Source organism: Oryzias latipes, chromosome 23 (assembly GCF_053564925.1).
Source record: "Oryzias latipes strain Hd-rR chromosome 23, Olatipes_Hd-rR_3.1".
In the NCBI taxonomy this organism is placed as follows: domain Eukaryota; kingdom Metazoa; phylum Chordata; class Actinopteri; order Beloniformes; family Adrianichthyidae; genus Oryzias; species Oryzias latipes.
The window spans coordinates 25,755,138-25,875,251 of record NC_136259.1 but is presented as its reverse complement, the minus strand read 5'-3'; the positions used below and the strand labels follow the sequence as shown (position 1 = coordinate 25,875,251).

Below are 120,114 nucleotides of genomic sequence, written 5' to 3'. Positions count from 1 at the left end.
CACTTTTCCTCCTTTTCACCCCCACTGGAGGCAAAGCTTCTATTTAAGGTGTTTTTCTTCTTGTGTTTGACAAACTCTGTGACCTTTTGTTGACCTGATCCAACGCTCTTCAGCTTTTGAGACGGTTTCAGCAGCAAAGACCAGTTCTGACGGTGAGTCCAGTTTATTGAAAACAAAGCATTGGCTGCTGTTTTAGTAAAGCTGGGGGGGGGGGGGGGGGGGTGTCACTCCTTCCTCTCTGCTTTCAGTAACATCATGATACACACTCACCTGAACACACCTGCTGGCTGACTGGAGACTCCACAGTGTTAGACCACTGCACTGAGTGGCTGCATCCAGACGGCTCACCTCTGCACAAAGACGGACGTTTGTGAGGCTGCAGACACGCCTGATGGATGACGTGTGTGAGTCCGTGTGTGTACTTATGTGTGACATCATAACCTTGAGCCTCCAGCAACCTTTGCTGTTGTTGTTTCTCTTTGTGTTCAAAGATTGTGTTTTTCTACTTCACTCTTCAAATCGGACTGAACCATCCCAGCAGAACCAAACAAGTGATTCACAGCAAACAAGAAGAACCAACAAAAGACGAAACACAACAATTAGGCTGAAGTGTCCAGAGAAATCCCTGAAATGAAAAATCCCCAAACAAAAACCTCTGACTGAGTGACGTCATCCATAGAAAATGGTTTATTCCGGCTCCAACCAAATGAAGTCAATTTAGTCTGCCTTTTGATACAATGCGGACGCCTCCATGTTGGAGCCAGATGTCCTAAGTGGAAACCACTCTCACCAGTCAGGAGTGAGCTTGTCAGAAGGCCACACCCCCTACCACTTGACAGCGTCTACATGGACTGCTTGAACGTCGGACGCCCAGTCACTGACAGGAAACCAGACGCCCACTTCCTGCTTGGCCTCCTGAGCTCTGAAGAGCGGCGACACCCTGTGGCTCCTCCCATCACGGCACGCTGAGGTCAAGCTTTAGTTTTCACTCCGACTCCTTACATTTAAATCTGTAAAAACAAAACTTTGATCCTCATGAAAAAGACAGAGTTCTGTTTTTTTGTGATTGGTGTCCTGAATGACTGACAGGCGGCTGTGAGTCATCTTTACATTCAGCACAGATCCAGAAACTCCTGCAACCACCTTCTACCTCAGCGGTTCTCTGTGAAGACAGAGGATGAGCATCACCACCCGCCTTCAGGCATCCGCAGCTTCATTCGTCCGGATTTAAGCGCCGACGCGTCTGAAGACGTCAGGAACCAAGCAGAGATGGGGAGGGTCAACCACCTCTCCAGAGAAACGGAGGCAGGGAGGCGGAGTCAGAGCTCCTCCTCATTTCTCCAGGAGCATCCAAGCGTTGCTTACGTTCCCGCCGCGTCCTGGATGAGACGGTTTGAACGCTCAGCTGCAGACTGACATCCTGATGAAAACGTCTCTGCAGATGAACACTGAGTCACTAATAGAATCCCGTTTGCATCAAAAACATCCTTTATCTGTGACCCATCAGAACCCAGACCCATTTCCTCACAATCATGTGTGTTGACCACAGACCAAGTGGACCACAGAAAACATGTTTGAACCATCATGAGAGGAGCCGAATGTGCTTTCATGAAGGAGGAATGACTGCAGTGAAGGTTTCTCTGATCTCACACTTCAGAACCACCTTTGGGTCTTTTTCTGTTGGACTGGTTCTAAAGTTCTGAGTTGTAACCGGTTGGAGAGCTCTTTTGGGACTGAGTGATGAGGTCATCGCTTTGTCTCCCGGGACTGAAGCGTGCTCCGTTTGCTTCAGCTGTGACACCCGGGTTGTGCAGCTCCTGTTTTGTTTATGTCCATTTTGAGGGCGTGGCCTCCAGGTCGGTGGTCATTTTTGATAAAGCGATGAACGTCGTCAGAGCCCCAGAATCTGCATATTCATGAGTTTTTGCTGCCTGCGATCTTGACTGTCTGTGAACAGAAAAGTTCCTGCAGACTCATGAAAATATTCTAGTTCTGCCTTTTATTGTTTTGCTTTCATCAGATTTTCATCTTGGCTGCGCTTTCCCCCTGCAGGATCAATAAGGGACATTCTATTCTACTCTATTCTAAAAGACATCTTCTATCATAATCCTGTCAGTTCAGTTCTATTGTATCATATTCTTTTCTGAAATCGATTCTATTCTCGTCAGTCTTTAGCCGTTCTTTTCAAACACCAACATGGAGCTGAAATTCTTTTCTACAAACCAGGACGACGATCTTTTTGGTTCAGTTGATCTTTTTTAGGTTATTTTGATTTTATTCCAACAGAGGAACTTCAAAGGAAGTGTTGACCTCTGACCTCACCTTCATCATCAAACAGGAAGGAAGATCTGTTTTTTTGCTGATGGATGCTTTTATTTTCAGTCGGGTTTATTATCCATGATCTGCTTTTTCCTCACAAAGAACAAACAAACAACAGATTATTTAACCAGTTTTATTTTATTTGACATCATAACTAAACACTAAATTACCTCCAAAAACGACGTTGTTTTACAAAACTTTACAATAGACGGCTTCACAGTTTTTGAAGCTCATCAACTTTTTAGACGTTTTAAGTGCTGATCATAGAAAAATAACTCATTTTTTTCCCTTTATGTTTCCAAAAGAGATGAAGAGAAAATAACTTTCCTGTTTTATTAAATGTGGGATTTAAGTCCAGATGGGAAAAGTTCTAATCTAAATGAAAATGGAAACACGGCTGGGAACCTTCTGTGGATGCGGTCCGGCTCCACCGTGACTCATGACCTCCTCCCCCAACATGAGGTGCAGCTGACGGGACAAAGCCCCTCCTCTTTTATCCCAGTTTTCCAGCTTCATGGGAATTTTCTGCAGAAACTCCTGCAGGCTGGAAGGGAAACGATCAGAAAACTGCAAACCGTCCGAAGGCGGAAAAACGGCGTTTAGGACTAAAGGTTTGGACGCTGAATCCCAGCAGGAGTCATTGAGACGTTTGTGATTGTGGAGGCAAACGTTTCACTGAAACCTTTTTCTTCTGCTAAACAAACTTTTTGTTCTTTACAGACCAAAACGAGAAACCAGTTTCTTTACTTCAACCATCAACCATCTTTCTGCAGGAAGCAGGAAGGTCTCACAAAGATGCCCCCCCCCCCCCCCCCATCCAAACCAGGCTCTTTTTGATTGGGGGGTACACTCAGGACCTGTAGAACCCTGCATAACCCTCCCAACACTGAGGGAGACCCCCAGCCTCCACCTCCTCATTGGGGGGAGTTGAACTGTCCGTTCATGAGGGGGGGTGGGCTCTGGTTCATCTGGATCCACAGTCTGAGGCCGTTTCACATAACGGTCACAGCAGATCCTCATGGGACCAGAATCCCCTAAACTGGTCCCTGAACCACCTCAGCTCAGACCGTCCTCTTCAGAACCGGACGGTCTCAGTCCCAGATGTTCGTCTGGGTCTTTAGGAGGACAAACATCCTCATGATCCATGATTCCAGAATCCAAAGTAGAACTTTAAAACCTCTTCAAACACCGACAGAGAAGCTTTTATCCTGTGGAAGTTCCATCCTGAAGAACTTCAGGAATTTCTTTTTTATTCAAATGAAACGGTTGAGCTTCAAATCCCGAGTCGCCTCTGTTTTCACGTCGAGGTTTGACTTTGTGACGGAGCTCGCAGGCCTGCTGCAGTTCTCACACGCGCTCGCCAGAACATCAGCTGCTGCCGCGAGCGTTTGGGCCGACGTTTGCTAACACGGCGCTGCGAACCCAGGAGTTTTTCAAAGTAAAAGCACGGTAATGGACACCAGTGTGTCCGGATGTGTTTGGGTCAAACACTGAATGAAGCTGAAGTTTCCTTAGAAAACATTTAAAAAAATCATTGGGGGGGTGGGGGGGGTGGGGGGACCTGCTTCTAATTACATAAAAAAGTTTGGAAGTTCCGGTTCCTAACTATCGGGCCTTACATGACCTCTATGCGACCTCTTACAGTTCCAGGAAGCTACTGAATGACTTTACTAAAGGGTAAATAGTAGAGAGCAGATCTCTGCATTCTGGTGTTCAGAGACCTTCCAGCCCACATCATGATGCTCCCACCACTCTGTTTGATCATTCTGATCTGCAGCTCTAAGGCTGAAGGTTGTGATTCTTACAGGAAAGGCGCTTGGATGGGTTGTTTTGTTGGGATTTGACGTCTCAATCTGTAAAACGTTTCTTTCCACATGATCGATTTGCAGGGCCGCCGCCGCCACCGCCGCCACCGCCGCCGCCACCGCCGCCGCCACCGCCGCCGCAATCAGAAAGTTGAGATGTTGAAAAGTGTGGATGAGTCAGAAACCTCTCGTGTTCAATGTTGCTGCTTTGTTAGGTCAGATCTTCAGCCTCCTCTCCCTCTGTGTGTCAGTTTAGTGATGAAGGCCAGCAGCCTCCGCTGAATGGAGGCCTTTTGCTCCTCTCGACTCCTCCTCCTCCTTCAAATGTTCAACAGCCACCAGCCCCTGCGTGGAGTCGCACGACTGTTTCTCCACATCCTCGTCGTAGTCTGAATCCAGCGTGCTTCCTCTAGCCTTCGCTCGCCTCCATAGCTTGGATGGCGCCACGCCTCTGCACGTGCGTTTGGCCAGCGACGCCAGCTCCTCCCTGGCGAGCGGGTTGAAGAGGAGGTAAAGCAGGGGATTGACGCAGGCTGGCAGCGGCGCCACGAGCAGCAGCAACGCCTTTGCCGCCTCCGGCCCGACGGCGGGGAGCCGCAGGAGGGAGGAGAAGGAGAGGAAGGCAACAGGGAGGTAGAGGAGGCAGTCAGAAAACAGCAGCCAGGCCACGTGTCGGGTCAGCGCCGCCTCCTCGTCACACGCAGGAGCTGCTTTGCTGCTCTGACAATAAAAACGGATGTAGGCGAGCGTCATGAGGAGGAAACAGAGCGAGTCAAACAGCACCATGGACACGGAGAACGCCAAGGAGGAGGACACGGACGGCAGCGGCAAACAGAAGGAGGTGCTGCTGTTTCCAGCCACTAGAGGGGGCAGCGTGATGGCGGCGCCCAGCAGGAAACACAGACAGATGGACAGACGGATCCAGAGCGGCCACCCGGCAGAGCGACCTGCAGAAAGAGAAGACATCCTGAGTTCACGTCTGCCAGTCTTCTTCCAGCTCGCTCTGCAGCTGCCGCCGCCCTCACCGCCACTGCGCACGGCGGACGCCACGCATCGCTCCAGAGCGGCGACAGTCAGCAGGAAGAGTCCGGTCTGAGACGCAAAGACGCACAGGAAGCTGCTGAGGTGACACAGGAAGCTGCTCTCCCACTTCGCTCCGAACCTGCAACCAGCAGCAAAACAGTCACACAAACAAAAGGCGTCCAAAGGCGTCTGCTGCGGACAGGAGGCGAGGCCCATGAAGGTCAAACAAGGTCACGGTTGACCCCCAGCAGAGTGTGAAACTTAAACTGTAGGGGGGAGATTTTTAACGATATTTAGGAAACATAATGAATGTCCATATTTGGCTTTGTGACGTCAGAAACTTAAGATGAGCAGATCTGACCCAGAGAAGATAAAAACCCTAGAAAATGGTAAATGTCATCATGTTTAAGCCTTAGGGCCTTTTTGACCCCACCACTACTAATCCTACTTTACAATCTGCTTTATTCATTTCCATGTCAAACAGATTTTTGGGTCAACCTTCTGGTTCTTTTACACAATACTTTCACGATGAACCGTTTTGTAACAAAAAAAAACGAATAAATGAGAATAATTATGGTTTTTATGTTTTATAATAAAGATCCAAACCGTATAGATAAATATTAATGTTTACTTTCCAAAACAAAGTTTGTCTTATGTAAATGTATTCAATCTTCCAAGGATCTATCCCATAATCCCAATGATTTGTCACAAATTTCAAAACTATTAACTTTTATTAACGTTTAATGTTTCATATTGAATAAAAACGACACTAACGGCGAGTCGGCATCAAACACAGCGGTGACTTCAGAGACCCGGAGGGTCAAAGTGACCCAAACCTCTGAGCGGTTTTGGTTTCTTACCTCCAAAAGCTTCCAAAGGTCCAGGCGTCCACAGCGGCCAGCCACCCCCCCCAAACTCCCATCAGCCCATTCACCAGAGCCAGCAGACCAATCAGCAGCTTGGTGGGCGTCACCAAGCTGGCAGGAGAGAAGAAGACGGCCAGAACCACCAGACTGTTACTGATCAGGGAGGTTCCTGCCATGAGCCACACCCCGCCGCGGATCATCCAGCTGCCCAGCAGGTGGCGACACGGCCTCAGCGGACCTGCAGAACACCGTTACTGAAACTGGGTTTGCTTTTTTACCGGATGAACAATTCAACCGTCAAACTTCTACTTTGATCTTCTGCAAAGACGAGTTTCACAATCTGGATTTCATCCTTTCAGGAGCAGCAGCTGCAGCCTGGAGGAGTCTCTTCTGGATTCCTTCAAACGTCTGGTTGCATTTGTGAATCTTTTCTCCAGATCTCCAGGGGATCCTGTGGTTGATCTTTAGTCTTTTTTGCTTCCCCAAAATCCTTCAGAGCTGCAGAACTTCAGGAAGGACACTCTGAAGTCCTGCTGCTCTGTGGAAGAAGTTCTCGTCATATTTGAAAAGTGTCCCCTGACCCTAACCCTGACCTCTGACCCTGACCTCTGACCCTGACGGAACCTGCAGTGGGTACCTGGTGTCGGGCTGCAGTGGACGGCGTGTTGAGGTTTGGGCCCGTCCTCAAACTCCATCAGAAAGTCCTCCCAGTCCGGTTCTGCTGCAGAGACAAAGCAGGACAACGTTCTTCCAAACCTGTTCAGATGGATGGAAAAATCCCTGGAAGGATTTTTATCTGACAGGATCAGCACCAAACATCTTTCCCAGACTAATTACAGTCTAATTAAAGTCAGAGTTCGGCGTGGCGATCATACAGAGTGGTCTAAAAACATCCCACTTACAGTTATCAAAGGTTTGTGAAAACTTGAAACCATCAATGTCTCAGTTTTATATTATTTTAACTTATTGACTATGTTTACAGTTTTATTATAATAATTTGGTACATTTTATGTGATATTTCTGCGATTTTAGTCTATGCTTTGCCTATGAATGGCTTTTGGCCTGTTGGTGAACACGTATAAATAACACAGTTCCAGTAGTTGTCTTTAAGTTCAGATCTTTGATTTGTTTGGCTTAAAATGAACTTGTTGTTGTTGTGATGGACGTTTGTGAAAACCACAACCATCCAGCAGAGGGCAGCAACACACAGCTACTCTGTCCACCCTGAGTGTGTCACAGGAAGAAGAAAGTGTTTTCAGATGCGTAATATTGTTAACAATAATATTATTGTTACTAATTTTAGGCTCAGGGCTGCCATGACACGTCGTGAGCACAAATCTTAACCCATCTCTCTGAGGGAGAAGGTTCACCTTGACTGGAGAGAACGGCGGCATCTCTCCCAGCCGCCTCCACAGCCTCCTCCTTCTCCCAGGACGAACCTCCTTTCCTGTCACAGGAGATGAAGGCGCAACACTGAAAGGCGTAGGGAAGCTCCATCCACCTGCCAAGAACCAACATGAGAGGCCGGACCTCCACCTCCAAACCCGGAGACGCCGCTCCTCACCTGACCCGCGGCAGGTCCTCTCGTGCGATTAACTCCATCAGCTGACCGTTACCGGCCAGGCGAAGGTGAGTCAAGGTCTGCAGGCCGCTCAGGGGCAGAGATGACAGCTGATTGGATGACAGATCCCTGCACAGACAGGTGGGGTGGCATCAATAACTAATCCGGTTGATTTTGTTTCTGTGTCGCTCGTTGGTTGTGATGGTAGAACCTCACAGTCTGTTCAGCGCCGGCAGAGCAGAGAAGCCGTTGGGTTTGACGGTCGACAGCCGGTTCCAGGAGAGATCTCTGCCAGACACAAACGGCAGCTTTGAGGAGGGAAATCCACTTCACTTCCTTCAGAAACACGTCTCAAACAAAAACTTCCCATGTTTGATTCAAGTTAAATAAAACTATCAGAATTAGACTTTTATTAGAAGGTAGCACTGAAACCAATGATTACATTAACACTTAATTATAGGTTGAATATTTCAGGGAAAATGCTAAATAATATAATTATTAGGTAGATATTTCAGACAATCATCTAATGGATTTTCTCCATTTCCATGCAATGTGTCAGTTCAAATCATTTGAAAAAATATATGAATGTTTATTCTTACAGGTGGATGTCTGGATGGATTTTGTCTATCTCATTAGTACTAATGGTCATTTTAATTTGAAAACATACTAAAATCCTTTATTTTAGAAGCTAAAAGTGGTTTTTAAAGCTAATAGAAGGCCTTCAAACTAAAAACAACATTTCATCCAGAAAATGAGGGGAAACCAGAAATGTGTTTTAGAGGATTCTGCAGCAACGACACAGACGATTTTCACAAGTCCTCACCCCCCCCCAGCAGCTCCTGTGAGTGAATCTGATGATCATTTGAAAACTTTTATTTTTCTGATACATAAATAGAATTCAGTGTGTCTGAAACTACCAGACTTTCCGTTTGTTTCTCCTCTCTTCAGTCCATCAGGTCTGCTGGATCTGCTTCTCAGCAGCTCGTTTGGATTAAGCGGCTTGGAGCCGGGCGTAACAGCTGCTCTTTGTTTCTAACGCAGACGTGGGGGGGGGGGGGGGGGGGGTCTTAAATGATCAGTCATGATGTTCAGACATGATGCTGAAGCTTAGGAGGCGCTGTGGGCTGACTCCATCAGTGGAGGAGCAGCACTCTGATCCTCCACCTTCACCGCTTCTCTGATTCCACCCGTCCACATCTCAGCGCCTCATGCGGGCGCTGAACCCTCATCTCCGCACAGAACATGCGTCCTCCAGCAGCTCCAGCCCCCCATACCCGTCCTGTGTCCTCTACACCTCCACATCCTCCCACTCTCAGATCCGGACGCTTCCTTTACCCGCCTCAGCACCATGTGGGCGGAGCTTCCAGCTGCTCTGCTCTCAAACTTTGAGCAGCCTGAACTCTCGCGGTCATCTCGTTCCTCCTCTGTAAATGTTGTCTTTGTTGTACCTCATCTTGTTTTTTCCGGTAACGTTTAAATGAAATGGATTTCCCAGTGTTCCACCATGCTGTGAGCATGCGTGTGTGTTTGTGAGCATGCGTGTGTGTGTTTGTGAGCATGCGTGTGTGTGTTTGTGTGCATGCGTGTGTGTTTGTGTGCATGCGTGTGTGTTTGTGTGCATGCGTGTGTGTGTGTGTGCATGCGTGTGTGTTTGTGTGCATGCGTGTGTGTGTGTGTGCATGCGTGTGTGTTTGTGTGCATGCGTGTGTGTTTGTGTGCATGCGTGTGTGTGTGTGCATTCGTGTGTGTGTGTGTGCATTCGTGTGTGTGTGTGCATGCGTGTGTGTTTGTGTGCATGCGTGTGTGTGTTTGTGTGCATGCGTGTGTGTTTGTGTGCATGCGTGTGTGTTTGTGTGCATGCGTGTGTGTGTGTGTGCACGCGTGTGTGTGCACGCTTGTGTGTGTGTGTGCATGCGTGTGTGTTTGTGTGCATGCGTGTGTGTGTTTGTGTGCATGCGTGTGTGTGTTTGTGTGCACGCGTGTGTGTGTGTGTGCACGCTTGTGTGTGTGTGCACGCTTGTGTGTGTGTGCACGCTTGTGTGTGTGTGCACGCTTGTGTGTTTGTGTGCATGCGTGTGTGTGTGTGTGCACGCTTGTGTGTGTGTGTGCATGCGTGTGTGTTTGTGTGCATGCGTGTGTGTGTGTGTGCATGCGTGTGTGTGTGTGTGCATGCGTGTGTGTGTGCACGCTTGTGTGTGTGTGTGCATGCGTGTGTGTGTTTGTGTGCATGCGTGTGTGTGTTTGTGTGCATGCGTGTGTGTGTGTGCACGCTTGTGTGTGTGTGCACGCTTGTGTGTGTGTGCACGCTTGTGTGTGTGTGCACGCTTGTGTGTGTGTGTGCATGCGTGTGTGTTTGTGTGCATGCGTGTGTGTGTGTGTGCACGCTTGTGTGTGTGTGTGCATGCGTGTGTGTGTGTGTGCATGCGTGTGTGTTTGTGTGCATGCGTGTGTGTTTGTGTGCATGCGTGTGTGTTTGTGTGCATGCGTGTGTGTTTGTGTGCATGCGTGTGTGTGTGTGTGCATGCGTGTGTGTGTGTGTGCATGCGTGTGTGTGTGTGCATTCGTGTGTGTGCATTCGTGTGTGTGTGTGCATGCGTGTGTGTTTGTGTGCATGCGTGTGTGTTTGTGTGCATGCGTGTGTGTTTGTGTGCATGCGTGTGTGTTTGTGTGCATGCGTGTGTGTGTGTGTGTGCATGCGTGTGTGCATGCGTGTGTGTTTGTGTGCACGCGTGTGTGTGTGTGTGTGCACGCTTGTGTGTGTGTGTGCATGCGTGTGTGTTTGTGTGCATGCGTGTGTGTGTTTGTGTGCATGCGTGTGTGTGTTTGTGTGCACGCGTGTGTGTGTGTGTGCACGCTTGTGTGTGTGTGCACGCTTGTGTGTGTGTGCACGCTTGTGTGTGTGTGCACGCTTGTGTGTGTGTGTGCATGCGTGTGTGTTTGTGTGCATGCGTGTGTGTGTGTGTGCACGCTTGTGTGTGTGCATGCGTGTGTGTTTGTGTGCATGCGTGTGTGTGTGTGTGCATGCGTGTGTGTGTGTGTGCATGCGTGTGTGTGTGTGTGCATGCGTGTGTGTGTGCATGCGTGTGTGTTTGTGTGCATGCGTGTGTGTGTTTGTGTGCATGCGTGTGTGTGTTTGTGTGCATGCGTGTGTGTGTGTGCATGCGTGTGTGTGTGTGTGCATGCGTGTGTGTGTGTGCACGCTTGTGTGTGTGTGCACGCTTGTGTGTGTGTGCACGCTTGTGTGTGTGTGCACGCTTGTGTGTGTGTGTGCATGCGTGTGTGTTTGTGTGCATGCGTGTGTGTGTGCACGCTTGTGTGTGTGTGTGCACGCGTGTGTGTTTGTGTGCATGCGTGTGTGTTTGTGTGCATGCGTGTGTGTGTGTGTGCATGTGTGTGTGTGTGTGCATGCGTGTGTGTTTGTGTGCATGCGTGTGTGTTTGTGTGCATGCGTGTGTGTTTGTGTGCATGCGTGTGTGTGTTTGTGTGCATGCGTGTGTGTGTTTGTGTGCATGCGTGTGTGTGTTTGTGTGCATGCGTGTGGGTGTGTGTGCATGCGTGTGTGTGTGTGTGCATGCGTGTGTGTGTGTGTGCATGCGTGTGTGTGTGTGCACGCTTGTGTGTGTGTGCACGCTTGTGTGTGTGTGCACGCTTGTGTGTGTGTGTGTGCATGCGTGTGTGTTTGTGTGCATGCGTGTGTGTGTGTGTGCACGCTTGTGTGTGTGTGTGCATGCGTGTGTTTGTGTGCATGCGTGTGTGTTTGTGTGCATGCGTGTGTGTGTGTGTGCATGCGTGTGTGTGTGCACGCTTGTGTGTGTGTGCACGCTCACAGGAAGCGCAGTGATGTCAGACCGGTGAAGGTGTTCTCCTCCAGCGCCTCCACCTCGTTGTGGTGCAGGTCTCTGGAAAACAGCAGCAGCAGCGCTGATGTCAAGCACTGATTCCCGCCTTCCTGCCCCGCTGGGGGGTTTTCTGTTTGATAACTGAGTAAAAACATAGATAAAATAAAATAAAATAGTGAGGACTCACAGTTTCTGGAGGCTCTCACAGGCAGAGAAACTGGGCAGGCTCTGGATTTGGTTATAGGAGAGGTCGCTGCAGAGAGGGAGAACATTCCAGGTGTCTGTGAACGCATCGCAGAGCAGCACAGGACATGAAGGTGAGCTCAGGTGTGTTTGGACTCACAGCAGCTGCAGGTTGGGAAGCTGTTCACACACTGATGTGGGCAGAGAAGTGATGCGAGCTCCGGTGATGGTCCTGAAAGCACAGGAGAGCCACGTCAGACGGAGCCTGAGCCGAGAACACAAACCGTCCGGGTTTACTGCTTCAAATGGGTTCAGGTGCTCCAACGTTTCATTATTCTAGGAATGAAAGTGAAGCTTTGAAGCGCTTCAGTGTTCGGGCAGCGAAAACAAACGCTTTACAAAGATACGTGGACTAAAGATGAGCTTTTAATGAGCTGGCAAGCGTGTTGTAAAATGGATCAAAGTTACAACACGCCTTCATAAAACCTGAGCAAAAACATGAAGTTTAGATTTCTCTAAATATTTCAACAGTTTTTTCCTTTCTTCTCCTAAACACCAGCATGACAAAGCAAATCCTGACAGACTGCATTGTTGTGAAACACAATGAGAGTGACGGGGATTCTGATGAAGTATGAAATAAAAAATAGAAGAAACAAAGAAAATGTAGATAATATAGGACAAAACCCCCATTAAAGAAGCAGCTTTATGCAAATCCGGAATCACCCGGACTTTTCTTCATGATGCTGTCTTGCAGGAAGTTGTAAGAACCAGCAGAACGTCCACAGCTAAAAAATAAAGTGCATCCACTGCGGGACGGAGTAAAAGTTCTGCTGTCGTCCTGAGCAGCACAGCAGATGGATGGGTGATGTCACTGACCTGCTTGATTATTGCCTGAGGTTTTCTGACATCAAAAGTGTAGCATGAACATTAATAGAAGAGTGTGAAGTGGATCTTTAGCCTCCAAATGATATTCCTCCACACGAGGGTCAGACTTTGGCTTAAGCTAAAGCTGAACAAACACCCGCTCCCACACGGTGGATCAAGAGCAACTTTTTCCTCAAATTGGTAAAAGATTAAGGAAAGCAAGATGTTTGAGCGCTCTGAAGGTTAATGAGTTACAGCAGCCAGGTGTGAAGCAATCAGGAACTGAAAGCCAATAAGGTTCAAGGCAGCAAAACCCAAGACCACCACAAAGACAACAAAGGGGCAAATGAACAAACGGAGGAGCAGAAAGTAAACGGAGGTCAGATAAAACCTCTGTCAAAAAACAAACTAGAAATCGAGAGATTTTCTTTCTTAGGATGAAGATCTACTGCATGTGGATTTCAGCCTCTTAGATGGATCAGTGGATTCCTGTCAAAAAAACAGCAGCTGGTTCAGAAGAATTAACCCTATTCTGTGTTTTTGATGAAAACTTAGTCCTAAACAATAATCTGTCAGTGTCTCTGAAAGGTTTTCTGCAGATATGTGGCGTTGTAGAGACACAGGTGGGTCTTTTATTTTGAAAAACTGGCGTTCATTTCTGCTTAAAAACAAAAACGTCTAAAACGGCAGAAATCTGTCTTTGAGTTGATAAAACCGGAAGACCGGGAAGAGTCACTTTCAGGACAGACGGGAAGAATGTGGGTCAGATTTTTGGTCTGTGTTTTCATTTCCACCGTTAGTTCAGAGCGAGGTTACAGCAGAACACACACGGCCTTCAGAGGAGAGACGGAACGGAAAAATACGACAACGTAAACACAACCCAGGAGTTTATTATGACATGGAAGTCTGGGTCACAACAAGGAGAGAAACACGTTTAGAAATCACGCTGATCAGTAGGAAAGTCACATCCTGTCGGATCGAAGAACACGTCTGATACCAGCAGTTTGACTGGAGATTCAGCAACGCACAACACAGTACAATGCAACACAACAGAATGCAATGCAACACAACACAATGCAACACAACACAACGCAATGCAATGCAATGCAACACAACACAACACAACACAACACAATGCAACACAACACAAGGCAACGCAACAGAATGCAATGCAACACAACGCAATGCAACACAACACAATGCAACGCAACAGAATGCAATGCAACACAACGCAATGCAACACAACACAATGCAATGCAACACAACACAACACAATGCAACACAACACAACGCAATGCAACACAACACAACACAACGCAATGCAACACAACACAACACAACACAACACAATGCAATGCAATGCAACACAACAAAACACAATGCAACGCAACAGAATGCAATGCAACACAACACAATGCAACACAACAGAATGCAATGCAACGCAATGCAACACAACACAACACAACACAACGCAACGCAATGCAATGCAACACAACACAATGCAACACAACGCAATGCAACACAACACAACACAACGCAACACAACACAATGCAATGCAACACAACACAATGCAACAGAATGCAATGCAACACAACACAATGCAACGCAACAGAATGCAATGCAACACAACGCAATGCAACACAACACAACACAAAACACAATGCAACACAACACAACGCAATGCAACAAAACACAACACAACGCAATGCTACACAACACAACACAATGCAATGCAATGCAATGCAACACAACACAATGCAACAACACAACGCAATGCAACACAACACAACACAACGCAATGCAACACAACACAACACAATGCAATGCAATGCAACACAACAAAACACAATGCAACGCAAAAGAATGCAATGCAACACAACACAATGCAACGCAACAGAATGCAATGCAACACATCGCAATGCAACACAACACAACACAACGCAATGCAATGAAACACAACACAATGCAACACAACACAACGCAATGCAACACAACACAACACAACGCAATGCAACACAACACAATGCAACACAACACAATGCAACGCAACAGAATGCAATGCAACACAACGCAATGCAACACAACACAATGCAACGCAACAGAATGCAATGCAACACAACGCAATGCAACACAACACAACACAACGCAATGCAATGCAACACAACACAACACAACGCAACACAACACAACGCAATGCAACACAACGCAATGCAACACAACACAATGCAATGCAACACAACACAACACAACACAATGCAACACACCACAATTCAATGCAAGACAACACAACACAACGCAATGCAACACAACACAATGCAATGCAACACAACACAACACTAGAAGTGCAAACAACTCAGATATGAAGCATTCTTCTCTATAAATGTATAGAGGTGTCTGTTTGGGTATGTGTGTGTGTTTCTGTTTGTGTGTGTGTGTGTGTGATGGCGGATCTTACAGACTCTCCAAACTCCTCGTTCCCGTCAGATCTGGAAACTCGTTGAGTTCTGCCGCTCCGTTCAGGGATCTGAAACACAGCGGCCGTCAGCTTCACTAAAGTGGTTTTTCAGTTTGTGTTGCTTTCTTTGTGTGTTTAGCATCTGAATTCATGAAGCTCAGACTTCAGTTCAGAACTTTACTGAAAACCACTGAAGATGAAAAATGCTATTCGCCTTATGGTGGAAACAATGTTTATCTTTGGAGGTAACTCTTTAGCATTTAGACCATCTCTCTGCTGAGAAAAAACCTGCAACAGCTCCTGCTGAGTTTACCTCGCCCATCCTACAGAGGGTCAGGATTCAGTGATGTCCTATCCTGCCTTAAATTGGCTCCGCAGAAGCTTCTACAGTTCTAATCTATGTTCCTCTGGGATGCAAACCATCAGAACTTCTAGAACAAATGTGAGGTGAGAGAAATTCTTGGATTTTTTGTGTCCCTTACAAAGTCCGTAGCTCTGGCAGGTTCTGAAAAGCTGTACGTCCAACAGACTGGATTGGATTATCGTAGAAGAATCTGCGAAAAAAACAAACGGAGTCAAAATTTGAAACACAGGAACACGAAAAAGTCCTGATTGTAAAAGCTGCTGTTACAAACTCCCAAATATGTCTTCCATAAATACATATATTTTATGGTGTTTTAATCCTTTTACTAAACGTCCAAACAGAATCTTGATTTACATTTCTGTGCTACTTAAACATGTTTGGCTCTGAATGACATCAGGATTTAATAATTGACGAATTTTCAAAAGTAGTCACTTCTATGGCTTTTATAAGAAGATCACATCCACCAAATTAGGTTTGGTTCCAGTGTCCCGGGCACTTACACAGTGGTCAACGATGGGTTCCCAGTAAAGGCGTGGTCAGGGATGGATTGGATCTTGTTGCTATGGAAACCTCTTTAAAAGAAGATGCAGAAAGTTTTTAAATTGTGTTTCTGTTTCACAGATATTAAAAAAGCACAAATATTACTGTGGCGACCTGGGGGTTAGCCCCGCCTTCAGCCCCTAAGACTCATGGGAAGTGGGGAATCATGGGGGAAAACCATGAGTGAGAGTGCTGGGAAAAGAAGTGACCTCCATGCTGTTTGGTTGTTTGTGGTGTACTTGAATAAATGGGCGTTGATACTGAAGAGGAGACTTTGCTTTGCTCCTATTTCTTTCTCTCTGAGACTGTCCGGGCTCATGCGGTGTATGGGGCACAGACAGCTCTGCAATGAAGCCGCTTTATTAGCAGCTCAGCTATACCGACGTACCAGCTGGGTCGTTACAATACAATTATAAAAAAAGTCAATTTATGAAATAAAGACAAGCAAGCATCCCTTCAGACTTACAGCTCTTTGAGGTGTCGGAGTGAGCGTATGGCCGTAGGAAACTCCATCAACTGGTTGTAGTTCAAATCCCTAAGAGGAAGACAAGGTAAATGGCGTCTTATTAGCATTACCAGAAAAAAAGAAATTATTTTGTATGTTTTACAGGTAAGAGAGAAAATAATGGGTTAAAAGTTAACTTCTAGCAAGAGTTTAACAGTAGAACATTTAAAAGTAGAACCTCAACATCTTCAACTCTGCTCCTTATAACCTCACCGTTCCAGTTAAATTCCTCTCATTTATAAACAGATTCTCTGTCTTACTGCAGCCGACCTTCATTCATCTTCTTTCCAGAGCAAACCTCCACCTCTCTAGATGTTCCTCCACCTGATCCTTGCTCTCACTACAGATCACAATGTCACCTGCAAACATCGTGATCCACATTGTTTCTGTCTAACCTCAACTGTCAGTCTGTCCATAACTGCAGACATAAGAAGCTGATCCTTGGTCCAGTTGCACCTCCACCTTGACTCAATTTCAAGTTCTTTCTAGTAAGTTGTAGTTAGTCTGGGCTACAACCCATCTGTTACAAAGGTTCTGTTTTACAGTGAGCGGCAATTTTGTGGGCAGAAATGCCTTGTTGATGCCAGAGGTCAGAGGAGAACAGTCAGACTGGTTCCAGCTGATAGTAAGGCAACAGGAACTCAAAGAATCACTGGTTCCAACCGAGGTCTGCAGAAGACCATCTCTAAACCGACAACATGTCCGACCTGGAGGCAGATGGACTACAGCAGCAGAAGAAGACCACACCAGGTACCACTGCTGTCAGCTAAGAACAGGAAACTGAGGCTACAATTCACACAGACTCACCAAAACTGGACCATAGAGATGGAAAAACCTTGTCTGGTCTGATGAGTCTCAGTTTCTGCTGCCACATTCAGATGGTAGGGTCAGAATTTAACATCAACAACATGAAAGCATGGATCTATCCTGCCTTGTATCAACGGTTCAGGCTGGTGGTGGTGGTGTCATGGTGTGGGGGATATTTCCTTGGCACACTTTGGACCCCTTAGTACCAGTTGAGCATGGTTCCAACGCCACAGACTACCTGAGTATTGCTGCTGACCATGTCCATCCCTTTCTGACCACAGTGGACCATCTTCTGATGGCTACTTCCAGCAGGATGAGGATCCATGTCATCAAGCTGGAATCATCTCAGACTGGTTTCTAGAACATGAGATCGAGTTCTCTGGACTCAAACGGCCTCCACAGTCACCAGAACCCAATAGAGAACCTTTGGGATGTGGTGGAACGGGAGACCAGCATCATGGATGTTCAGCAGACAAATCTGCAGCAACTGATGTTGTCATGTCAACGTGGACCAGAGTCTGAGGAATGTTTCCAGAACCTTGTTGATTTTACACCAAGGATTAAGGCCAAAGGTTCTGAAGGCAAAAGGGAGTCCAACCATTGCCCGTTTTTTCTCCTGTCTTAATCAGAACTCGATTTGGACAATAGGGCCCCCTCAAATGAGCAGCTGTTGGAACTGCATGGATTTTCCGCTTCAGTCTTTGGTTTCCTCCTGAGAGCCCCGTGTGTGAAACCAAACCAGATGAAAGGAAGGACTTTTATCAGCATTCCTGCTTATTCTAACAGAGTCTGTCCCAGAGAGGAGCTGGATTTCCAAAACTGCAGGTAAAAATGGGAGATAAAACCTCAACTGGAGGCAGTTTTAGATAAAAAAAGAAGTTTCATTATTTCTTTACATGCCATCTCTAACACGCTGAACTTCATTAGAACTGTAATCCAAAGACTTGTAACACAACATCCACAAATGATGCTCTCTTCCTCAGAAATTCCAGTCTGAACGGGAAAGCCAGCCCCGCAGAATGACAGCTCAGTGTTACATCCGTTATGGAATCACCAATTTTATGATGCTGTGGGAATGTTGGCTTTAGACTGGGAAAGTGTTTCATGTAAATGTTTATGTTTAAAACTTTGTGTTTTATCACCCCCCCCCAGTCCTTTAAGTTTATTAAAAAAACATTTAACTGTGTCTCCTTCCTTTTCTGTTTTCTTTCATCACCAGTAGAGACTAGAGCATTCCTCGGGTCCACATGTGGCTTTAATTAGGTCCACTCATCCATCTCTGGGATGCAGGTGGCTGTTACACACACACATCCACGCAAATACACTGTGTGCGAAATTAAGCTGCCACATTGTGAAAATAACATTAAATGGAAATTGCTTCAGCCTGTGTCTGTGCATGTGTGTATGTGTGTGTAGTGTGTGTCCATGAGATGATTGTTAACAACAATAGCTGCTGTGCTCGCTTTTTTTTCATATCCAAAAGCAGATGACTAACACCAAAGCCATACGTCCATCATATGGGTAATTCTTTACAAACATTTTCTAAGTGGAAACCTTCATACAGTAAATACAGTAGTGGATTAAAGCTGACATTAATTTGCATTCTGTGTTGAAAATGTTCTCAGTGGACTTTGACGCGTTCATGAAAACCTGATTTTGAATTGATGCCCCATGTGGAAGTCCTGAGAGTCTTCAGGTTTACAAAGAAAAAAACTATAAAAAGTTTGCATGTATGGATTTTCTATGGGCACGCCAACTTCCCCACCACATTTCAAAAAGATGCCTCATGGGTTCACTGGTTGTCCTAAAGCAGGGGTGCCCAAATCAGGGCCTGGAGGGTTGGCCTCCTGCTGGTTTCCAGAAACCCTGCCGTATCTGCGACTGATTACCTGGATCAGGTGTACTTAGCCAATAAGGAGCTTCAATGGCAGGTTGGTTGGAAAACATGAGGGACACCGGCCCTCCAGGCCTGAAATTTGGGCACGCCATTCTAAAGTGACCCTAGGTGTACATATGTTTGTCAGAGTGATTGTGGCTCTGAGACCCAACAGTATCCAGGACAGGCTCCAGCATCCATGTCACTCGTGAAGGGATGGAGCGGGTTAAAAAAGTGGAAGAACTGATAATATATGCAGCTGCCCACCCACCACGTGATGATGAAACCCACACTGCAGACCACAGTGGTAATAAAGTATCCCAGAGGTGACCCGGAACTGACAAAAGTCAAATGTTTTTTGTTTTTTTTCTAATCAAATAATTGTGAAATGTTTGTACTGGTTCTTTTCCTCTGACTTTTTTGTTGTATTTACTGACAGTCTAGGTTTTTAAAAATTATTTTTACTTTATTTATTTATATATCATTTTTACATTATTATTGGCTGTTGGAAATTGTTGCTAGTTGGAATGAATGAATAAACAAACAAACAAATATTCCAAAATGCATAACTATAAAGAACTTAAGCTTGTTGTTTAAAGCATACATGGAAAGAATATACGATTTTATTGGATCTTGATCATTTCTATTGTTTTAGATAAGTACATTATTTACATTTGCTTTTAAAACAATTCCAGTAAATATTGGCACACATTGTTATTATTTAAAATCAGTGTTGGGCAAATATGTTCCCCTCATTTACAGAATATCAAGGGAAAAACAGCACAAAAAAGAAAAACAGCGTGAAAAATGACACAAAAATAAGTTCCAACACACCATGCCGCTGCTCAAAGTCAGATGAACCCGTTACGCCTTTATTCATATCTCTACTGGACTACCCCCCCCCCCCCCATGCGGAGCACATTGAGCGCAAACTCATATTGGCAAAAGTTACATGCAGCGTAGAAAGGAAAATAAAGTCAGACAGATTGAAATATTATTTAAAAAAATTACTGCCAAGAAGGATCCGGCTCTTGTATTTCACACCAAAGATCCGACTTTAGAGTCGTTTCATTCACAGCAGTACAGGGGGCGGGGCTCGGCTCTGCCGCTCACCTGCTGCTCCTCGAGGAGGAGAAGACTCCTCACAGCATCTCCTTCATCTAATCTTCAACCCAGTTTGGAAAGCAACATAACTGCAGCAATGACTGCATGTCTGTACTTTCTATTCCCCAAAACTGTGCATGTATGTGTTTGTAACAGGAACTCTGTTTTTTTTATTAACCTCCGAGGGATAATGTCAAAGCCTACAAAACAGAAACAATGAATTAACGAGGGTTTCTATAGTCCAGTAACTGTAGTCCAGTAACTGTTATTATGTTCCTCTATTACTGACTAAAGTAATTACATTACAGTAATTTGTTACTTTGTAATCTGTTACCCCAAAACTGTTTAAAACTTTATTAAGGAAAATGTTTGTAAACATATTCATGTAAATATTTTCAACACTGATGGACTCCTGTATATTTCACATAAACATTGCAAAGCAGGAACTTATTTCTTTTGCCTTTTTCTGGCAGTAATTTATACATGATGGTGAAAAATGCAGGAAAATATACTGAGGTTATACAGTCATAAATAGCATAAATATTTGGACAGAGACATTCTTTCTAATTTAGTTTCTGTACATTACCACAGTGAATTCTAAATAAAACAACTCAGATGCCATTGAAGTGCAGACTTTCAGCTTTTATTCCATGGGTTGAACAAAAAGATTGCAGAAAAATGTGAAAAACTAAAGCATTTTTAAACACAATCCCTTCATTTCATGGGCTCATCAGTAATTGGACAAATGAAATAACTGAAAACAAAATGCTCATTCCTAATATTTGGTTGAGAAGCCTTTGTTGGCAATGACAGCCTGAAGTCTTGAACTCATGGACATCACCAGATGCTGGTGTTCTACTTCTGAATGCTCTGCCAGGCCTTTACTGCAGCAGCTTTCAGTTGCTGTTTGTTTGTGGGCCTTTCTGTCTGAAGTTTAGTCTTCAACAAGTGAAATGCTGCTCAATTGGGTTAAGATCAGGTGACTGACTTGGCCATTCAAGAATATTCCACTTCTTTGCTTTAATAAACTCCTGAGTTGCTTTGGCTGTATGTTTTGGGTCGTTGTCCATCTGTATTATGAAACGCCGCCCAATCAGTTTGGCTGCATTCACCTGGATCTGCGCAGACAGAGCTGCATTCACCTGGATATGTGCAGACAGAGCTGCATTCACCTGGATCTGTGCAGACAGTCTGTCTCTGAACACCTCAGAATTCATTGGGCTGCTTCTGTCCTGTGTCACGTCATCAATAAACACTAGTGTCCCAGTGCCACTAGCAGCCATGCACGCCCAGACCATCACACTGCCTCCACCGTGTTTTACTGATGATGGAGTGTGCTTTGGATCAGGAGCTTCTCCACGCCTTCTCCATACTTTTCTCTTGCCATCATTCTGGTAAAGGTTGATTTTGGTTTCATCTGTCCAAAGAATGTTTTTCCAGAACTTTTTGAGATGCTTTTTAGCAAAGTCCAATCTAGCCTTCCTATTCTTGAGGCTTATGAGTGGCTTGCATCTTGCAGTGTTCCCTCTGGATCTACTTTCATGCAGTCTTCTTTCTATGGTAGACTTGGATATTGATCCGCCTCCCTCCTGGAGAGTGTTGTCCACTTGGTTGGCTGTTGTGAACGGGTTCCTCTTCACCATGGAAATAATTCTGCCATCATCCACCACTGTTGTCTTCCGTGGACGTCCAGGTCTTTTTGTGTTGCTGAGTTCACCAGTGCTTTCCATCTTTCTCAGGATGTACCACACTGATGATTTTGCCTCTCCTAATACTGTAGCAGTTTCTGGCATGTTTTTTTTTTCTGTTTTCTCAGCTTAATGATGACTCCTTTCACCTGCATGGAGAGCTCCTTTGACATGCAGCACAGACAACAACGCATGTTGTCTGTTCACAGCAAAATCTTCAAAATGCAAGCATGAGTCCTCTAATCAACTCCAGGCCTTTTATATGCTTCACTCATGATGACATAACAAGGGAATTGTCCACACCTGCCCATGCAATTGCATGGAAGTCATTTGTCCAATTACTTACCAGCCCATGAAATGAAGGGATTGTGTTTAAAAAATGCTTTAGTTTTTCACATTTTTATGCAATCTTTTTGTTCAGCCCATGGAATAAAAGCTGAAAGTCTGCACTTCAATGGCATCTGAGTTGTTTTATTTAGAATTCACTGTTGTAATGTACAGAAACTAAATTAGAAAGAATGTGTCTCTGTCCAAATATATATGGTTCTGACTGTAACTGGATTTTTAGTTAAGGGTGGGACTGTTCATTTGTGGTGTTTTATAAGGGGTGGGGGGCATTAACCTGGATTTAAGTTTTAATTCCTCATCAGTTTCATTATTTACTAGAAAATATAAACAAATGCTAAAACCAAGCGAGGCAATAATGAGGTAAGTTTGTCAAACAGCTGAAGCAGATACCGCTGTTGGCATGACCACACTCTTCCAAAACCTGAATTTGTTTTCTCTTAGGGTTGGACTTGAGTAAGTGGATTAATTTATTATTCTTTCTTTTCTTTTATTTTTCCTTCTCTGTGTTTGTGTTTGTAGTTTCAGATGAACTTGAGTCTCTGCTGAAGTTTATTATGGCTGATTGTCCAGGTACACCGCCTGCCAACGAACTCGCACACGTGAACTCATGTGGCCAGAGTTTGTGTGCAAACAGTAATTGTGATTTGCATACAGCCCAGGCCACACACAGAGTCAGCTCAACACACACATACATGAGTATTTCCACTGTATGTTTGCATGTTAAAACTTGCTGCTCTGGTTCACTGAGAAAACAAACATTTCCTAGCAAACATTATGCACACACCCCCATTCAATGCTCAGCTCTGACCCTCGGCTAAATTCTATTTACATCTTGGCTCCAACTTTAACAAAGACCCAGGAAATGATGCTCTGCCCCATCAGGACCAGTCTTCAATCTGCTGAGGCAACGGGCTCTGAAAAGGTCCTAATTGCACCTGGGCCCCACGAGGTAACAAAAACAAACACACGAACACACAAAGGAAATCCTGCACTCTGTGGGGGAGGGGTTAGGAAAACATCTGATTAAGTGAATAGTACATTACTACGTCCATTGATATCAGAATCATGCTCTTATCTTGATCACAGTGTGACAGCCCCTACCCAAAACTTTATGTCACCTGCAATCACAGTTTCACAAAAACTGATTGCATAGAAGAAGAGCAACATAAAGCACAAAAAGGGTGAAGAAGAAAAAGAGTTGAGAATGACAGGTGGTGCAAAATGGCCCGCTTTTTATATACCCTTGGCTACCTGGTGGTTGGCGGCCATTGGCACTTGATATGGTCGTCCGACGTCAGGAGACATTTACACATAGTCCAATCCGGCTGCCACCGCCCTGTGGTCACCCAGCTGTCGCCCGATTCGTAATGGCATCGTCCCTGCCTGACTGACAGCCGCCTGACTGCATTCGTGACCACATCAACAAATTTTAAATCTTGAAGATGCCTCCCTATCGTGCGGTGGCAGTTGTATTTGTGACTGTAGCATAATTGGATAATAGGTCGAATAGTAAAGGTATTTAAAAGATACAGATATGTATAAATTTATGTATAATCCATAACCTGGGCAAGTATATAAAAAAGGTAAACACAGCTTAATTTGCCGCTGATTGTCTCATTCTGAGGTGGAGACAACAGTTTTTTCAGCCATCAAGGGACAAAGTGTAAAAAAGCCTGAAATGCTCAATTTTCGGTTGTTTATGTACAAAAATATTTGGTTTAAATGTTCGTCATACCAGAATAGTTTCAAAAGTCTGCAGATCAGCTTCTTGGGAGAAATGTTACCATTCCCATTGTTTTCTAGGGCAGCACTTCAAAGCACACATTAAAAAACATTTATGGAAACAAATGTAATGAATTCAAGCACCCACATTAGGGGGGGTCCACAGAAGCTATGTTAGTGAGGCCACAGACCAACACTGGGTGAGACACGGATGAAACCGACTGTTTGCTTTCCAACATTTTTGTAGAAATGTTGAAAATGAAAGCCCCCCCCCCCCCCCCCCCCATATCTGCTGACCCTACCTCAACCCTCACTCCTGTGACCCCCCCACTAAAAACACAAACAGAGAAACTCACAGCGTCTCCAAACTGTGGAGTCCGTGGAAGCAGTTGGTTCCCATGGAAACGATCCTATTGTTGTTGAGATGCCTGGGGAGAGAATAGAGACACTGATGGCCTAATGAAGCAGACAAAAAGCGGCTGAACATGTGTGTCTTCCAGAAAGGGGCCCCGGGGCCTTTCAAGAAGTTTCCTTCTTTTGGTAATTTCATGCAAATTAGCTTCAAGCATTTCTGACAAAAGAGCTGTCGGCAGACTTCAGTGCTGCCGCTCTGAATGCCATCAAACGCACACAAACAGGGAGTCTGCCTGTTGTTCCGCTGCTGACACACAAACGGGACAGTCGCAGCTGGTCAACACCCACACCCACATCTCCCCCCCCACACACAAAAAGGTCAACACAAATACTTCCCAGAAAACCAGAAGGTATGAACCTACTACTAAAATCAAATGATTGGAATGACTCTGAAGTAAATCCAGATGTTGTTTGTTGTTATTTTCTGATTACAGTTTAAACTTTTTAGAAGCAAATCTTTTCAACTGAGTTGAATCTATGTTGAAAAACTGATTAAGAAAGTCACATTTTTAGAAAAGTGTCACGAGATGAGCTCAAAAAAAGCCTTTTTTTTAACTGTAACCCTAATTGGTTCCTGTTTGTGGTTCGGTCCATGAAGTTTAACAAGTAGCATTCAGGAATCTTTAATGGAGAGTAAAGAGGTTAAAATGTCATTTATAAGGTGACTGAAATCTGAGTTCACATGGAAGCACTTCAAAAGCGTCAGAAACAGCTGACTGAGCTCAGTTTGAGGCTTTAATGACAGTCTGAGAATTTCAAAGCTACATCCTTGAAGGCCACACCCCAGTGAGGACACGCCCTTCTGAGAAGACACGCCCCTTTGCCTTGTGCATGTGGACTAAAGTTCTCTTCTCTTTTACTTCAAAATACTAGTAAATACATTTAGTTTACCAGTATGATAGCTAACAACTAGAAACTAGATAAACCCAGGTTTAAGGTTTTTAGAATTTTTTGCTTAAAAACTTAAAAATTAAAAACAGAAAATACATTTTTTACCATCAAAAAAAAAAAAATCCTTTAGGTTTGAAATCTCAAAGATCCATGACATTCAAACACCCAAACTTATTTTTCTGTGGTTATATTTTACTTTACTTAAATGATTTTATTAAATATTTTTTAAGGTTCAAGGTTTTTTATTTGCCATGGGAGCATCAACTGCATATTATAATGAAAATAATTTACTGTACAGGTTTGAATAAAAAGATCAAGAAGTTTATGCACAAAAAAGTAATAAAATAAAAAGTAAAACTAAGTAAAAAGATGTGTTCAAGTAAAGGTACACAGATAGCCGGGAGGAGAGCAAAAATCGAGGAGACAGAATGTTGCATGTTTACCAGTTACAGAAAGACAGACTGCATATTTATTGCAATGAGTAGTTTTAGTGACATTTTCAGTTATTATTTTTTTGCCATCAGTCTCAGTGTGGAATGAGGAGAAACTGTGAAAAAATGGAGTCCTGTGTGATGAATTCGCATTGATCCCAGCCAAAGTACAGAACGTTTTTATCTTTCTGGCAACAAAAGCAAGTCTGGCACAAGTTGGGAGGATTATGATTGTTGTTTTTTTGTTATTTAACTTTTTTTTTTGCTGTTGTTTAATTCTCATTGATGATCAATAAATCCAGCTCAGGTGGATCCATTTGCAGATGCCAACATTCACCAAACGTTCTTAAAAGTGCAGACGGGTTTGTACGTACAGCACCACCAAGCGTCCCAGCGCGCTGAAAGCGTGGTCGGGAACGTGGCGGATGTGGTTCAGGGCGAGCGTCATGGCCTGCAGAGCGGGCAGCTCGCTCAGAGCCTCCGCAGGAACCTCGGTCAGGGCGTTATCGTCCAACCAGAGGTGCCGCAGCGAGCGCAGGCCGGAGAAGGAGCCGGCCGGGACGCCGGAGATGTGGTTGGCATCCAGACGCCTTTGAACAGAGGAGGGTGGAGTCTGAGTTTGGCGTGAAGTAATCAGTCAGGGAGGTGTTACATTAGTCCTGGAGAGAATGTTTTACAAATCTAGAGTTTAATAGAGTCTAAACTGAGCAAAGATCAGAGACGATGCATTTAAATGAAGAAGACATCATAAAACATCGGGACGGTCATTGTTTTGTAGGAAATGAAAACCCCCTTAAAGAAGAAGAGGAGAAGTGTTTGAGCAGCGGCAGAGGAACGATCGGCAGGTTGCTGAAGTACCACTTAAAAAGACAGAGAGGCTCTCCAAGCAACACAAAAGCATTTTAACGAGCACTCACTTATTGTGGAGGTGGCTCTTAGGGGAATTTGAAAACTCATCAAGACTCCCACATTTATGATGCAATAAAATCAAAATTAAAACACTTTCCAAAGTGTTCCATGAATGAATCTGCTTTATTTCATGTCACACAAGAACATAATTACTTCTGCAGAGTGAAATCAGGACAGCTAAGTCAATAAAGCCTTGAAGTTTGAGAACTCAGAGCTAAAGTTACAGGAAAAACCTTTTTAGAGGTTCTACCATGATTTGCTCTGATGAATTTATCCTGTTTTTAATTATGAAATAAAAATTCTTCCTTTAGTTAAATATGAAAACAAACTCTGTAAAGTTGAATATTAAAGTAATCATCAAAATCTGCATTTTGTCTTCTGGCTCAGAATATTTACTTGTTAATCTGAGTTTTTCAAATAAAAAAAAATTGTTTTGTATATTTGACATTAACTTTAAGGTTTGTCTTCATAAATTCTAAACATTTGCTCTGGTTTTTTGGTTTTGTAGGATCACAATCATTTCTCATGTTTTTGTTGTTTCAGAGCCAGATTTTAGTCATACAAGTTTCTGAAAATTATTAAGATGCTGACATCACTGATGACGGTGGCGCTAGAGACACCAACATCAAACCTTCTCCTACAGTCACTCTATTAGTTTTTTTTAACATAATTTTATGTAAAATGGCATTTAAAAGCATTTCAATGCTTTTAAATTACCCTTTTTATTATGGCCCGCAGCAGCAGCCACTGACTTGTTTTCGCAGTTGGAACGACGACATCACGGCCTTTCAGCGAGAGGAGTGACCCCCGCCGCATGCTCGAAAAGTCACCATAACGTGCACACACCTGGGATAAATTGAAAATGAATCTTCCACAAAGTCAACGTCACCCCCCCGAAGACGATGACATCACGGCGAGCGATCCCGTCAAAAAAATGAATGGGCTGAAAATCGCGTATTGGGCCGAAAAATGTTTACTTTGAAATACAGTTACGAAGCCAAAACACACGTGTTGGGGACATCCCAAAGAAGTTTTGAAATCATTATGGGATGGCCACACGACCTACAGCTTGGCGGCCATTTTGTGGCGAACTCTGACAATTGGCGATTTTTGTGTTTTTCCACAATATGGGAAAAAGACACTTTTGTTTGAGCGATTTTCACGAAATTGCACACACTTGCTGCCAGCTCCAGTCTACAAACACCACAGAAGTGTCGTTGACCTTTGGAAAAGGTCGCCATCTTGCATTTTTTTTAAAAAGCCCTTTTAGCGCCGCAAACAAAAACTCGCCCTAGGGATTTTATGCGATTGTCTCGTAACTTCTAAGGCATCCATAGCAAGGTGATGTGGACAAAATGTTGGAATAAGAAGTTGTAGATTTTGAACGGCGTGCGCGTGGCGAGCTAGCAAAAGTGGTGCACTGTTATAACTCTTATGTTTTTCAGTGGAATACTGTAAAATTTGAATGCATGCATCCAAGGCTGCAACTGAACATAATGAAAAACACTGGATATAGACATACACGGAATGTGGGCGTGGTTAGCAAAAAATACTGTTGCTAAGGGCAAAAAAACGTTTACTTTTTTCAATTTGTCCGAAACTGACGTCGATCTGTTTGTCATCCCCAGGCGACCAAAACATAAAATTGTTGTTGTGGAGATAAAATCAACAGAAAAGCCGCCATTTTTAAAAAAGTGGGTTTATTATCAACTTATGACATATAGCGCTCACCAATGGAGCAATGTGTTTTTCTGAGAGAGTTGATCCTGATCACCATGCTAACACTTTTAGCCACTTTAGCATAGCTAGCATAGTTAGCATAATTAGTATTTTAAGCACTGTGTTTTTCTGAGAGAGTTGATGATGCTGATCGCAATGCTACCATTTTCAGCAACATTAGCTTAACCTGCATAGTTAGCATAATTATCAGATTAGCAGCTTTGACAAGCCTTGATAAAAGGTGGGCGGTTAGGGTGGCAGTGCTGCATATGGGTGGGCACAATGGCGCGGCTGTGGTGTGTAGAGGTGGGCGTGGAAGGCGGATTGCGTCTGCGGGCCATACAACGCCGCTTGTGGCTTTAATTTTTTTTGTGGTTCATTCTCCCCATAAAAAGTAGACCAACAAGTCCAATTAACAATGTTTTTCTATGTTAAAAATATTCTTTTATGTTTTTTTACATTCTGAACTAACAACCTTATGTTTAATGTATGTATTATTTAAGCCTATTTTTATTCCTTTATTGACTAGAAGAATCACATTTTTGGATCAAACTGCAAATCCCCAGTTCAGTTTTATTTCATATTTTAGTGAGTTAAATAAAAATTGCTGCTGGAAAAAGAAGAAAATTATTCAAAGCCTCAGTTTCTGTTTTTGATGTATTTATGGATTTGTAATCAGTCAAACTTAAAAAAAAGAACGGGTACTTTCTAAATAAAACCCCTGTTCTATTGTCCTAATCTCAATGCTCATCAGACCAACATTTCTAAGCATTTTCCACCTGTACTCTATAAACCTGCTGCCATCACTTTGATTAACGTCTTCGTTTTAGTCTCTGTAAACTGTTGTGTTTATCGTTTTCGTCCAACAGAAACTGGCTTAGTGCAAGTCCAGATTTGACAAGAAACCCTGTACAATGCACATTCTATGATCAGCCAACAGCTGGATCCCGGTAGAAGTGACTTTAAAAGACTTTTCTTCAGGTGACATAAACACGCCTGTGGGGAGCGGTGAGTCCAAACAATAACTGCTCTGTTCAGCTAGAGAGAGACGAGGAGGATGGGACTTTACATAATTGTCCATCAGATAAATGAGGGTCCTACAGAAAGACTCGGCCCTCTCCATTCTTATGGCCTTATCAGAGTCTACACACACACACACACACACACGCACACACACACACACACACACACACACACACACACACACACACACACACACACACACCCCCACACACACACACACACACACACACCCCCACACACACACACACACACACACACACACACACACACACACCCACACAGGTACAGTTTCAATATAATTACTGTGTGTTATCAGGCTCAGCAAAGACACTGTGTGCACTACATACATTAATATACTGGATCATGTGTGTTTGGATTCCTTTCCACCAAAAAGTAAAATGAGACTTAAGTCTGTGTTTGTGTGTGTGCGTGTTCACATTTTACTACATAATGGGGACCTTCATGGTGTGTGTCAAACGTTGGTCCCCATAATGTCTGTTAACAAGAATGAATGTGTCGTCATTTAGGATTTGTTGTTGTCGGTTTCAGAAACATTTAAGAAACAATGTCAGGAAGATAGAGATCCAAAAATCGTAAGCAAGAAGAACAGGGCTATTTATTTCAGTGAAATAAAGCAGCATCTCACAGTGACTGCAGGTTGTGCAGGTTGTTGAAGGCCTCAGCAGGAACAGATCTCAGCTGGTTGTTCTGGAGCATTCTGGAACATGAACAGATGACAGGAACCAAAACACACGTTTACCATCATGTTACACACTTTTATTGAAGAATAAAAACAACATTAAAACTTGTGTTTTATGAAAAAAATCTGAAAAACATGAAAATATGAAAAACAAACATTTAACAGCACCTCTAAACATGAACATGTCGGTTGTGGTCATGGGTTTGTTTTTAGGCATCAAACCGTCTATTCGAATCAGAAAAGGACATCCAGCAGATCAAATTGTTGTGTGACTGGAGTGGATTTGTTGAAATGGGAAGCAGTTAAATGACTAAAACCAATGATAAAAATGAAAATGGATAAAATTAAAATGTTTGAGGCCAAAAGTTACTGTTAAAGATGGAGGCTCATACCTCATCTTAACCTGCACTCCAGCCAAAATAACCCTAAAACTCCTGACTTGTGGTGTCTAAGAAGGTAAAGATTTCGTGTAATTTTTCTGTGAGAGCATCAAGAAGAAATGAGAGCAACAGAGGCAGGAAAACAAATGGAACAAGAGCAAAGGAAACCAAAGAAGAACAAACCGAAAGGAGGACTACAAGGACAGACGTTCACTCACAGCACTTTGAGGTTGTAGAGGCCGGCGAACGCTCCTTTGGGGATGAAGGACAGATCGTTTCCAGGCAGACGTCTGAGTGACAGAGAAGGAGATCAGGATTTACCTTCAATCTGGCCCCTCCCCCCTGGCGTTCCAAACAGGAAGTTCCCTCAAAATCCCACAGACATTTATAGAGAACCAAACATCTATTACTGATCCTATTGGTCAGAAGAATTGTTCTGGATTGGATACCATCTTCTTGACAATTCCAATTTTTTCACATTTTTCTGAAGTTCAAATTATTCAAGTTATAAACTGACCAATCAGATGCCTCAATAAAAGTAGGTGGAGCCTACATTCAAAACGTTTGACAGATTCTTGTGTAGCTGCTTTCTAGTGTTAGAGTGTGGCCTTCCAACAAGCTCACTCCTGACTGGTGAGAGTGGTTGCCATAGAAATGTCGACTCAGACCAACGCAGACCAATCACTGCTCACCGACGATGTCTAGCTCCAACATGACGACATCTGTAAAAATGGCGATTAAACTGACTGGACTTTGTCCAGAAGGACAAACGTGAGGATGTGTGGCTGCACATTCAGACGCTGATCTCTGATCTGAAAAGCTGCTTTCACTGAAAGTAAAACTCTCTTGCTTTGAGTTGGTGATGAATTGTGGAGTAAATGTCTGTATGTCACAGCAGAATGAAGGCTGCAGATTGGATGTCCTTCTGTCCAAACACGCCGCTCAGCGTAATGTGGGCGTGGCGTGCGTAAAGAATGATTGTTATGGTGAACTGGAGACAAAAATGAATGGTCCCCAGATTTGATCAGAGCTGTAATGTCTCTGTGAACTCTGCCCTCATGCAGGTGAACACTGAGCATTAAGTTTGTGCCTCCATGATGGTTTTTGGTCAGGGGTTCATCACCATTGGTTCCTGACGGCCTCGTTGAATCAGACAGGATTTGCACCGTGCACCACATGGCAGTTTTTCTTCAGCTTTTTCCTGTTTTTGTGCCTCCTGTGTTTTCCCACATTGAAGTTTCTGTCACAGACCTGAATAATGGAGGGTAAACTGTCTTGTTTTCCAGTTTTCCTTTAGGTTCCCACTCTGGACCATCATTTGATGGAGCGGCGCAGGACCTTGTTCCCTGAAACCGCCCGTTTTCAGGGCAGGCCCAACATCCAACCCGGAGCAGTGATGAATCCTACAGGTTTGTTTGCTCTTCAGGGCCGCTCAGAGTTCAGCCGCTCTGCATGTCTGCAGACTTCTCGCCGCAGTGACGTTTCTCCCTCCATAGTGACAAATATCACACACAGGCAGACGCTCACAGCTGGCTGCGCAGCAGAACAGCGGTCAAGAGTCGCGTTGGGGTCTCGGCCGGGTCAGCCGGTCCCCTCTTTGGCTCCGGCGCTGCCGGCTGCCTGTTTGTTTTAATTTAGATGAGTTTGGAAATATGTGCATACATGAAGCGGGGCTGCTGGGAGCTGAGCTGGAATGAAATTACACGAGGAACTCCCGGCGAGCCCAGACAGCGCCCACCGTCACCGACGGAGCCGGTTCCACACAGAGAACACACAACCCCGTCCCGAAAACCGAGGCACTCCCTACGCGTCGGTTTAAAGTAGCTCACCATTTCATTTAACAAACTTTAGTTTAGTTTCCTGAAGACTTTGCACTTTGGTGAAGGATTCTGAAATGTTTCCATGGAAACGACCCAAATGCAGGAGAACAGAAAAATTGCGGAGCTTTCGTTTAGATAAAAGGACTGTGAATGTTTTTTAGTTGTTCCGTTTCTATTGAGGTGTTGCTGCGTCTTCATTTACTGTCTTCTTGTCACCGGTCGACTGGATCTGTCGTCAGCAGAACTTTGAGGATGAAAAACTTTGGAGAACTTTTAGAATTCATTGCGATGTTTAAGTTTTGTTTACAGATGAAGTTAACCAGGAAGTCGACAGAAAAAATTTAGAATGTGACGTCGTTTAAATCATAAAAACCTTTTTAAATCAGATTTGTTTTGTTACATGTGATCTGCTAATCTAAATAACTGTTGGTGATTAACTGTTTAAAGTCAAAGATATGGATTTGGACATCGTTTTGTGAAAGTGTGTGACTCACAGCTCCTGCAGGAAGTGCAGGCTGGAAAGAGCTCCTGCAGAAATCAGCGTCATGTTGTTCATGCTGAGGTCACTGCAGAGACAGAGAGAGAGAGAGAGCAGAGACTGTTAGTGTCACTTCACCACACAGATCAAACTTTATTGACACACATGTCTGCTCCACGTGGGCGGAACCACGCTGGAAGACGGAGATCATGATGCTCAGCAGCACAAACCTTCATAAGAAACCTAAACAGAGTCATTTAGTCATGACCGCTGGAACGCCGAGGGCTTTCAACCGACATCTCGACAGACAGTTGAACGCGCGACACACAGAAAAGTCCTAACAAACACAGAGGGAGCCCCAAACGCCGCTCAGCTCCTCACACCTGAGTGGGAAACAAGACGAATGAAGGATTCTGGAAATGCAGGAAACAGAAAGGAGCTCCTCTGCAGCTTCAGATGAATGCTTTCAGAGTGTTGGATGGGGAACAGAAGGAACCTTAACTGCCTGATGCCGGCAGGGTGGCGGTCTGATCATCATGGTGGCAGTCGGACATGACCTCACTGAGGTTTGTTTGTTCCGTTCAGCACCTCCGTGTGCCGCTCCAGCAGCTGCCGTGAACACAGTTGGCTTTCCCGAGTCAAAACAGGCCGACGCCAGCGCTTCAGAGGCGTCTTCCTTCCTTTCTTCTCTTATCTGCGCCTCCTCCTGCGCTGCGAGTGATCGTATCGACGGGTCGCGTCCCTCCATTCGGGAGGCCCGAAAGCAGCCGCAGACGGGCCGTGTCTGTGCTTCACGCACACACCGAGGGCGTGTCGCAGGTTGAATGCGCCGCTTGTTAAGGAACTTTGTCGACACTCCATAAAGCCTGTAAATGTGCAGCTTTACAACGGCGTCCGCGGCGCGTTCCGCCGACACACTGGGGGTTTGTTGGGACTCGTTCTGGCAGAATGCTCCTCCACGCCGAGGGAACCAACGCCGTTCCAGCTGATTGGCTTTTACAGCAACATAAAAATATGGTTACAGGGAGCGAGCGGAGCGTTTGCACACACTGAGCTGTTCATTAGCCAGACTGAGGCCTCTGTGAGGAAGCCGCGCTTCACCCGGACATCAACACAAACACACACCAATAAATGACTTTCAGACAAGCGGGACTGTGTTGCCGTTCCGCCACAAACGTCACACGGAGAAAAACCCGACAGGCGGCGAGACGGACGATTCAAACAGAGAAGAAGCAAAACACGCAAAAGCAAAGAAACTCGTCATGTTTAACAACAAACGTTCTGATGTTGTTTCTGATTATACGTTCACACCGGCCACGGGGCGTTTAAGAACGCGCAATTTTCAAATGGTTGGCACTTCGGTGAATAAAAGGGGCGCCGCATTCAAGCGCCAGCACCAAATCAGGATGCAGAACACAGTGCACTGTAAAAATGTTTATAAAGCAAAATTACAGTAAAACAAAATAAATTGTTAAGTATTTTTCATGTTCATTTTCTGATAGCAGGAATTCAATATTTCATCTTTTTCCCTTTGATTGGATTTCCTTTCTGAACATCCTGCGTTTTCTAAAGTTAAGGTTTGGGTTTTTTAGACAGACGCAGCAAACGACTGCATCATGAGGGCGCTTCACAATAATAAAAAGAAATCAGATTACAATGATGGAAATAACCTCACATCACATGACTTCATCCTGTATGAGGTCAGCTGTTTCCCTCTGTTATCTTCTGCAGGTTCACACTTGATTTCACAGATAAAACCTTTTTTCTTGCCCAAATAAAACTTATGCCAAGCTTGTTAAATCACGTTTTTATTGTAGTCAGAATATATTATTAGCGTGTAAAATGCTTGTGTATGAGAACTGAGCTGGAGGAAAAGGGTATTTTTTATATTTGATCAAATTTCTGTCAAATAGGAGGGTGTGGTTTGATTGACAGCTGGAAGCTCAACCCTCAGCTCCTAAATGAGAGCTTTTCCAGTAGATCGATGACAAGAAGACACAGGAACACCTCCACAGAAACGGAACAACTAGAAAACCCACACGGTCTTTTCTTCTAAAAGGACAAAAGAGTTTCTAACAGAAAACAAAGTGAGGTTTCTTGTTTTTTTTAGGAGATTTTCTTTACCGAGCAGGAGGGTCTAAGCAATCAACAATCAGCTATTGTGACCTGAATGAAGGGGGTTTCAACAATACAATGATTCATTCTACATTTTTAAGAGCTACAATGGTTCCTCGCTATAATGCAGTTCCCCTTTAGCAGTCTCTAAGATTTTTTAGTACAGCCCATTTTTTATAGTGCATTGTGTTTTAGTTTACTGCAATTTAGTTTTTGGTTGTAATTCCTGCGATAAACAACAGGAAACAGCGTTCCATGATGTCATAGCAGACAGGACCAGAAAAACAATTAAAAAATCAACCAAAACACACCATTTGGTCATGTGACCACAGTCTTTACACACAGCCACTGTGTGGGTGTTCAGAATGCGCTTTATAAGCACACATCACCAAGCTTCCACCACCGTGCTTCATGGTTTGTTTTGACCAATCACTGATCCAAAAAAAGAGTCTTTCTGATGGAGCAATTTTGCTCGGGGGTTCACTTACTTTCACTTTCATGTCTGCTCTTTTCTGTTTAGAAAACGAGAACAGATCATCTACTGAGGTTTCACTCGTTTACAGTTGCACTGTGAAAAACGTCTGGGTTCACAAACTTTTCTGTGAGATTCTAAGGAGCTGTCCTGTTTTTGATCATAGCCCTGATAAAGGAGGAGGTGCAAACTCTGAACAGTGAGAGTTTCTGAACCTGACGGATCTCAGACGGATGTTGGAACGCCGGCGGCTGCAGAAAGACAGAAAAACAGAGTGACAACAAGGCCTCTTTCTGTTTTTGTCCTCTTTCTCTCTTTCTTTATGCTTTTCTTTTGGTCTTGCAGGGAGGGCGGGTCGGCAGGGGGCCCAGAGGGGGCCAGGGGAGCCCCCCCATCAGTGTAATCAGTCTCTGCTGTCATCCTTTAAAAGGCTGAACATGCAAACAGGTGGTTCACCAGATTCTGAAGGGTTTCGCTGCAGCTTAAACTCGGCCATCATTTCTGTCCCAAACATCAGCAAGTCTTCCTTCAAGTCTAACAAAACCGGCTGAAAACGGGCTGGTAACAGGCTGGTAACAGGCTGGTAACGGGCTGGTAACAGGCTGGTAACGGGCTGGTAACAGGCTGGAAACGGGCTGGTAACAGGCTGGTAACAGGCTGGTAACAAGCTGGTAACAGGCTGGTAACAGGCTGGTAACGGGCTGGTAACGGGCTGGTAACAGGCTGGTAACAGGCTGGTAACGGGCTGGTAACAGGCTGGTAACAAGGTGGAAACGGTTGAAGCGTGTTAATCATAAACCAGATTCTGACACAAAAAAGCAGCTTCACAGTGTCACATATCGGCACAAAGCCGCTTTTCTCAGCTTTCAGATTCTGATGGAATTATTTATGCAAACAGTTAAGGAGTTACGGCAGCTTAAAGAGGGTTACAGGGTTCCTAATGTGTCAAAGACGGGTTCATAAATATATTTAGCTTTTTAGCTCAATCCTGTAACCATGACGACTGTACAGAAAGAGATTTTTTTATATTTAACCACAATCTTTTGACATCAAATTGAAAGATTCTGCATAAATAGAGCATGTCCTTTGATGGACAGCTGCGACCACCGTTTATCCATCCAGACTGAACCCACGGAGTATCGCCATCCCAGTCTGATTTCATCATTCAAATTCAACTTTATTCATAAATCACTTTTCCTGCAACAAAACAGCTCAAATTGCTTCACACAAATAAATAAATATGTTCAATTAATGTAAAAAAAGAAAAAAAAAACGGTTGAAATGACATTTAACTATCTCTGTAAAAGGACAAACGCAGACAGAACTTTCCGAGGAAAGCTTCCCGCTGATGAAACCTGGACCTGAGGAAGTGAAAGGTGTAAATCAGAGCTGCAGGATGTAAAAAGCCTGAACTGTAATCATAACAGAAAGACGTCAAACAGAACCGCAGCGTCTCCGCAGGACTCAAAGAGCAGCTTTTTCTGAACTCTGCTCTGTGCCTCCGTGAAGGAGAAGGTGCTTTTGTTTGTCCTCACAGTCGTTCAGCTCCTTCTCATCCATAATGGATGTTTTTTCAGCTGAAAGTTTAAAAAACGAGCCTCGGGCTGGAGGCTGCTGTGGTATCAGGCTCCATTGTCTGCCTGACCTTTCTCATAACCCCGCAGGAGCGCGCCTTTACCTGCGCTGTCAGGTTGAGCTGCCTGTGTGACGTCTGCTCATCCGTGGAGCCTAAAAGCTTCAGCTCCAAACATTCAGACGGATGGACTTCCTGTCATCCTGACAGGTGGGCGGAGTCAGAGAGGCACCAGGAAGTTCACCTTTCCTCACTCTTAAAGCCAACTGGACTGACATTCAACGAATCTGAAGGTCTTCGCCCTCATGACATCATGTCCACAGGAAAGTGTAGCATCAGATAAACGTCAGACAGTAACGACATAAAAAATGGTCAAAACTTCAGAGGTTTGTCAGAAACGACAACATTAAGACGTTCAAGCCATCGGCGCTTTGGAAAGGTTACAGTGAATTAGCCGACTGTTAGCTGGGATGAAGTCAGATCAACCAACAAAAGACTAGAAGTCAAGCAGGGAGGGGCTTCTTCTTTTTCTGCTGTTTCTAGTCCATAACCTCCACCTACAGTTGGAAGAGACTTGGTGCAAAATGCTGCAGTGCTGCAAATCTGGTGAAACTTGTTCTAGATGTTTTCTTTCACATCTCTCCTTAAATATATGAAAGACTTCTGGACGGACAAAAACAGCAATTAATTCCTCCTCCATGATCACAGTTGGCACTTCTGTGACTGAAAGGGGACGCCGTCCATACTTCACTACCAAATCCGAGTCCCTGATTGGTCAAAGCTTGACCTGGATGAACTTGTGTTCAGTGGCCACATGTTTTGTACGTAGAGCCCAAAAACAGTGGTTCTCTTATGTTCCCCTCAGAGTTGTGGTGATTCTGTTCAAGGTGGAGAATTCGTCCATTTGCTGATGACGCCTCATTGGTGGTGTCTAGAGGTAGAACCACAAGAACACACTCCAGAAACTTTGGATTCCCGTTAAACAAAAAACAGCAGCTGGACAGCATTACAACCAACTCACTCACCTTAGTGCACGGTGGTGAGTTCAAATCCACGGTCGAGTCATGCCAAAGATTATTAAAATGGGAGCCAAAGCCTCCCTGCTTGATATTCAGCATCACGGGGTTGGGGATTGGGGGCCTGTAAGAAGGTCTTTATGGTCCAGGTGAAGTTCTGACTTTAGGTGATGAGACCTAAAGACCCACTTTGTGACTGCGGAGAACACATTTCACACAACCAGGTGTGTGACCACTGCTGGGACTTTTCATGTAAATGTTCTTGTTGATGCAGGATTGCTTTAATGACTGTAGAGAAAGGCTGTAGACTGCAGCACAACGCTGCACCTTCTGCACCACATTCATATTTTTCCTCATTTATATGTGCATATATGTTCACGTTCCTCTGAAAATCCCAAAGCTTAGGTTCTATTGACCTTAATTTTGTTGGACTCAAAACAACTTTGGTTTTACCAGGAAATTGACCAATAAATGCACATGGAAGAGCTCCATGTCAGCTTCTAGAAGCCTCAGGCAGCAGGTTTTGTGTTTAATCTGGATCTTCTGCATGACCCCAGGGGTTCCTGCTGCTTTAGAAGAATCCAAAAAACTGTCTGGGAATAGAACATCTACTTGTTTTCCTCTTTCCTAAAGCATCTGTTAGTTTTTAGAGGAATTTTGTTTGTTTTCCTATGAAAGTAACTTTAGCTTGAAGAAAAAAAAAAGTCTTGTTTGTGTTTTCTTTCAGAATCAAACATTCTACATGAGGAACCAGAGAGAAGCAGGAGAACTGAAGCTGACGTTTCTATGATGCTTTCACACATAAACCTGGAGAGGCTCCATCACTTTGTCATTTGACTGCAAATGTCGTGGTCCAATATGGCTGCCAGAGGGGGCGTGGCCACAGGATCCTTCATATGCACATCGGTTCATTCATCACATTCAGGCTAAATGCATTCCTGTGCTGCTGCTGTCAGTCAGGGGGAGAAAGGAGACTTCCAGGCCCATTCAAGCTGCAGGCAGCTCTGCTTAGGCATGCAGCTCCAGCACACACACGCACACACGCACACACACACACACGTTGACAGATGGCAGCACTCAGACTGACGGCGGTCAGGCAGACGTAAAGTGACTCTCCCTGATGAGATCAATTTTCTCCAGAAAGTCTCCGGATGGGCTGACGATGTCGCCGTTTGATTCCCACCCATGATGGAGGAAGGAGCTGACTCCCCGTTTCTCTGCTTCCCTCTGAGAAGCTCCCAGACTGCAGAGGTAGAAGGTCACAGCTGGATCCCTTTCAAACGACGTTTAGCTCGTTGGTCTTCCAGCTTCAAAATGTCCCCTCCCACGCTGAGGGGGTCGCAGGTTTGATTCAAAGGATGGACTCCTGCTCTGCACCTCCACAGTCACAGCGTTTGAGTTGGACACAGTCTGTGGGGATGTGTTGACTCCTCCCATTAACGTTATATCTCATTAAAACATCTTCCAGCATTAAAGCCCCACCCTTACGGGTGTCAGAGTGTAGATTGTGTGGACGGCCGACGGGGGTCACTGAAAATGGTACGTTCCACTTTCATGGCGCCCCTTGAGGTGGTCGTACGGGCCTGAAGGGAACTGCAAGACACACCCGAAGATGTTGCTCTCTATGACCCTCCACGGACCCGACAACGCAAAAACCCGCAGAACCCGTACGAGTCAAAATTGAGTTTTTGTTTGTTTTTTGACAATTATTTTTGTTGCTGTTGTTACAGAAGCCAAATTTGATGTAAATGTTTGAGCTTTGGTGACATGAGGTTCTTCCAGAACCTGCAGGTTCTTCATGAGGAAACCGCAGCTCAGAGTTCTGAATCAAAAACCCAATCCTGGACTTGGATTACAGAGGATTTTTTTGGCTCCGCCCCCCTCCTCAATGATTCACTGTAGGTAACGTGTAACGCCGGCTTCCTGCCGGGCTCGCCATGTCAGAACACGGACCTTTGGGTTAACATTATGTTGGTTTGAGGCGTCTGTACTTTCACCTGCTCTTTCCATAAAAACAAAGAATCCCATAAACTCCACACTGCACCATGGCAATCGTGTGAGCCTTGCAGCCCGGTTCTGGTTCTGATACCATGCAGCTGCGGTTCTGTGAGGAACATCAAATTGATCAGCTGCAAATCCCATGTTTCCTGAAAAACACACTCCTGGATCAGCTGGAAAACTTCACGCTTTCACGAGGAGACGTTTGTTAAAAAGAAAGAAGAAGAAAAAAATCAAGCTGACACGTGCACGCTCACATGCACGCTCCACCCATATAAAGTCTTTGATGTGTTTCTGGATTCGATTCCTGATTGGAGCTTTAATAAAGACACAAAGAGCCTTTGATCGGCGTCTGTCTGTGTGTGTGTGTTCTTTCATGGGGAAACTGTAAAGAACACGCACACACACACACGCACGCTCACGTGCACACTCATGGCTGCCCTGAAAAGAAGTGAGTTTTCTTTAATGACGGTGAAATCTAAATCCTGAACATTGTGCAGCTTCAAGGCTGCAGCCAAGACAGGCAGGTTCCCCTGCACACACACACACGTGCACACACACACACGTGCACACACACACACACACCAACAGCCTCCATCCAATGACGTAATGCTGCGGCCGCAGTTGGGCCTGGCTGGCGTGGAGGCCGCTCACCTGCTGGGAGGTGACATGGATTTGAATTCATTCTACTGTCGCCTCTAACAGGATTTTACACTCCGGCCTCCAAACGGCCGGAACCAAACCCGCTCCAGAACCCCTCACATCCCGGCCACCGCAGAACCCGCCAGCCCCCGAACAACTTCACAAAGAGCTCCTGCAGCCATGTCTATTATGGGATGTCAGAAACAAACCACAGTAACCAGCTGAAATCCTAAAGATTTTGGGGTTTTTACGAAGTTCAGATCCAAGGTTTCAAACGGCAAATCCAGAAGTTAGGAGGCCTTTGGAAAAGTTCTTCAGAAACCTCCATAAGAAGACGTTTCTCCTCCATAAGATGTTTCTCCTCCATAAGAAGACGTTTCTCCTCCATAAGAAGACGTTTCTCCTCCATAAGAAGACGTTTCTCCTCCATAAGAAGACGTTTCTCCTTCATAAGAAGACATTTCTCCTCCATAAGACGTTTCTCCTCCATAAGATGTTTCTCCTCCATAAGAAGACGTTTCTCCTTCATAAGAAGACGTTTCTCCTTCATAAGAAGACATTTCTCCTTCATAAGAAGACATTTCTCCTTCATAAGAAGACCTTTCTCCTCCATAAGAAGACATTTCTCCTCCATAAGATGTTTCTCCTCCATAAGAAGACATTTCTCCTTCATAAGAAGACATTTCTCCTTCATAAGAAGACATTTCTCCTCCATAAGAAGACGTTTCTCCTCCATAAGAAGACGTTTCTCCTCCATAAGAAGACGTTTCTCCTTCATAAAAAGACGTTTCTCCTTCATAAGAAGACATTTCTCCTTCATAAGAAGACATTTCTCCTTCATAAGAAGACCTTTCTCCTCCATAAGAAGACATTTCTCCTCCATAAGATGTTTCTCCTCCATAAGAAGACATTTCTCCTTCATAAGAAGACATTTCTCCTTCATAAGAAGACATTTCTCCTTCATAAGAAGACATTTCTCCTTCATAAGAAGACATTTTTCCTCCATAAGAAGACGTTTCTCCTCCATAAGAAGACGTTTCTCCTTCATAAGAAGACGTTTCTCCTCCATAAAGGCCCGTACACACCGGGACGAATATTCGCCAGGCGTTATTCGCCAGCGTTTTTCGCCACGTCTTTTGTGTTCACACCCAGGCGATTTTCGCTGACGATGAGTGGAGTGAACATGCAATTTCATTCCCTGACATTAGATGGCGCTTAGTGTAAAACAGAAATACTCCTGTACACAAGGTGGCGCTGCGCAACTTTACGATTCTTAAAGTCGCTTTTCGCTCAGAAGAAGAGAGCAAGTATTTACACGCTAGTCAGAATCATACAAAGAAAACATGAATATTTCAAGCACCAGTAGCTCCAACTGGTACTTGGTTCGGGGATATTTAAGAATGTCCGTCATTATTTCTTCGCGGCAGTGTAGACGCTACTTGGCGTCTAACTTCTTCGCTGGTATGTGTGCTCAGCAAGGCAGTTTTGTGTTTGAGCGCCCCCAAGTTGTGTTTTACTGTAACTTCAGAAGCTCCAGACACGTGTGCAAAAGCGCCATTCTCATTGGTCGAATAGATTTCGACGCGACGCGTCGAAAAAAAAAAACTAATCCGAGGCGGTTTTTTTTTTTGATGCTTTGACGCGTGGCGTTTTTTCGCGTCGGTGTGCACACTCTCATTGGTGCCCTTTGTTTAGTCACGAGGCGTTAAACGTCGGCGAAAATCGCCGGCGAAATTCGTCCCGGTGTGAACAGGCCTTAAGACGTTTCTCCTCCATGGGAAGTCTCCTATTGGGAGAACAGATGGACCTGATGGTCCCACTCTGATCAAAGCGCTCCCATTGGTCTTTTAATCCAGATGAGATCATTTTTAGCCCAAATCCACAAACCTGTGTCATTTTCTAGGACATTGTTTCTGGAGGACTTCATCAATTAAGTGCAGAGTGAGCCTGTATTCATTTCCCATCATCCCCTCGTTGACATGCTCTCCCACTAGCTTACAGCCCCTCACACCCCCAAGCTATCATCAGCGGAACGACAAACATGGCGAGCAACATTGGAGCTATCCAACTGTCCGGTTCTGATCCAGATTCCAGCAAACAAAGACGTTCATGGATCCATTTGTCTGCACATTCACAACAATTTGAAGAAAGAAATACTCAGAAATTTCGTTTTTCTCTTAGTTTTCTTTCAGAAAATGCCACCAGAACATGTTCAAAAGACCTTTTCCTTTGGAGCAGCTCATGGAAACGTTGACCTAAAGCCAGAACTTCAGCTGGACCACAAAGAACTTCTCCCAGTCCTGAAGCAGACACTACAGGGAGCCTTCCTTCTGACGGTCTCACAGGTGAGAAAACTCACCTGTGAGACTTTGAAGTTTGAAGCTTCACTGGTTCAGAAAAACAGATTATTACCAAATAATGTAAGAAAGCAGAAGTTTAATCTGCGCTAATCGCTCCTTGTTAGAAATGTGGGTTCATCTGGACGCCACCTGGTTACATCCTCCTCATCCTCTTCATCTGTCTGATGAAGAGGATGGTGACTGCGTCTGATGGAACAGCGTCTGATGGAACAGCTGTCCGTCTAATTAACATCAATCTCTCAGGTGGTTTCTAACCTGCAGGAGGTGCTACGCTGAGAACCTGAACCTGAGAAGAATAATCTTTTTTTTTTATCTCAGGAACCTTCACCTCTGGCCTCAGAGTCTCCTCCGGCTGGGGAGGCAGCTCTACGTCCTTTAGGTCTACGTCACTTTTTCTGTCAGTTGTTTATTGCGTTTAATGAATATTTGTTACGGTGTCCTGGAGGCCATCGAAAGGCGCCTTCATATCAAATGGATTGTTTTCATTATGAAGCCTAATTTTCTTTTTCTTTTCACCAATGAAGGAAGAATTCTTTGAAGAACCTCCCAGCCGGGTTTGAGACCTGTTCAGAGTCTGAATCTGGTTTCAGTTCAGCTCCAGTCCAGAGAAACCCGTTAAATCGGAATCAGGGCCCTTAAGCCTGACAGGAGGTGAAGGTTCAAGGCCCCTGGAGCTTAAATAGTGTCCAGAAGGTTTTCTAGAAAGGTTTGAACCTGCAAGAAGTCCAAACAGAACCTCTGGAGCGCTCAGGAGCCCGGACCTCCTGGGTTCTGGTGGGTTTCTCTCCAGGAAAAAAAACACCTCTGAGAGGATTGCAGGAGGTTTTAGGGAGCAGCTCCCCCAGGAGGTCCTGCCGCTCAGCGACCTTCACCTCCGAGGCCCTCAGGCCGCGTGCGCCTGAGGACAGGTGCTTGGACTCTCACATCTGTGCACGTGCCCGCACGCACGCGCCACACTGCAGAGCGAGAGCAACAGGTTTGTGATACTGAAGCGGCGCGCGTGCGTTGACTTACAGGTAGGATGTGAAGACGCTCAGGTCGCTCGGAACCGCGCGGAGCTCCAGGTCCGAGCAGTCCACGCGGAGCAGCAGCCCGTCCAGCTCGCACCGACAGCGGCCCGGGCAGCTGGCCCGTCCCGCCTCGGCGTCCCCGGAACCGTCCACGCGGACTCCCGCGGCCGCGCCGCCCGGCCCCTCGGAGCCCCGCAGCCCGGCCGGGAGGAGCACGAGCGCCGCAAACAGAGCGTGGAACCCCCGCATGTCCGGAACGCGCTCCGGTTCGCCAACTGTGTTCTGGTCGGGGTTCGGAGGAGCAGGTCTGCACGCGGAGAGCTGTGGAGGCTCGCGCGTGGCTCTCTCCAGTCTGCAGCCGCGTGGAAACCCCGCGCGCTTATATACAGTCAGCCCGCGCGCTCAGGGGGATGAACACGCGTCCCCGCGGACACATTTCAGGATCAATTCTGACATTTTTATTGATCACATTCTGTTCAATCACAAAAACGTGAACCATTTTAAAAGTAAAAACTTCAATAAATAAATAGTTTAAAATATGATCAAGTATCTCAAAGTGTCTTTTTCCACTTTGTCACTTTATACTTTAGTTCTTTATTATAGGTATGTTTTAAAAACAAGATAGGAAAACTACCAGCTTTCATTATAACAATTAAAAAACTGAATGATTGACCTCAATGTGTTTTATGGACATTTTGTTAACTATAACTTTAATCTATTAAAAACATTCTTTATTGATTTTTTAGATTACTTTTCGTGTTTACATGTTTTTGTGACTCTTTGGCTTCAGGTTGTTTATTAAAGCTTTTCCTCATCTTCTGCAGCTCATCCTCCCTCCTTTAACAGGTAAACTACACCTGGTTGGAGGGTGGAGTCAGTCAGCACCTCCACCTTTATCTTCAAGATGTGCCTGATTTGATTTGGTTTTGGTGTTTTTAACACGTTCTTGTGGCATTTTTCTGATGATGGAGGACATTTATAAAGAACATTGAGCTCAAAATGCACATTTCTGAATATTTACTTATTCAAATTGTTGTGAATCAGGAGCAGATAAAAAAATAAATTAGTTACGTAGAAAATATGCTGGGCGGGGCCACCAGCTTCCAGCTCCGCCCCTTTCTGATCATCCACTGTCAGAGAAACAGATCCATGAACATCTTTTTATTTCCTGCTCTGAGCTGGAATCTGGATCCAAATCGATGCAGCATCTGCTTCCTGAAATGCTGACACACCATGACAAGCAGGAACATGGGACGCCTTTTCCTCCTTCCTCTTCATCCGTTCACAATGAGGGAGCTGATTTTCCCCGGCAGTGTGTAGAAGATCAGAACCAGGAAGAGCGTCAAGATGAGGATGATGAGCAGAGCGATGATGTACTTCTTATAATTCTTGCAGATCTTGGATAGATCTGATGTTGTTGCACCGCTAATGTTAGCTTGGGGGCTGTAAGCTAGCGGGAGAGAGTGTAGACAAAGGGATGATGGGATATCAGTGCAGGCTTACTTCTGCACCAACATTCCCGCCCACAACTCAGGGGTGAATTTCTGGTGAACTCCCGTCGCTCTGCAGATTAATAGACCTCTGGGAACATTTTGACACAGATGATCGTGGTGGGACTCTGAGTGAATTAAACATCATTTTGTTTGGGTGAAGTGAAGATGTTTGAGGTTTTGCAGACAGACATTTAAGAAATAAAACATTTAAATTATTTGTATCACTTTACATAAATATTTAATTTGTTTTTGCTTTGATGACTTCAAAGCAGCAATTAATGAATGAAAACTGTCTGAGAGGACAAGAACGCTTTAACACAAATAAAGTTTACTGTGAAATATAAATGTGGTCAAATAAATTCTGAATTGGACTTTAAACCAAAAACCAATAACAGAAAAATAACAAAAGTGCCAAATATTTTGATAGAACTGAGAGATCATCAAAGGTTTAGCAATTTTACTGCCTCCAAAATGAAAACCAAATGCAAAGTTTGAAAAATAAGATTTTCTGAAGTACACATTTTATGAAATCCAACGTGACGTTGTCAAAGGGGCGTGGCTCTGCCAACACCTTTGTCGTGAACTGACAGGGGCGTGGAGCAGCACTGCTGCCATCTGGTGGTAGAATATGTAACTGCTTTTTCTGCCTGCATGTACTTCCTGCTCCTGCCAACAGGGCTGGCAACCCTATTTTACCCGTTGACACTGTAGCTTTAGCGGTTGACGTCTTTCGCATTATCGTAACTTTTTAACCTTTTAACGAAATTCCAGAAAGTGTAGAAAAGCAGTTTCACCCTGAAATGCACCACTTTACTGCAGAGAAGCGTTTTTGCAATCACCGTCAACCAGATGTTTCATTTTTATTTTTTATTTATACATCTTTGCCAACAGTCCGGAGCCAATGAATAGACAAGTCCAACCACTAAATTCACAAAAATGTCAAATTATTTAAGTCTGCATTCATAACACATCTAATAAAACAGAGAGGTGTATTATTTCAATTTTTCATGAACCGTTCATGTAAAAAGGGAAGATTTAAAAGTTTTAGAATGAAGACAGCAGGACATAAAAGCATTCGCCAAAATAAAAAAAAAGACAAACTGTTCCAAATTTAACTGTGGACATGTCTGTCTTAATGGAAGAAGTCTGTGGTTAGTTTGATCCCAGTTTTTCTTTTCTTCATTTTTAGCTTTTTCATCGTTTGTTCATTAGAATCATTCTTTTGTTTTTGTTGGTGTAACAGGTTTTGAAGAAAAAGTCTTCATGGATGCAGATTAGATTTGTAAACCAATGACAGAGAGAGTTAAAGGAGCAGCAGGAAGTCACAAAGGGGGGAGGACAGGCCGAGCCCAGGTTAATGATCAGCTGCGCCGCCTGTGAAGGAGTTTGTGATAAAAGACAGTGAGGCTTTATATTAGAGAAACGGGTGTTGAGGGTGGGGTGAGGGGGGGCAGGTAAAGGCGAGATATGCAGATGGTTATCTCTCACACACGCACGGAGGGAGGCAACACGTAAGACACAGAACACGCGTGTTTGGCTTTAAAGGAGCGGATCGGCTGAAAGTCTTTCATGTCTGGAGCATTTATCTGAAGAATCATGAAATGAAAGACATGAAGGCGATTTCAGACGTGGTTCTGCACAAATCCCCCAAAGCAGCTACAGTCACCCATAAAAACACACAGTTCCAGTAAATGCCTTTGAAACCACAACCACAGAGTGACCGGATTGTTAATTTAAACAATTTATGCCGGTTTTGAGATGAGACCAAACTTGTGGTGGCAAGCAGGAGTCAAAGGATACGTTCAATAAATAGTAAAACAAAGTTTTAGCTCATTAAGATCTGAACTTGTTTACATCTCCGGTTTTTGCAACATTGAATTTAATCTAATTTAGCATCACCAAAAGGAAAAAAACACAGCAGAAAATGTTACATAAGTGCCTATTAATTCAGGCATGAAGGGGTTAAAGTGAACTTTCACTTATATTAAACTGATTTTTTGTCGCTCTTTAAAGGATTTCCTTCTTTTATTATATAATTACCGATATTTTAGTTATTTCTTCAAAGGTTTTTTAGTTTTTTCAAATTTATTCTGTCTTTTTTTAAATCTCTTTTAAAGCTATTTTGAAATGTATAACTCATTTTTCTAAACTGCATCATTTGTTGGTTTATTCATGAAGAGAAACCGGAAACTCTACTATATAGATTTAATTCAAATAACTTTAATTCCACATTAAACACAGTTTTTGTGCTAAATTGCATTCATCCAACATTTCGTAAAAATCTATTCTAATTATCTTAAATTAGGTCAAACAAAACAGCACAATAACGGTTATCTGTCAAAAGTAAGTTAACTTTGCTGAAACTGACTTGAAGGTTTTGGTCACAAATCTGATTGACTTTTAACTTTTCAAGTTTCTATTCTGGTGCAGCGCTGACCTCTAGCGGCGGAGCGGCTTTACTGCAGCCTGTTTTCTGAAGAATTCTTTTTATTTGGTTAATTGTTTCAGTTTTGCTGCAGTTATGGCAACTCTACGCTTAAAATGAACAAAAAATTCAAAAATGAGGAACAAACCCGTTAACATTCACTAATGCCTTGTTTATCTGTTTACATTTTTATTGATGATTTCCGTCCTTCTGAAAATATTCCCTTTATTTAATGTTGCAGATCTTTTTTCGTACTCTTTTAAAAAATATTATATGTAGATTATTTCTCTCTTTTACAGATCAAACAAAATGGGAGGGGTCAGGAAGAAAATCCTTTGTTTCTGCGAGCGAATATTCTTGGAGAATTCACTCACGCGCCGCTCTTTGCTTCCGCGCGCTCTTTACTGGAAAAGCTCGAGGCTGTTTGTTGTTCGACGTGACGTCGTTCGCTGACGCAGTTCGTCATGTGTCATAGCAGAGATATTACCGCTGAAAGGAGCTCTCACTCTGCCGTTTTATCAAAGTTTTTTCAAATAATCCCCCCTCCCCCCTTACATATTGACTTTTAAAGCTGGTAATTGATCCCCTGACGCTCTAACTAATGGTCAGTTAAAAAAAACGCCTTTTGCTTCAAAGTGATACATATTGGAACTTTGTTTAAAATGTTCTCCACAGTCTGACCTCACAAAGGGTGGGCGGCCGTGGTGCAGCGATAGGAACGGTCGACCCATGATCGGGTTCGATTCCCGCCTTGTACGCCTATGTGTCGAAGTGTCCTTGGGCAAGACACTGAACCACACCTTGCCTCTGGTGGGAGGTTGGCACCAGTGTTCGGCAGCGGAGTGTGTGAATGTGTGTGTGTGTAAATGTGTGTGACTGTATGAATGGGTCTGTGACTGTGAAGCGCTTTGGGCCTTTTAGGTAGAAGAGCACCATATGAGTATACACCATTTACAAAGTGAAAAACTAATCTTATGATCTCTAAGTGTGTTTTGTGGTCTAATGTAATGTGAATAATACTTATTTGTTCCATTTGGAGATCGATTGTGAAGCTTTATTCATTTTACCTCCATGAGGAAAGCATTGGAACTGTTTTCGTTCTGTTGTTTGATGATGAGCAGATAAAAGAACAAACTCATCACGCAAATACACGATCTTTGGTTAAGCTAGACGGCTAGCAGCTAGCATAGAGACGCCATTAGTTGGTGAAAGAACGGTTTCGCATCAGATTGGAAACGGAGCTGGTTCCGGTTTAAGACCCGGTTTTCTCTCGGTCGTGGACGGTATCTCAGAACAGTTCGGGTCATTTGGGCTGTCGAGGAGTTATTCTCGTGTTTTTAGCTTTTTTTTTTAAAAAACTCGGAAGCCGATGTAAGCTCCACTTGAACGTTTAGCATTAGCAGCGTTAGCTTGGAAACGCCTGTTTTGATCCATTCGGAGGATTTTCGGAACAAAGTTCGGCCATGTCATCCGCGGGAGCGGCCGGAACCAGCAACAGAACCTACTCTTTCAAAGTGGTGTTGCTCGGGGAGGGCTGCGTGGGGAAAACGTCGCTGGTGCTTCGGTACTGCGAGAACAAATTCAACGACAAACACATCACAACGCTGCAGGTAAGAACCGCCGCGCGGTCCCGACGCACCGGACCGACCTGTGTTTGTTTGTGTGGGGGAAACGGGTCAAACGGGGAGGGCGGGGGGTTCGCCCGTGAGGGGTGTTTGTGTGGCTGTCATCGCGGTGGGTACGCTTGTTTCTCACTTTAACTTATCCCGGAAGTACTGAACTCATTCCAATCGGGGGGCGGAACCGCGGCTGATAACGGAGCGGCCCGCCGGACCGGGGCCACGGAGGGATCACGTGTCTGTGGGAGATGTTCACGGTCCAGGAAAGTGCCCGGTTCCGACCCTCTGAATCCGGCTTATGATCCGGAGCGACCCTGTAACGAAAACAAACATCTGACCTCAAAGGGCTCCGGTAAACAGCCCCCCCCCCCCCCCCCCCCCGACTGGACAGTCAGCTGATTCTGTTGTGATTTCTCAATTTGACATGTTGATACCGACATGTCTGAACTAAAGGAGCTGGAGTTCTGTGTTCATATACAAACACGATATATATCCGGTACCGTAGTGAATTAAAACGTTATGTGTGTGTGTGTGTGTGTGTGTGTGTGTGTGTGTGCGTGTAAAATCCACGATTCCTGACCAATTTCCAGCTGTGTTTCTAGAGAACAGCAGTGGTTTAAGTCCAGGACCCTGTGGAACTCCACATTTTAGACCTAATGATCTCTCTCTGTGGTTTGTTCTTTTAAACGTGAACATTAGTCTGTGCAAATGCACATGTTTAAGTAATCTGATTACAGTCTGCTCTCTTGAGTAATCTGCTTCCTGATGATCATGAAGGAAGTCCTGCTTTCTGAATAGACTTTAGAACCCGCGTTCTCCAGGGACCCGTTGAACCTGCTCACTGATCCGTTCGGTTCTTCGTCAGAACCCGCTCGCTTAACAGACAGACAGACTTAGGAGGGCTTTGGGTTCAGTTTTTGGGCTTCTTTGGATCCAGAGGAGCAGTTCTCTGGTGTGTTTTGCATAAATAAACAGGCATAAAGAGACAGAAGCCTCTTTTTCTAAATAGTTTATCCGTTATGACAGAGGTTCAGACGACTTCCTTTCAAAATTCAAGACTCTTTGTCACATAGGATCATAGTGCAGTAGATCTAGTAGTATTTGGTGTGACATCAGCTATAAAAATACTTCATTTGGAGCATCTCAGCCGGAAATGAGTAAATCTAATGAACTCAAATTGTATCAGAGCTTATTAAGTGACCCTTACTGATAATTTGTTCAAAAATATCAAATCTGCCTTATAATCTGGTTATTTACTGATTGCTAATTGATTTGTGGTAAACTGTCCTTCAGCTGTTTGAGTTAGTTCACTTTTACATTACTACTTACTTACCTTTTACTGCAGAGTATTAAACCAATGGAGCCAAGAGGCTCTGGAGATGAAGAGGCTTCGATCTGGAGCAGCAGCTCGTCTTCATCACTGAAGGACGGCTGGATTTTTATCAGGAACAGGAGCTGATAACGGAGTCAGGCAGGAAACTCTGAACATGAACAAAGTGTTGACTAAGAAGTAGATTAAAAACTCTTGGGTACAATTCTGTGTAGACTGGGATGCTGCATTTGCCAGGTTGTCATGGAAACGCTGTCAAATGCATTTCAGGTGTGTCAAAGATTGCGTGACGGGCAGAGACGTTCATGTCTGAATGTCAAACTAAATGGTCAAAACCTCACAGCGGCCTCACAGCGTCAGCACAGTGTTGCCATGGTAACCCGTAGGACAAACCTCCTGTTCAGTTCTACAGGATTCGGTGGCATCACAGATCAGCTGTTTCTCATTTTCATTTGACTTCAGAGGTTTACTGATAGAGACCAGAAGATGGCTTTGATCCGAGGAGCAGACAGAGCTAAAGCGCCGAGTCATGCTGAGATCAGAACGACCCAAACATGACGGAGCAGAAAAAGATCCTTTGTCTCCTCCCTGCAGACGAGCAGGAGTCCTCCTGGTTCTCTTCACCTTCCCTAAGATAACACGTGAACCAAGCAGCTCCTGTTCCCGGTGTTCTCCGCGTTCTCCGCGTTCCCGGTGTTCTCCGGGTTCCCGGTGTTCTCCGGGTTCCCGGTGTTCTCCGGGTTCCCGGTGTTCTCCGTGTTTCTGATGCTCTGACACAAACAGAAGAAAGCAGACTTCATTTTCTGGATAATTCTTCCAAATAACATCAACAGGTGATCTGTACTGGGTTACTGCTGGAAGGAAACGTTTCCATATCATCGTCATTTAATCCCAGAAAGGAACTTTAGCCTAAAATGCAGCTGTTTTTTTCTAAAGATGGAACGAGAACGACGGATCTTTTGATTTGATATAAAAACCGACACCTGAAAGAAATCCGTAAAAGCAGCAACAGGAGTTGTTCTCATCAGGATCGTGTCTGAGTGAAGGCCAGGAGTTACTTAACAGGAAGAGCCGGCAGGTGTCGTCATGGAGGCGGAGTTTCAGGCCCTGCGGTCTGGTTCCTTCCACATTAGTTTACTGAAAGAGTCACAGATGAAAACGACGTGTTTAACATGTTCTGAGGGCCGTTTCTGATGCTAGAAGACAGTTTTTGATGATTTCCTGCTGCTCTGCAGAAACTAGGTCCTAGAAAACCACACAAGTTTTTGATTTTGGCTAAAAGCGGCTTCATCAGAATTTGGAGACCACTGAGAACGACAGCAGATCAGAAGATGATGGAGGTGGAATATTTACCTTTTGTCCAGCGAAGAATCACAACAGCGTCTTTCAGCATTTCTACCTAAAGAGGTTTATTTAATAATCTGGATAAACTACAATCGCTTCGAACGGCAGATTTTTAATCAGGACGTTTCAAAAGTTTGAACAAACAGATGTTTGATGCTGCTGAACCTCTGAAATCTGCTGGTCTGTCGCTCCTTCAGGTCCACTTCCTGTTTGGACTCATGTCTGTTTGTATGTTTACTCATCAATACTTTAAGCAACAGAAACCCTTTTTCTGGGTGGGGGTGGTGGACTTGAGCGCTGTCCGCCGGTCACATGGTTCGCCGGCCTCCTCATCCTCGCGGCTGCAGGCCTTCCTCGCTCACATGAGCTCTGCTGCTGTCTCTGGCCTGCAGAGGAGCAGGAGTCACATCTTCTGGTCAGAGGACGGCGCCGACATGAGCTCAGGCGTGGAGGAGCGGTTCATAGCACAGAGATGTCTGAGCGTGAGCTCTGTGAACGAGCGGCGGGGTCGTCACGAGACCGCCTGCTGCTGCGTTCACGTGCCACCAGGCTCAGCCCAGGCTGTGGTGGAGCGGTTAGACCAGAAGGTCGCAGAGTGTTTCCTCAAACGTCTGTCCTGTGGAGTTCCACAGGACAGACGTCTTCTCCCAATTCTTTTTTTAAATTCATATCCCAACTTGTTTTGATCTTTCTCATTCAGAGGATCTTCAGGTTTGCATGGAGCTTCTCCAGCTTAGCTTTAAGTAAATTCCTAGTTTCTTTTATCTTCTAAATCTCTGGTGAGCGTCCCCTTCATTCACAGGAAACACAAACAAAACATTGTAGTTGTGCTCTGACTCAACCTTCAGTCGTCAAATCTCCTCACAGCTTCACACCGTTTCAGGTTTTCTGGTTTCTGCGTGGCCGAACGCGTCCTTCCTGCCGCTAATCGCTCACAGGTTGAAGTGACTCATTCTGTCAGGCCGACCTCACAGAAACTCCTGCAGGATGTAAAACAAAGGTCATAGTTGAAACTTTGGTCCTGAGGTCGTCATGGTAACCGTGCCCTTCTCTTCCTCTGCAGGCGTCCTTCCTCACAAAGAAGCTCAACATCACAGGAAAGAGGGTAAACCTGGCCATCTGGGTAAGTCCGTCTGCTGCGCGTGTCGGCGCGATGCGTTTGGGGCTCCCGGTAATCTGAGTGTGGTGTGCAGGACACGGCCGGTCAGGAGCGCTTCCACGCGTTAGGTCCCATCTACTACAGAGACTCCAACGGAGCCGTGCTAGTGTACGACGTCACAGACGAAGACTCCTTCCAGAAGGTATCCGCCCATTTGACCACCAACAGACGCTGAGATGACTGAGCGCAGCGTCAGGCGGGAAGAGGAAGTGAAAGCCTGAATTTGTGTTGCAGGTGAAGAACTGGGTCAAAGAGCTGAGGAAAATGTTGGGGAACGACATCTGTTTATGTATAGTTGGTGAGTCGGATTTTGCTCTTTCAGCTTTTCCGTCAGTTTGAAAACTGAGAAGCAGCTGAGGTCTCCTCCCACCAGCGCTTTCACGGCGGCGGCGGTGCCCTCACAGCCGCGTCCACGAATCCGTGCCTTTTCTCCCAGAGATGCTGCTGAGTCACCACAAAATCCAGCACGTCTTCATGCAGCAGAACCTGATCTGAAGGGAGTTTCAGTTCTGATCTTCGTCTGCTCGCTGAGACTCGGCCTGAAAGGGACTAAGCCCCGCCCCCTGCGTTAGTTCAAATCTAAACTAAATTTGGATGCATCTATTGACTGGAGTCTTTGGTTCTTTTGTCCTTCATCGCGTCATCTCTCGTTCCGTGCAACACCGCGGTCCACCGTCAGGACTCTGTTCTGCGCTCGGTTCTGCCGGTTCCACGATGGAGATCCCATCAGCGTCGGATGGCTTCACGCCTTCCCAGTGCTCTTTTCAATGTGATGATGCCGTTTTTAGCCAAAATGAAAAACCTGTGCCGTTTCTAGGACGTAGTTCCTGCAGAGCGGCAGGAGTTCATTCAAACCGCTGGTTGGTGTGGAGTTAGCCCGCCCCCATTCCCCTCCCCTTTGCTGTCAGCTCGGAGCAGGAAGGTTGTGACCCCGCCCACCGTATTTTCTGTATGTCTGCTCCTGATTCACTGCGATTTGAATAAAGAAAAACTCAGAAATGGAGTTTTCAACTCAATTTAGCTCATCAGAAAAACGCCACAAGAACCGTTAAGACCCTCAGAACCCGGGTTTCATGGGAATGGGTCTTTAAGACTCCTCAGATGACTCGTCTTGCGTCTGCCGGATCAATCAAGGCAGTTTTGTTTCCTCGTTTGTTGGCAGGAGGCGGCGTCTTTTGGAGGAAGAAAGCCGGGTTTGTGCGGCGCTCGCCGCTAGGCTTCATGAGCGGAGCTCTGACCCTGCTTGTCAGGAGGTTCTGAGCCAGACGTCCGGGTCGGTGCTGGACTTTGGAGCGTAAACACGGCTGCTCAGCAGCTGAAAAACAATCTCCTGCCTGTAAACCCGGTCCACGCCACAGAAACACGGCAGAATCGCTCTGATGAACGAGGAAGACATCCAACCAGCTTTGATGAGGACCGTCCTCCTGTCATATCAGGAAATGCAGATTTCAGTGAGAATCAAAGGAGCTTCTGTCTCCGTAGTCGTCACACTTCATCTCTTTAAATAAAGAGACAAACCCGACGTTGTTGGAGTTCAAAAGCATCCAGCCGTGTCGCTGAGCAAACTGCTTCCTCTCATTTAGCCGGAACCGGAAGATAAAGTCGCAAAAGTTCGACTGAAGCGTCTGACAGAGATGGAGGAGCTTAAAGTCTGAACTTTCCATGGTTTGGTGACATCATGCAGATGTTCTCTCTGTCCTCAGGTAATAAAATCGATTTGGACAAAGACAGACATGTTTCTGTGGAGGACGCTGAGAGGTGAGGAGCTGCTGCTGACTGACTGACTGACTGACTGACTGACTGACTCTCTGTTCTTTTGTGCAGCTATGCAGAGTCGGTGGGAGCCAAACACTACCACACATCAGCCAAGCTAAACAAAGGCATTGAGGAGCTCTTCCTGGATCTCTGTAAAAGTAAGCCCCGCCCACAGGCCTCCTCCATGTTTGAGGAACTTCAAACGCTTCCACTGCAGCCAGAGGAGACAGAAACGGGTCTGAAACAGGTTCCATCCAAGAAAAGCTTTTTACAATCAAGGATTGGTGGGAAAATGTCGCCCCCTGGTGGAAATGAAGGTGAAACCTTCAAAAGGTTTTTATCCTCCTGTTAAATACAAATAGAAAAACTGTTAAAACCTGAAACAGGAAGTACTTCAACAGAGAAATAAACAGCCGTTACTCAGTCCTTCTATTGGTCAGAACAACCGTTCTGGGTCTGATACATTTTGAAAACATCTTCTTGATGATCCACATTTTTCTGTTATTCAAGTTATAAACTGACCAATCAGGTGCCTCAATAAAAGTAGGTGGAGCCTGCTGGCCCCCACGTCCAAAATGATTGACAGATTTTGTGTTGCCCGCTGTCAAGTCATAGGGGTGTGGCCTTCCAACAAGCTTACTCCTGATAGGCCAGAGTGGTTGCCATAGAAGCGATGACTCAAACCGACTCGGACCAATCGCTGCTTCCTGATGACGTCCGGCTCCAACATGATGGTGCGACTGAACTGCCCTCATTTGGTTGGAGCTGGAAGTAAACCATTTTCTGTGGATGGTTCCGGTTCCGGTCCGATTCTCAGACCCAGTTAACGGTTCAGGGTCATGACATGAACCTGCTCCAGTACTGCTCTGTTGTTGTGCTTCCAGATGAAAACAGATTTTTTGACGTTTCCTTTAGTCCGGCAGTGAAGGCCTCACGTGACTTCAAAAGAGTTTATAAACCAAACTTTTCAGGAAACGTTCTTGAATTCTCTGCTTTTTCTGATTTCTACGACAAATCCCGCCAGACGGAGTTTGTGGAAGCAGCGATAAAGTGTTGACGCTCCGTGATGGGAGTGGAATGAAGTGTGGTTTCTCTTTCAGTCCAACTGCTCCTCTGTTTTCAGGAATGATGGAGACCGCTCATGCGGAGGAGAGGGCAAAGGGCAACGGGGCCAGCCAATCAGCAGCAACAAGGCGGGGCGTACAGATCGTCGACGACGAGCCCCAAGCCACGCCTGCCGGAGGATGCTGCTCCTCCGGCTAACACACTCTCACGTGCACGCTCGTCCTCTGTCCTACATGCTTACAGGCATAAATCCATGCATTTATCATCGTCTGTTGTCCGGTTGATCCGCTTGAAACTAATCTGGCTCTGCCACTAAGGAGCATGGGAAATCATATTTAAGTTTGTTCATCTCTGTCCCTCCGAAATAAAAGCTACAGAAGTCGTCCTGATCAAAGCGAGTGGTGCTTTCACAGCCTTTCTGTTCAGCCAACGTCAGGGAGAAAACCGCTGCTCCACCTGCTGGACCGGAGCAGAAAGAGGAAGTTTGTTTCTTCCCAGCGCCCTGACTGCAGGCTGTAACCCACGTCCCGCTCACGGAGGGGCGTGGAGGTCAGAGGACACCGCCGTCACAGGCTAATCGCTGAAGCAGCCATAAAACGCCTCACAGGAGCGGCCGGAGGCAGATCGGCTCATCGCTTTACGACGTCGGCATGTAGTCAGGCGGGCCAGGACTCTACTGAGCATGCTCTGTGGCTGACCTGAGGAGGCGTCCTCTGCAGACGGAGGTCAGTCAGGTCAGTCCTCGGGAGGGCGAAGCCAAGAAACCAGCGGAAACACCATCTGACACCAAAATAAGAGCAGCAAAACCTCACTCCTACATATTTTAAATCAAGCTCCTTTCAGTCAAAGCTGTGGGAGAATCTTTAAGCAGAGATTATGTTAGAAATCCACTTCATGTTGTAATCGTGGGATGTTTATGGGGTGAAGGTCTGTGGTCAGACTCGTTCACGGCTGTGATTAGCTTTCCTTCTACCTGTTTGACTATTAAATGTTGATGATTGACTCGGAGTTTCACAGTTTTTGTGCTTCCACACAGAACCAGGAAGGTTCTTTAAGCCGCGTCGCCCTGAGAGCTTTATGTTTGCAAATATCTGCTCATCAGCGCCACCTTCCTGTCAGGTTAGACGTGCTTTTAATCAGAAAGACAGGAAAAACAAATTAACAGCAGAAAACATGAAGGTAAAACCTCAAATGTGAATTTTTCACATCAGAGGTTTATTTTGAAGGAGGGATTCTGGGAAATCCTCTGTTTTGGTCTCAGACAGGAGATGTTCAGAAGCTCAGTCAGGAGGGGGAGGAGCTCCCAGCTGATGGCGAGCGCCTGTAGGAGGTAGAATGGGTCCGTTTCTTCACATTCTCTGTTCTGAGACAGGAAGTGGAAGCAATTTGATGAACTCACAGCTGTCATTTCCGCTTGGTTTGCAAAACATGGAAGTTTGAAAAAGTAAAGAACAGTCAAACTGTTGGTGAAGCTGGACTTTAATCTGCATCCAGAAAAAAAGATCTCAACTAAACTTGACCTGAATTTCTAATGTTGATAATAAAGAAACTCTTTTGATTTCACTTCTTTCCTGAATTTATGTCAACACTTTATAACGGTAGTTGATTTCAGAAACAATTTCCTAAAAAAACAACTTCATGAGTGCATTAACGGATCTGTCCAGAGGAGGGCGCCACGGTGCAACGTCCTGAAATTAGCACCAAATGGAGGAACTTTGGAAAAGTGATTTCATCAACACGTTAGATCAGATTCCACTCACTGGCTGAAGCAGGAAGAAGCTCAGCTGCTGCAGGAACAACCGCCATCAACGGCTCTTCAGCCTCCAGCAGAGGAAGAGGATGGTGGAGTGGACGCCTCCTCAGGTTCATCCTGCAGCTACAAAACCCAGAGAGGGTGGAACCCTGGAGCAGCAGAAGAAGAGTCTGCAGAGCTGTGAGGATCAGCAAAGCTCCTATGGAGACAGAAGAGGAAGAGCAGAGTTTGGCTTCGCCTTCAAAGGGAAGCTGAAGATCCAGGAAGTGAGCAGAGCCTGGAAGCTGAAGGAACGCTCCGCTTCACTTTGACCCTTTTTAGATCTGTAAAGCAGCAGAGACAGACGGAGCTTCATCACATGATCTCCATCTCTGTCTGTAACCCTCTTCACTAAAGCTTCAATCTTCATCTCCGTAAAGCCTTTTCATCTGAAAGAAATGTGATCAGAGTGCTGCATGGAAGGGAAAAAAGAAGAAGAATGACGAACAAACACAGAACCGTCGCCTGAGGAACAAAAACTACAGAAGGAACCACATTTTTAATAAAAAGGAAAGTAAAAAAAACCCACCTAACTTTCAAAAACTACATCTCATTTTTTGTCCGGATTTCAGCAAAATAAAATCCTTTTCCCCTCATTAATGACAGCTAGAAACGGAATGAGGTTCCTAAATGTCGGTGGTTTGAATCCCAAAGCGCTCCTCCTGCAGGAACCAGAACTCAGTTTTGAGATTTTCTGCCACAATAAAAGCCTCTTCTGTGTTCCAGAGTTTGATTGGTCAACGCCACAAACAAACGAAGCTGTCAGACAGAAACAGGAAAGGAAGAACGTTACGAAGCGGATCCAAAAGGTCTTCAGCTGTCAGATCCATGATGAACACCGACTTTCTGAGGCTGGAGGAGGAGGAGGAGGAAGAGGAGGAGTAGGAGTTGACCCTCCAACAGGAGAGCAGGAGTGATGCAGAGGAGGCCCTTTGGGAGACAAATCCAGATAAAAACCCAACAAGGAGAAAACTGAAGGAAACTCTGACAGCCTGACCTCTAACCCTGAGGCCCCCCAGTATCACGACCCCCACTGTCCTTCAAAACCTACTGGTCCCTGTTTTCTCGCCTGTAGTTCATCATCATCCCCCTAGGGGCAGTAGAAGGGCTTTTTCTGCTTCCAGGAAATCTCAAAAACACTTTTGGGAAACATTCTGCTAATTTTCAAAATTTTATGGTGGGAATTGTTTAAAAAAACATCTTCATTCAAAAAAAAAAAATCTAAATTTCTGTCTTTAAAGTAGTAAACAGGGTTAAAAGTGAACATGAGATGCTTTTAGGTAGAGAAAGACAAATCACAAAAGAGAAAAGTAGATGTTTCCAATTTAACACTAAACTTAGAAAAGATGTATTTGAACATTATATTATTAAGTCATATTTTTTTTATGGGATTGTTAGGAAAATGAAACATATTTTGTTTTAAGTTTTGGAACAGTTGTGTGAATATTTTGAAGTATATTTAAAACAAAAGGTGTGAAAATTCTCCTTGAAAAAACGTGGGCCTAAAAATATGAATTAAAGACAGACAGGGGCGGGGCTAGAACATTATGGGGGCGGGGGGTGGGGGGCAGAAGACGTTGGATGGGTGGGAGAACCCCAGAGTGGACGGCCGTCACAAATAAAAGGATCCAAAATACATATTTCTATTCCTTTTATTGTTTTCATTTCATTTCAAATGTTGCTTTTGTTATTTTTGTTATTGATGATTTCTTAATCTTTGTCAATAATAACAATAATATTGACTCAAAATGGGGGAGGGGGTATTTTCGCCCCTTAAAGAACAGAGTATTTTATTTTTGATCTAATATTCTCCTATCTGTTTTTATTTTATCTTAATTTAATTTATTTTTTCCAGTTTTCCTCCAAACGGCATCAACGTGAACAGACCATAGGTGGCGCTGCAGCCTCATTTAACAGATGGAAGAGACTATGCATAATGTGGAGCAGCAGTTATGACATAAATATGCTCATTTTTTCTGAATTGAAAGAATTGATCTCGTGTTGTTTCTCAGTTGAAGCTACGCCTCCTCCCATCAAACCACGCCCCTTCCCCAGAAGACTCACCGTCCTTCAGCTGATCGTTGAGCGGCCGCAGCTGTTCCTCTGCTGGACCTCCTCCACCTCCCTCCCCTCCTTCAGCCCATGTAGGCGCGCGCGCGGAGCCGGCACGCGGCCGTTCCTGCAGGCGGACCTCCGCGTGGACTCCACCATGTTCCTGCCGCTGTGGCTCCTGTGGACGCAGCTGCTGAGGCCAGGTAAGACGAAGCCTCCGAACCGGGTCCTGCTTACCCGCCTTACGGAACTGTGGTTCTGCTGAACGGACGCTTTGGGCTGTTGTCGGTGCTGCACAGAACCTGCAGGGAGGCTCCGGTCTGGAAGGTTCTGCAGGAACGGGACGCTTTTCTTTGAGCCCAGCATCCTCATCCTCACTGATGCTCCTGCAGGTTCTGAGCTCAAACGGAGCGGATCTTCAGAACCTCCAGCCCCACAGCTGAATGTAGGTCATCAGGACCCAATAGCGGTTCGGCTCAGCTCTGAACCCCCCCCCCCCCCCTCCGTTTGTTTACATCATATTTCTGGTTGAGGATACGAATTTGCTGAAAGGTCGTTTAATTTCACTCTGAGGCTGCAGATGTTCAAAAACTTCACCTGTCTCTGCCCACCTGGACATTAAGCCCCTCCCACTGAACGTTTTGAAGACTCACTTTGACAAAACTTCTGTTTTTGTGATATTTTTCTGATGATGGAGGACATTCATAAAGAAAATTAAGCTACATTTGCATTTCTGAATATTGTTTTTTTAATTTGAATCGTTGTGAATCAGGAGCAGCTAAAAAATTGCAGTTTGAAAAAGATCATATTTGTGTCGTGTAAAATACGCTGGGCGGGGCCACAAGCCCCAGGCTCCTCCCTTTTTCTGATGCCTCCACTGAACACAGATCCATGAGCGTCTTTGGTTTCCTCGTCCGAACCGGAATCTTCAGAACGTCCGGACCTGGTTTGTTTGGTTTCTCCTCTCCATCGGGTTCTGGTGCAGCTTCTTTACGCTTTTCTCCCTTCAGAACTGCTTTTTCCTTGTGTCATCAGATGGATTTAGTGAAATCCTCAGCTTCATCTGTGAGATGTTGATGCTCCTCCGGAGCTGGGCCGACCCCCCCCTAACCCTCTGTCATCTATTTTGACTTTGATTAGCTGACAACTGGGGGTGAGGTTGACCTCAACCAATCACAGAACATCTAAGCACCTTCCATAGCAACAGGGATGCTGTTGCTATGGACAGAAGAAGCCAGAGGGAGGGGTTTCAGTTTCCCCCCCTTGCCGCTGCTCCTGATTGATCCCAGAGTTTGTGGTTCAGAGACGCCGTCCAGCGTTAGATTCAGGAAGCTGAAGGGTGGAGTTGAGGATCAGAAATCGGTTCCTGTGTTTGGATTATTGATGACCGAGACGACCGAAGAGATAAAGACCATCGAGACAAAAACAGCGGATTTGTAGGAAACGCTGAAAAAAAGAATAAAGTTGTAAAAACCATGTGACCTCCCGTCACAAACGCACCGCCGCCTCCGTGCCCAGACTCCACAGTGCCCCCGGTGGTGTGATGGCGTATAGACCCGAGTGCAACAAAACAGAAATCTACACAAACTCCACTCACGATGTTTTTCATCCAAACAAAAACTGGATTGCTCGTCTAATGCAGTGGTCCTCAGCTAGCAGAGCGGTACCGGTCCGTGGGACAGTTGGTACCGGGCTGCAGACAAAAGAAAACACCCCCCTACATTTGTGTAAGTTTTCTTTCTAATCTGATTTATTTTGAAAAACTACTGGATTCTCTCCACCACATCCAGCTCCTTCTTGAGTCGCTCGCCACGTGTTTAAAAACCCATGAACGACTTTCTTAAAGCGGCTGTCCGGCCGCTAAGCTGAAACCCTCAAGCTAGCACAACTGACAAAAAATAAACTTATTTGAAAACTTTGTTTTGACCGAGAAGAAGAGCCTTCAATAAAAAAAAAAACAATGCTGCATTTAACAGACAAAAAGCAGGAGTCTCTACTTCCACAGACCATAATAATCATGCAGAATATTCAGCATCCACTTGTCTAATGTTACCAGGATGCTGCTAATAAAGTTATTCAACCGGTGGATTCATGCTTATGATTATATTTAGAAAATACCAGTTTTAGTGACGGATTTTTGTATTTATGCGTCGCACCTTAAAATTTGGACGAGGCTGAATTTGACGTCAGATTTTTTTGCTTCCAACTTGACGGGTGTGAATCTAAACCAGAGTGGAAAGGTTACTACGGGAAATCTGAACACGGTTGGTGACCTCTGATCCGATGAACTGGAGACGGACTTGATGTTTGTTCACGGGGTTCACTTACTTAAGCAGCTGCTGTTTTACTGATCATGGCTTCACTCTGGAAACGGAGAAGAGGAAAAGGTTTCAGGTGTGGATCAACCGCCGTCGTCTGTCAGGATGAGAGAACGACGTCCGTCTGCAGAGTCTAGACGTTGAAACGCTTCAAAAAAGACGATTAAAAAAAGCAGCCCAGACACCATGAGTCAACTTCCAGATGTCACATGGATGAAAGAGAATCTGACGGCTAAACCGGTTCTGCCGGACCCGGTTGGGTGGGTTCTGTCTGTTTCCAGGTTTCCCTCTGAGCCTGATGGAAGCTGAGATGCTCTGATCTCTGCCTCCAGGACTCCTGAGGAGGCGTCAACGCCTTCTGTCTTTGTTTCTTCAAGGTCCGCTCTGAGTTGACTGTAGAATGGATCTGGCTTTCTAAAAGAACTACATTCCCCACAGTAGAACCACAGCTGGTCCGTAGGGAGCTAGAACACCTGAAGAAAACCTGGAGGTCGTATCTGAACAGGATACGTCTCTAGAGCAGCGGTGTCCAAATTCAGGCCTGGAGGGCCGCTGTCCTTCATGTTTTCCCACCATCCTTCCATTGAAGCTCCTTATTGGCTAAACACACCTGATCCAGGTAATCAGCAGCAGATGAGGCAGTGAGGCTGGAGATCTAGACGTTGTCAGAATGTTGCTGACAAACTGCATGAACCTCCTGATGACCAGGAATGTAAAAGTGTCCTCATTTCTAAACCGGAATATCTCCAAACCATTACAGACTACTGAATGACCTCCTTTTGGGACCTACAGGGCTTTTTAATGATACTAAATGTGAAGGGGGGGGCTCTGGGAATTGTAGTTCTTAGCAGACTTGAGCAAATATTTACTTTTTCTCTGGTAGTCAGTAAACTGAGAAACTGTTTAGATCGGAGTCATCGTTGAGAAACTCCGGAAACGTGTTCAAATCTTCTTCAGAAACTGAACTAGCTGCTCCTTCTGTTCCTCAGGATGTTCCACAGGTGATCTGCTTCCTACCCAGCATCCCCAGCGCATCTCTCTGTACCCCCACCAAAATGCGGAGGCCCTGGCAGGGCTCCACCGCCATCACCGGCGGCATTCCTCCAGGTTGGCCAAAGCGACGCTGGCCGGCCTCTCCGAGACTCACTTCCGTCAGGAACCCGACAGCCGGTGGAGCGGACACCTGCTGGCGCGGCTGCACCGCCTGGACACGCCGGAGCCGGCCACCGCGTCTGCCCGACAGCTGGTCACCATGGTGAGTGGGCACAAACACAGCGACGCCATTTTCCATCAGTGGAGCCGCCAGGAGTCACAGCTGGTGGTTGGATTCTTGTTGTCGGCAGGTCGGCGTGTCGCGGTGGGAGGGGGCGTGTCCTGTTCCCTCACATGCAGAAGTGAAATGTTGATGGACAGAGCCTGGAACCGCTCTTTTGTCAATCAGGAAGTAAAAACGGGGACTACTCGCCTGCGTTAGGAGCAGTTTCATTAACTGCATGAATAACACGATGCAGTTTCAGGACTAGACGTTCTTAGATTCTGTTTTCTGAGGTGGAGGAAGAACCTTCTGGTTCTGGAGCCGAGCTGTGGGTAAACAGGAGATCTTTTTACTGTGGAACTTGGAACCAGCAGACCATAGTCGTCGTAGCACCAGGTGGCTGCTCCGCATTAGCTTACCAGCCTTTAGAAAGTCTGTTTTTTAGCGCCCTCTGCTGGCTGTCCTAACTTTACAGACGCCACTTATGGCCAGAAAGATCCCACCCTCCCTGAATGTTCAGGACGGGATCCCTGAGGGCTAGATGGATCCAGGTTTCGGTAGGAGGCCGGGATAGGCTCCAGCAGCCCTGTGACCCCGAAAGGGAAGAAGATGAATGAATGAAGAACTTTCTGTTTCAGAGTTTGAATCCTGCGTTCTCGACCGTCTGACACGGTTTGCAGGAATTCTTCTTCATTTTCAGACGTTTAAAAAAATATATCATTTATAACCCAACATGTCATCCTGTCAACACGTTGAGCTCATTTGTGGTTTAACTTCAGGCTGATTTCTGCTGCAGGACAGAAATATCTGGACGCTGTTGTTGGAATCCTCTCAAAGATGACAGTTACTGCCCCCCCCAGCTGTTAGAAAACCGGAGGTCTGGGGTCACAAAAAAAACCAGACAGCCAGTGGATGTTTGACGAAGCAGACCGATCCATCTCCAGCAGCGAATGTGGGATGCTGCACTCTGTTACCACGGAAACGTTAATCATGAATGTGCGAGTCAGAGACCCACTTAGCTGCACAATGGGTGGTTGTGTAACTCTTAGATAAACAGCAGTGACCTTCAGGGGGACGCTGGGAGGCGGCTGTGCTGCTGCGTCTCCACGGTTCTGCACAAACGGATTTGAGGATCTCACACGATCATCCTCTGCTCCAGAATCAGCCGTTGGAAAGCAGGAGTGAATTCAGAAAGATGGATTTGTTCTTCAGTCGGTATCAAAGTGAGGAGAACAGGGGGGCAGGAGGATTACAGACGGTTATTTGACAGCAGATCTGCTTCCAAATGTTAAACTTCATGCTTCATCTGCTCAAACACTCGCCGTCCTCTGCCAAAATAGTGAGGAACTGCCACCACAGATGCATTGTGGGAGTGGAAGCAATCTGGAGAAATCCTCAGAGGAAACAGAATGCAGACGGTTTATGGGCTGGCGGTCTGTTCTGCTTCTTTTCGGTCTGCGGGTTCTCCCAGGTCACGCTGCTTCTTCTGCAGAGACGTCATTGAAATGGAAGAACCATCTGTTTCCTGATTTATGAAGAGGATAAATGAGAACGTGTGAAAAATCAGCAAAAGTCCAAAGAAAAACCCGTCAAACACTCAGATCACAAAGAACCTGGGGAGTTTCAATGATCTTTCTGGTTCCCTTCCCATTCTTTGTTCTCCGTTAATCCACATACCTGACGCAGCTCTGAGCGAACCGTTTAGGAGAAAAACAAACCCTCGTCATCGGCATACGTGATTGTTCTTCACTGGTTCAAACTGAGCCTCTGAAGATTCCTTTGATCCATTTTCTTATCTCTCCTCATGTCTTCTAGGACGTATTTTGGATCTGAATCTACTTCACTAGTTTGGGTTTTGGTTTGATATTTATTTCTGCAAAAACTGGGCTAAAACGGCTCATTTCTGTCTGTAACCTGTAGAAAGCTCCGTTCAGACGTTCATTTGTTTAGTTGTAGAGCCATTCCAGTATTACACCAGAAAGGATGCTGATGCAGTGATGTGTAAAGGGGCGGAGCTATTGTGTATCCCCCAGATGGTCCTCAACCCCCCCCCCCCCCCCTTCTTTTCATGACATCACATTTGTGCCTCCAAGTCACGGCTGTGTCGGCGTGACCTTTCCTCTCTTGTCAGCCTCCCATCGTGTGAGCTGGTGGGTGCACGGAAACTCTGCTGTCGTCATGGCAACAGCGGTCTGAGTCTAGGGGTGTTTTTAGGTCATGGTCATGTCCGGAGAATTCCTGCAGGCGGCGCCTCGCAGATGAAAACGTTGAAACGATCCGATCTTCTGTTTTTAAAGGAAGTTCTGAGGTTTTGAGTTGAAGAACCTTCTCTATAAACCAGTTCTGGCCCAGTTCTGGTGTCCAGCTGTGAGGAACCATCACACCAGAGTGTTGAGTGTGGTAAACACTGGCCGAGAATCGAACCTGTGTGTTTGTTTGAAAAGTCGAACCTGGGGAGAAACTGGACAGTTTTACAGTCGAGATATATTTTCAGTCCAAAAAACATTTCTAAAAAAAAATATATATATATATATATATTTTTTTAAATGGTGATAAATCATGAAAACCGTCCAAATCCAAAATGTCAAAGATAAAAGCTTCATTAACAACACAGCACAGAAATTAATCTGCTGAGTTATTTCTAAGTCATGGAAGCAGAAGTGAGAACCGACTGCTCCGTTTTCAAAATGGGGATTATTCTCCAGATTAGCTGCTTCAAAGCTGGAAATCATCTGAGACGATCTGGAACCTTCTCTTGTTTTTTCACCTCAGATTATTTCGTCTTAAATCCATCGAAGCTCAAAGCGTCTGATCCGTGAACGCCCGAGACTCCTCAGAGGAAACCACACGAGCGTGAGCGATCTGAGCTCCTGTGGGGCGCTCATTCAGCCGTGGCGTTGGGGTGTGACGTCACCGAACTGACCGCTGCACGTGCGTGCTCGTTTCCTCCTCGCCATGAAGCAAAAGCGGAGGTGACGGCCCACGTCCGTCAAACAGATTAATTCAGAAAACCTTTAGTTTTCACCAAACGATCACTAGATTCAATCACTGACTGTAGATGAGAACTGGACTGAGTGACCCCGCCCCCCTGGAGTTCCCATAGACGTCTATAGAGAAATAAACAGCTGTTACTCCGTCATTCTATTGGTTAGAAGAACCGACAGGCCGCATTGAAATACATAGGAAACCTGAACGCAAAAACTTCTATATTGTTTCTGCTTCGTTTCATTATTTTTCGCTACTTCTCATTTCTAACGGATCTGTTGATCAGAAATTTGACTCCCGCCACATACCGGAAAAACTCACCAAAATTGGCACACACCTTGGATAAATTAAAAATGGATTTTTGGCAAAGAGAACGTCACCCACCCCCCCCCCCCCCCCCAAAAAAAAAGACAATGACATCACGGCGAGCGATCTCATAAAAAAAAATGAATGGGCCGAAAATCGCTTTTGGGGCCAAAAAATAAAAATATTTGAAAATACAGTTACAAAACCAAAGCACGCGTGTCAGGGATATCCCAAAGAAGTTTTGTAATCATTATGGGATAGCCACATGACCTACGGCTTGGCGGCCATTTTGTGGCGAACTCTGAGAAAAGGCGATTTTCCTGTTTTTTGACGATATGGGAAAACAACACTTTTGTTTTTGCGATTTTCACAAAATCGCACAAACATGCCGCAAGCTTGAGTCTACAACCACCAAAGAAGTTTCGTCAACCTTTGACCTTGGGACGAGGCGGCTATCTATAAAAAACAAAAGTAACAGATACAAACGAAAACTCGTCCTAGGGATTTTTATCAATTATCTTGAAACTTCTCGGGCACCAATGGCAAGCTACTGTGGACACAATTTTGGAATTAGAAGTTGTAGATTTTGAACGGCGTGCGCGTGGCGAATTCCCAACTGTTGCAATTTTAGCTAGCTCGCAAATGTCGTGAAAATGAAATATGCGATTCCCTGGCAACGCTGAACAAAACAATGTAACATACAACAAGATTGATAAAGGAATGTGAGCGTGGCAAGCAAACAACGGTCGCAAAAAAAAGTGCTGACTCAGCAAACAAAACAAAAAAATTCATTTGTTTTGTTTTGATTTGGCTAACGAAACCGATATAACCTTGTCGGGGATAACCAAACAAAGTTTTGAAATCATTACTGGATGTCGACACGACCCACAGTTTGGCGGCCATTTTGTGCCAAAATCTGCGATTTCGCAATTTTCCCGTTTTTTTTCTCAGCAATTTTCAAGAAATCTAACGCACATGTCGCTAGCGTAAGTCTTCAATCACCTATGGAGTTTCGTCGACCTTTGATGTTGGGAAAAGGCCGCTATCTTTATTTTTTTTTATAAAAAACACCTTTACTACTGGATACAAACGTAAACTTGTCATTGGGATTTTTATCAGTCGTCTCGAAATTTCTCGGGCATCAATGGCAAGCTAATTTGGACAAAATGTTGGAATTAAAAGTTGTAAATTGTCAATGGTGTGGGCGTGGCGAGCTAGCAAATGTGGTGCACTGTTATAACTTGTTTTTTAATGGAATGCTGTGAAACTTGAATGGATGCATCCAAGGCTACAACTGAACATATTGAAAAATACTGGATATGGACATATAAGGAATGTGTTCGTGGTTAGTAAAAAACCTGTGTTGCTTAATATAAAGGTGGGCGGTGGTGTTGCATAGAGGTGGGCCATGAGTGCGGCGGGGGTGTGTAGTGGTGGGCATGTATGGCGGGTAGCGCCTGTGGGCCATACAACGCCACTTGCGGCTTTAATTATTTCTGTACTTCATGTCATAAACTGACCATTGAGATGCCTGAATGAAAGTAGGCGGAGCCTGCTTGCTTACATGTCCAAAACGTTTGACAGAGTTTGTGCAGCCATCCTTTTAAGTGTTTAAAGTGCGGCCTTTCAACAAGCTCACTCCTGATTGTTGAGAGGGGTTGCCATGGAAATGATGACTCAGACCGACTCGGGCCAATCGCTACCTACTGACGACGTCTGGTTCCAACATGGCGGCGTCTTTATAGCGAGAAAAAATGGCGACTGAGTTGACTTAATTTCTGCTTTTCAGTGATGAAAGCCAGGCAAGGAAAAAATCCCTGAACTTTTCTTTGAGCGATATGGCGGCGCGGAGTGAAACATTTGAAAAATACATGGTCTTGGATGAATTCTGGTACATTCTGGCAGCTAGTTATTCACTTCTTAATCAAGAAACTAAGACTAATTGGAGCATCATGATTTGTCACTCAAACCCCTAGTTTGACTGCCATTAAGGACTTGCTGGTCCTAAAAAAGAATTTGGATAATTGCTAAAAGTAACACAATCCTACAATCTAAGCTTTTCCTTAAAGCTACAAAACATACAATTGCTAAAATATATTAACATCATAAAAATATGTCGGATAATATGCACTACTAGTATATTTCATTTTCATCTGCATCTTTGAGTCCAACTGCAGTGAGTTTTGATTAATGTGGTTGGTTATTCTGCAGTCAGACCAAGAAAATCTACAAGGGGGGGGGGGGGGGTTCTCCTGGTCAATGGGGCACTGATCAAAGAAATAAAGATCCCAGACCATATTAAACAAACTACTACAAACGGTACATACAAACCATTCACAGACTTGACATAAATGGCAATTTCAAACAATGTATAAGACAGTTAGCATGTTTTAATCTCTGCATAAATTCCACCGTAACTAATTGCATTAGAACGGCTGAGAGGGAAATTCTGAACAACACAAATTGTACACACCTCCAACATTTGTCTTGTGAATCTGTACCATGAAAAGAAAACGCCATATTTGTCTTTTTCCTCCAGCCAAGAAACACTTAAATTTGTTTTTTATCGTCTTCTCACAACTGAGGTCGTGACCACGCTCAATAATGACGATGCCCGCCATTATTTTAACACAAATTTGACCGCAAACTCTTCAGATTTGTTTGTGAAAGTTTAGCGTGGGTCCGCCATTTTTGGTCTCTAGGGAATCCGTCACGCTGACCACGTGGTGCAGACGGAGCCAATCAGAGCCGTCGACGCATCCGAAAGCAACTCAAACGTCCTGTCATCGGTCAATTAGGTTGGGAAGACGACGACAGAGATGGAGAAATATCAAAAACAAAGCTAAAATCCGCCGATTTCAGACAACTTTTTTCATCCGGAAAGCGATTTGTCTGTAGAGATCAGGTCTTTATTTCCCGGAAGGTACGATTGGTTTGCTCAAAAACCTGGATTTCGGGGAATTCCTGGAAGACTTTCATCACTGGCTTTTAGCTCGAGCTCATTAGCTGATTAGACACTTTAGCCCCACACCATCACACTACCACCGCCATGCTGCACTGCAGTGGGAGACTTTCAAAGAGTTTGCAGCAAAAGAGACTCGTCTTTCTTCGCTCACACTTCGTCCTTTAGACTTAGACGTGTTGCTGTTGAAATCCTGAACCTGAATCCTGGGCATCAGGCAGGTTTGAGATCACATGAGATGAATTTATGTTTCAAATATTTGACCTGAATCCTGTTGGTGTTTTTTTACTCTGAAAATATTTCCTCATGGAGACGTTTCCTCTGTTAATTTAAAGTTTACCTGGAGTGGAAACCAAATGGAATAATAAAAATGTTCGTTTATACATAAATCCATTCATCTAATAAACGAACTAAGAAGAGCTGAGCACGGACCCCCCCCTCCACTTACCTTTATTTATGTGACAGATATTGAGCCACAGGAAGCCCCTCCCTCTGACTCTCAGGCTAATTACTGCTCCTGCGTGAGCGTACATGAGAGCATGCACGTGTGCGTGCGCTGGACAGAAATAGCTGCTGATCCTGACAGGAAGCAGTGGGATAAGGGTATTACCTGCTACACAGCCAATCAGGTGGCAGGTTGAGTTCCTCCAAGCTGTAAGCCAATCAGAGATCACAGAACAACCAGATCAGGAAATGGAGCGAGAAGTCCCTGAGCTGTGACTGACAGGCACCCCCCTCCCCCCGGTTACAGTTGATTCAGAGAGAAAGCAGCTTGGTGGACGAGGAGGACCAGCTGTGCGAGAACGTCTGCTGGTAAGATCTTCCTGCTTCGTCCTCTTCTGTCTGTGAAACGAGTCTTCATTTGCTGGAGTTCAGATGTGATCCGGTGATCTGCAGAGACGCCGGATTACTGCGGGTTTGAGCAGAACGGAACCAAACGGAACCAAATGGGATGAAACGTCAGAACTTGCAGGATTTAAATCCCTTTTTTTGCCTGAACTGCCAGACTTTGGTTGAAACTCGGTTTTCCTTCAGCTTAAGGACAGACAGGAGCGTGGGGGGGGGGCACCTGTCACAGGTCTGGCTGTTCCATCTCCACTGTAATGGGGGGGCAGATGATGCTTCATAATAACATCAGCGACGTGAACTCGACCAGTCGCTGCTGCTGATTGAATTAGGAGCCTGCACAACACAAACGCACACATTTACACAAACATTGTGTGTCTGTGCTCTGTTTGTTTCTTCTAACTTTATTTAAAGGAAAATCCTTTTTTCCGTTTTAGTTTGTTTCACAAACTTTATTTGATTATTTGATTTATTTTCTTTCTGGATGGAAATTTGGTTTTAATCCTGAACGGGTTTCTGTTCCGGTTTGTTTCTGGTTAATCTGGTTTCAGATCATTTTTGTTCTCTTCTTCATCAAACGTTGATGTGGATCAGAACTGTTCTGTCTGGACTTCAGGAGGACCGGCAGCATCTTTTTTGGCGTCACAGCTTCTCTTGCTTGAGCTTGAGGCAGCAGCAGGAAGAAACGTCCCAAACTCCTGGGAAAGTCTCAGATGAAGAAGATTCTTCTGGCTCCTCCTCCTCCTCCTCCTCCTCTTCCGTGGAGCTTCTGTGTTCCTGATGGGCTGGAATTCTTCTCCTGTTCCTTAAGTCTGAGCTGGATCCCACAGAGCTTCATCGTCCTCCTCCTCCTCATCCTCGTCATGGCAGCAGATTCTTTTATTTTGGGATTGGATCTTTTCCTCCGTGTCAGTGACGATCAGACCCTTGTTGCAGTTTCTCGGGTCAAAGAAAAAGGTTATCGCTTCATTCTGGTCCATCAAGCGGTCCGGTCCGGTTCTTGGTGTTTGTACCGGATGTAAAGGCGGATGCGTCTCAGGGTTTTAAAACTTCTCTGCTTCAGGAGATCTCAGAGCTTTCCTACACTCCTCCAGACGTCTCAGTCGGAAAGCTTCAGTGAAATCTTGTTTTTTTTGTGTTCCAGGTTGTAAAAGTAGAACTTTGCTGATCTGAACCGGAGATCCAAAGAACCTGGTTCTAGCTGAAATGTTCTGATTTGTTCTGGTTCCTCAGAAGAATGTCCTGCAGGCCGAGCAGACGGATCCCGTTTGGAGCAGAGACGGTCTCTACGCCGTCGTCCTCTTCTTCACGGTCTTCTTCATCGTTGTCACCTGCTTGATGGTGAGTCGCAGCTCCGTCGGTTCGGATCGGCGCTCCGTTTCACTGCAGTCGGTTTCATTTAGAGCAGGATAGCCACAACGACGTTTGCAGAAGGGAAACAAGCACAGAGCTCCGCCCCTAAAGCAGCAACAGACCCCCCCGAAGTTTAAAACCTGATTTTCAAAATAAAAGAAGTAAAAGCTTCTGCAAAGCAAAAACGACCGAGTAGTTTCAGATACATAAATAAGAATTGAATGTAATGCAATCATTTATGAGGCAAAAACTAAATGACTGTATTGAATTCTTCCTCAGAACATCTGAGTCTTGTTTATAGCGTTGGACAGAAGGAGCAGCGGGTTTGATCAGTTCAAACATTTACATTTGATTTAGAAGAAAAACACAGAAGACGACCTGATGAACAAACTCCTGAACATCTGGAAATGTTATCCAGGAGGAAGAGGATGAAGAGGCTGGATCTTCACCCAAAAGTTTCTCCTGAATTAAAACAAACTTCAGGATTTAAAGAACAAGACAATGAGACCGTTTTGCAGCAAAATTAAACATTAAACAGCTTTTATCAATCTATTTGTTACGTTGATCTCATAATTGTCTTTTATATTTGGATGTTTCCTCATCAGACATTAAAAACCGTTTTTGTCTTTGTGAAAAAAATTGAAATTCAGTTTTAATTGTTCTCCAGCTGAAGCTGCTGCCTTCATGTTTATGGATTCACCTCATCAGAAATGGACGATGATGCTGGAAGTTTAACTACTGAATCTTCTAAATGCAGTTTTTATAAATCATAGTAAACAGACAAAAAGAGTTTTTCTTTTTGTTTCTTTATCCCTTTTGTCCACATGAGGGCGCTGCTGCACAGAATCCTGAATGTTTCCATCAGCTCCACTTTAAAAGCCTGAAGGAACCGCAGACGGATGAACTCATTAAACTGCTCTGTTGTTTCAATTTAAAATAATAAAAAATGGATGATGTTTAGTTGGCAACGCTTTCTTTTACAGGACAGTACTTACAGTGTACTTAAGTGGTATTTACATGGTACTTATTGTGTAACTACTGAGTATTTACATGGTACTTTTTGTGTCTACTCTGTACTAACATGGTACTTGCTGTGTATTTATGTGGTACTATTAAGTTCATACTTATGTGGTACATACTGGGTACTTGTAACATACTTGCTGGGTATTTACATATTGTGCAAAGGTGTCTTTTGTGGTACTTACCACATGTAAGAACAAGGTAAGTACAAATAAAATACCTTGAATTTAAGTCTGCACTCATATGTTTCATGGTATTTACCACAGAAACTACCCCTCAAGTACAATGAAACTGGACTGTAAAAGAAAGTCAGCCCTATTTCCACTCTGTTACATGGTACCTTCAGTACCAAGTAATAGAAAGATGATGCACTGTAAAAGAAAGCATTAGTTTAGGAAATTTCCTTGTTTCTAGTTTTCACAAGCTTTTATTTTGAAGCTTCCTGTTTGTGTTTTTTTCAGAATGCTGCTCGATCAGATTAATCACAAACTGTTTTCCTCCTTTTGTTCAGGTTCTATATCGAACAAAAGAAGTTTCTGAGAGGCAGCGTAAAGCTCCGCCCCCTGTGGTCCACCAGAGCAAACCCGCCCCCCTGGACCCGGTCCGGAGGTCCAAGGGTACCAAGGTCTGCAGGTTTGCTGAAGCAGGTTGCTCCCCAGGAAAGGCAGAGACTGTGACTCTTGTTCTGCAGGGCGTCACATCAGGCAGCATGGTCCAGATCGATCCTCCGCCACCTGTAGCCACACCCACTTACCAGCAGCAGCAAGTCCCAGCCTGCCGCCGCCTCGCCCCGCTGCCCAGGTGAGGGTGCAGGTGAAAATCCAGGATGTTCTGACTCCCATCTGTCTGTAACCTCAACAGTTGTTTGCTTGTGTTTAGCCCCGCCCCTGTCATAAACGGCGACGACGCCCACCTGACCCAGGTGGCTTCCAGTAACGAGCTGAAGCCGTGCCCCTCCCCCTTCAGGATGAAACCTGCTGCAGGTCTGCAGGAAAGGTGAGCGCAGACGGGTTCTGTCTGGAACCCAGACGGGTTCTGCAGAATTTGAAGAACAGGCAGGAAATTTCCCTTTTGGGACGAAACCTTTAAGGTTGACTGGAATGAGGTCCGAGGTTCTGCATTTCTTCCTTCAGAACTTCTCCTTTAACCCTGAATCGGTGTTTCTGTCAGAACCACAGTTGGGCCTGAAGATCATCTGCCTCCAGCAGCAGCTTCTCAGTTCAAACTGCTGGAGGGAAGATTCCGCTCTGAATGATCAGAACCAGCAGAATTTGGACCAGAACCTGACAGAAGTGGGTTGTCTGCAGCCACGACAGAAACATCTTCCCTCTCTGAGTGTTTTGGTTCTGGATCACTGTAACGGTGCAAAGAAGCAGAAGCCGGACCTCCAGCCGTGGGAACCGGAGGAGCCCGCGGGCCGTGTTCTGATGGAAACCTTCAGGAAGAGCGTCTGTTTGGACCTCTAACCTGTGATTGTCGAGCAGCCAGGTGCCGGCGAGAGGACGTGCTGCTGAGCCACGAGCTCCACGTTCTTCCTTCACATGCAGAAAGAACAGACATGAAAGGGTCTGAGGCTCCGCCTCCACGCAGACATGAGGCGGCGCCGTCTGAAGGCGAAAACCCCAAAACTGAAACCATCTGACCCCCAGACTCTGGAGAAACTGCAGAGATGAGACCAATTTCAGAGTAAAAGCTCCTGAATGCATAAAAAGGACATTTCCGTGCTGCTGGTGTGATGGCTGATATTATGGGATGTCCTTTCTGAAAATGGGGGAGGGGTTAGTTGCTGATCAAACGACCTGCAGTTGCTGCTCGTTTCGGAGCAGTTTTAAATTCTTTCATGCTTTTTTTTAATTCACAGTTTTTGATGCGTAACTCCCATAAAATGATTTTTATTTTTTCCAAAAGTTTTCAGAATAAAGCTTCAGGAAGAATACACATTAGATTAGTGTTTTCAGTTTCCGCAGAATTCAGGGTGTCTTTCTCTATCTAGCCAGCAGGTTGAAACCTCACGTCTCCCCCAATAGCCTGAATGTTGCCACGGTGGGCGGAGCAAAAACCCGTCCTCGTTCACCTCTGGCGCCGTCAAAGAGGCTGCATCCAGTTTTTTAGTTTTACTTTGTAGTTTAGATGTTTGTTGGAACTTTTCTTTGTGGTTCTCCGTGTTTTCTCTGTGAAATCCTTAAGCAGTTTGAAAAGCGGCTGATTTGGAAGAACTTCTCACGTTTATCAGTTTCTCATCATCTTATCCGCCTAATCGCAAAAACAAGACTCAACAAAGATCGTTTGATGGCGAAGACTCAGCAGCAGCAGCCGCCGCCGCCTCACGATTAATGACCTTCTCTCCTCACGTCTCGCCAACAATGGGAGGCGGCGTGTTAAAGAACAGAGATTATGCAACTCTGATTATGTCAAAATAAACCTTCTGCATGACACCTGAGGGAACAAAAGGTCTCTGCTAACACGATCTTATCGCTGGCACGTCTGAGAACTGCAGGAAGTGGGGTTCTGACCCGCGGGCCGGCAGGCCAGATGGACTCGATAAGAGCCGAGTTCCTGATTACATGAAGACCAGCGTCGGAGCGCAGGAGTCCAGAGGAGCTGATTAACGGAAGTGTCGGTTCAAACGCTCCTGTGACCCAGAAAAAGATCCTCTGCTCCTGTGGAGTTCTGGTCATGTGACCTCGGCGCCACGGATGGACCCGGGAACACGCAGGAACCTCAACGGGCGTTTGGAGAACAGAATAAATCAGAACATTCTGTCTGAAGGTTTAAAGTCATGTCCTTTCACTGAGGTCTCAGCTTGAATTGTTTTGTGTTCTTTTGTCGTCACGTTTCATTTCTTCAGCTTCTGCGGTTCGACTCTGCAGTTTGTGGTGAATTTAGGTTTTTCCAGCTTGAATTCTGATGAATCTTCTCAGTCTAACGGCCTGCAGACGTTCCAGGATTCGGTTCTCTGGCTGGACGTGAAGTTCATTTTCTGAGACGTTCTTTTCGTCTTAGAACTTGAACATCATCTTGACTTCAGACTGGGTTCTGTTTATTCTAGTTATGTCTCTGTTGTTCTGCCGTTTGTCCTGGTTCTGTTCTTCCTGTCTTCTCCTGGAACCATGAACCTTCTACAGTTTGTCGTCGTTCGCTCCTCTCAGAAAAGCAAGCATCTTTCTCTCCGCCTCCTGCTTTATCTACAGCTCCGTGCTTTTCCGCCGCTCGTCCAAACACTCGGACGCCATTTTGTTCTTTTTTCCGTGGGGGGGGGCAGGTTTCTGAAGGAAGATTTGAGGCTCAGGAGTGAGAACAGGATGTTTTCCTCGGTGTCTGTGTCTCTGCCGCGTCTGTCGGCGTGAGCGCTTTCCACGCTGGATTCCAGCCAATCAGCAATCAGAGCGGGAACCAGCATCCTGGAGAGGAAGCACACGTGCACGTGCACACGTGCACGCAGCTCTGCACACCTTGCTTTCTTGGAGCTCTGGGCTCATAAACAGAAAATGACATTTTCATTTTTTTAAAAGAGTTATTTTGGTGCAAAATCACTCCAGAACACAGACGACATCTCACTTGACCTTTGTGACCTTTGGGCTCCTGGTCTGAATTTGATGAACTCTGGTCTTTCTCTGGATCTTCAGCCATTGTGTTTGTTTCATCTAGACGAGGTTCAAACGTGTCTCTGGTGTTGGACATGTCTGCTCTGGGCGCGGTGGAGCCCCTCAACGTTGCCGTGGTGACCCCCAAAGAGGCGGCGGCACGGGAGTACCTGCTGTCGGCTGGACGGCCGCTGACACGGCAGCAGCTACAAGACGCGGTGAACAACACGCACACGCTTCACGTGGAGTTCGCCGTAAGTCCGATTTCCTTCAGAATTCAGTGATTTACACTTTTATCTCCTCTCTGCAATAAATCCTTTCATGTTGGGAGAATCAGTGTCACTGCCCCCTTGTGGTCATACTGGTACATTGCGACAATCAGAAAATGGACACATATTTTCATTTAAAATGAATGTTTTCCCTAAAAGGTTTTTCCCTGTGAGACATTGGAGTTGAGCCAGTGGGCAGAGTTACACTCAGGAACGTTTAGACGCTCTGGTTCTTTGCCGCGGTTATGGCGGTTTCCCACAATGCTTAGCACTGCAAAAAAATGCGTCTGGATGGCGGTGAGAAAGGAAACATGCCGGCTTCAAAAACGGCCGTTCTTGCTTCAAATTTCTGCTTTAGATGCAGAAAAATGTAAAGAGCCGCTCTACTAAAAAATGCTGTTTTTAACATCTTTTCTCATGATGAAGAAATTGAGCTTAAACTGCATTTCTGAGTTTCTTATTCTAATCGTCGTGAATCAGGGCAGAAGAAAAATGCAGCAGGAAAAAGATCCTATTTGTGACGTAGCTCCCTGCTACAAACTCTCAGCAACGTAGAGGGAATGGGGGGCGGGGTTGCTCTGTGCCAATGGTCCCGCCCACAACATGAAGGTGGATTTCTATTAAACTCCTGCCGCTCTGCAGAAACTATGTCCTAGAAAACGCACAGGTTTTTAGATTTTGGCTATTTCTTTCCAAAAACGCTGGGTTCAGGAATTCTGACACGGAGCTGAACTTGCTCCCGTTTTCACGTTCAAACATTTTCCTGCAGCATTAAGGATCCAGAAGTTCTGTGGGGTGGGGGTGGTGATGGGATTGGGGGGGGGGGGGGCAGCTCTGCCGCATAACCATCGTCTTTGTTTCCCTCCAGGAAATTCCAATGAATTTCATCGATCCCAAGGAGCTGGACGTTCCCAACCATGGGACCAAGAACAGATACAAGACCATTCTGCCCAGTGAGTACCTGCAGAGACACGCCCCCATCTGCCCCACTCAGGCAGGAAGGGGGGGTCAAAGGTGATCCCTGCACCTCCTCTCCACCTGAACATTGTTCCTCCTGGCGGCACGTTCTCCTTCAGCCGTTATGTAACGCCATTTTCAGGGGGGCACTCCTGTTTTTCTGAGGTGGATTTTGTCAGACAAGAATTCTGTCTGACCTGTTTTAAGGAGGATTTCCTTTTAAATCTTGTGATAAAATGTTTTCCTGTGAGGAGAAACTGAAGGATTTGTGCAGAAAATGTGCGGTCTTAAGGAAAACGTGTAAAAAGATTCATTAATGCTTTATTGAAATGATTCATATTGTTAGCTTTAAGTTTTCAGTGAAGTCGTTTTCTCAGGTGATGAATGAATCCATCACTGGGGTTTGGTAAAAATGCTGCACATGTTTCTGTTGGCGTCTCCTCTGATTATTCTGGAAGTTTTGGTTTCATCCAGACGTGCTGGAAGCAGAAAACCGCCTCACGCTTTCTTTCCTCCTGTAGATCCTCATTCCAGAGTGATTCTGAAGACCAAGAGCGGCAACGACCTCCTGAGCTCCTACATCAACGCCAACTACATCCGGGTACATTTTTACGCCGAGTCGGCTTCAGATTCTTTCATATGTGAGATCAGGAGCTTCTGTGTCTTTGGGAGGTCAGGAGAGCAGAGACTCTGTTGGAGGATGTGGTTCTGCTCCTGGTGGTGTTGGCCTACAGCTTGTTTAGAAAGATGCATTTTTTTCGTAAATGTCCTTATGTTGTTTAATGTTCTAGCCCCGCCCCTCTCTGAAAAAAGCTGAAAATGTTAAAGGCAAGTGGCGGTTCCAGAGCTCTGGGAAAGTGTCCTTTGGGTCGCGGTGACCGTCTTTTCTGCCAGGAAACTGTCGCCTATCAGGGAGCCCCGCCTCTTCTGAACTCCTCCATCTTGTTGCTCCTCCCCCAGGGTTACTTGGGTGACAGCAAAGCCTTCATTGCCACGCAGGGCCCCATGGTGAACACGGTGAACGACTTCTGGCAGATGGCGTGGCAGGAGGAGGCGCCCGTCATCGTCATGATCACCAAACTGAAGGAAAAGAACGAGGTGACTGTTGATCCCTCCTGGTCCCACGCCGCCCTGAACTGCAGGTTTTTCACTGAACGCTCCTGCTGTCTCTGCAGAAATGTGTTCTGTACTGGCCAGAGAAGAGGGGCATCTACGGGAGGGTGGAGGTGTTGGTGAACGCCGTCAGGGAGTGTGAACACTACACCACCCGCAGCCTCACGCTCAAGGTTGTTTTTGCTTCGGTTCAGATGAAGCTGCTGTTCGCCGTTGTGTTGGGCTGACCCTCTGTTTGTGTGCAGTGTGGGAATCAAACCCGCGTCCTGCAGCATTACTGGTACACGTCGTGGCCGGACCATAAGACCCCAGACTCGGCGCTGCCGCTGCTGCAGCTGATGGCGGACGTGGAGGCGGACAGACGTGCAGCTGCCGCCGTGGGGCCGGTCATCGTTCACTGCAGGTGCAGACACACTCCTTGACTGCCACACGCTGCTGCACAGTACTCCATTACCCAGAATGCTTTGCTTACAGTGCTGGAATTGGCCGAACGGGATGCTTCATCGCTACAACCATCGGCTGTCGACAGCTGCAGGTGGAAGGGGTGGTGGATATCCTGAGCATCACCTGCCAGCTTCGAGCCGACAGGTTTGACGTTTCCTTGTTATTTTGGGTTGTTTACCTTCTGTTGCTAGGCAACGTCCATGCAGCAACTCACACGTGTTCACACACAACGAACATGACCCGGTCTTCTCCTCAAACACCTTCAGACCTTCCACAAAAACCTCATCTGATCCCTTCAGTGTGAGGACGACCACTTGCTTTTTGCAGATGCTACTCTGGTTAGCGTTCCTCGTTAGCGCTCCTCGTTAGTGATCCTTGTTAGTGATCCTCGTTAGCGCTCCTCGTCCTCGGAGCTGCTGCGTTTTACACTCTGAAGCAGGACCAAACCTTTAAGCTCCTGCAGGAGGTTTCGAGCGCAGAACAACCGCCATAGAGGTAGAAAAAACAACCAAGCAAACAAAAACAAATGTTTTAACGTGAAAAGCTCAAACATGGAGGTCAGGTTTCTGCTGGTTGACGCCTTAACGCAAATATGCGTGAATACAAACGGAGCTGACGGAGATTCAAAGTCTGTCTTTAAATGCTTGCAGATAAAATCTTTCATGTTGAATTCCAGCAGTTACGCTGAGCTGTGGTTTTGTTTGCATCACACATGTTCTGTCGCCTCGTTGTTTGTGCAGGGGCGGTATGATCCAAACAGGGGAGCAGTACGAGTTCGTCCATCACGCCTTAAGCCTGTTCGAGGCCCGCCTGTCTGCAGAGACCAGCCAATGAGCAGTCGGGACACTCGGCAGGTATGACCGGAGCTTTGGGAGACTCGGGATGTTCTCTACGACTTTCATGGACAACAGGCTGGACTGTTGTGGGCGGAGCCAGACTGAAGGACAGAGGAACGGTATAAATCTGGAAATGGAGCGTCTCCGTTCTTCATGTCGTGGAGATGGGTGGAGAGCTTTCCTTCTCTCATTTGACTTTGGGATTGTGTTTTTGTTTTTTAAACAAAGCAGACTCTTGTGTGGCGACAGAGCTCTGATGTTTGCGTCTTTAGGGTTTGAAATAGTTTTACTGTTTCTCTGACGGCTGTTGTAAGACGACTGTTATCTGGATCCTCAGCTGATCACCTTTGACCTCTGGAGCCTGTTGAACTCCTTGGTTCCTACCGTCTTCAGGAACGTTCAAAAGCAGGGTTTACACTCAGAGGGGGGTTCAAACTTTATTCCACTCTCAAAGAAGACGTTGTTGCACAGCTTCATTACTGTCAAAACAATCATGTTTAAACTCAGAAATTCTCACGTCATGGAGTTGAGCATCAGTTTGCTGGTATTGGAACTGCTTTATTTTAATTGATGGACGTTTGCCTTTAAATATAAAACGGGTTCTAGCAGACGGTCCTGACGGAGCAGCGCTCTGGACCGGGCCGTCCTGCAGCCAATAAACCGATAGACTAAAACCGTGCCGGTCCGCGCGGCTTCACGTTACATCTGGTTTAGTTACTCAGTTTATTCTGAGTTACTGATGCCATCGCAATAAGTACCATGCTAATGTAGTATTTAGGTAAAACTGCTCACAACATGAATGTACAGCCCTCATCACTGCCAAGACCGAGAATCATGGGAGCTGTAGTTTATGAGACCAAAAGACCAAACTACAGACGGAGACGCACAACCGTCACTGAACCTTCACACAATTGTTACGCAACCATCAGTTGTTGCTAGTTTTCACCGTGGAAAGTTCAGGTGAAGAAGCGTGGGTGTTTGGTGGCGAGCTCCGCCTTTACCCGGCAGGAGCTGAGTCGGCTCCAGTGATCCCATACGGGAATGAGCTGGTATAGAAGATGGCGGGTCGAAACCCGGCCTTTTGAAACGACCACCACGCGCCAAACCTCGGTTCATTTTTAAAACGTGTTCAGTCCCTGTAAGGAAAATGGTTGAAATGCAAGTATGACAAATACATAAAACCGAAAAACCTCCAGGAGAACCTACGACTAATAAACTATAAAGAAAAAGTAGGAAAATTGTTGAGACTTTTGGACTTTTGTTTTGATAAATGCAGCAAGAATCTTTCTTTCCTGCTGCTGTTTCTGCTCCAAACTAATACTTGTTATATTCTCTTACTTTTCAGTTTTTACCCAAATTTAAAATAATTTGTCATGATAAATGGGATGTCATAGATTGTGAATGTTATTTTTCTGTCTCAGTCATTATTTACAACGTTACTACGTCTTTAGGGTCTGCAGACCTCAAAGACACGCGGTAAAGTTACTAAAACGGTTTCCACATTACAATAATAATCTAGATGTGAAATTGTCATCTGTACAAACTTTTAAAACATTTGACACACAATCTCTGCATATTTCCATCATTATAAGTTCAGAAAAAAGATGTAAAACTTTGTAAAACTGAGGGTCCACTTACCGATAACCGGCACCGTATCCAAGACCGTCTGATGCTGGAGTCCGGTTTGTTTGTCCGCTGGGATCCATCTGTTGCGTGGCCAAGGCCGGATCTACTGCTGATTCTCCACAGCTCTGATCTCAGTTATGTCCCCCCCCCCCCATGTTAAAAATATGAACCACAATGTAAACCAACTGATAGGTTAGAGGGGGGTGTCAGGACCAGATCTTCAGGGACAATACAAGCGAGAAGAAGGACCACATCTGGACTTTCCCGCCATCTGTGGAGCAGAACTCGGCTGTCGGTCAGTAAACGGGAACGCGTGTAAAAATCACGGGGCGTTGGAACGGAAGGACTTTTTAGTGTTCGGGTCATTCTTTCCACTTGTGAATCATAACAACGGGACATTTGTGGATCATCTGCCTCCCTGGTTATGGCCCACCGCCTTTTCATGCAGGATCAGAACCAGAACCCGCTGAGCATCAACCAGTGCTTCCTGTTGGGATTACTACTGACGGAAGGTTTTGCCGCCATTTCTGCATCCCTGGAAGACGCTGGTTGCAGTGGGAGGGGCACTAGTCCTGTGGTTGACAGTCTTTAGGGATTTTTTAAAGGAACCTGAAGCGGGCGGCCAGTGTTAGCGGATAGATCCCACGTTTCTGTATCCATGCAGTTAGACAGGATTGTGTGCTGACGAGAATCGAACCTTTGAGGTGTTTAGTCGTGTCCAAACGTGTTACGGTCTCTGCATTAGAAACAGTTGAGTAAAACAAGACAAATGTGTGTTGACTTATGTGTTAAGTCATGTCAGCTAACATGGATAAGCTGCTTATCTGACTCGTTTAAAGGAAAGCTGTCAGTTTTTAAGGTTTTTCAGTTAAACTTACGGCTAAATCTTTGTTTCCTCCATATGTTGGAACGTCTCACTAAGTCTGAACTTTTTTATCTAGTTTGTGTCCAGTTTCATTAAAGTACTGAGTTTCTGATTTTAAATTGGTTCCCAGGTATTTCAATAAAGGTTTTAGTGTGAATGACCTCTTTGGTTCTTCTGTTATCAGACACGGTTGTGTTTTATTCACATCCATGACGAGTTTCGACGTCCGTCGAAACTCGTCATGGATGTGAATAAAACACAACCGTGTCTGATAACAGAAGGTTTTCCAGGTATTTCGTGTTCATTGACATCATAGTGGGAAAAAAAACAGCTTTTATTTAGTTTTTGAAGAGTTATAAGCAAACTCATTTGGTGTTGATGTCCTTATGCTAAAGCGATTTAGTTTTTCTGAAACTAAAACGGCTGTTTTTCTGGCTTTTATCTTTTAAAACGTGAAAAACCGCTTCAGAAAACGGAATCTGATTTTCATGAGAGCATCCTGAAAATACAGATCAGAACACACTCGTACCAACTATGGTGTCATGTTTGCTCTGACAAACGGACCTGAATGTTGTTGTGGAGCAAAACATTTGCCACTGTAGTGCTGTTACTGTGCTGTCTGCCCACATATATACTGTAACCTGTACTCTGTGTAATAAATACTCCAAACATGAAAGCCTGGTGTCGTCTCCTTCACCGTTCATGGTTTAAGTGCGTTACAGTTCTCTGTTCTCCTGATTCTTCTGCGGTAGACGCCTCCAACGGTGTCAGGCTAGACTGATGCAGAAATGAAAGTGTTGTTCTTAGAAACTGGTCTTGGGAGAGGAGGGGTGCAGGAAGGAAGGAAGGAAGGAAAGAGGTGTGGAAACTAAATGTAGCTCAAACTCACTGAAACAAAAAGGGCTTTTAACGGGATTTTCAGCTCTCCCACACCAGTACACCATTAAATGATCTTCATAACAATCAGGAAAATGTGCTCAGCTCATAAGGAAAATAATCATGGATTTATCTGCTTTTCCAGATGCTCAAAGTTCTTCCAATGTGTCCATCATTCATTCATTCATACTAGGTGATGGTAAAAATTGCTCAAAAAATTATTTTGCACTTGAAACTACAGTGGTGGACAAAATAGTTGGTACCTCTCAGTTAAAGATGCTCACATGACTTGAAACGTTCAAAAGTAACAATAACTTAAAATGTGCCACAAAAGCCATCCAATCACAGACCTCAACCTTCATGTCCATGTCTGTGATTGGATGGCTTTTGTGGCACATTATCGCGGTGCACTGGTCTGTTTCAACTCCAGACGAGAGAATTTCTCTCGAGTAAAAACTGTTTTGTTTGCACAGAATTTTGAGTTTTAAGTGCAAAATAATTTTTGAGCACGCTTTAAGGTTTTACGCTGTTAAACATTGAGTGTTGTGCTTGGAACAATGGCATTAAAATTACTCCATTTGAATTGCTGGAGTTTTAAGTGATTTTATTTTTCTATTTTTATTTATAAAGCCAAATATTACAACAATAGTCGTCTTAGTGGGATTCATACCAGTAATTGTATAAGAACATGAAATCTGTCATAAATTACAATAGTTAATAGCTAAACTAAACAGACTATACTAAACAGACTAAACTAAACTGGGCATTCCTGCCCTTAGACCCTCCTCTGTAAGGAAAAACAGATCCCAGGAAAAAAAGAGGAAACATTGGGTGTTGTCTCCACATGAAGGAGGGATCCTCCCCCAGGACGGACAGGCGATGTACCAGAACTCATAGAGAAGAATTAACTTATCTAACTCTACAACTACATATTTGAAGTCCAGCAGACGAGCTTCATCCAGATGGAGTTGGGGGGACGCTGGGGGCGCCAGACGAGCCAGAGGCAGGATCCACAGCCAGGTGTAGGAGCATGAACGAGTCAACTGGAATCTGGAATAATTTATACTCCCACAATTCAACCAGATTGATCTCTCTAAGGCAAGTTGTAAATCAAATTGAGCTATACCATTATAAATTAGTTTTAAAAGGAAACAAATCGATAATTGATATTGGACAATACCATTTGGATTAAGGTACGATAGGTTTATTTCACTTTAACGTAAAAACGACCAAATGCATCACAGCGGACGACACACAGGTGATCAGTCCATCATTACAGTCCAATGTGTGGAAACACTATGACCATCCAGTGCCAGCCCCGCCCCCAGGCTAACACACACACACACACTTTCTCCGTGAAGCCAGCGGTGATTGGCTAAACCCTTTTCTTTTATATGAACAGCGGCCGTCTTTGCAAAAGTATGGATGTTTTTTATCTTTGTGGGCGAAACGCAGACAGGCTGCTGAGGCTGACTCTAGGATGAAGTGGGCGGGCACAAGGAGAGAAAGGCGGAGCCGCCGACAGTCATTTCGCCTTCAGGTAAGAAAACAAGCTGCGAAAATATTTATCCAAAAATCTGTTCCTTTGTGTGCCAAAGGTAACACATGATCATATATATGGACGTTGTTTACTATAGTAGACTTAAGAGTTGGATGATATAGAACCTTAAAAATGGATCGTTGCACAGCTTTGTATCGTTATGCATTTATGATTGCAAGCTCTGGCAGCAAAGGTTCTAGAAGTTACTCCGGATTTAGTTACAAACATTGGTCCTCCAAATCAAGACTTCCTCAACTAAGAAGCAACATAAAAAACTGAGTCCAGATGAGCTTGTTTGAAAAAAATTCTTTAGGAGCTTTAACTGCTATGGAACTAGTCTAAATGAGTGAAAATATTCTAAATGGTTGCAAACTCTGTTAACACAGATTTGTAATTATTTTAGTTTCAGAAGTACCACAGTGTGGAGCTGTTAAAGTACAAACGGAGAAAACCGTGTTTGGTTAGAGGTTGTTTACAGTTTTAAAGGAGCTGAAATCTCTGTTTAAAATGAACTTTAACTGTAAAACTATACGGGGCCTCAGATATTATTGTTTGACAAATGTGTTTTTCCCATCTGGTTTCATGTCATAGTTTAAAAATCTGCCTTGTTTATCCCATTTTCCCCCATGGTCTGGGTAAAAACTGGATTCCGATTCTCCATTAGAAGTCATAATGGACACCTAAGAAAGTATCCAGCCTGAATGTGCTACATTAATGCTCTGGCCTAAACGCCAGTTGGTAACCAGGGCAACAGAACCTTGGAACATAGGTGACAGACGTTGTTCCACAGTTTATCACAACAGAAGGAAAGACTTGTCCTTCAAGTGTCTCTGATGGACATGACAGGATCTCTGTCACATTTACCATCAACACCAATGCTGACTTTGATTTAAAATAGTTTGTCTTTGTCTTGTTTACCGCATTGGTTGATAGAGTAAATAAGTGCTTATAAATAATGTAATATCATTAAATGAACTAAACTGTTTGTTGGTGATCAGAGTTCTCAGCTCAAAGGTGTGCTGCGGTTGGAGCCTCACTATTTTTAGAGGCGTATATTCTGGGTTAGCATTGGTGCTTCTGCAGTGAGTCAGAGCCGCTGCTCCATGGAGGAAGTCTGGTTCAGTCAGACAGACGGGCAGGAAGAGAGACTCAGTGAGACGGGTCAGGAGAAAAGGGAGGAAAGGCCCGGCCCGAGGTCACACCAGCTTTAGTCGAGGATGGACACGACACGGACAAGAGACCAAAGGCACCAAACGGAACCCAATCTTGAAGGAAAAATCATCACTTTTTCTCCATAGGAAGGAAAATATTCATTCAAAAAGCTTTTTTTAAATTAATAAAGCAAAAACAGGAATACAGTTTCATTTTTTCTGTCTGGAAAAATTTCCGAACCCACTTTTGTACCTCAGGATTATGGTGGTGAGCGCTGCGCCTGAACATCTGGAGGAGCACAATGCTTAAATGTAAAGTTGTGGGTTTGTTCTTCGCACGGCTGCTGCTGCTACAGGTCAGTCTGAGCGTCAACACAAACATCTCAAAGTCTTCACGGGTTTCCGTTTCGAGTTTGTTTTCTTAAGCAAAAAATACTTAAACACTACAAAAAAGTTGATCTGTTTCTTAAAACAGATGAATAGGATTCCTGTGAGCTTTACAAATACATAGAAAGTCCAGAAATGAAAGTGTTGAACTGAACCTTGGTAGCTTTTTGTAACTGGAAATTGTTGGAGCAACGACAGTTTGTGTGGTTCAGAACTGGGAGCTGAAGACTTTGAAGCCCTCGCTCTGATCCGGTCGCTGGAAACCAACAGACGCACCGACATTAACGGCAGGTGCGAACAGAAAAAGGGTTCTGTTTCAGAACCATCCGGCCTTCTGGCTTCAGCTGGGAATCGGGCTTTAAACCGGCTCGCTAAAGGGGTTTAAGAAGTCTGTAGAAACATTCAGCAAGTCTTCATTCCTCTGTTGAAGGTTCAACAAACTGGTTTTGGGCCACCAAAGTGTAGGTTTGGTCTTCTTTTTGTTAAAAGCAAAACTCCATAATTCTCACCTGTGAAGCTTCTGAGAGAAGCTTCTGGTTAAACTCTGGTTTTTCTCACCGTTTGGCTTCAGGAATCTTTTTTTAGTAAAAACGTTTGAGACGCTGAAGTGAAGCCGTAGGTTTTGGTGTCTGGAGATCCAGATCTCTTTAGATCAGGGTTCAACCAGAGTTCGGTTCTTTTTACGAAAAGCCTCAAATCTGTTAAGTTGGTCTGAAACTTGGATGGTAGAAATTCAAAGACGTTGATCTGAAGTTTCTAGAAAATGCTTACTTTAATTGTAAACTGAAAAAAATAATGGAGAAATTCCAGGAATGTCTCATTTTCCCATAAAAGGTGAGAGTCAAAGCCGGATCAGTTACGTGAACGCGCTCGCCTTGGTACTTCCTGTCTCAGACCTCTAACGTTACAAACTTCAGATCAAATTCGGGAAATAATTTTATGATTTTGACAAATTTCGGTTAAAGTCTCCAGCAGACATTCAGTCCCACTTTTGAGTTGGAAAAGTAATGTTGGGGAAAAGTTCCTGTTATAGAGGTCAGTCTGAGTATTTATGGAGCTGAAAGGCGTTCCTCTGGTTTGCAGTGGAAAACCTAATCTGGAACGTCCCTTTGGTTTAGTGACATTCATGGCTTCACAGAAGCTTTTCCAGTCGTGTACTTTGACCCGTCAGAGTTCGGAGGCTTCAGGGCCGGACCGTCGCACTCGTCTGCGGTCTGATAGGATCACTTTTCTCTGGAGTAAACTGGTCCACTTGTTTCCCATAAAACAAGCAAAACTCTAGAAAATGTCAGATTCTGAAGAAAAAAGGAAAAGATTTCACGCGGATCTTTGAGGAACAATGCTCCAGCTAGGTCTTCTCAGACTGGAGGAAGCAGTTCTGGTTCCTCTAAACCTGCAGTGAAAACATGTCCACCTGCTTGGTTCAGGTTGATGCTTTAAGGTGTTTCTGCAGAAAAACAAACTCCTTCACTGACGTCTTCTGTTAAAAGTCAAAGAGCTGCAGGACTGAACTCACAGAAGAAACATTTCAGCTTTCTCCCCCAACATCGTTCCAGCTTTTTCTTGATTTTGTGTCCAAAGTTTTCTGGTCATCCAGGTAGAACTTCCTGGTTCCCCGAAACCTCAGAGCTTCACTTTTCACAGAAATATTCTCCCGTCTGTCGGCTGAGACGAAACGCTGTAAACGCAAACAGAATCTTCTGTGAAAACCTTTTCCAACAGGAAGGACCTTCCAGACTGAAGTGTTTCCTCTGAGGAGAGAAAGGAGGTTTGCTGCTTCCTTCATTGTCTCCTCAGCAGAGAAACAGCAGGAGCATCATTTCTGAGGGATTCTTTCAGAAAGCCCACAATGCTTTGCGCTCCCAAAACAGATGGTTTCGGACGAAAGCAGAGAATGATCAAAGCCGTTTACAGCAGACGTGCTGTACAGGTGACTTCCTGTTCGTCTTCCTCCAGTGTTTCTGGATGAACTGGCTTCACCTTTGCTCAGGTGTTCAGGCCATAGGTCTGTTTTCTGGAGTCACTCTTGTTCAGTTTTTAGGAGTTTCACATGAGTTCCATTTATTCCCTCTCCTGACTTTTAGCTGTGATCTCTGATCAGGAGGTTTGTGTGACAAAACCTGAAAGGAAAAGGAGATGGAAGACAGATGTTTGAAGAATTATGCCGAGTTTCATAATTCAAATAAATTGTCAGTATTTGTTTATTTTTTTGGGATTGCCTCCATGTTTTGTGCTTTAACTTCTTAAGACCCGAGCTAATATTTGAGCTAACCCTCAACTCACGTCGTAACAGAGCTCCAGTTAAGCCGAATGAACGAGTGTGATCTCCAAACGTGACCTCCTCGCATCAGGATGCCAGGTCTGAAGAGGTTAAAAAACGGTGGAATGTGGAGAAAAAAAGCCAGTGAGCCAGAACTGAAGCAGACTCTACTGATCCGGTCTGTAAGGAGAACTCACGGTTGGAACATTTATTGTGAAAAGCCATAATTTAGTGACCATTTTAATTCTAAATGTAATAAAAATATGACAGATCTAATTAATCTAAAGGACAAATTTGTTGATTTTGAATGTCCAGAGCAAACAAAAGTTTAGATCCAGAGCTGTGAGGTTCTCTATTGAAGTGAATGGAGCTTCAAACCAGCTTCAAGGAGGAAGTTCTCTGCTGCGTTTCTGACCGGCGTCGTAGCCGAGGAATCCACCTCCAAAAAGACCTTCCCTCACTGAAGTTTAGTGAAAGCCAAAGTAAAAATAAAAGTTCTCCCAGAACTGAAACTACTGAACGGCTGAGCCTCATGAAGGGTTTCTTTAGACGTTTCTTCTGACCTGCAGGCTGAACTTTCATCAGGCTGGAAACTGCAAAAACAGGGAAGCAGCTTCATTCCTGCTCCAGAAAACCATAGCGGCTCTGAGAAAACATTCCTATGGAGTCACTGAAGCTCTTTAAAGTGACTGAGATGTTGTCGTTTAACGGAAGAATGACGTTTGTGGGTGGATGTTCTCCGTAAGTCCAGAAGCAGAAAAAGAACGCTGGACGTAAGAAGGTAAAAAGGATTCAAGTTTAAACTTGTTTTTCGTAAAAAAAAAAAGGGATTTTCTTTTTGTGGAACATTGACTCTCTGTGGTGAATAGAACCGTCGCGGGTCTCCATGAAGTTTGGTAGAACAATGGGATAAAAGCGTGCCCCCCCGTGTTTTCTCTGTGGGTCTTCTGCCTGCAAGAGCTTGTTGTTTCCGCCTCTGAGGAAAACAGAAGGTGCACGTTTCCACTCAGAAAGTTCACCTTTGAGGAGAAGAAGTCTGATCCCCTGATGGGATCCTGATCTCCTGTTGGGATCCTGATTTTGACTTTTGTCTTCCTCTTTCAGGATGGGATCAGGGCATCTCCACCCGAGGACCACGCCGCCTCCCTCCCTTGCAGCATCTCCGTGTCTGAGGTCGTTTCCGGTCTGGATTCGGTTTCTGTGAGCGTGAGCACCGCCGGACTGAACTGCTCCTTCAACCTAACGGAGTCCAGAGGAGACGGTGCAGAGTGTCTAAAAATACAGGAAGCGGAGGAGGAGGTGGAGGGGAGAAGAAACCAGACAAGTGGAAGCAGGAGCAGCAGGAACATGTTCCTCTGCGTTCTAGATCACCTGGAGCCTGGAACCTCCTACCGGCTGCAGGTTGAGTCGCAGACGGACGCCGAGTCGGCAAACGTCACCGTGAACACCAGTAAGTGCTCGACTTTTATATGTATAAATGACTGTATTTTCTGCACTATAAGATGCACTTAATAACCTTAATTTTTTCCCAAAAAGTTCCCGTGCTCCTTATAATCTGGAGCGCCTTCTATACGGTTCAGTTCTGGTTGTGTTCACTGACGTCATTTTAGGATTGACACGGCGCTCTGTCAAAATGTCCGCCTGTTGCAAACAAGTTGGATGTTACTGTGGAAACGCTAATGTGTAGCGGTGTCAGGCAGTTTAATAACAAAGCTGGGAGTGTGCGTAATCACAGAAGTGTTGGTTGTAGCCGCATCCGGCTGTTACTTTGAACTTATCACGAACAAGGTTGGGAGTCGCAACAGGAGTCTTGAACACACCAACGTGGCTAATGTTTCTATCGTGGCTAACGTTACTGTGAAAACAAAGTCCGAATGGCGGACTTACCCCCGACTCTTTTGTCTTGCTTAATGTGCATTACATGTGACCAAAGTTCATAAGGTTCATTGACAGTACAACCTGTAATCCGGTGTGCCCTATAGTATGGAAAATACACGGATTACGTGTCTCTTTAATGAGAAGACGGGGCTGAAGTGACCCCTGCTCATTATAAAAGATTAAATCACAATAATCAAACGAAAGCATTTATATCACTTTATAAGCGAAGTTTGTGTTTTAGATTCTGTTATAAAAGGGAATGTTGATCTTTTTCCTTCAGTTTGTGTTACTGCAGTACCCATGACCACCAGGAGAACCCTCCTTTAAGAGTTAGTCTCACAAAATATTTTTTTTAATCTCACATTTTTAAACATTTGCCTGTGTGAAGATGTAAAACAAATCTGAGGTTAAGTGCTGTTGCCCCCCCTCCAGCTCTGTTTGAAGTGAACCAGCTTGAACCCCCCCCCCCACATTGTTCCTGGAGTATATTTTTGAGTCTCAGAGTTAATGTCTCCGTGCTTCCCTTCTCTGCGTTTCTGTGATTAGCTGCAGGAACCACAGCCCGGCTGAGGCCTGTCGATAGAGCTGCAGCCGTGCATGCTGTGTGTGTGTGTGTGTGTGTGTGTACACACTGGCAGGCCTCCAGAACAGAAGTCGGACCCTTGGCCAGTATTTCCATCGTGGGCAGAGCTCAGGGTTCAGACATTTCCTGCCTCCATTGTTTCTTTGTTCTGTGGGAAGCACAGGGAAAGGGTGTGTGTCTGTGTGAGTTTGTGTGACAATCGTGTGCATGTGTGTTGGGTTGGGAGGAAATGGAGAGTTGCTGCGCCCAGTCGATTCCTGACATAACCTTTCTGAGCGACACAAACACGCGGGCTGAAGCCGTGGCGGTTTCTTATCTGACCTTTGCTGCTCTGTTTGCATTCCAGCCGCTTGAGGTTCCACCAAAACCATGAAAACAGTCGGTCTGGACAAACATCAGACCGCGCAACGACCAAAGAAAGTGTGGCGTCTCGGCTAGCATTCAGTCCGAAAGTTCAGGTCTGGTTTATTCAGAAAGGGGGTGGGACCATCAGAGATCTACAGGAACTAAAGAGTGTAAAGGAAATGTCATAAGGTGATGCCACGGCTGAATCGGTGGTCTTAGTGAACACAAACATCTGTGAGTGTCTGTGGTGTTTCCACAGATTCTTCATGGTGGGGGCCTCCAGGCAGACTCACTCACTTATTACTGCCTTTAAACGTTTGGCCTCTGGTTTGGGAGTTTAAGCAGGAGCAGGAAATTGTTAGGTAAAACAACTTTCATAAGTGTTTAACCCATAGATTTTCTTGACTTGTCAATGAAACATTTTAACAGAGTTCCTCAAACAAGTTTCTCTGCATCTTAGTAGACTTTCACCCTGGTAGGTCTGGTCCTGCTCTGATCCAGGCCTGGTTTCCTTTGAAGGCCCTCTTGGTGCTGTGAAAGTGGTTTGGTTCAAACCGAAGAACTCTGGGAACAAGGATCTCTGGTGAACGCAGAGGCAGTTTCCTCAGACCAAAGGGAGAAGGTGCTGGAAGCTCTGTGTGATTAGCCACAGCGTGAATCTGAAGAGGCGGGAACCATTAAGAATTTGGAAATGCATGCTGGGTAAAGGTGGTGCAGTCAGGAACTACTTCAGGGATGTTAGAAGATGAGCAGCTTTTCGTCTGGCAGCGGTTTTTAAACACAGTTTCAAGCTGCTGCTGAAAATGTTCTCCTGTGTTCTGCTGCTCAGGACCGTCTCCTGTGGTGGGCCTGGCCGTGACCTCCAGGACCTGCACCAGCCTGGACCTGGGCTGGCAGGCCGGTCCAGGTCGGACGCAGCGCTTCAGACTGCAGCTGTGGGAGGGTTCAGCAAGTCCGGATCAGTCCAGTACGTCTGCATGTGGACGTGCACAAATGTTTTGTGAAGCTTTTAGTCCAATCAACGAGCTGCTCCAGGGTCATGTGACCTCACCGACTCACCTTTTCGTTCAAAGATCTGCTGAGAAACGAGGTGTTGGAAAGCACTGCCACACAGCACACGCTGTCACAGCTGACGCCTGGGCGCCGGTACAACGTCACCATGGTGACGGAGGCGGGATGGACGCAGAGCAGCAGCAGCAGCATCGAAGCACAGACAGGTGGAGAGCGATAGAGTTTGAAAAAAGACAAAAAAATGAAGGAAAACACTCACAGACGCAGTTCAGAGAGGAAATAAACTCTTTGTCTCTCCAGTGCCCTCTGCGGTTTCCAACATCACTGCAGTTAGCATCAACAGCACCAGCCTCTGGTTGTCATGGCAGCAGCCCAAAGGCGACGTGGACGAGCTCATCGTCCTCGTCTCTTCCAGCAGCGCAAACATCTGGGAAAAAACTCTGCATCCAAATGCCGTGGCTGTCTCCGTCGACCAGCTGACCCCCGGCTCGGCCTATCAGGTCGTAGTGAAGTCCAGGAGTGGCAGCCTGACAAACCAATCAGAAATTAGAATCACAAAAGGTGAGACCGCAAGACAAAAAGGCTCCCTGTTCTTTTGTGCCATCGTCACATCGTCGTTTTTGTCCTGCCTGCAGCTCCAGCGACAGCGTCCCTCCTCTCCTTGTCCCCGTCCTCCTCCGGCGGCCTCGTCCTCACCTGGCTGCCTCCTGTTGGTCACTGGGAGAACTACAGCCTTTCACTGTCCGACGGCTCCCAGCAGATATTTAGCACCTTTCTGGACAAGGGGGCGGTGAACTACAGCTTCCCTGGGACAAAGCTAATTCCTGGAAGGTCGTATAGAGCTGTGCTGACGGTGGAGAGCGGAGGACTGACGGCCGAAAGCAGCTGTGACGGACTCACAGGTCAGATCCACAGAGAAAGCCCACCTGGGTCCACGTACCGTACCAGGAAATGTTTATTCAGGAAGAAAGGGGTCAAAATGCACATGTGCTAGTAAACAGAAGAAGCCCCTCCCTGCTTGTCCAGTTTGAATACCATATGCTGAAAGTGCTATTAGCGCATTGTTGACGCGAGTCACATGCCCGCTAGAAACATAGCTGTAAACGTTACGGACATGCGCACACGTCTCTCTCTTTTTTTTTTTTAAAGGTTTTCTGTCATTTTTACCCACAATTCCTAGATTTAAAAAATTCTAAATCTCCCTGCAGCTCCCGCTGCGCCATTGGACCTCCACATTCGCCACTATGATGAGTCCTCGCTCAGCGCCATGTGGAGCCACGCCCCCTCCGGCTCACGCGACGGTTACCTGCTCACCATTCGTCATGGTAACGGAGTTTCCCTATGGGATGCATGAATGGTTCGTTGGTGTCCCTTCAGTCAGAGGTGGTCCCATCTGTCAATTGTCCCAGGTATGGTTACCGTGGATACCAGGGAGGTGGATCCTAACATGAGAGAGTGCACCTTCAATGTGCTGGTACCTGGGAGGTTGTACAACATCACTGTGGCGACCAGGAGCGGGAATCTGAGCGCCTCTGCGTGGGTGGAGGGCAGAACGGGTGAGTCGCCTGCAGGTGGTTGAGATTGAAGGATCCTGGCGCTGAGGCGGTTGGTCGTGTCTTTCAGTCCCGATGGAGTTACGGACCATCAACCTTAGGAGCTCAGGGGTCGATAGCCTTCAGGCTTCCTGGGAAAAACCTCCAGGTGACGTGGACTCCTTCAACCTGATCCTGCTGCAGGACAGGTGAGTCCACATCTTTTTTTCTGCTTTTCACAGAGTAAAAGGTTTTGTGATCCGTTTTTTTTCTTCTGCAGCTCTATGCTCCAGAACCACAGCGTTCCAGCTTCTTCATCATCTCTGCTGCTGACTGGACTGACGCCTGGCGCCCTCTACAGGCTGCAGGCAGCCTCCGTCAGCGGGGAGCTGCACTCCAAACCCGCTGGCCTGGAGGCTCGGACAGGTGCTTCCAGACTCTCTGCAGGAGAAAAAAACTCTTTCGTGAAAAAAACTGACAAACAAAAGTTGGACTTGATTCAGGATCTGCGGACTCGCAAAGCCACACACTTATATAATAACGCTGCCGGATCGTCGGGCAGTGGGGCTCATATTGTGTCAATGCGAGATTCCCATGAAGAACTTTCCCATCCAAAACAATCAGACCCAAAACAGGAAAAGATCAGCGAGGCGCTGAGGAATGTTCACACTAAACACCACGTCTGAGCGGCGTCCTGAAGAGGCGGAGCTCCACAACAACAGACAGAAAACAGGGATTCTGATCCTTTTTACACTAAAGCACTTCTATGAATAAGCTGAAATAAAGTACAAAAGGACAATAATAGACTCAAAAAAAAGAGGTTTTAATCCTTTCTGGTATTCTGAGAAGAATTTAAGTACATTCATTTAAACTAAATCCAAACAGAAAAACCACAGTATGGTAAATGTGAGGCCTGAAAGGTGTGGGGGGGTTCAGATTGGAGGGACCGCGGCGCTCCTCGCAGTGGCGGTACTGAAAGTGAGCGATAACATCAGGCGAAACAATGGCAGCAAGGCCACAGAAGAAAGTCTGCAGACTTCCTGTGCACACACGGTTTTCTGAGGACATTCCAGCTTCCTCTGGCTGTTCAGAACAACCTGCAGCCTTTTTATGCTGCCACTGTTTTACACAAGACGACCAAGAACATCAATCAGGAAACTCCAACCAATCCAGAACTCTGCTTGCTTGGGTTCTGACATGGACCGAAATAAAGTAGACCGCTACTTTCCAGTGGCTGCATGTCCGCCAGAAGGCGGTCTTTAAAGTTCTGTTGCTGGTTTAGAAAGCTTTGAACGACTTCTGAGGTTCTTCTGTTATCAGACACGATTGTGTTTTTCCACGGGTTGTGGAAAAACACAACCCGTCCCAAAAACAGAAGAACCAAGAAGTCCGTTAAAACAGACTTTGAAGGTTACTGAACTAAAGCTTTGAAGGGTTTAGCATTAAAATACATGATTGACACCAGCTAGACGTCTCCAGTCATCTGGATCCAGTCTTTGGCCAGTTGCTAGACTCCAAATCCAACACGGAGGGAGGCGCTGCATTCAGCTTCATGCTCCACAGATGTGGAACAGACTTCCAGAAAGCCTTAGATCAGCTGAAACAGTTCATTTAAATCCAGGTTAAAGGCTCACCTGTTCCCAGCTGAATTTGATTACATCTGTGCCGTGACTTTCAGCTGAACTTCAGTTCATTTGAACTTTCCTCACATTTTTATTTTAATTATCACTTCTATCCTCATTTCTGTCCAGCATCTGCACTGAAGCAGCAGATCGTTTTCACTAATCACCTTTTTAGGGAAAATAAAAAAAGCCCCAAAATGACCACACACCGTGCACCCGGGGCAAATGACCCGGCAGCAGAAATGATCACATCGAAAATCTACACAGACACAAGTTTAACTGAACTTTTACAATAATTATGGGATGGCCACAGGACCTACAGCTTCGAGGCTTTTCCGTGGCAAGGTGTAAAATTTGTAGATTTTCGCAATTTTCTACAATGTGGGAAAAGAAGAATTTAGTTTAAGCCATGTTCATATCTCACACAGACGCCACCAGGGTTAAGTCTTGTTGACCTTTGACAACAAAGAGGAGGCCACCATCTTGAATCCTCCTCCAAAAAGAAATCACCTGTAGGTCCACCTACAACTCTAAACTTCTCCCAGGGATATCAAGCAATCGTCTCCCGACTCCTGGAGAATCGCTGTGAAATGTAATACGTGAATCCGCGGCTCAAACTCTACAGATACAACATGACAATGTTAGGATTGTGACCGTGGTTAACGAAAAACTTCAGGTGCCAAGGAAATCCAAAAGGCTAATTGTGCAGATTCTTCCAAAAATGACATAGACCAGGTGACCAAAACATTAAATGGTTGCTATGGAGATAAAACCAACAAAAAAGCTGCCATTTTGACAAAAAAAAAAAACTTTTTTATGAATTTGTCACATGGTGCTCTGGGCAGAGTGACGGGTCAAAAGGAGGCGGGGCCGAACAACGGCGCAAGCAGCCTTGATTCTATTAAATCTTTAAATGTTTTATGCAAAGCCCTTTGAAGTTCCCCACTTCCTGTGATACAAACACCAGTGCACTCAGACACTCACAAAAAAAGCTGATCGTCCTTATATTAGGATTGTGTTCAATTGTTCTTTTTAGATAGACTCCACCCACCTGCCAGCGCTGATTACATACCTGTATCTGGGATGTTCTTTTTGCAGCTCCAGCGTCCGTCTCTGACGTGACTGTTTCTAACAGAGGAAGGTCAGATGCTCTCCAGGTGTCGTGGCATCCAGCGGTCGGCCTGGTCAACAGCTACCTCGTCAGGCTTAAAGACGGACAGCGCGGCATGCACATCCTCGCCGTGTCTAGCTCCTCGCCGCCCGAGTGCTCTTTCAGCTCGCTGGTCGCCGGGCGCCTGTACTCTGTGGTCATAGTGACGAGAAGTGGCAGCTTGGAAAACACTACGGTGGTGAAGGCTCGAACACGTAAATACCAGCAGGATGCTCAGACCCTTTTTAAAAAAACGTTTGTGTTGAGTTGGCCGCTCATCGTTTTCCACTCGTCCTGCAGAACCTGCGACTGTGCAGAACCCAACAGCGGTCCACTCGGCCAGAGAAGACTACCTGAAGGTGTGTAAGATCTATACCTGAAACAGATTCCTGCTGCTGTGGCCTCTTGGGCGGACGCCTCAGCCACAAATAAAGACAAATCTGGTTTTAGAACGCTTTCAAAGGTCAAATTGAATCTTTCTGGCTCAAATCTTTAAAATACATCAGCTGTTTTATCTCAACAAACATCAGTGAAATCATAGTCAAACTTTAGGATGTGCTCATCATTTTTTCCACCTCCGACTCCGTAAAACTGTTTTTCTGATTTTATTCTTTTAGAATGTCCTGTGACAGCCAAACCACAATAACATTTAATGTTTACATATTTAAAGGAAATAAAAGCTACGTTGTTGCATTTTTACAACGTTTATCCAGAAGTGCCACAGAAGGAAGGAAAGCAGTAAAAACGTGATGTGTTTGGAAAAAGAAAACAAAAAACAAGTGGGCCCAATTCCAAACCAGGAGGAACTACAAAAAGAATTGCACTGACGGAAACGATGTTCTCAGGTGTACTGGCGCCACGCGGCTGGAGATCTGGATCATTACGTGGTTCTGATCCACTACAACCACAGCATGCTGCAGAACAAGAGCGTCTCAGCTGGACACAACGAGTGCGCCTTTTCATCGCTGACGCCGGGGAGACTTTACAGCGTAACCGTGGAAACCTGGAGCGGAGACTTCGTCAGCAGCATCTCCACGGACGGTCGAACTCGTGAGTCAGAGTAAAAAAAAATCTTTTTTTTTTCAAATTCAGGTTCTGTTTTCATGGTATCAATGTCTTTTCAGTCCCAGCAGCTGTAGGCAACCTGTCGCTAGGCAACGCAGGAACGACTTATCTGAATGTTACCTGGAGCCCCGCCCCCGGAGACGTGGATCACTATGAGGTACTGTTCAACTCCTTCTGTTCCGGATCACATCTCTTCAGACATCTGAGTTTTCACGCTGTGGGTTCAGGTCACGCTGCTCTTCAATGACACGCGGGTTTTCCCCCCCATCACGCTGGGCAGGGAGCTGCGGCATCACCTGCTCACCGCTCTCACGCCGGGCCGCCTTTATAAGGTGGTGGTGTCCACGTTCAGCGGGCCGCATCAGACGGCGCAGTTTACTGAGGGACGAACAGGTAAGAGGCTCGGAGGACGGACTCCCAAACTGGATCAAGAGCTCGGGAAGAAATCCGGATCCTTTTTCTGCTCCGCAGTTCCCAGCTCTGTACAGAACCTGCAAATGGTTCCCCAGCCTGGTCGCTCGGACTCTGTCGCGGGGCTGTTGGTGTCCTGGACGCCCGGAGGGGGAGATCTAGACGTGTACTTGGTGACTCTGTCAAACCAGGTGAGCTGAGATCACTGGAACAACGTTACCAGTAATCTTCTAGATGTTTCAGAGACTATGTTTGATGATGGAAACCTCAAAGTGTGTAAATCTCTGCCTGACTGAACGTTAAATTAAGAATTTAAATGAGAGTAAAAATATTCTTCTTATTCTGACAAGAACTTGATTTATGATCACTTTCACAGAGACCAGACTAAACAGTATTTGATAGTGAACCTTTACAAACCCCCTTGGGGGGCATTTCAAAGGGGGGGGGGGCACACTGAGCATTAGCTTGTAGTTTAGTTTGTAAATAAGGAGGGGCCTGAAAGTGACCCCTGCCGGCCTGAAGTCATGTATCTTTTCACATTGATTCTTGCATTTAGGATGGCGCCTCCATCGACATCCGCCCCGTCCCCAAATACGTCTCCACTCTGGACTATTTAGAACTGATCCCAGGCCAGGTGTACAGCGTCACTGTCCAATCACGCAGTGGGAAACTGACCAATGACAGCTCTAGGTCGGGCCGAACAGGTAAGACGGCGGGTTGGATCTGAAATTGCGAGGTTTTAGCCCGGATTTGAACGGAGAACTTGTGACGTGCAGCTCCAGCCGGAGTCACGGCGCTGCAGGCCGACAACGGCCACACCGCGCACAGCCTGACGGTCAGCTGGGAGCGGCCGGTGGGCGTGTTCGACTCCTACACCCTGCACCTTTTGGATGAAGCTGGCGTCACTCTGATCAATCAGTCGATCTCAGCAGAGAAACGCAGCAAACAGCTGGAGGGTCTGACCTCTGGGAAGTGGTACCGCGTGACGGTGGTGACACTGAGCGGCGGCGTCCCGTCACTGAACGCTGCTGTGGCAGAAGGGCAGACACGTGAGTCACCGCTTCATCTGGAGGGAAGGATGCTCATGGTTACTTTGGAACTCAGATCTTTTTTTGTCCTCCAGGTCCGGCTGCTGTGAGCAACCTGACCGTCACAGCGGTCAACACCTCATCGCTCAGCTTCTCGTGGCGACCCTCCGCCGGCCTCGTCGACCTCTACGACCTGTCGCTCTTCAGCGTCTTGGAGTCGACTGGCAGCCAAAGGCCTGCAGAGGGCAGGAAGGAGCATCAGCAGGTAGGACGCCAATCCTGAAGGCTGATGAGAACGTGCAGAGCTTTGCGTCTTCATCCTGGCGTGTGCCGTCAGGCTGCAGGGGAGCTGCTGGACCTGCAGAAGGTCAGTCCGGCTGTGCACAGCTGCGTCTTCTCCGGTCTGCAAGCGGGAAGTCTGTACAGACTGCAGGTGGTGAGCTGGAGCCGCCGCATGAGCAGCGACTCATCGGTGCTCGCCAGAACAGGTCAGTCCAGACTTGGTCCTTTACGTACGGGTAGATTTGGGTTCATTTGATTTCATCTTCTTTCTCTCCTCCACAGTCCCATCTCCGGTTTCGTCTCTTCAGATTCAAAGTTCAAAACAGACGGACAGACTGACGGTTGTCTGGCAGCCGGGCGGCGGCAGCTGGAGCAGCTACCAGGTACAGCCGGATATTTTATAAAAAGGGAGGTCATAAAATCCCTGAAAGTCCTCTTTCCTTCTGGCAAATCTAAAAATAAATCTAAACGGTCTCCTCTAAAAACACAAAGATGTGGCCCCACACCGAGCAAGTACCAAACCGACTCGGAAACGCAACAAACCTGGACCGTTGACAGCTAATCCAAAGTACACGTTGTTGAACGGCGCGGAAAAACTAGGCTGAAAACTTCACCAAGCATTCAACTCTAAGAGATGTTTTGGTTGCTGTTTGTGACGCTTGTTTAGGTGGTTCTGTACGACGCCTATGGCGCCACTTTGGGAGCTCAGATGCTGGGGGCGGAGCACAGAAGCCAACCCTTCTCTGGGCTGATCCCTGGTAGGCTGTATCGTGCTGAGGTCATCACACACAGCGGAGATATGACCAATAACGTCTCAGCCTTTGGACGCACGAGTAAGAGCAAGAAAATGCATAGAAAATTTAATTTAATTTAGCCTTAGGCTAAATGATTTTTTTTTACAGGTCCAGAACCACCCACCCACCTGTCAGTCAAACAAGGCCCAACCAATGACACGATTGAGCTGTCGTGGGCGGGTCCGCTCGCTGGAGACTTCACAGACTTCAGTCTTCAGTGGGAGCCTCCAGAACAGCTGAGGGTCTCAAAGAGCCATCCGACCGGCAGCACTGTAGGCGGGATGTTTCCAGGCCGACAGTACAACTTTACCCTGATGACGGTCAGTGGGGGCGGGGCCAAAGGCAGTCCCATCGCCATGAGTCAACCAATCCAGAGGAGCATAAGAACAAGTAGGTGGAAAGCAGTGTGAGGGTTTCTCCTTAAAGTAAATATAGTTCAGATGTTTGTGATGTCATGTTCATCTTCGTCACTGATTTTAATTTAACAGTACTTATTGTAGCTCAGCCAATGGTAAAAATCACCCTTTTGGAAGTTTTTCTTATCTTTTTTTTTTTTTTTGGAAAAACATCTGGACTCTGACAAACCTGTTAATATAAAGTAAATCCAGACTCACAGCTGCTGTTAATCTGCTGTTTCTGTCTCCACCAGATGGCAGCAGAGCAAAGAGGAGAATTTTTAAGTTATAAATCTATGGATCCATTTTTCATCAGGATCTGTCAGTCTGTGAGGTTTTGGCTGCACAGATCAACTCCTCATCAGAAGAAATTAATATGTATAGTGAACCTCTTTGTTCCAATCTGAGGGGAGAGTAGATCATAAAAACCAAAAACAAAATTGATTTAAACCAATGTTGGAAAAGTAATGAGCAAAAAGGCTGAGAAGAGTTTAAGATGACTCCTGGAATCAGTTTCAATCTTTAGATTACAGAGAGAGAATTGTTTTCTGGTCACCAGTCTAACCTTCCTCCCTCCTCTTCCTCCAGGTCCGACTCCTCTAAAGTCCCTCCACTGCTTCCCTCTCTCCTCCTCCTCCCTCTCCTGCTCCTGGACTCCTCCCACCGCTGACTTTGACTCCTATGAGGTCGAGAGTCGTCGCTACGATGACGGTTACCTGGTGTCGGCCCTGAGGCTGGCAGGGGGCGTCACCGCGGTAACGCTGGGAAACCTGGAGGCCTTCAGGAAATACTCTGTGACGATCAGAGTTTCTTCGGCCGGGCAGACGAGCCCACCGACGACGCACACCACCGTCACCATGATTGACCGTGAGTCCCTTCAGTCAGCTTTGTCTGGAAACTGGAAGAAACTTTTAGTCAGAGGGGGCGGTCCAATTTTTGTTGTAGTTTCAGATTTTGTAAAAACTGAAGGTCTTCAGTCCAATCCATTTAGCAGATTATCATCAGAATTGCTGGCTCAGACCGGTGTGTCATCGGCATAAATGTTTCCTAAAAGAAACAAGCAACAAAGAAGAACTGGCTTTAGACCAATGTCCATTCACTTATTACACACTTTTGTCATCTCATGCTTATGCTGAAGGGAATAAAAGATTTAAAATAAAAACACCAAAACAAAGTTTCAGAATTTTACTGATGATTGTGGTTCGTATATTGATCCAGAATTTGTGCAAAAAAAAAAAAAAAACCATTAGGGATCAGAGGACAAATATGAGACTTTTAAATGCATCAGATATAATAAGCTCCATCAGACAGACTGTTGGGCTGGACTTGTTCTTCAGCTCTGGTTCTGTTTAAAAGAACCAGAGGACTTAATTTTCCCAGAATCCCTAAGAGTCCCACAACGCCTTGACACTTTAAAAAAAAGTCTTAAAGACCTTCCTTTTTAATAACTGTTGTTATTGCTGCTTCATAATGCAGCGCTCTGAGATTTTTTTTCTAAATGTAAAGCGCTTTATTTCTAAATAAAATTTATTATTATTAATTTTTAATAATCCCAGAATTATTACCCGGTGTCATCTTGAATTAGGCATTTCTATAAAACTTGAACAGAGAGGATAATATATAAAAACAAAGTGAGGTTTGAAGAAAGTTAGCTGTTTGGGACTAAACTTCCCTCTGAAGTCACATTCCTTCTTTCTGCCCTTAAAAAAAAGTCACGGTGACCCAAAATTCTTTAACAACCTTTTTATTTATCTTCTTTGCTCGCCTTGGCTCAAGTCTCCCTCTTCCAGCCACGCTCTGCCAGCATGAATCGTAAATCATTTTGACACAAGGACGCTGAAAACGAGAGAATAAAAAAAACACCCGGCTTCGAGAGACTCCCCAGATGAGCTGTTGATCTGAAGAAGTGTGTGCGTGTCGTCCAACGCTGATCCAGACAGTCCAAAGGTTTAAAAACGACATTAATGAGGTCTAACAAACACTGCAGACATTTTTACTGCATTTCTACAAAGGTTTTAGAGGGTAAAACAAAGTTTCTATCTTGAATGAACAGAGGATCCTTGTAGCCCTCCTGTTTCCCCCCTCTGAACAAGAACCCCCCTCAGCAGTTAATGTTCTACAGGAAGTTAGCAGGTTTGGTGAAAAAAACTGCCTGCAGGATTCTCAAAGCAGGAATAGTTTTACTCCAAATTCATGTGTTCACAAATCGCCCTCTGTTCCTGCTCACGTGCCAGAGGAGGCGTGTCTGGTCCGTGCACAGTGAGCCAATACAGGGACAGAATTGGACTGGATTATCCAATCAGAGGACATGTGCGCGGCGGCGGGGCATCACAAAGAATGACATGAAAGAATGAAATAGGAGTTTATATCATATAAAAGTATTAAAATTGGTGTTTTGAACTAACCTAATGGTAAATGCTAACATAAACATGAAAGTATTAACTGTTTCGGTATATATCTTTCTGTCCCATAGGGGGCGCACTTCCTGCATACAATCTAAAGTTTAAAACACTTTTGTGGGCTTCATTTCTGTTCGATTGACAGTCAGTATAACCTATAGAACCTCTCCACAGGTCCTCCGGTCCCGCCCCCCACCGTGCGCGTCAACGAAAGGTCGTCCAAAGTGACGTCATCCTCCATCTTGTTCCGCTTCAACTGCTCCTGGTTCAGCGACTCCAACGGAGCCATCCGATACTTTGCCGTGATTGTGGCCGAGTCCGAGAGTATGAGCTCACACACACACACACACACACACACACGTGTACACAAATAAATAACACACTAATGGTTACACGCAAATTATCTAAAGAATCTAAAACAAATGAGGTGAATCTAGAAGAAAAGTTGAAGAAATAAAATAAAGATTGTTGTTAAAAAGAACAAATAAAAAGAAGAAGCAGTTTTTCAGAAAAATGTGATGATTTTCTATTCTAGTCATCTAAAAATGTGTCTTAACTTTTTCCTCTAAACCTGCAGCAGTTTTTAAAGGATTGTTTATTGAATCTCATGTAATTTTGGTCCAGAGATAAAACAATGTTCTCATTTAATGTTTTAGACTGAGATTGCTTGAACATTGTTGAAGCTAATGATAGCTCCATCTCTTCCTGAGATGAGCTCATTTTAATTTGAAGGTTTACCATTTTTGTGAGGCTGGAGGCAGAAACTCATAAGCAGAATGATCCAAAGCTCTAGCTGTCACTCAACCGTCTGTTTCCTCCAACAGCCACAGAATTGGTGCAGCCGGAGCAGCGCCACCCTCTGCCCTCCTACCGCCACTACATCAGCAACTCCTCCATCAGAGCGTATCAGACCTCCTTTTTTCAGAGCCGCTGTCCGCAGGACGCCGACTCCACAGCTGGACAGGTAGCAGATCTACAGATGTTCGTGGAAAACGTCTCAGAACAAGTCCTTTGTTCTAAATGTTTTTTTTTGGGTTAAGGAAAAAGGTGTTTTTTGTAAATATTAAAAAAAAACTACCTGATCAGGTGGTGGAGTTACACTTGGGTGCAGGAGGGGACCGGCTGGGCGGAGCCTGTGATCATTACGAGGACGACCTCTACCTGAGCGACAGCTACGGTGAATTCTGCGACGGTCCGCTAAGACCAAAGACCTCCTACAGGTGAAGGGATTGAACACAGACTGCTGCAGTGATGAGGACAGCCGTGTCAGACCCGTGTCTGTGTGCGTGTGCACAGGTTGAGCGTGCGAGCCTTCACCAAACTGTTTGACGAGAACCACAGGGAGGTCGGCGAGCCGCTCTTCTCGGACACATACCTGTCCACGCCTCTGAAGACTCACGCCGGTGAGAGGAAGACCTGCAGACCGGTAACCTTCGACCCTCCAGAAAAGGTTCCCGTGCGTTGGTCTAATGCCTGTTCTCCATCAGAGCCTCTAGGTGGCGTGGTGGAGGGCTTGAGCGCTGGAATGTTCCTCATCGGGATGATGGTGGCCGTCGTGTCTCTGCTGGTTTACCGGCAAAGGCTCCGCAAAGTGTGAGGACTCTCAAAAACAACCAACTGAAGGACATCTTCATTCAGAGCAAATTCCAAACAGCTGACAAAACGACTCAAATCGTTAACCCCGACGGGAAACGGGCTGAAGCCCCGCCTCCCACAGTTTGAAACGTTTTAAAGACGCAGTTGGTCCAAACTGAATTTCTTTGATCAGAAAATAATTCACACCGACTGTTCTCCATTGTTGGAAGCTCATGAAATGTTTAACGTTATCTTCATTTTCAGAATAACAGACAAACATAAATTCCAATCAGCTATTTTGAAAAACATTTCTGACAAAGAGGTTTGAAGTTCAAAACTTTCAGTTTGATTAAATAAAGTCAGCTTCTTTTAAATGGTTTAACTTTATCAGCTAAAAAAAAATAATCAAAGAGTTAGGGAGGAAAACAACTGAATTTAGAGTAATGGGGTTTGTTTATGTAGATTTGTCATTAATGAACTGAAATTCATCAGCAGTTTTGAGCTGTAACGCGTTCGTCTGGGTGTGCAGGGCTGTGCAGGAGAACCCGGTGGTGAGGATGAGCATGTGGAAAGAGGTTCCTGCCTCAGGACTGTACATGGGCGTGAGGAGGTGAGAGTCCCCGTCTGTCAAAGTTGATGTCTTTTTTTAGATACTGGAATTTCGTCCGTTCGAGTTCGATGTTTTCTTTGTGTTCACCTTGTGTTTGATGTTCTCTAAAATTGTAGAATTCCTCCGGGGTCACCTCCTTGTGTTGATTCTTCTTTTTATATTCTCTTCCCCCTGAAGTCCGTCCATTTTTATTTAGAGCGTTTATAAATGTGAAGTTTTATTAATAAAGACTCCCCTTTGCTTTCTCTCCTGCAGTAACCGGCGCGTCACCAGGTGAGTTCAGTTCCCCTAAGCTCGAGCAGCTGGTGATGCTCGGCGTTGACGGTTTCTTGTGTTCAGCCCCATCAAAGCCTGCCACTTCGAGTCCCACCTGGCCAAGCTGCAAGCCGACTCCAACTACTTGCTGTCTGAGGAGTTTGAGGTAACTTCACAGCAGCGTGACCTCCTGGCAGAAACACACACCTGTTCTCACCATGAGCTCCTATGCAGGATCTGAAGGACGTGGGTCGGAACCAGACGATGGACGTGGCCAGGCTGCCGGAGAACCGCGGAAAGAACCGCTACAACAACATCCTGCCGTGTAAGAGCATCCATCCCAGAAACCAGAGTGAAAATCACTGAGGATCTTTAATTAACAGACAGAAGCTGTTCCCATGGCAACGCCGCAGGTCCAGCTTTGAAGTGATAAAAATATTAATTAGTGCACAACTCAGCATGGAAGGGATATTCTTAACTGCAGCAGAAAAATTCTGCTCAAACGAGTGAATTTAAACCACTTTTTTTTATTTACTTATTTAGAAACGCGATATGAAAAGGAACCAGCTGTTCAGTTTTTAGGGGATTCAAAAGGGTCAATAAAATGCTCTGTCTACAGCGTCAGGAGTTAAGGCAGACAGAAACGCATTATAATGCAGTCAAATGTGTTTGCAAAAATAAAACCTGCAGATTTCTTTTTTGGGCTTTTAAAATCTAAAGTCATAGATGAGCAACAAAAATCTGAGTTTAAAAAAAAAAAGTTACTCTCTTTATATCATGAAAAGTATTTAAAAATCAACACAGTAGGAAAAATATACATGTGGCATTTATCCGATTCATTTGGGCGTGGCTACTTCATGGAGGAGACTTAGCCCCGCCTTTGATACAAACCAGGCAGTAATTTATGTTGCAGTACCTCCAAAGGCCACCAGAGACTAGTGGCAGAAAGGAGCAATTTCTTCTAGAGTACCGGTAACCCTTTATTACTGGTACCGTCACCGGCAACAGCAAAATGCACGCTCTTTGAACTACTGTGACGCTTCGACCATTTATGAAACAAACATAAATCTGATGGTGTTGGACGGAGCATAAAGCCGTAAACCTGCTCTTCTCTTTGACAGAATCAGCTGTTTTACATTGATTGCGTCAAAAACATCTCTACTGTAAAGTGTTGCACATCAGCTCAGGGCTGTTTTTCTCAGCTTCAGTTTGTCAGAATTGCATAAACGTTTGAAAAGTTACGAGAAATTAAAGAATGCGAACACTGAAGCTAAAAGTCTAGTGGTAAAAGGTTGAACATGGATTAAAAACTCAGATTTAGCGCAATAAATGAACATTTGTTTAGTCTGGTTTTAACTATCTTTTTGAGGTTTATTTCTAAGTCAACAGGGGGAGGGACTTTTTAATTCAGTCGTTTAGATCAGTGTTTTTCAACCAGTGTGGAGATGGTCAAGTGTGCCGTGGGAAATTGCCCTCATTAATCATTAACTGATCTAAAAACATTTTCCTTTTCCAGGAAATCAGCTCTTTGTTCATCCAAACAGGCCCTGATAAAACACTGAGTAGTTAGGAATATAAAAGATCTTAAAATTACTTTTTCTTTGTGTTTATTTAATTCTATTAAAGACATTTTGATAAGAATGACGGTACCGCGATTTACCTGCAGCTATGACAGTTTGCGAAAAAAAGTTTAACTGTCTCCGCCAATCATTCTTGAAGGCTTAATCACATGTCATCAGTCTGACCAATCAGAAGTGCCTAAAGTCTTCACTTCCTTGTTCTTAATTCTGCTGATAAAGTCTCTCAGTTCCAACAGAAATACCAGCTAAAGCTCGTCTTTAGCGGTGTAGCTTTCCACAGAGTCCGGTGTCAGACCGTGGAACAAGTGAACAAAACAATGAAGCTCAGAGACGCGAGTCTTTCTGCAAGTTTTTGGCAGTTTTACACTACATCTCCCATGATGCATTGGCTTAAAGGGACAGCGCACAATGAGTTGTCCTTGTGAAACGTTTTGAAACCACAACAAACAGTTTCTAAATTTTCTAATTTAACTTTCACCTCATCTGTTAGAAAAAACAGCCGCAACTTCCTGCTTTTTCTGCCACAATTATCACAAAAATGCACGTGAGATTGCGGGGGGGGGCTGTCGATCAATACAGATCATGAATTTCTGGTTTTTTTTTTTTTTTTTTTTTTGTCGAGGTTAAAGTGTGCCGTGGTTCAAAAAAGGTTGAAAAACACTGGTTTAGATTGTAATAAGGCCAAACCTTTAAGGTTTTTTTGATTGGCAGGTGGGTTAACAAGCAGGGGTTCAGATTTTACTCTGTCCCACCTGTCTTCTGGGTGGAGTATACTATGTTTTTATTTCTCTGGTGGAGACACAAAAACCTCCACAGATCAATGTTTGACCTAAAATTATATGTTCTTGTTTTGTTTTCGAATTTGAATAGATATTTTTTCCAGATTAAGGAAGCAGTGTGCAAAGAAATCCTTTGGGTTTTGTTGTGCAAAACTAACTTCAACAGAACCCTACAAAAGAATGTTTTTAGGAACAGAAGCAGTCTGCAGTTCATGTGGGTTTAAATGAAGACAGTAGGTGGAACTGGAGCCAGATCTCCATTAGGAGGTCATGCATCTGCAGCAGCTCCATAATTCCCCGTGGAGCAGAAACATGCCTTCCTGCAGAGAAAGATCTCTCACTGAATGTTTGTGCTTCCAGACGATTCCACCAGGTTAAAGCTGTCCTACCTGGAAGACGACCCCTGCTCTGACTTCATCAACGCCAGCTACATACCTGTACGAGCACACACTTCACACACAGCAGATCTACACACACGGTACCAACACCTCTGTGTTTTCAGGGGAACAACTACCGCAGGGAGTACATCGCCACCCAAGGGCCGCTGCCTGGCACCAAAGACGATTTCTGGCGGATGGTGTGGGAGCACAATGTCTACAACATCGTCATGGTGACGCAGTGTGTGGAGAAAGGACGGGTGAGGATCTGACGCTTTTTCAGTGAATCTTGACATTTTTACAACAATCTTAGTTTATGGTCAGATTTCATCGTCTGACAGGTGTGATGACATCATCCGGCACTTTTTCATACAAACAGGGACCCTCCTTTCAGAATAAAACCTAAATCACCGGGTGAAAAAGACAGGCCCTGAACTTGCTTGCTTTTAAGTCTCCAGCTCAGAGGCTGATGTGTTTCTGGACCTCACCTCCAGGTCAAGTGTGATCAGTACTGGCCTGCAGACACAGAGCCGCTGTACTACGGTGACCTGGTCATCCAGATGCTGTCGGAGTCCGTCCTGCCCGAGTGGACCATCCGAGAATTCAAGGTCATCTCGGTACGCAGGCTGAAGGTCAAAAACCATTCTTAAGCAAATTGGACTGATCATCAGTGGTGTTACCATGGAAACAAGCACTTCAAGTAAATCTTCCGCAGTTCTCTAATGACATAACCTTCCATCCCATCAGGAGAGCAGCTGCAGTTACCCTCGGATGCTGCGTCACTTCCACTACACCGTGTGGCCAGATCACGGAGTCCCAGAGACCACTCAGTCTCTGATCCAGTTCGTCAGAACCGTTCGGGACTATGTGGACCGATCACCAAGTACTGGAGCTACCGTGGTGCATTGCAGGTGAGGCCTCCACACGAGTCAGTTTCCCATCCTCTGCGGTTCGAGCCTGACCCGGGTCTCTCTGCATCAGTGCTGGAGTGGGGCGCACAGGAACCTTCATTGCCTTGGACCGCGTTCTGCAGCAGCTGGACTCCAAAGGAACCATTGACCTTTATGGCATCGTGTTTGATCTACGGCTGCACCGGCAGCACATGGTGCAGACTGAGGTAGGCCACCCTTCAGTTCTGACCATTCACGCAAAGTCAGAATTGTGAATCCGGAACTGCTGGCGTTTGCGTTTCAGTGTCAGTACGCCTTCCTGCATCAGTGCGTCCGGGATGTCCTGAGAGCCCGCAAGCATCGCAGCGAGCAGGAGAACCCTCTGTACCCCATCTACGAGAACTTCAACCCCCAGTTGTGCCGCGGTGAGTCCAACGTTAGAACCAAGAATCAGAGGCGGGGGTTCACACACAACATGCAGCAGAAGTAATGCCACAGATTTAACTGTTGATAGTTGTCATTTAAAGAAGAGAAAATCCTAAAATATATTTCCCAAAAGACTATAATTTATATTTAATCTCTGAGATTAACAAACATGTTTTTTTAAACCAAAAATCTGATCATATTTCAAAGAATAAAATAACCTTTTAAAATATTTTTTTTCACATTTGAAAAGTAAAAAAAAAAAAAAAAATTGAACTCACAACGGATATTAATTAACATAAACTGGACCTAAACGTAATTCACCTTATGACTGGCTCCAGAATACACTTTCTGCATATAAATCATAAAAATCGCTTTACAAACTAAACTATTTATATTACAAGTCTTAGTTAAGTATTACCACTATAGATTTTTGTATACTTTTTACAGAGAAAAAACTCACTATACGGCTAACATTATGCAGTCAGGACCATAAATATTTGGACAGAGACACATTCTTTCTAATTTAGTTTCTGTACATTACCATAGTGAATTCTAAATAAAACTACTCAGATGCCATTGAAGTGCAGACTTTCAGCTTTTATTCCATGGGTTGAACAAAAAGATTGTATAAAAATGTGAAACACTAAAACATTTTTTAAACACAATCCCTTCATTTCATGGGCTCATCAGTAATTGGACAAATGAAATAACTGAAAACAAAATGCTCATTCCTAATATTTGGTTGAAAAGCGTTTGTTGGCAATGACAGCCGGAAGTCTTGAACTCATGGACATCACCAGATGCTGGTTTTCTCCTTTTGAATGCTCTGCCAGGCCTTTACTGCAGCTGCTTTCAGTTGCTGTTTGTTTGTGGGCCTTTCTGTCTGAAGTTTAGTCTTCAACAAGTGAAATGCTGCTCAATTGGGTTAAGATCAGGTGACTGACTTGGCCATTCAAGAATATTCCACTTCTTTGCTTAAATAAACTCCTGAGTTGCTTTGGCTGTATGTTTTGGGTCGTTGTCCATCTGTATTATGAAACGCCGTCCAATCAGTTTGGCTGCATTCACCTGGATCTGCGCAGACAGAGCTGCATTCACCTGGATCTGTGCAGACAGTCTGTCTCTGAACACCTCAGAATTCATTGGGCTGCTTCTGTCCTGTGTCACGTCATCAATAAACACTAGTGTCCCAGTGCCACTAGCAGCCATGCACGCCCAGACCATCACACTGCCTCCACCGTGTTTTACTGATGATGGAGTGTGCTTTAGATCAGGAGCTTCTCCACGCCTTCTCCATACTTTTCTCTTGCCATCATTCTGGTAAAGGTTGATTTTGGTTTCATCTGTCCAAAGAATGTTTTTCCAGAACTTTTTGAGATGCTTTTTAGCAAAGTCCAATCTAGCCTTCCTGTTCTTGAGGCTTATGAGTGGCTTGCATCTTGCAGTGTTCCCTCTGGATCTACTTTCATGCAGTCTTCTTTTGATGGTAGACTTGGATATTGATCCGCCTCCCTCCTGGAGAGTGTTGTTCACTTGGTTGGCTGTTGTGAACGGGTTCCTCTTCACCATGGAAATAATTCTGCCATCATCCACCACTGTTGTCTTCCGTGGACGTCCAGGTCTTTTTGTGTTGCTGAGTTCACCAGTGCTTTCTTTCTTTCTCAGGATGTACCACACTGATGATTTTGCCTCTCCTACTGTAGCAGTTTCTGGCATGTTTTTTTTCCCTGTTTTCTCAGCTTAATGATGACTCATTTCACCTGCATGGAGAGCTCCTTTGACATGCAGCACAGACAACAACGCATGTTGTCTGTTTACAGCAAAATCTTTAAAATGCAAGCATGAGTCCTCTAATCAACTCCAGGCCTTTTATATGCTTCACTCATGATGACATAACAAGGGAATTGTCCACACCTGCCCATGCAATTGCATGGAAGTCATTTGTCCAATTACTTACCAGCCCATGAAATGAAAGGGTTTGTGTTTAAAAAATGCTTTAGTTTTTCACATTTTTATGCAATCTTTTTGTTCAACCCATGGAATAAAGGCTGAAAGTCTGCACTTCAATGGCATCTGAGTTTTTTTATTTAGAATTCACTGTGGTAATGTACAGAAACTAAATTAGAAAGAATGTCTCTCTGTCCAAATATTTATGGTTCTGACTGTACATGTCAGTCTTCTTGGCACACCTATAACAGACCAGTGTATCGTATAAAGCTTTAAAAACTAACATTAAAATATAAATAAAAATCAAAGATGAAGAGAAAAAAAACGTCAAATAAAATTGCTCAATTGGAACCAGTGGAAAGTGTTTATTAGGAAGCTCTGAGGAGAAAAGCAGCTTTCTGTGGTATGCAAGTATTATGTAAATTACGCCATAGTAATAGCCAGGTCAGCCCTGCCTTAAGCCCCGCTATTATAAAAAAGAAAAAAACAGTGGCTGTGTCTGAATTCCCTCACTGATCACCGGTTAGTTCACTATATTGGGCTTCTGCCTTTTTTTCTGGGTGTCTGAATCTACAATTCCAATATCCAGTGTCCCAGAAATCTACCCCCCCCCCCCCTTTCTATAATCACCCTCTAGTCACGTTTAAGTCAAATTTTAATTTGGTGGCAGCTAAAACGTACAACAGCAGAAGTGGATTTGAGGCCTTCAGAGACTCTGAACAACTTAAAGTGAATTTAAAGTCCAAAACAATCCTTAAATGAGTTCTAACATCTGTGTTTCTCCTCAGATGTAATGTTTTCTGGACGCTGAAGAGGCCTGACCTTCATCTGATGCAACTCTACTTTTCAGACGTTTAGTGACAGCAGCTCTAACTTTCATCAAACTTCCTGAGTGAGCAGAAATCCTTAAGGCCTTAGATTTACACAAATCTGTTGCACTGCAGACATCCTCACGGCCACTCGATTGATGCTGAACAGATAATAGAAAAGTCAGGAACATAAATCAGGAACATAAATCAGCCAAAGGAACTGAGGAACCGATAACCAAAGCTGTTCCTGCAATCAAAGATTTCAAGTATTTTTCTAAGGAATAAAGAGTTGATTGTACCCAGAGATCTCTGTCCTTGTCCACACCTAATCAGTCTGCTGCTCAGATCAATGCAGCACAGATACAGATTTTTTCCTTCAGGATTGTTCTCATTTGTTTGCATTCTGGGCCAGAAATGTCTAACTTTGTTGTGTTTTTTTTTTAACAGATAAAACAAACTGCATTAAGTATCCATTAATCTAAGGCCTAAGAACCTAAAGATTCCCAAAGAACCCAAATAGAGCAATTTTGTGCTCCCAGTTTAACTGGGAATACATTGAAATTAAAGTTGGAGTTGAGATCATTGTGGTGTTTTTGCAATACTTTTCTCAACCAGTCAGCAGAAACTTCATATAAACCCCCAAAAAAACTTTTTCAGAAGCACTGGCTTAGTTTTTTTCTGCACATTTAGAAAGAAAAAAACCTCAACCTGACAGTGAAGAGACAAGGTTTTGTTGGATTTCATGGATCTCTAACCTGTTTTTCTGATTGTAGCATCTTCTCCCCTCAGTTTGTTCTCACTTCAACATATAAGCTGATTATTTAAAGTGACACACAGTGCTGTATGTAAATATAGATTTAATACACTTTTGCATTACAACAAATGTATGTCTGTCAGGTATGTTAATGCTGTTTTATTTCCTGTTTTAGTTGAAAATTCCTACTTTGTAAAAGTTGAAAGACTAAAAGCTTTGTTGTAATTTTCCTAAACTGTAAGGTTTAGAGCACATATTTATCTATGTCACCTCGTGATTTTGGATTTGAACTCATTTTGAAAGACTAAAAACTTTATATCAGCTTCTGATTAGTTTGGACTGAAAACTAGCTTTTTAGAAGTTTAAATATTTGTTTTTACTGTTATTTAAATTAATTAAAAGCTGTAAAAAAAAAATTTAATTCACAACCTTCAGCCCTGACTTTATTTTCTATCATCAGGCCCTCAAACTGTTTTTAAATCTGCTGTCAATCTGCAAAGTGGAAAATAAAGTTTAATTTGGAATTTACCGTCGTGCTCCGACTCTTGCTGATTTAAAAAATAAACCCCAAAAGATTATCAGAGGTATGATTTAAACAAAGAAAAGAAAAGAGGTCATAAAATAGATATTAAACTCACATATTAGCCCAGACTGCAGGAGCACACTGAGCATGTGCAGACTGAACACATCCTGATTGGATCAAATAGACAGTTTCTGTCCAACTCTGATGGTGGCGCTAACTACACAAGATATAAGCTTGATTGCAAGTTGACAAAGACTGTTTGCAGAGTTAACAAAGTTTTAAGATACCTTAATCTGATTTATTTTTTAAGACATGGATCCATCACCATAATGTCAGTCTATGTCAGACTATAATGAAGGAAGCTTCCATCGTTCTTTGTTTAAATTACTTCCATTGACAACACTGGCCAGCGCCACCTTCAGTCCAAAGAAAATCCAATCCTACATCAAATTAATTCCGAAGAGAAAATTGAACTTAAGGTTGATGAAGAATTCTAAGGCAAAAAAAAGCTGTTCTCCACATTTGGAAAAAAGGAGGCGAGGATCAACCAAAATGAGCCATGAACACGAGGAGGCCTCATTCTGGAGGTCCTCAAAGATGCAACAGACAAGGAGAGTTCAAAGAAGAAGACATTTTCATTAGGCGAGGAGCCCGACTCTGCAGCAGGTCCACCTCTGAATGGACCCACATAAAGGTTCAGAGTCTAGATTCATGAGCAAACGTTTGGACTAAACAACAACAGGCTTCACCAGAATTTTGGCCTAAAGGCAGAAAAGGTTTTCTAACCAATAGAAACCATTTCAATAGCGAATAAGCAACAGAAGAAAAAAGCTGCAGGAGCCTTTATTGTGCTCTACAGTTCATGTTTTACTGAAACCGATAAAAAGATTAGATGAACAAAAATTTTAAAAAGAAGAAACTGAGATGCTCGTGATAATGTAGACAGCAAAAGATACTGTGTGATGTAGAACAGTAAGGGAAACTAGAGAAAAACAGCTTAAATAGATTAAAAACAACATTTCAGATGAAAAAAATAATAATTGGACAAATCGTCATAATATATGGAAGAAGAACTGAATGATAGTAAACAGACAAACATACACAGTTTCCAAAAATGCTAAAGTTAATTATTCTCAGGTTTATATTGTTTTGGAAAATTTAACAAAAAAAAAGTCTTCAACTAATATATACACACAAAGAATAGCAGAAGGTGTAAAACCTTGAAAAACTACAGTAGGTTTGGTTTAAATATCAAAAATACTCAAACTCTACTTAGCCCAAAAGAACCCAGGCCAGACCTAAAAAGAAATATGTGAGAAATACCGCAGACCAAGTGGGCCATGTCTGATGTTCTGCTACGATGTTGTCACCATTGGTTAAGTTACAGTTTTTTGAAGAGCACAAATGACTTGAAGTTTCCTCGTTGACGCTTTAGGATCCAAGCGGGAACCTCCTGAAGGAGTTTAGACTAAATAACCAGAAGAGGATCTTAGAAGATCTCAGTCTGTTTGTCTTACAATAACTCAGGTCTGCTGCTTATTGGGACACTTTTCGCTCGTCTATAATGAAGTCTTCAGGCATTTTATCAAAAACGTAGCAGATGGAAGAACAGGAAAGGAGGATGAAGAGAACGAAGATCAATGGAAGAAAGGAGTTCCTGCTGTTTGAGGTAAAGCTGTCAGTTCTGCATCCATGCAGGAAGAAAGAGCTCCATCGCACCTAAAGTTTTCACTTTAAAGCTCCTAAAAAGGGTCTGATGTTCTGCTGAACCCCTCCCTCCACAAAGACGGACAAACTACAGAGAAGCAGCTGAACAACGTCCAAACCTCCGATTTCTACATTGATCTGAGACAGATGGAGGCCGGAGCAGAACTGGGTGACCCAGTTCCAGCTGAAGCTTCTGTCAGTAGATCCAAGTCCCAACCCCTCCAGAGACATTCAAAGCAGCAAGGATTTTCTACATTAATGATAGCAGAATGTCTAAGGTCAATTCTAGAATTTCTCTGTAGCATTAAAATAAAACATCTTGTGTGCACAATGTTCTCATGCACATGCATTTTTGTCCTCGTGTACTGTTGTGCAAGCGAGTGGTTTTGCATGAATGTCTCGGTAGCACGTGTGCTCCACTGCAGTGGTCCCCAACTCCTGGGCCACAGACCGGTACCGGTCCATAGGCCACTTGGAACCGGGCCGCAGACAGAAAAATAATAATAATAAAATATTAATAATAATAATACATACATTTAATTATTTCTGTTTTGTTTGTTTTCTGATACTGAAGGAAGTTTTATTTTGGAAATCTACCAGATACTGTTCACCACATCTGTCTCTCTTGGCGCATCACGTGACTTTAAGCAGCTGCTCAGATTGCTAAATTTGTAGCCCAATGCTAATGAAAAACAAACAAACAAAAGACATATTTGGAAGGTTTCTTTGGGGAGAAAAGAGCCAGTGAGGAACCGAATAAAGGTCTTCGACTTCAAAGAAACAAAGCTGCTTTTTACAGACAAAATCAGTGATTTCCTCCAAATATGGGATTTATTGTGGCAGTTGTTTTCACAGAGCCACTCTACCTGATTCGCGTCGACTGATTCTCCAATGTTTCACACACGCAGATAATAAAGTTGCAGACACTATGGTTATATTATATTTTAAAAATACCAGTTTTCACAACGCTCGTGTCATATTATTTTGCTTTACTCATCTACCGCACCTTTAAAGTCGGTAGCAGCTAAAGTTAGCATCCGGTGGTTAGCATCCACGTTGACGTCTTCATCTTCATCACAAAGTCTAAGTTTGAACAAGCCGTAAACATTTGACAGAGAATAGAGATTCAATCAAAAAAAGTTGCCAACCTGCTGAAGACGTTTCTGATCTGAGGAAACTTGTAAAGGGGAGATTATGGGTGAATTAGGCAGGCAGCGAAGAAACTTTAGCACAGAAAATGTTCCCATATAAAAAAATAAATACACAATAAATCAAGGAAAAACAAAATAGGAAAAATCCTTTTGCTCTGAAAGATGATACAAGCCTGGGTTGAGTTCTCAATGTTAAAATCTGAAAACATTAATACATTTTTTTTACAGATTACAAAGACTCAATGAAACAAAGTTGTTGGTTTTTAAATAATTCAATAAAAGCAACATTACAGTTTTTTCATTGAAAACCATTATAACATTGAGAACTTAACCCAGTCTCAGATCATTAGGGAGAGTTTTGATATTTTGTTTTTACATAAATCCTGATTCTTTGTGTATTTCTAACACAGATGAACATTTTCTGTGCTCAAAATGCTTAATATATGCCTGCTTGAGTCTCTCTTGCTGTGGGAAAAATTCATAAATGCCCCTTCAACAAGTTTCTACAAAAGTGAAACTGGATTGAATCTTCATTCCCTGTAAAATGTTTGCAGCCAGTTTAAACTTAGACTTTGTGACGAAGATTTTCCCTTTGACATCAAAGCGAATGCTAACAACTGGATTCTAACTTCAATCACCCAAATCAATCACATATATAAGTTTTCATTTAAATGACTAAACATCAAACAAAGGATTTTAAGTCCAACTGTAGTTGGAGGGAACAAAAGCACAGAATGAATGAATGATGAATGCTGTGTTTGCTCATCCCTGATCGACTGCTGTGTTTCAGGTCTGCAGGGAGACGCTGAGGTGAGGCTCTCATTCTGCTGATGGAGCTGCTGCTGGTATTTATGAGCTGCAGAGAGCCGCTCAGGATGCTGACCGATGAAGCTGGTTTCTAGAAAAATCACAAATATTTGCACAAACCATGAAGTTACTCAGGAAGATTAAAGGCAGCCAATAAAAGTGAAGAAATGTAATGATGTAAATAGCTCCAGAAGCTGCTAAAATGCTCATATAAGTGCTTTTTGATTATTTAATATTTTATTTAGGTTATTCAAAAGTAGTATAAAAAACATTTTAGGTCTAAAAATAACAAAAATGTTTTACAAAGACAATAAATGAAAGTGAGTAATAATAGAATAAGTCAATTATTTTAACCTACTGCAACAAGTAAAATAAATTATGCCCAATATCTCCTGGATTTTTAAAAGTCTGAAAGATCTTTGCAGGTGAAAGTTCTCGTCTCTCAAGGAGGACAGCGTGTGATGGATTTGGAGTTTTTCCATTTACTTTCTTAGACTCCAAAACAAAATGCACAGAAAAGAGCAAAACCAGAAGTACAAGCAGAACATCCAGAAGAAGCTAAATGTTTTAATACCAAAATGGGAATTTCTGAAATTCTGAAACCGGAAGCGGAAGATTTAACATAATAACAAAGCACATCAGAATAGCAGTGCTGAAGACCAGATGCACCATCAGAATCATGACAAAAAGCCTCAGCGCAAAGTGAAAAGACAAGCAATGAATCAAATAATGACTAGAATTGACAGAAACCCTCAAAGCTGCAGAGGATCTGTTAAAGCCCCAAAACCGAATCAAGGTCTGCAGCCCCAACCAACGGATGTGAACATTTTCAGCAGAAACCAGAATGCTTCAATGCAATCACCTAAAGCACATTTAGCCGTCTAAATTTACATTTCACAGAATTTAAGTATAATTACAAAGGCATGTTATTCAGGAAACGTTTTTTTTCCAACTTAACAGTCTTCTAACGCTACGCTGACACCCCCAACAGGCGGTTGAGCAACTACTTTCAATTAAAAGTTCATATGAACAGGTGAACAGTCTATGTGTGCTTAGGACTTCCGTGTAAAAGGGCTCTCATATCAGAATAGAGCTGTGAAGAAAAAGTCTGGAGAAAGATTTACCAGATTTGCACCAATTTGACATTTCACACCAAGACTTTCACATCTGTCGGAAGTAAACAGTAGAAAGCTATAGAAAAGGAAGCCCTTCCCTGCTTGTTCAGTGTGAACACCACTAGCTAGTCTCAAGTTATATGCCCCATGTAGCTTTCCATTTAAACAACTAATACTGTCATTAATTTTTAATGTGAAAGTGGTTTCAAAGCTCTCCATCATAAAGAATACACAAAAAGAAAAATATATGTAAAAGTAAAGAGCATAATCCTACAGTTTGTGGATTAATTCAAGAATCAATTGCATCATGTCTGAAATTAAAATCTCAAAAACTCAAAATAAACCGTTTCATGTCAGTTAGACACCGGAAGTCAGTCTGCTCACAGAAACAAACAGGCGTCAACTAAGTAAAAGAAAAACAATTCTAGTAGAAACTTCTGGAAAAGAAGTCCTTAAACAAGCAAACCAAAAAATGGCGGCTACACCCCCTAACAGTCTTTAGCATTTGCTAACATAAATCTATGTGACTGAGTGAACACAAATAGTAAACAAGACAAAAACGGATTCAAACTAACAACAGCGAGTTATTATGACGAGCCACAGAAAACAAAAAAGACGGAAATAGGGCTTTAGTTGTGTTACTCACCGAATTTGAGGAAAAAACCCGCCATTTCCCCGTCCACCGGCGAACGAAGCTTTGCTAGTTAACAAGGGCTAACTACCGTTAGCATACAACAGTCGTTAGAGAAATTGTTTTAAAAATCGTAATGAGTGAATGGAAAATACATACATTAATATAAATGTAACTGTTAATGTGAAATATTAGATTTTTTACTCGTAGTTATCCGAAAGCTCTCCCCAAAGTCGTTTCGTTTAAATGAGGTGAACCCGCCTGGAGTGGCTCATGACGTCAGAGCCTCAGGGTCGCCATAACTACAGGGTTGCCAGGTTTGATGGACGATAAATCACGTTTTGGAGTTTATTTTTTTATGCCTCACTAAATAGTTTTACTAATAAAATCAACCTACACAAAAAATAATTGATTTTACCGACAACTACAAAGATAGAAATAATATGTTACTAATCTCTTTTTTTGTTTAATCAATATTTTAAACTATTCTAGTTCCTTTTTCATATTGACAGATTTTTCGACTCATTTTCCCTCTAATTTCTTGTATGCGGTAATCCTGTTTGAAAATAGGATTTTTCCAAACATTAGATGGTGCTAGGCAGTGGCGGTTCTACCCTGAATTACTCCCCGGGCGAGACCCTCCTCTGCCCCCCCCCCCCCCCCCCCCCCCCCCAATAGAGTCACTTTGTCCATTTATTGTAACTGAAAATACAGTTAGGAAATATTTAATCAAACACAAATAATCTGAAATAAATATTATAAACTACAAATCACACTAATAATACACTAGAATAAATGTAACTGCAGCACTAAGAACAGAAAACACTAACTAAACCTAACCTTTGTGACTTTCCTGATGCAAGCTTGTCAATAAC

The 120,114-nt window shown here is 44.6% G+C and overlaps 4 protein-coding genes and 3 long non-coding RNA genes across 15 annotated transcripts; 3 read left to right on the top strand and 4 right to left on the bottom strand.

Annotated features, from left to right (window-relative positions):
- Positions 1-2,438: 2,438 nt before the first annotated feature.
- LOC101157030 (leucine-rich repeat-containing G-protein coupled receptor 5) lies at positions 2,439-44,246 on the bottom strand. Of its 7 annotated transcripts, none has more exons than XM_023952226.2 (20): positions 43,826-44,246; positions 32,652-32,723; positions 30,556-30,627; positions 29,904-29,975; positions 25,981-26,196; positions 24,227-24,298; positions 16,287-16,355; positions 15,781-15,852; positions 15,399-15,470; positions 14,917-14,985; positions 11,757-11,828; positions 11,601-11,666; positions 11,402-11,473; positions 7,791-7,862; positions 7,578-7,703; positions 7,384-7,514; positions 6,651-6,734; positions 6,008-6,251; positions 5,150-5,286; positions 2,439-5,071 (listed from the first exon to the last, which is right to left on the bottom strand). In XM_023952226.2, exons 1-20 carry the CDS (start codon positions 44,068-44,070, stop codon positions 4,377-4,379), a joined length of 2,730 nt encoding a protein of 909 aa, XP_023807994.1. In that variant the 5' UTR covers positions 44,071-44,246; the 3' UTR covers positions 2,439-4,376. The 7 variants fall into 7 exon arrangements, with proteins under 7 accessions (XP_023807994.1, XP_023807995.1, XP_078797957.1 ...); XM_023952227.2 differs by having other exon boundaries at positions 6,651-6,731; XM_078941831.1 differs by having other exon boundaries at positions 7,384-7,460.
- Positions 44,247-48,889: 4,643 nt separating this feature from the next.
- Positions 48,890-57,013, top strand: rab21 (RAB21, member RAS oncogene family). The gene is made up of 7 exons (XM_004083247.5): positions 48,890-49,349; positions 53,096-53,155; positions 53,226-53,333; positions 53,426-53,489; positions 54,895-54,949; positions 55,016-55,104; positions 56,070-57,013. Exons 1-7 carry the CDS (start codon positions 49,203-49,205, stop codon positions 56,207-56,209), a joined length of 663 nt encoding a protein of 220 aa, XP_004083295.1. The 5' UTR covers positions 48,890-49,202; the 3' UTR covers positions 56,210-57,013.
- Positions 57,014-59,724: 2,711 nt separating this feature from the next.
- ptprr (protein tyrosine phosphatase receptor type R) lies at positions 59,725-83,270 on the top strand. Of its 2 annotated transcripts, none has more exons than XM_078941830.1 (14): positions 59,725-60,058; positions 63,163-63,428; positions 71,764-71,868; positions 73,412-73,525; positions 73,592-73,701; positions 73,780-73,896; positions 76,549-76,738; positions 77,622-77,706; positions 78,232-78,311; positions 78,671-78,808; positions 78,886-78,996; positions 79,069-79,226; positions 79,298-79,411; positions 80,008-83,270. In XM_078941830.1, exons 1-14 carry the CDS (start codon positions 59,740-59,742, stop codon positions 80,099-80,101), a joined length of 2,001 nt encoding a protein of 666 aa, XP_078797956.1. In that variant the 5' UTR covers positions 59,725-59,739; the 3' UTR covers positions 80,102-83,270. The 2 variants fall into 2 exon arrangements, with proteins under 2 accessions (XP_078797956.1, XP_023807993.2); XM_023952225.2 differs by having other exon boundaries at positions 59,726-60,058; positions 71,761-71,868.
- A 2,891-nt stretch (positions 83,271-86,161) lies between these two features.
- ptprb (protein tyrosine phosphatase receptor type b) lies at positions 86,162-113,834 on the top strand. 2 transcript variants are annotated; one of them, XM_011491336.4, is made up of 40 exons: positions 86,162-86,517; positions 89,913-90,258; positions 92,444-92,581; positions 92,688-92,831; positions 92,926-93,186; positions 93,261-93,527; positions 93,834-93,950; positions 94,035-94,181; positions 94,249-94,366; positions 94,438-94,583; positions 96,878-97,144; positions 97,230-97,288; positions 97,775-97,979; positions 98,054-98,151; positions 98,222-98,387; positions 98,466-98,596; positions 98,962-99,109; positions 99,182-99,454; positions 99,529-99,698; positions 99,771-99,921; positions 99,998-100,098; positions 100,383-100,548; positions 100,618-100,899; positions 101,493-101,771; positions 103,478-103,627; positions 104,128-104,267; positions 104,390-104,523; positions 104,600-104,706; positions 104,791-104,896; positions 105,408-105,488; positions 105,744-105,761; positions 105,828-105,909; positions 105,978-106,068; positions 108,463-108,539; positions 108,605-108,739; positions 108,974-109,096; positions 109,227-109,390; positions 109,461-109,596; positions 109,674-109,794; positions 112,531-113,834. In XM_011491336.4, exons 1-40 carry the CDS (start codon positions 86,464-86,466, stop codon positions 112,551-112,553), a joined length of 5,922 nt encoding a protein of 1,973 aa, XP_011489638.1. In that variant the 5' UTR covers positions 86,162-86,463; the 3' UTR covers positions 112,554-113,834. The 2 variants fall into 2 exon arrangements, with proteins under 2 accessions (XP_011489638.1, XP_011489637.1); XM_011491335.4 differs by having other exon boundaries at positions 108,974-109,111.
- On the bottom strand, positions 91,714-92,812 carry LOC144989417 (uncharacterized). Its single transcript, XR_013653568.1, has 2 exons — positions 92,674-92,812; positions 91,714-92,587 (listed from the first exon to the last, which is right to left on the bottom strand). It is a non-coding gene; the product is annotated as an uncharacterized LOC144989417 (long non-coding RNA).
- Positions 101,767-104,522, bottom strand: LOC144989415 (uncharacterized). The gene is made up of 3 exons (XR_013653566.1): positions 104,382-104,522; positions 102,645-104,276; positions 101,767-101,951 (listed from the first exon to the last, which is right to left on the bottom strand). It is a non-coding gene; the product is annotated as an uncharacterized LOC144989415 (long non-coding RNA).
- A 3,611-nt stretch (positions 113,835-117,445) lies between the features above and the next one.
- Positions 117,446-119,532, bottom strand: LOC144989416 (uncharacterized). Its single transcript, XR_013653567.1, has 3 exons — positions 119,444-119,532; positions 119,255-119,326; positions 117,446-117,584 (listed from the first exon to the last, which is right to left on the bottom strand). It is a non-coding gene; the product is annotated as an uncharacterized LOC144989416 (long non-coding RNA).
- Positions 119,533-120,114: the final 582 nt, after the last annotated feature.

Bases quoted from the DNA above. Each gene is read 5' to 3' on its own strand.
- LOC101157030 (XM_023952226.2), bottom strand. From the start codon at position 44,070: ATGCGGGGGTTCCACGCTCTGTTTGCGGCGCTCGTGCTCCTCCCGGCC. The intron at 32,724-43,825 runs GTAAGTCAACGC...CTGTCTCTGCAG, and splicing joins AGCGTCTTCACATCCTACCT to TGACCTCAGCATGAACAACA. The intron at 11,474-11,600 runs GTGAGTCCTCAC...GCTGTTTTCCAG, and splicing joins TGTGAGAGCCTCCAGAAACT to AGACCTGCACCACAACGAGG.
- rab21 (XM_004083247.5), top strand. From the start codon at position 49,203: ATGTCATCCGCGGGAGCGGCCGGAACCAGCAACAGAACCTACTCTTTC. The intron at 53,156-53,225 runs GTAAGTCCGTCT...TGTGGTGTGCAG, and splicing joins GGGTAAACCTGGCCATCTGG to GACACGGCCGGTCAGGAGCG. The intron at 53,334-53,425 runs GTATCCGCCCAT...TTTGTGTTGCAG, and splicing joins ACGAAGACTCCTTCCAGAAG to GTGAAGAACTGGGTCAAAGA.
- ptprr (XM_023952225.2), top strand. From the start codon at position 59,740: ATGTGGAGCAGCAGTTATGACATAAATATGCTCATTTTTTCTGAATTG. The intron at 73,702-73,779 runs GTGAGGGTGCAG...GCTTGTGTTTAG, and splicing joins CGCCTCGCCCCGCTGCCCAG to CCCCGCCCCTGTCATAAACG. The intron at 79,227-79,297 runs GTGCAGACACAC...CTTTGCTTACAG, and splicing joins CCGGTCATCGTTCACTGCAG to TGCTGGAATTGGCCGAACGG.
- ptprb (XM_011491335.4), top strand. From the start codon at position 86,464: ATGCTTAAATGTAAAGTTGTGGGTTTGTTCTTCGCACGGCTGCTGCTG. The intron at 94,182-94,248 runs GTGAGTCGCCTG...CGTGTCTTTCAG, and splicing joins GTGGGTGGAGGGCAGAACGG to TCCCGATGGAGTTACGGACC. The intron at 99,922-99,997 runs GTCAGTCCAGAC...TCTCCTCCACAG, and splicing joins ATCGGTGCTCGCCAGAACAG to TCCCATCTCCGGTTTCGTCT.